This window comes from Chanodichthys erythropterus, chromosome 10 (assembly GCF_024489055.1).
Source record: "Chanodichthys erythropterus isolate Z2021 chromosome 10, ASM2448905v1, whole genome shotgun sequence".
In the NCBI taxonomy this organism is placed as follows: domain Eukaryota; kingdom Metazoa; phylum Chordata; class Actinopteri; order Cypriniformes; family Xenocyprididae; genus Chanodichthys; species Chanodichthys erythropterus.
Window position 1 is genome coordinate 4,213,224 of NC_090230.1, and position 121,896 is coordinate 4,335,119.

The 121,896-nt window shown below is 36.5% G+C and overlaps 5 protein-coding genes across 11 annotated transcripts; 3 read left to right on the forward strand and 2 right to left on the reverse strand.

Moving 5' to 3' along the window:
* The first annotated feature begins 15,966 nt into the window (after positions 1-15,966).
* On the forward strand, positions 15,967-73,940 carry atp11b (ATPase phospholipid transporting 11B). Of its 6 annotated transcripts, none has more exons than XM_067395844.1 (31): positions 15,967-16,240; positions 29,498-29,614; positions 29,771-29,860; positions 34,378-34,458; positions 34,599-34,706; positions 35,590-35,718; positions 38,565-38,668; positions 38,779-38,826; positions 39,078-39,142; positions 41,268-41,349; positions 41,456-41,606; positions 41,768-41,965; positions 42,064-42,222; positions 43,920-44,095; positions 44,227-44,295; positions 44,416-44,489; positions 44,567-44,670; positions 48,064-48,245; positions 50,934-51,137; positions 52,059-52,212; positions 52,351-52,453; positions 52,556-52,701; positions 52,787-52,846; positions 55,076-55,203; positions 57,120-57,258; positions 58,071-58,136; positions 58,213-58,316; positions 59,668-59,833; positions 63,933-64,060; positions 68,984-69,117; positions 72,451-73,938. In XM_067395844.1, the coding sequence occupies exons 1-30, from the start codon at positions 16,214-16,216 to the stop codon at positions 69,084-69,086; spliced, it is 3,465 nt and encodes a 1,154-aa protein (XP_067251945.1). In that variant the 5' UTR covers positions 15,967-16,213; the 3' UTR covers positions 69,087-69,117; positions 72,451-73,938. The 6 variants fall into 6 exon arrangements, with proteins under 6 accessions (XP_067251945.1, XP_067251949.1, XP_067251948.1 ...); XM_067395848.1 differs by lacking the exon at positions 72,451-73,938 and adding an exon at positions 61,861-61,946; XM_067395847.1 differs by lacking the exon at positions 63,933-64,060 and adding an exon at positions 61,861-61,946 and having other exon boundaries at positions 68,984-73,940.
* A 7,214-nt stretch (positions 73,941-81,154) lies between these two features.
* mccc1 (methylcrotonyl-CoA carboxylase subunit) lies at positions 81,155-102,809 on the reverse strand. Its single transcript, XM_067395849.1, has 19 exons — positions 102,533-102,809; positions 101,643-101,686; positions 101,409-101,542; positions 99,932-100,027; positions 99,713-99,834; positions 98,658-98,805; positions 98,454-98,575; positions 98,259-98,370; positions 98,051-98,132; positions 94,703-94,830; positions 93,572-93,755; positions 92,604-92,713; positions 90,934-91,150; positions 90,680-90,766; positions 84,751-84,800; positions 84,448-84,585; positions 84,252-84,359; positions 83,000-83,071; positions 81,155-82,926 (listed from the first exon to the last, which is right to left on the reverse strand). The coding sequence occupies exons 1-19, from the start codon at positions 102,586-102,588 to the stop codon at positions 82,804-82,806; spliced, it is 2,133 nt and encodes a 710-aa protein (XP_067251950.1). The 5' UTR covers positions 102,589-102,809; the 3' UTR covers positions 81,155-82,803.
* On the forward strand, positions 82,957-89,131 carry LOC137027615 (E3 SUMO-protein ligase ZBED1-like). Of its 2 annotated transcripts, XM_067395851.1 has the most exons (4): positions 82,989-83,088; positions 86,083-86,195; positions 87,431-88,002; positions 88,529-89,131. In XM_067395851.1, the coding sequence occupies exons 3-4, from the start codon at positions 87,686-87,688 to the stop codon at positions 88,680-88,682; spliced, it is 471 nt and encodes a 156-aa protein (XP_067251952.1). In that variant the 5' UTR covers positions 82,989-83,088; positions 86,083-86,195; positions 87,431-87,685; the 3' UTR covers positions 88,683-89,131. The 2 variants fall into 2 exon arrangements, with proteins under 2 accessions (XP_067251953.1, XP_067251952.1); XM_067395852.1 differs by lacking the exon at positions 86,083-86,195 and having other exon boundaries at positions 82,957-83,088.
* Positions 102,810-103,982: 1,173 nt separating the features above from the next.
* On the reverse strand, positions 103,983-107,867 carry lamp3 (lysosomal associated membrane protein 3). Its single transcript, XM_067398508.1, has 6 exons — positions 107,750-107,867; positions 107,289-107,515; positions 105,491-105,610; positions 105,319-105,391; positions 104,354-104,524; positions 103,983-104,201 (listed from the first exon to the last, which is right to left on the reverse strand). Exons 1-6 carry the CDS (start codon positions 107,808-107,810, stop codon positions 104,062-104,064), a joined length of 792 nt encoding a protein of 263 aa, XP_067254609.1. The 5' UTR covers positions 107,811-107,867; the 3' UTR covers positions 103,983-104,061.
* A 4,690-nt stretch (positions 107,868-112,557) lies between these two features.
* On the forward strand, positions 112,558-118,465 carry kng1 (kininogen 1). Its single transcript, XM_067398509.1, has 7 exons — positions 112,558-112,824; positions 112,910-113,026; positions 113,277-113,349; positions 115,841-116,013; positions 116,996-117,106; positions 117,803-117,895; positions 118,016-118,465. Exons 1-7 carry the CDS (start codon positions 112,627-112,629, stop codon positions 118,286-118,288), a joined length of 1,038 nt encoding a protein of 345 aa, XP_067254610.1. The 5' UTR covers positions 112,558-112,626; the 3' UTR covers positions 118,289-118,465.
* Positions 118,466-121,896: the final 3,431 nt, after the last annotated feature.

The following is a 121,896-nucleotide window of genomic DNA, read 5'->3' on the forward strand; positions in this document are numbered from 1 at the left end:
ATTAAAATCACCACCACCGCAATCGACAAATTCCCCTCGCTGAGCAGAGGAAGTAGAGACGGTATCCGTTGCCTTCCCGTTGCTTTGTAGAGCCGCAGCATACGTCTTCTTCTGTGGCAATGAGGTGATAAAATCCTCCGCTTTCTGAGGAGAGTCGAACATCATCTGCTCGCCGTTGTGCCGTAATTTAATCGCCGCCGGATACACGAGAAAAGGCTGCAGACCCAGTGCCGTCATCTTCTTCAGGATTGGGCTGAAGCTCTTCCTCTTAGCCGTTGTGATTGGACTAAAATCAGGAAAAAATAGCAGCGTGACCTTGTCTTGCGTATATTTCACTGGGTACGACTGTCGTGCACCCTTCAGGATCGCTGACCTGTCTTGCCATCTTAATGTCCGAAAGATAAGAGTACGCGGCCGATCGGAGTTCTTTCTTCCGTCATAAATACGATGAGCGCGATCAATCTCGATGTCGCGACCTTTCAGTGCTGGAATCCACTTGGAGAGATTGGCTCTGAGAAAGCCGACCGCATCGGAGCCCTCCGCCCCCTCCGGTAACCCCACCAGTCGTACATTGTTTCTCCTGCTTCTGTCTTCAATGTCCGTAAATTTGTCGGTAAGTTGTTCCAGCTGTTTTCTCAAGTTCGTGACTGTCCTCCTGTCCTCACGCGCAGCTGCCTGAACAGAATCAACTCGGTCACGTGTCTGTTTCGTCGTGCTGGCTAACATTTCAAGTTCTGCTCTTAACTCCTTGACGGAATTGTTGGTAGCTTGTATGTCCATATGTATATTACGCAATGCTGGGGTCAGTACAGAGTCAATTGCATCTCTTACTGTTGAAGCCACAGCCGAATCCAAGGTACTCTGTTGCTCTTTGAGTGCTAGCTTAATACCGTTAGCAATGGCGTCGTCAAGGTCCTCTTTGGAGATGGTGGAATCTTTGAATTTTTTCTTTATTGGTGACTGCTCGATCTCTCTTTTCCGATTGTCCTTGGTCGTTGAAGTACTCATGATGGGTAAGATGAAGAGTGGTTCGAAATTTAAATTCAGGATTACAGAGAAATTTGACAAAGTGAGCGGAGCGAAGGACTATGTGTGCATCGCCGTCGAAGGGTCACGTGATCCCCCCTGCAATTGCAACTATTAAAATATAAGTTGGATTGATGCTTCTCCCAACACTAAAATTATCATCAAGAATACCCTAGCAACCACATAGCAATCTAAATCCTTAGTCAGAAAATCCATAGTGAAGCCCTGAGAAGGGCATGTCTGTGTCCTGCAGGACTACAAACTACACCCACTACAAGTTACACCTTCTGCAAAAAAAAAAAAAAGGAAGGAAGGAAGCATAGATGTATCCTAAGCTGCCTTTGATATCCCACAATCCTGTGCTTTCCATTCTGTGACACTTGAGCTAGAAAAAGAAAGATGGTGTCCGAAAGTTGCGTTTGCTGCTCATTTTGTGTATAAATGCATGATTTTGACCAACATAGTTCCATTCTGATATCATTTCTATTGAGAAATTACTACTGTAATAATTAAATATTTGTTTAGTTCTCACCAAAGCTCGTGCTATATTGCTGTAGATCATTAATCTGTTACGTTGACTAAACAAGGGGGTGTGGTAACTGGAAATGAGGAGACGGGACAAGAGGAGCACATAGCCAACACAAACAGAAACAGAGCCATGTGCTCAGACACAAGACAAACAAAGAAACACTGAACAGAAATGAGACAGACAAGACTGTCAGGGCAGCAACACCCTGGCTAGTGGCTACTGCATAGCAATATGCTAAAAACTACCTGGGCTCATTGAAAAAATGTACCTATACCAATTATACCAAAAACATATGCATACAATTCACTGCAGTTTCCATTTGAAATGAACACTGATGCCAGTAAAACAACTTTTATTCCTTTTCACACAAATTATAACTACAGGGGCAGATTATCAATGAATAAAGACTTATTTTTTAATTACAGGGTCAGATTATTGGTAAATATTAAGATTTACATACTTTATTCTTGCACAATACTATGTTACAACCTCAAAACACTTTTACCATAATGCATGATTTGTAAAAATACATTTTGATATTTCCATCACATAACCAGCTTTGTGTCTTTTCTGACCTGGAACAATGATGCATTTGCAAAGCAGCACTTGGATACGATTCCAGTGAAACATGAATCACAATAAAAACCAAGGAAGCTAAAATGGCATTGTTGATCCAGTAAAACGTGTTTTTATCTCGCATTTGCTTTTATTAACACTATTGGATAAATCTAGGGTTTACTGGGGTTAGTTGTTATTTTCAAACCTGACAGAGAATTAACCTTTTAAGCACTACCCACCAGACGTTTCATTTCCAAACTGCCGAGACTTAACGTAATTACACATTTGCCAGATTCACGTTCATCTGCATTGAATAAAACTGAACGCTTTTAGCACCACTTACTGGAAATTTCACTCTGAAAGTGTCACAAAATGTAAAGAAACAGCGTAATATCTTTTTGCCAAAATGTCTCCACAGGCATGTTTTTTTCCCAATAAACGTGAGTTGTCTAAAAAGGAAAATTAAAACCTTACAACATCTAGCGATCCATTGTACAAAACAAAACAAAAAAACACCCTCTTTTTTTTTTCAGAAAATGTACAAATCTACTTAACCACACTGACAAAAACCATTCGCTTTGACCTGTATAATAGTAGAAATTATGAAAAATACTGGAAAGAATCCACATTCAGTAGTCTAATGTAACAAAGAAGTTTAGGGTAAACAACTATACAGATATAGGAGGGAAAGGACTGTTCAATGCCAGCATGATGATCACTCCAAAACCGTCACTGTCTGAGGGGACCACACTCCATTTTTGTCCATTACGTGAGAGCATGTATGACAGACTGCCTGCCAAACCCTGTAATCAGTCCTCTCTCTTTATCACCATTAGTGTGTTGTGATAGCCACACAGCGTTTTGAGGGCTGTCAGCTTGGTATCCCCTCAAGCTACAACAGGTCCTTCTGGAAATGAAGCACGTCCAAAGCTGCAGCCGGTTAAATCACAGAAGACTTCCTTTAACGGTGCATAAGGCTTCTACACATGGCCTCCTTTTAAACAAATACATCACAATACACCTCCAATAATTCCAACCTGTTTTGAAAGAAAATTATCTGCAAACCCTGCCACGCAGTTGATTTCACTGGTCAACTCAATCACACAATCACATGTCAAGAAAGTTTGCACTGTAGGCCTTGTTATTGACATGGCCAGTGACCTCTTTAGAATGGGCTGCAAGGCAGGGTTTGCTCTAAAATGGTTTGCAAGGGGAAAATCACACAATTATTAATGGTGTTTGCTAAGGCAAAGAACAATTTCTGTACACCATTTAAACCTTGAAATGTGGTAGACCTACTTGATGAGAAGATGCTATGTTTTTTCTAACTGATACCATTTTTTATACAAGTTTAAATTTAATGACACTAACCCCTGGTTTCACAGACGAGGTGGTAACACTTTACAGTAAGGTTCATTAGTTAAACATTAGTTAATGTATTAACTAACATGAACTAACCATGAGCAATACATTTGTTACTGTATTTACTAATCTTCGTTAACGTTAATTAATTAAAATACAGTTGTTCGTTGTTTGTTCATGTTAGTTCACAGTGCATTAACTAATGTTCACAAGATTTTAATAATGTATTAGTAAATGTTGTAATTAACATTAACAAAGATTAATAAATGCTGTTTAAGTGCAGTTCATTATTAGTTCATGTTAACTTATACTTAACTAATGTTAACTAATAAACCTTATTAGTGTTACCGACGAAACTTAAAGGGTTAGTTCACCCAAAAATGAAACTTCTGTCATTAATTACTCACCCTTATGTCGTTCCAAACCCATAAGACTTTCGTTCATCTTCGGACCATTAAGATATTTTTGATGAAATCCGAGAGGTATCCAACTCCTCCATAGACAGCAATTTAACAACCACTTTCAAGGTCCAGAAAGGTACTAAAGACATCATTAAAATAGTCCACGTGACTGCAGTGGTTCAAAGCTTAATTTTATGAAGCGACGAGAATACTTTTTGTGTGCAAAAACAAAAATAAAAAAAATTTATATTTATAGGCACTAAATGTGAATTGAATTGCTTCTCCCGCGTGGATTTAATAAAGTCAGTTTGTGTTTGATACCCCTTCGTTTTATATAGCACAGCCACACCTGACATTAATAAGGTGTTCTTTTCTTTTTTGTAATGCAGTTTTATTATTATTCCTTTGCAGCCACTACGCGCCCTCCATGTCAAGTCTGAGAGCTACACAGAGGACTTTACCCAGTAGTCAAAGTGACATTACGTCAGGAAAGTGCGGACTCAGAGGAAGACCGTGAGGGTTTAGGGTGCCATTTGGGATTCAGCCATAGTCACCGCTGCTTCCTGATGGTTTAGAGAACAATTACTCTGAGTCGTCCCCTGTAATTTCAAAGAATAGTGCAACGAAACTGCAATATTATGAACAGCAGCTATTTTCCATTTGCTTTTATGTTTTATGTCGGGATACCCATTCTGGGGTAACTAAAGTATACGTCAACTCCAGTTTGGATCCAGCCTCTTATGAAGTCTTCAGATGCCCCAACACCTGTGTGACACCTGTGAAGAGATTACTCCCAACTCCTGTGAGGACTTCAGATGATGCCAACTCTGCTAAATTGTTCAATTTTTCAAATATTGTAATCATTATGTTCAGAATTCGTAATAATGACTTCAATGAGCTCATTGTTTCTGCCTTAAAGGGATAGTTCACCCAAAAATGAAAATTTGATGTTTATCTGCTTACCCCCAGGGCATCCAAAATGTTGGTGACTTTGTTTATTCAGTAGAACACAAATGATGATTTTTAACTCCAACCGTTGCCGTCTGTCAGCCATATGCATGTCAATGGAAACTCCATCTATAAGAGTCAAAAAAACATGCACAGACAAATCCAAATTAAACCCTGCGGCTCGTGACGACACACTGATGTCCTAAGACACAAAACGATCGGTTTGTGTGAGAAACTGAACAGTATTTATATAATTTTTTACCTCTAAAACACCACTATGTCCAACTGCCCTGCGCATCCAGTTAGTGAGTTCTGAACGCGCTCTGACAACGGAAGTGATCTTTCGCACTCATTTAAGCAAAGTGCGAGAAATCGCTTCCATCATCAGAATATGTTTTCTGACCTCACTAACCGGATGCGCAGGGCAGTTGGAGAAACAAAGTCACCTCTTGGGTGCCCTGGGGGTAAGTTGATAAACATCAAATTTTCATTTTTGGGTGAACTATCCCTTTAAATGAATACATTGTTAGCTAGCATGATTTGTATATGTTCATAGCTGAAATCCATTACAGACAAATTCACCTCTGATAACAGATCATTATAAAGTGTATTGTAGACACATGCATTTTCCGTAAAGCTGCTTTGAAACGATATGCATTGTGAAAAGCACTTTACAGATAAATGTGAATTGAATTGCTTCTCCTGAGTGGATTTAATAAAGTCAGTTTGTGTTTGATACTCCTTCGTTTTATATAGCACAGCCACACCTGACATTAATAAGGCTTTCTTTTCTTTTTTTGTGATGCAGTTTTATTATTATTATTATGGTCTCAGGACAGTTGTAAAAACACAATAATACTCAAAACATTTTTGTAAACTGATTACCTCAAAGCATTTAATTAAACAAACTGATTTTTTAAGTTAACTAACGCAAAGATTATTAGAACATTCAATTTTTTTTTGGTCCTACACAAACATGTAAATTACTATTCGCTCTGACAATGGCAGTGATGCCTCGCACATATACTTCAATGAGTGCCAGACATCACTGCCATTGTCAGAGCGCGATCAGACCTCACGAATCGAGTGATGAATGCAGTTGGACATAGTGGTGTTTTAGAGGTAAAAAATTATATAAATACTGTTCGGTTTCTCGCACAAACCGATCGTTTCGTGTCTTAGGACATCAATGTGCCGCCACGAGCCGCAGGGTTTAATTTGGATTCGTCTGTGCATGTTTATTGACTCTTATAAACTGTGTGACCATTGACTCGCATTATAAGACTGACAGACGACAACGGCTGGAGTCAAAAATCATAATTTATGTTCTACTGAAGAAACAAAGTCACCTACATCTTGGATGCGCTGGGGGTAAGCAGATAAACATCAAATTTTCATTTTTGGGTGAACTATCCCTTTAATTTCAACATTTATTCTCCTTATATACAGTCTGACACAAAGGCTGAGAGCTAGAAATTTGCTGCAACAAGTTCAGCTTAATACAATTAGATTTTGAGTTCACATAACTTTTTTCTATTAAGTACAATGAACTTTCAGTAATATTTGAGTGCACTGAACTAATTTCATTTAATTAATTTAAACTGTTCAGTTTTATGGTGAGGTAGTGCTTAGATAGTAATAGGAATTATTGATTTTTGTGTCACAGCCCTTATTTTTAACTGCACATTTGCAATGAAATTGCAATTTAGTACATTTAAGATTGAAGTGTAATATTGAAAACACACTACAGTTAAAATTAGTAGGCTACTTTATATGTTCTTTAGTATGTCAGCACATCTAAATAATTGTACTTCTTTGAAGCACGACAAAATATTATTAAAACAATAATTTAAAATGTGCTTTAAAGCAAAATCTGAAAAGTGCAATTTTTAGAAGTGCACTTAAGTGTACATAGTCATGAAAGTGTATTTCAAGTACACTTAAGTGTGTTTAATTTCAATAATATTATATTATCTGCAGTTTTAAAAAAATATGGTTTTAAGATTTGAAGTACACTACAAGTGCACATTCAATACAATCAAGTGCACTTCTTTTTCACAAGGCTATGTAATATATAGGCATCATAAGTTCATAACTAACTTAACAGGACTAAATTTATTAAGCACCTTGCATACACACTTTGTAAGTTACTTTGCGAATGCATGCACTTAGAGACCTACAACGAATTCTGTTTGGTCAGCCATGGAAAATATGTGGCTGTATTTAAAGGCACATTGCGTCTCGCTGTGGGTCATTGGCTGTCAGAGATGGAGGCAGGAAGGATTAGTTCCTCACGAAACCCAATCCAACATACTCTTAAAGTGCAGAGAGCTTGCCAGGTGCAACCAAGCAAGACCAACAGGAACCCAGCTTTAAGGATCCTAAGTGGGCAATTACAAGTATCTTCCATTAAATAGGATTATCGACAACAACAAACAGAAACCAGAACTGTCTGTGTATTTAAAGAGAAGCGCTGGCTTCTGTTCATGCATTCAAACTTGGCAACCGACTGGATTTTTACATCATACTGTATAAATTCCTGTGCTCTAATATTTGTTTTTCAAACCCTGATTATATATCACATACATGTTCCCAGTCATTCCAGCAGGTGGAGCTACAGACTACATAATGAGAAATATCTTTGAAAAAAAAATGCTTAAGAACTATTAATAGTTACTATGATTAGTTAATTTAAATAATTTAGACTTTTCGTATATATATATATATATATATATATATATATATATATATATATATATATATATATATATATATATATATATAAACATCCGATTTCCCATCCAATGACATAGTTTTCCTTGTTACTTCTAGGGATGCACAATATATCGGCCAACATATCATATCGGCCGATAAATGGTCATTTTAAATAGTCATGTTATCATTATAGATCCGATAAAAAGCCGACAGATAATGGATTATTTCCTTCAAAGACATTTCAAATGCGTGCTGTTCACCATGATGGTTTTGAATTGATTGGAATCACTTCGAATAGGAAGTTAAGTGCAATATGTGCAGCACAAATCTGTCAAATAAGCTACATAAATTATAATGAGAACATGACTGTAAAAGAATGTTGTGAATTCTTTGTGTATGATTTTGTGCAAATATAAGTTGTAATATTATGTTTATTTTGTATAAATATCTGATTTATCTTATATAAGATGTGTTCAGTTAATTAACCTTCTAGCAAAGTGCTTCGGGTGTACATTCTCTTCAGCTTCAGCGCGTGCAGCTCAAACAGCAATGATGGTATTTGAAATAAAGATGTTTACTATTAGTGTAATATTAAAAATGTTTATTTAAAAAAAACATGTATGCGCTGTTATTATTAATAACTAGCACTTTTATTGTTCTCGTATTATTTTCATTATCATTAACATTTCCTTGTTGTCTGTGTGAAGGCTATTTCATTTTATTTATCCACCATGGCACATGCATTTTGTTTCTTTATAGCCTAAGTAATGTTGTCCAATGACTTGTTTGCATTATTTAGGTATTTTATTTTATTTGTATTTTTTTGATAGGCAATAGATTTTTTGGTAACACTCTACAATAAGGTCTCATTTGTTAATGCATTAACTACCATGAACTAACAGAGCAATTACCTTTGTGAATGTTGGTTAATAAAATATTTGTGTTCATGTTAGTTCACAGTGCATTAACTGATGTTAACAGATACAACTTTGGAACTTAAAATGTCTTAGAAAATGTTGAGATTATAACTAAGATTGATAAATCCTGTAGAAGTATTGTTCATTCATTGTTAGTTCATGTTATGCTATAGTAATGCTATAGATTGTTTTAATTAAGATTCAAATAAATAAATAAGCACAACAAATATTAAAGGGCACCTATTATGCCCATTTTCACAAGATGAAATATAAGTCTCTGGTGTCCCTCTGGTGTCTGTGAAGTTTCAGCTCAAAATACCCCACAGATCATTTATTATAGCTTGTCAAATTTGCCCCTATTTGTGTGTGAGCAAAAACACGCTGTTTTTGTGTGTCTCTTTAAATGCAAATGAGCTGCTGCTCCCGGCCCCCTTTCCAGAAGAGGGTGGAGCTTTAACAGCTCATGTTTCGGTTGCTCAACAACAAAGCTGGAGAATCTCATGCAGCCAAAATGACGATTGCAGTAGCAATGTTCAGCTTTACATTAACCGGAGTCGGATCCTGATGGAGAGACTCAGGAAGACGTTACAACTTTTAGAATGCAAATGGACTTTTCTGAATGGTTAGTGGTTAAATGTGCTGTTCTTTGCAAATAAACATGGCATTTTTAATGTCTTGTCTTTACAGAAACCATGTGATTTGCAACTATATGGTTGCTAGGGTAGTCAGGGTCGTTGCTAGGGTGTTACTATGCGGTTGCAAAGTAATTGGGGTGGTTGCTGGATGTTGCTATGCAGTTGCTAGGGTACTCAGGTGGTTGCTACTGTGTTGCTATTCTGTTGCTAGTACGTGTAATCTGGGTGTTTGCTAGGGTGTTGCTATGCGGTTGCTAGGGCAATCTGGGTGGTTGCTATGTGGTTGCTAAGGTACTAAGGGTGGTTGCTAGGATAGTCAGGGTGTTATAACTTAAATTACAGTTCTGCTGACAATGTATAATTTGACGTTAGACCAGGGGTAGGCAAGTTCAGTCCTAGAGAGCCGCTGTCCTGCAGAGTTTAGCTCCAACCCTGAAAAAAAACCTTCAGGTGCCTATAGCCTTAGTAATCCTGAAGAGCTTGATTAGCTTGTTCAGGTGTGTTTAATTAAGGTTGGAGCTAAACTCAGCAGGACAGCAGCTCTCTAGGACCGAACTTGCCTACCCCTGCGTTAGACTCACATATCTGTGGTGGTGACGTACCCTTCTCTCACGTAAAAGTACACAACTGTCTCCTTCGGTAGGTAATTCATGGCACTATCCACCCGCTATAATTGGCTGCTTAGTTAGCTTAGTTGCACAAAATACACCTCTCAGACAGTGCGCACACATATCGAATGAGCACCGTTTTGCTGCTTACTGCACGTGAGTGGTTTCAAATCACTTCTAAGAAAACAAGGCTTAAAAACACATTGTTTCTCGAGACTGCATAATAACTCCAAACTGGTGATGACATGACTGCAGCGCTAAAGTCTGACGTCATCGATTTATGATCGGTGGTAAGGTGAGCCTGTTTTAGTTACTCTTATCGAGACATAAAATGTGATTATAAGCCGATACCGACCTGCAGCTGATCGATCAGAGCATACCTACTGGAGATCTAGGCTAAATGTGAGCATTTACTCATCTCACTTGCACAGAAACAGATTCAGTATTCCTCAAAATGAATAAAACAGAGAAATGCAAACCATTAAGCAAACCTGCAATAATTAAATATGTTAAATAACACATTATACTTTATGTATTTAATCTCACTTTATTAACCAATGTCTGTGCTGCTGACCTTCGATGATCCAGTTTAACCATACTAATAAGCAAAAATGACTTTAGTTAAACAACACCAGGGCTGGCAAAAGTTCAAAATCACTTTTTTGATTTTGGTAGCCCAAAAAGAATTTAACTAGCCAGAATTTAAAAAAAAATACTTTTTTTATGTAGAAATTTGGAATATGTAGAAATATGGCAGTTCACGCAGGTACTGGGCTACTCCGCAGCGGTTCATACCAAACCAGTCTAAAATAGTCTGAATATAAACACTTATTATAAGTGTACCATAATGATTTAGAGTAAGACAAAAACACGGTTTGGAAAATGGATTCATGTTGTACATTTTCATTATATTATTTTTGTAAATTTTGTAAATAAACACCTTTCTAAAACCTAAAATGACAAATGAGACACCCTATGGCAAACAGAGAAGGCAAGGAAGGCATGTCCAAATACAATGATCGTGTCATATCCTGTCTTATATACATCCTACGCTGCCTATAATATCCCACAATCCTGTGCATTCCATTCCATGACAACTGAACTGAAAAATAAATATGGCATCTGAAAGTTGTGGTTTGTGCTCAGTTTGTGTTTAAATCTACGTTTTTAGCTTTTTCCACTTTTTATGTCATTTCTAGCGATAAATTACTAATGTAGTAATGAAATATTCACTTAGTTATCCCCAGAGCGCTCTCTTTTGCTGTAGATCATTAAACCATTACTCAGTCTGTCCTGAATCAGTTTCGTGAGATACCTTTGTGTGCAAACACTGCCTGCAAAGTCATTGCTTAGTAAAGCAGCAAGGCAACAAGTCAGCTGCCTCAGCTTTCCAACAGAGCCCCACTGTCCTGCAGAGTTTAGCTCCAATCCTAATCTGACACACCTGAACCTTATCAAGCCCTGCATCCATTTATGCCTATTTCCATTCAATATAGTATGTGAAAAAATGTATGTGAAATGAGTAGTATATTCATAGTACTGACCTTCTAGAGAATTGCTTAGTATAGAGTAGTACAAGAATAGAATAGTACAAATTAACTTGTTTAAAATACTGTATGCCAAACCTCCTGACCTGAGTCACCCTATAGCATCAGACTAAGAGACAATGGCAGTGATGGGGTTTGCTTAAGCTTATAGAAAAGAAGCTGTATTTTCAAGTTTTAAAGCTACAGCTAAATTCAGAACTACACCAGCTTATATTTAGTGATCGGTAACTTAAGATCTTAGTTTTAAGTACATGATGGTGAAACTTGCTAGATAGCTATCAAAGTTGCATTGCTTAACCTTTCTCTAGCTGTGCTAGGTGAATATAACACTCTGTTGCAAAACTAAAGCTGTGTCCCAATTCAAAGGCTGCAACCTACAAAGGCCGCATTCGAAGGTCGATTGCATCACAGTGGCGTAACGAAGGCTGTCCTAATCCTTTGTGGTTTATTCCAGAATTTATTGCGCACAGGCAAGGCAACAACAGGATTTTTATAAGAGAAATTGACGGAAAACACTTTTAAATGTAAATTGGTTTCAACTAATGATACAAATGTAAAAATAATAATAATAAAAAAAAAAAAATTTAAATAATAAATTGGTTGAAATGTTGACATCTTGCTAAGATGCGATTTTATGTGGTGAAGGTGAACATATTAGTTTTGATTTCAGACAGTTGAATAAAACTTTCAAAAAAGTCTGTCATAGTTGTTAGGATGTAGCCTCACTATGTGATTGTAAAAGCAAAAGAAATGTTAGCATGTGATGTAGCCTATGTATAATCAGTGTTTAATTGGTGTTGTTAGATCAATTTTACATCGATAGGGGGCGATCACGCTCTCTATAATTCAGTATGTCAGTTAGCTAAGAGATAATAATAGGCTGCCTATAGATGTGCAATTTATAAATATTATGTAGGATATTCAGGACAAGCTGTGTCATTGAACAAGCATACCGGCTGGAGAGCAATTTTCAGACAGGAGGACAGCAATGGCAATATAGGACTGTGTGCAGAAACAGCTGCCCAGATGCCTGCTTTTGTGCATGTCTCAACACTATCATTAGCATTTTTTAATTTACACTTCCTTCATAATCTCAATCATTTACATCTCTATCACCTCACTATCACATGGCAACCATGTGTTTCCATGTTTGTTCTTCTATATTATTATTAAAATATTGTTTGTGATTTGCTCTTTTTTATTCTTTTGTTACCTCGTTGTGAGCTTAAAGTTAGATGCTAACTGCAACAGATAACATTAGCAAGGTAGCAAGATAAGCTAGCTAAATAAGTAAATGGTTGTTTAAATTACAGGAAAAATTAAATACAAAGTGACTAAACTATTATGTATCCAAATTATTGAAGGGATAGTTCACCCAAAAATGAAAATTCTGTCATTAATTACTCACCTTCATGTCATTTCAAACCCGTACGACTTTCTTTCATCTTCAGAACATAAATGATCTTTTTGATGAAATCCGAGAGCTTTCTGTCCCTCCATAGACAGCTACGCAACTGACACTTTGATGCTTTAAAAAGTTCATAAAACAATCATAAAACTATCATATGAACTGAGTGGATTAGTCCAAATTTTCTGAAGAGAAACTATCACTTTATGATGAACAGATTTTAGGTTTTTATATAAACATTCATCAACTCACACATCAGTTGTAGTAAACGCTAGCATGTTTTCTTGACATGTGAGAACGTGTGAGATTGTGCGTTACGCAGCACATTTGAGCTTCTGGAAGAGGTTTGTACTCTTGCATCAACCAGCTTCTGTTTATGTTCACTGATCAATGTTTATATGCATAAAGCCTAAATTGAATATTCCACATATAAAGCAATCAAGTCTCATCAGAAAATTTGGACTAAAGCATTCAATTTATATTTTTATGATTTTTTTATGAACTTTTTGAAGCATCAAAGTGTTAGTTGTCTAGGGGCAGAAAGCTCTCAGATTTCATCAAAAAGATCATCATTGTGTTCTGAAGATTTTGGAACGACATGAGGGTGAGTATTTAAAGAGAGAATTTACTTTTTTTAGGTGAACTATCTCTTTAAATGTAATTAGTTAACTATGGTTGCTTACACCTTGTTTGGTTTCAAAATTACATTTCTTTAACTGGCTGAGAAAGATAGTGACACTTGCAAGGTTAATTTAACATTATTTCATACATTACTTGGCTAACTCTTACTTTTCTCTAATATTCCTCACAAAAGCTACTCACAGGAATTATTAGACGTTCATCCATGCAGAACAGTAATCTGACCAATAAACTGATGATTTGTTGAACAACTTTCCTATATAAAAATGCCGTCATATAGCGTATTTTTCTTTTTATCCTGAGAGGGGCGCTGTTGTGTTAAAAAAGACACTTGAAAGGAAGCAACCTTCAGTGAATTGAGTGATAAACATACCGAGTTACACATTAATCAAAGAAAGGGTACATGTAGAGAGCAAAGGTCAGTTATATGACTTACAACTCTGTTCATAGAAACACAGATTAATGTTTTGTTTTGTGGACATTAATTGTGTGAAAAATGACAATATTATCTATCTATCTATCTATCTATCTATCTATCTATCTATCTATCTATCTATCTATCTATCTATCTATCTATCTATCTATCTATCTATCTAACTGTCTGTCTGTCTGTCTGTCTGTCATAAATCATAAATCAACTGGACAGGCAAAAGTTATCAATGCAAAAAACTGAACATCCATAATCATTGTTTTGATTTAAATATTAGGCAGTGGTATGACAGCAGCTACTCTGACAGCTGTGGCGTTCTTAAACTAATCCAGAGACTCTCACTGGATGAGTGTAATGCATTGCTCTCTGACAGATTAATGCTGTATACAGGCTCCAATGAGACGTGTAGCTACCACTGGCAGGGCATAATCTCTGCATCTGTTCCTCATAATGGCTCTGAGTCACAATGTCATGACCGAAAATGTTTATTATTACTTTGGAAAGATCTAGGACTCTTAAGTGCAAAACCTAAAGTAATAAATATAAGGTTTCACTTTTTCTGCTGTGATTTACACTGTTGGTTAAATTTGTGAGAAATGTTTAGATTATTTTAATAATCAAACGTTATCCATTTTTATTACTTTTATTAATATAACTTCTTTTTTCAGTGATAAAGAAGTGAGAAACTAACCAATAATAGCAGTTTATTGCTTTATAGATGTTGTATATTCTGTTCACCTTATTTTAAACTCGAAACAGAAGTTGCGATAGTCTTTCTGCTATTATGCACGGTTACTTCCTGGTTGTCGTTAAGCCAGCTCGGGCATTTCCGGTGAACTGTCAGCTGTTCATTCTGTAGTCGCTACACATCGACACAAAACCATCAATGGTTGACTTTTTAATGTTGTATTTATATTTTAATGAAGTTATCACATTTACCTAATTTGCCAATAAACCAGTTTTACTGATTGCAATAAAGACGAAGCTATTGGGACGTTTAAGAAATGTCGTGTCTGTAATTAGACACTCACGCACATTTTTTCCCCCAGCACTTCAAATGTTATTTTTTAATGTCATGATCACAAACATTACTTGTTCATCCTTCTGAGATTGTCCCGATTGTAAAACGTTTAAAAATGTAGGAAATTCAACATTTGATAGAGAACACTTATTTAAAAATAAAAAAGACAATAATTACCACTTTAACCAGCAGGTGGCGGCAAAGTAGCATTTATTTGCACATATATCAGCCATTTCCTCTAATCGTTTTTAACTTCGTTTTTGAATAAATATTAAACATTATAAAATAACTAATACATTTCGTCAATGTGAATTATGAAATACTCAAAAAAAATCTTAAGAAAAACAATAACTTTTCTTGTGAATGAAGTATTCTGATTATAAACTAAGTATTACTGATGCTCAACACATCAGCAAATGACATCTCACCAGAAGTTTTCGAGCTGGCTTATGCATACAGCTCCATGCATACAGTCCATTGTGATGTAGTGAAAAGACTTCTTGAAGGAGAACAAATGTAGGGCGGGGCTTGATTTTGTTCATGGGAAATTGATTGGATTGTTGTGGTTTGATATTGGTGGATCTCATGTGAGTGACAGATTGCCCCGCCCTCGCGCCAGTAAACTCGTCATCGGAGAAGAGAAGAGATGTCACTGCAAGAGGGAGGGGAAGTTATTCTGATTATGGATCATGAGGCACATAGTTAATAACAATTTGCACAGATAAATCATTTATAATAAACACTGCAATATTATATTAGCATACATAAACAACAAGAACTGTTCCATTTTGATTTCATGGTGACTTCAAGTTTAAGGCTATCAATAATCCTTCAATTGAATGTGTCGCTAAAACTTGAAAATGATGTCATTATTTACTTTAAACCAAACCAAACCAAACCAAACCTGTATAATTTAATTTCCCTACACCTACTTCCCATGATACTGGAAGAGAAGAAACTCATTTTTGGGTGTGGAACGAACGAAGTGAGGGTGTGAATTATGACATAATGTTTATTTTTGGTTTAACTATTCCTTTAAAGTGAAGATTAAGTGATGATGACTGTGCTAGAAATATCAGTGTGTCTATTTAAGTCGGTAAAAACGACATTCTTTGTATGTTAACACTGGAACACTTCCGTCAATATTTCACTGTATTAGTATGAATTTATGTAGCACGTGAGACGCAACTTTCAGCCGTTGATATGATCGGGTGGTGACGTCACTTCCGGGATGTTGTCAGTCAGAAGTCATCACCGTCAAGCGCAGTCGGTGTGTGTTTGTGTTCGTGTTTCCACTTCACCGCACTGGGTTCGAGTAGCAGAATGGGCCGGGATCTTTGAGTTCGTGATGTACTCTTGTTTTCACTGTAATGCAGGGAGAAAGACTCGTCAGGGGAAGCAGTTTTATTGATGTTGCGGGGATTTGTGTCGGTGAAGCGGGCTAGCTCACTGCGCTAGCTCGAGACAGGATGATTCGTTGGATCCGACAACAGCTGGTACGATCCATTTAAACTAGTTTATTATTACACTATCTGTATGATTCTTCATTGCTTTGGTGTTGAGGTCTTATGCTAAGTTTTTTTGTCGTTGCTTTAGTTCCAGGCTAGCGTGTAATGTCTGGCTAATTAAATCATTTCACAACGAATTAAATTACATTTAATTAGACACAACTCATTGTTTTGCTTAAATGAAACTATTTATATATTGTATTATGTTATCCGTTATTGTTTTGAAGCATGTGGTCAGATATGACGTTACTGAGAGCATGAATAAAGAGAAAAATCAACGGTTTTGTTTTTTAAAATTGTTTTGGAGGGAAGCGCGAGGGGTTTGCAGCAAAGCTCGCGTGCAGCCCCTCGTGATTGCGGCTTGTGTTTGATTGTTTTGACTGCTGGTGATTTGATTCAGTTGATGAGAGTTGTATTTCATAAAACTATGGACTTTTTTCTGCAACAAATGTCACAAGTGATGTTTCTCTTGCGCTTTAATAATAATGCAAAAAGTTTCACTTGTAGACTGCAATATATTGAGGTTGACTTGTTGACTTTACATGCTTTGGTTTGTTTGGACAAACCACAAATGACAAAATGCTTTAGATATCTAAAATATCCAGGAAAAACATCCCTGTAGTGAATTGCGCTGTTGTTCATCTGTCTTTCGATAAATTTGGAATCTGTGTCTGTCAGATATCTGCAGAGCCCCTAAAGGGACATGGAAAAAATGAGATGGGAGGGGAAATTATATTTCCATGCTTTTGACTTCTCTTCAAAAACTAATGCGTTCCACTAAGAAATTTCATTTGCTCACAGAACACTCGTTTTCTCACAAAACTAATGTGTTCCACTACAAAATTTCATTTGCTCACAAAGCAAAATTTCATTTGTTCTCCCAAGAAACTTTTCTTTTGCTTGCAAGGTATTTGAAGGCCATTCTTTGTGTTTTCATGACCATAAAGTGCCCTAATATAAGCAAAAATACTTTACAAAATAGGCCCACACCTTTCATTAAGGTGGTTGTTATTAAGTACAGTAACAGTTTGGGAAGAAAAATCGCCAGAAAAAGCCCAGTGAAGAAGAATAAAATAAAACCTCTTTCATTTGATATATAGAAATACAGGCTAATATGAGAACGATGTCATAGCATCTGCACCCAGTGTGTGAGTGTGTTGTGTTAATGTTAAAAACAAAAGTAAATAGCTTTGATTTGTAAATGGAGCATTTCCTCAGTTGAAGAAAATGGTTTCAATATGGTGTATAGTTACAGTGTAACATTTCCTTATCTTGTTTATTTCTGCACTTCTCAGATGGCTTACAGTAATTTACTTTCAGAAGACTAGAAATCTTGGATATAAAATGTAAACAACTGATTTATCTTATCTGGTTTGTATGTCTGAAAGGTTGTGCCCTGATGCTGTTTGTTTGACTCAGGAAGTGTTTAGATCTGGTGATTTCAGTGGTGTTAGACACTGCTACCCTGTGGCTGCAAACTTGCTTTTGACATTAAATGTTTAGTGGAGATGGAAACAGTTGGTGGTACAGAACCACATCTCTGTTTTTCACATGCTTCAGGTGCCTTTTTCTTATCTGTGTAATTGGGTTTGTACTGAGTAATTGGTATATTTTGGAACAGTGAAATGTTCCTGCATAGCTGAAATGGATGCCTGCAGGGCAGTGTTGAAATTAAAGAGTTTTCAGAACTTCCCTCATTTGACAGCATTGAAAGAACAGACTGCCCAGAGTGCGTATTGTAATTTTCCTGTCACAACCTTGTGTATTTAGTGCCTCTTTTACACACATTATTACACATCCTAAAAACACCTCCAGAGCACCAAGGCAAGTAGTGTTAGTGTAATTGTGATAAGGGCTGTAACTAATAATAATTTTGATGATCGATTAATCTATCGATTATTTTTAAAATTAATCTTATTATTTTCTGATCAGCTGATTAATCCTTTAGTTAACCTACCCAAAAATAATAATGGCAATTTCTGCATTAATCTTTTAATGTTTTATTTAACACCAGGAAGTTTTATCACAATTGACAGGGTGATATTAAATAAACAAGTCCAATCGAGGAGCTCATCCATCAGATATTTTAAACCAACAAGGACTTTAAAGGGATAGTTCACCCAAAAATGAAAATGTGATGTTTATCTGCTTACCCCCAGTGCATCCAAGATGTAGGTGACTTTTTCTCTTCAGTCGAACGCAAATTATGATTTTTAACTGCAACCGCTGCCGTCTGTCAGTCAAATAATAGCAGTGGATGGGAACTTCAACTATAACAGTAAATAAAACTTGCTTAGACAAATCAAAATTAAAACCTGCGGCTCGTGACGACACATTAATGTCCTAAGACACGAAACGATCGGTTTGTGCGAGAAACCGAACATTATTTATATAATTTTTACCTCTAATACACCACTATGTCCAACTTCGTTCAGCTTCCTGTTAGTGAGGTCAAAAAACGCGTTGTGATGACGGAAGTGATGTCTCGCCCATATACTTCAATGAGTGCGAGACATCACTTCCGTTGTCAGAGCGCGATCTGACCTCACTAGCCGGAAGTTGAACAAAGTTGGACATAGTGGTGTATTAGAGGTAAAAAAAATTATATATACTGTTCGGTTTCTCGCACAAACCGATCGTTTCGTGTCTTAGGACATCAATGTGTCGTCACGAGCCGCAGGGTTTAATTTGGATTTGTCTATGGAAGTTTTTTCGACTCTTATTGTTCAAGTTCACTGCTATTATTTGACTGACAGACGGCAGCGGTTGCAGTTAAAAATCATAATTTGCGTTCGACTGAAGAAAAAAAGTCACCTACATCTTGGATGCACTGGGGGTAAGCAGATAAACATCAAATTTTCATTTTTGGGTGAACTATCCCTTTAAATGCTTTGTAATCGAGTGCAGAAAGTACGTTTGAGCCGAGCGCTTCGCAGCTTGCACCCATGTCAACTTTGGTTCAGATGAACGCAAATCATTTCTCCATCTCTGAGTAAACTAAACCCATCATAATACATTTCAGTGTGACTCTCACTTTATACAGTTCTGTTCATTCAGAAAATGTGCAGGTGCCAGTTCGGTTATAGGGTAAGTTTACACGATAATGATGTACAAAAAAACGGAAAGGTTTTTTCTTTGTCCAGATGACAATGCTGTCCAAAGCAATCCCCGTTGACATGAATCTGCAAAAATGACTAAAGACTAGGGCTGCACGATATATCGCATGAGATTGTCGCATGCATTTCGTCAGTAAAGCCGGTTCCCTGATTACCGCTAAATCGCCATCAGCTGCTTTCAAATGGAGCGGCATTTATTAGACAGAGCCGTAGTTCACTGAAAAGCCACGCAATATCGCGTTCATATCGCAGATGAATCGCCTTCGATAATGAACGCAATATTGCGTGGCTTTTCAGTGATCTACGGCTCTGTCTATTAAATGCTGCTCCATTTGAAAGCAGGTGATGGCGATTTAGCGGTAATCAGGGAACCGGCTTTATTGATGAAATGCGCGTGACATGCGATGTATATATATCTCATGCGATATATCGTGCAGCCCTACTAAAGACGCTGTATTGTGCATGCCAGGTCAGTAGTTGATGTCACTTTGTAAAGAAACACTACGTGCCTGCGCACATAAGCATTTATGCTTTTACAGAGCACTCACGCCAAATTCGCATGCCTATAGACTGAACACGTAATGCGTATGTGCATGCCGTCACCACCTTCACAGATTTGCGTTTTTGTAGCTTACACAGAGATGATAGCGGTATTGTTTTCAAAAACTTGCACTTTGTAACCCGTTTTCAAAAGTTTGTGTTTTCAGGCCCCAAAAATGCGGTTGTCACACTTGTAAAAAGTAAACCACTGTATGAACGCAACTGGCGCTGCCATATTAGCTATCCATGAACTGCATTATTAGACCATTTTCTAAGGCTGCACAATTTATTAAAAGTTAAACCATTTAAAAATCAAAATATAGTGTAGAGTTATGAAAACACAAACGCTGTCATTCAATTAAATAATGTTTTAAGTCATTTTACAGGCTATTGTTCACTTGTCACGTCTATTTTATTACCACAAAAAAAAAAAAAAATCTGATAACTCAATTAATCGTCTAAATAATCAACCGATTACTCAATTACTAAAATAATCGCCTGTGACAGCCCTAGTTTAAATTGTAATAATATTTCACAATGTTACTGTATGTATTTTTTTTAATTCGATAAATGCAGTCTTGGCGAGCAGAAGAGACTTCTCTCAAAAACATTAAAAACCCCAAACTTTTGAACATTAGTATGTAAGTCTTTTTTTTTTATGTGTGTGTTCTGGTGCTTATTTTTGTTTATTGTCATGTATGAATGATGAAGGCTATTGTTGCTAAAATTGAGGTATTAAACAGTTTGAGGTATTAAACATTGAGGAAAGGTTGGCTGTTACTTTTCCAAGGATTCAGATTTGTGATTGTGGCAAACAAACAAAAAGTTGAAATCCCATACACAAAGACTGGAAGGAGGGACTTGAGTCATATCTAAAGACCAGGATGTCATAGATGCTTGAGCCGGGTTCATGACTTGGTAGTCAGTAAACACCTACTAACCACCCACAACATTGTTGTTGTGAGTTTTGCATTTGCAACTACTCAGATTTTCTTCAGAATTGGAAAACATCCACCCTCATTTACACAGGGCTGCTGCTTATGTTTCTTCATGTTTGTGTGAGTCATGGGAAGTGTGAGCTTAGAATCACTCAGAGCACTAAAGCCTAATGTGATCTGCACTCTGTTTGCTTTTCTGGTGCCAACGTCATCTTACACAAGCTCATCTGCTGCCATACCAGTCACATATTAACTCATAATAAATGGTAAATAAATTTTATATGTAGTTTTTAAATATTACATTTATTTAATGTTATTCCATTGAATATATTTTGTGTGAATATGGCTAGATATTCAATTAATGTGAGAGAATGGTCAAATGCTCTTCTTGGTCAGTGCTTGTCTAGTGAGGTATTCATATAAACAAAGTAGGTATTTATATATAAACAGGCAGTACATCTGGTCTGCATCATAATAATGGATCTGTACATTAGATCCTGTAGTGTAAAGGCAGGAACACACCAAGCCGACAGTCGGCCGTCGGGCAGTTTTTCTTCGTCGGCCGACTAAGTTTTCTCAGTGTGTTCCACACCGTCGGCTGAAGTTTGTCATCGTCAGCTTTTTTTCGGCTGATTCGAAATGTTGAATCGGCGTTGGAGCTCGTCGGTCCGTCACGCCATCTGATCATTCTGATTGGCTGTTCAGATACTGCCGCCTGCTGGTTCGGAAAGGCATTTCATCTCAAGCAGGTGCAGAACTGACGTGCTACTTGGCCATCGAGTGTCGGTTTGGTGTGTCAGGGCAACTTTGGACACAGTTCGCTACTAGTTCGTCGGCGTCGGCTTGGTGTATTCTGGCCTTAAAGGCTGATTTATACTTCTGTGTCGGACCTACGCCGGAGCCTCTGCACAGTAGGCTATGCGTTTATTTTCATTTATACTTCTGCGTCGTTGTCCGCGTCGACATGCATTGAAGACCACTAGTAGGCAGTGTCTGCGGTCATGTTGAGTATCAAGGCAAAAGCCAAAGAAGCAGCTTGTCATGGAGCAGGCTAAATGAACCGAAACTCAGCATATAGGCTGCTTGCATCACAGACATGAGAAATATATCTATAGAAAGCTTGAAATGTCTTTTAAACGAAATAATTCAAAATGAAAAGAAATGGGCTACTCTCTGATTATGTAATCCAAAAGAAAAGTGCATTCTGCACATCCACTGCAAAGACGATGAGTCAGCAATGTCAACTTCATTTTTGCAGCTGACACTGATTTAGAAAACATTAGATTATTAAAAAACAATTAAAATGTCTCTGCTGTTTTTTTTTTTTTTCTTTTGTCAAATTCATAATCATTTCTTTTGCTGGTTCTTTATGGCAAGCTTTATGTGTGCGCTTGAGTGCTATATAAATGCTAATTATAATAGTACATTCTCTCCAGTATTTAAGAAATTGAATGTGAGAAATCAACTAATCAATGTGATTAGTCAACTAATGGCTTGAACAACTAGTCGATGAGAAAAAAAATATATTTTACATTAACACGCACACACACTGAACTTTGTGCGATTGCTTTGGAAATCGACAGGTCGAAAAATCGTGTCGTATATCACCTCGTCCGTACGATTTTCAGATAAACTCACTCATGACGTCTGCGTGGACATAGGATCTTCCGACCATCAGAATTCGCACCATGTACGCCCGCCTTTAATGACGGACAAATGGAGTTCAACAATTGGGTTTTCAAAAAAGTAACATTTTGCTCAATATCCACAGTTCTGTGCTGAAATTCAAGCTCTGGTGAATAACGCAATATACATTTCCATAGACATCAGAGTTTATATCCAAACTGTAATGACCAAGAATGTGATTGCTTCTGGAAATGGGGACTTTAATGAATAACTAAGGGTGTGATCACACTTGGCATGTTTGGTTTGATTAAAACGAACTCTGGTACAATTTTCAAGTGTGAATGCTGCCATCTGAGCCCTGGAGCAGCTGTGTGATCAGCAGTAAAAGCTGCTCCATCTGAAAGCTGAATAAACAGAAGATTGAAAAGCTTTGATTAAACTATGATAATATATGTTTTTTCTGAGTTCTTCAAGCCTTCTTGGCTATTTTCATGATAATAAAGTATATTTATTATTTCAACGCTAATCAACATAGCCTTTAGTATAGAATACTATGAAATATGTTGTGTGCCTTATTCTGTGTAAGAAACCACATCATCTCAGAAGGATGTTTTCAAACGCTCAACTGATGTTATGAAGTGAGTTTGGAATAAAAACATGCTATTAAATTTAGTCTTTTGTTGGATAAGAGGTTCTTAAATGCTTCTCATGTTTGGAAAGATGACGCGTGTTGCTTTTTTTAAATGCACATTATAAGCGACTCAAACCCGTAGTGCTTTCAGATGGAGCAGTATTTACTACTGATCATTGAGCCGTGTTTCACTGACAAGCTGCGCATAAATAATTGCAACATTTGTGATTTCATTAACCAAATAAGCCAAATCAGTTATGCGTGGTTTTAGGTTAATTGCGATTAATTGTGCAGCCCTAATATGTATGCACATACAACGAGTGCATTTAGTCCAGCACATATCATTGTTTTAGATGTCTGGTAAGTTAAATTGCCCTTTTTTTTGTATTAGGTTCAATGTTAAAGGGGTCCTATTATGCTTTTTCAACTTTAGTGTGTAATGTTGCTGTTTGAACATAAAAATATCTGCAAGGTTTACAAAGCTCAAAGGGAGATACTCTCTTTAACAGAAAACACTTTTCAAGAAAACTACAATGCACTTTTCCCGGATCTTTTGAAGTCACATGTCACTAATTTAAATAATTCCCGCCCATGGAATACGCAAAAAAGGGAGTTAGGCCTGACTTGAGCTGTGTTAGAGAATACCTGCTTTTTAAAGCGTGTTGTTTTTCAACCCCAGTTCCAAAACCATTTTGTTTGACCTTCCTAAGGTGGACGAACTTAGAAAACAGTGATTAAAATTTATTATTTTATCTGTGTGCTGCACATTTCACGGAGGACAGCTTCCAGAACCTAAGAGAATACAGTGCCGCCTATACTCAAAAGCTTCTAGTGAGAGACGGAGCAATTCCCATTTTCCCGGTACATTCAGTTGTTTATGGATCACGACCTGTGAGTATTTATTATTTGTTTTTGTGTTTTCTATTAATTCTATTAATTTATTATGTTGTTGTTATGATTCAAACAAAGGGCAAAGCTGTTTGGCTCCACTAGTCTGCTAGATAAAATTACAGTGATGTAGTGTTTAGCTACAGGGCTCTCGCTTTTGTAAGACTGTTCACTGATCCTTAGGAACTCACCACTCTGAAACATCCTGTAAAATCTGTGCTTGCAAAAGTTTCTGCACCATCCTCTTGTTTGTAGACATTTACAAGCTCTGAATCAGGCTCGAATTTGTATGGCAAAATTGATGAAATCATTAATATTTACACTTGAGCAGATGAAACTTGTGTTTCAAGGATTAGATCACTTTGAAATGATATTTAGCCGAAGCGTTACTCACCCTCAAGCCATCATAGGTGTATGACTTTATTCTTTCTGATGAACATAATCTGAGGAATATTAATAAATATCCTGACACATCCGAGCTTTATAATGGCAGTGAATAGGGTTCACGAGTATAGGCTGAAGAAAGTGCTTCCAGGTGTAGGATGTAGTGTAAGCTTTTTGAACTGCAAGAGTTTTAAACTTTATTCATACTTTGAATACGGAAGGTGGTCTGGCAGAAGCTAGATATTTTACTTCATATCTTGTTTAAATATGGATATATATATATATATTTTTTTACACCCATGCATCGCTTCGCTTCAGAAAGTCTTTATTTAAGTCTTTATATTTGGGGTAATTTTCATTTCAAAGTGATCTAATCCTTTAATGGTAAGAGGCGTGACATTTCCAGAACACGCTCTAAGCAGTTTTCCAATCACAACACACTGGGCAGGCTGACCAACCAGAGCATATTTCATATTTCGAAAGGAGGAATATTGAGTTTTTTGAACAATCACCCGTGAACCTAATACACCCCAAAACAAAATCAAACACTTTAAAAAAGGGAATAATATGACCCTTTTAAAAATGTGTGAATGTTAAGCAAACTAGGACTAAATGTGTCATTTTCTTTTTTGGTCCAGACCAAAAGAATCAAGAGAACCGAACTACAACTGTGAACAGCAACAGCCTAAGAAGACACATACTAACTAAATTTGTAATCGTGTTTGAAATATGCTTGTGCTTAGTGCAAGTAAGAAAAAAATGTTTCTCACAAAACAAGCTGCTGTAAGTGTCTGAAATGCTGATGTGCAGGTACTCATGTGGGCTTTCAGGTTCCAGACAGGTCATTGCAGGATGAGTCTGCGATGGCCTTCCTGACTGCTCATCTCATTTGCTGCCACTTCCCAAATGAATGATTAATTAAAGGTGCTTTACTGGAGCGGCGGACTCGTTCTTCATAATGAAAGTCACAGACTGTTACGCAATGCGCAGGGCAGATGAGCGCTCTCTCAAACTGTCTTTAAGTAACTTGGAATTAATTGTAAATTTAGATGTGGAGCAGCAAACTGAAGCCATCACAGCTGTGCCTCGGATTTATTTATCTGTCTGCTTTGGTCAGCTCAGTGTATGTTTACAAGCTTTTCTGTGTAAAGATTGATTGTGAGAAGAGATATGGAATCACTTGTTCTCCAAGAACGTGTTCTCTGTTCTCTTGATATACTTGATTAGCTGCCTTGTTCTGCTGTTGTGCTGGTTTATTGCAGCCTGTGCTTCATTATCTCTATAATGGGGATTATTAGTGCGTATGAGGGGAGAAAAAAACAAAAACATTTAGCTGTTAGGCTAAATCAATCCCTCCTGGTTTTGTGTGTGTGTGGGTGTGGGTGTTTACGGTCATCACTATCAAGCACCATTTGAAGGTGGGACTTTTCTGACACATGGTCACAGGAGCACATGGTGTGAGAAAGCAAGATTATTTGCTTTAGTAACCTTATTTAAAATATGAAATGTACATACGTGTGTGTGTGTGTGTGTGTGTGTGTGTGTGTGTGTGTGTGTGTGTGTGTGTGTGTGTGTGTGTGTGTGTGTGTGTGTGTGTGTGTGTGTGTGTGTGTGTGTGTGTGTGTGTGTGTGTGTGTGTGTGTGTGTGTGTGTGTGTATGAAGGTGTAAAGAAGCCTTTTTCAGGTTTTATGAAGTTTTTATTTTTCATGTTCAGAAATTCAAGTTTTTCTTTCATTACCTCAGGGCAACGTTGTGTGATAAGGGGTACTTTTTATGGATGTCTTGGCAATACCTCACATTGGCAAATAATGTCTGACAAGAAGGGAAGATGCAAGGTTTCTGGGTGCACAGGAACACCCAAAGTTATGTGCAAAAAGTGTAGCATACACCTGTTTCACAGCAGAGAAGAACTGCTTTTTGAAGTTTCGGACAGAGTAAAAGTTTTTATTGATAAAATGTTCCCAAATGAATCAAGAAATGATGTGGCATAATTTTTATCATGTGCTATCAAAATGTGTGCAGTAGAGGGTTAAGTTGTTTTAGCTTATTTTAATGCTTTTGTTTTATTTTATATATAAGTCATTTTGAGGCCCCAACCACTTTAGAAGTAATGTTCATTTGGTCAGCTATTTTTGATGTAGTCTGTGTCAAATGTGCTTTTTTAGTTTTTATCATATTCAGTCAACCTATCCTGTTTTTGTTTTGAGAAGTTTTAGTTTGGGAATTTTAGTTTAGTTTAAGTCAGTGAAGACTTGAGGCCCATTCACACTCAGGACGATAATGATAACTTTGATGATAAAGATCTAAATTCATTATAAATGTAAAAGAATAGCAGAGTTCACACCACAGCTATAATGATAACGACACAGAGGAACAATATCATTAGAATCACATTCAGAACGATTTTTGCCAGCTGATGAACAATAAAAATTTTGACAGCCAATCAGAATCCATTCTGCTTTAAAGAGCCCGAGCATTTAAAGTGGCAGATGAGAAAACCGCACCGTGCGCTTAGATTAAACAGAACGATATTGCCTGCTGGTGTGGACACCAATATAGATATCTTTATAGTTATTTTTCTTGGTGACTAGGGATGGGCTATATATATATATATAAGTTATTAATTATTATATTATTTATTATTATTTTCTTCTGGGAAACAGCAGTTTATGTTTAAATTGTGTTCCAGTGACTGTGCTGAAAAACATCACACAACAACAATAAATTAAAATCACTTTTGTTTCATTGCGACGAAATATGTGATATGCAAGGCGGTTTACTTGGATTCGGTTTTCCTCAATCTTTTTTTTTTTTTTTTTTTTTATGTAATCTTAAAAATTATTCGTTCACTCCTAAAAAATCTATGAATCAGTTAACATAGATTGTTAATCACAGCACAGTTGTGAAAAAAGGAGCTCAAGATGTTCATGTTGGCACACAGAATGAGTTTCAGCATCTTACTTTTGGAAAGTGTTGAGGGGAAATGGGATGGAAACACGCAAAGGATGAGTCAAAAGATTCAGACTTTAATTGAATGCATGTGTTGCCAATGGGGTTGGATGACGTGGCAGTCTAACATACAAGTGGAGATTTCCCTGCCTTCTCTGGGCATGATTCAATAGAAGACACTCAGTACAGACACCAGCTGTTCAGACTTTAGGAGAACATGTACAGCATGCTACCAGAGAAGGTTTTGCATAAAGCACCAGGTGGACTGAGAGTTTGTGTCTATGCAAAGAGCCGTCAAATATCCCACAAACCAAAGTCATTATATGTTGTTATTTCTGAGGAAATTCGACAGCTCGGAATCTGAGGCCAGATTCGTTAAACATTCCTTCATTCTGAACTGCTTCTTTTTCTTTTTTAACTTAATAAAGTAATAAATTCCTAAGAATGTTCTCATCATTTTTTCTTAAAAGTGAGGTCATATTAGCAAATAGGTCAGTTGTCTCGTCAATAGTGTAGCGATGTATGTATTGTCAAAAATAGCAATATTTTCAGGTCCACCGGTATAATGGGTCCAAATTTCGGTGCATTGTGCATAATTCTACTCTTTCCGCAGATTTCACGCTCTCGTCCGAAGTGCACTGCCGTGATAAAGCCACCTCTGACATATAGCTCAAGAGTGCCAAAATCATTTTCGCAGCTTATTAATGGTCAAATACACACAAATAATGTCACAATGCCCATATCGGTGAGTATTAACGTAAACACAATCGTAAACAGTTCAGGAAAGCGTAACAATATGTGTAACAATATTTTGGATTCAGAAATGTGTAACAATATTTTGGATTCGTGTGTGCGTCAGGGCTTAAAGGAACAGCGACCTACACACGGCCTAAGACGTGCTACAGCAGTAACAGCACAGCCTACTGTGCTAAACAGCCTAACAGCTACAGCATAGTTTCGACCAAGTATAAATCAGCCTTAATACTCTCTATGTTGTTAATGTTAATCAAACAAAAAAGTCAATGAGAAAATCACTTAATGCTCTTGACTGATTAACTGTTTAATCTGTATTAAATTTTTACAATGAAGATTATTACCTAAATACTACTGTTAGACTTCTAGACTTTCTAGACTCATTTGTATCTTTATTCTATTGTATTTATTTGTCCTATTGTTGGTAATGTTTTTGTTCTTATTTTATTACTGTTTTCTTGTATTTTTTTAATTCAATTTACTGTTTGAAAATCAAGCTTCATTGTGCTGTGTGTAAGCTATTACAACAAAATTACCTCTTTGTAAAAACAAATACATTGAGTTAGCAAATATTTTTGTGAGATAAATGTAATGGTAATTGATCAACATTTATATATGAATAAAAGCTTAAAAGTTGTCGTCATATAAAGTGATCTCTTCAGAAGAAATTATTTCCTACACTTTTAATGGATGGACACATAAAGAAATAATATTAAAAATATCTAAATGACAGGATATGCATTTGCGGTTGTCAAGTTGACTGGCACAGCCCTACATTCGTTGGATTATTTTAAATTAAAAAATATTGCTTGTGCTTACTATGATTATTATGGTAATCTACAAGCAGTAAAAAAAAAAAAGATGGGCTTTGAGTTGATCAGTGAATCTTTGACAAGAACCTCCATACAATCAGATTATACCAAAGCCTGTTATTTTCTAAAAAAAAAAAAAAAAAAAAACTTAAGAAAAGATTTTAGAACTTCTTAGGAATTTATCTGAAACTTCAAGTTTTTTCTTAAAATAAGATTTTATGAATCTGGCCCCTGATTTCCACACACAGAACAAGTCTGAGAGTCACATGTGTGTCTGGCCTGCAGACCTAAAATAAAGTCTGAAAGCAATAGGACTTCAGTAGTAAGTGATTTAACTCCCATGTGCTGTGAAAGTGCTTCCCGTAATGAATTGTTTGCTGCACACTAACTGAATTAATAATGACTTTGGCAGAGTGTTATGCACGCCCATCAGGCTCTCAGCTTCAGCTTAGTATTTTTCCATAAGCTGTAAGTGTATATTGCTTGTTTCACCAACAGATATTACATTATCTATAGCCCTAGGTGAAATTTTTAACAGGCAGTTGTTGATTTCTCTGGCCTGTCTGTCTGTGTCTCTGCCTGACCTGTCTCTCCTCATTTCTTTCAGGGCTTTGACCCTCCCCATCAGAGTGACACACGCACAGTTTACATAGCAAACAAGTTCCCACAGCATGGCCATTATATTCCTCAGAGGTTTGCAGACAACAGGATCATTTCCTCCAAGGTAAGAGCAGACAGCATGATTCTTCTGAAAGCGTAAATGTGAAAAGACCTTCAGCATAGAAAAGATCTACAGTCATTTGCCTCATATGTGCATGTGTTTCCCTACTCTTGAGAATTTGACTGTAAAATCCAAACTCTTGTTGTTTTCTCTTTGTAGTACACCATATGGAACTTTGTCCCCAAGAATTTGTTTGAGCAGTTCAGAAGAATTGCCAATTTTTATTTTCTCATCATCTTCTTGGTTCAGGTAAGCTTAGTTTGGAGTTGCTGTGATTAACAAATATTATGCATTTGTGAATCAGTTAATTCACATTCACAAAAAAAGGTGTATATATACAGTCAAACCAAAATTTATTCAAACACCGTCATTCATTATTACAGTTTATTCACTATAGTTTAAAAAAGGTAATAAAATATGACAAGATCTCAGAGTTAAACTGTGTCAGGAAAAAATGAAAAATCTTAATTATGTCAGATAACACTTGAGCAAAACATGGCCAGGTCAACGTGTCTGAATAATTTTTGGTTCCAAATTTTTATCAATTTTACTAGTAGTCCACTGTATGAAGAAATTTTGGGTATGATATGTCAGTTTACTTTATTTTGCTATCCTCACTTACATAAATGAACTATAGTGTCCTGCACCCACTAGTAAAAATCTATAAAAAATGTCTGAATAATGTTTTGTTTGACTGTATTTGCAAACAGTAATTCACTCATAATCTAATTTCATATATATGATTTGATTTGCGAATGCAAATTACACAGGTATGACTTGTGCATCTGAATTGTGCAATTGTTAATCTTATTTTTTGAATATGACTTAGTTTGACTAAATTGCTGGTTGCAAATATGAGCTTTCTTGTGAATGTGAATTAGCTTGTGGATTTGGCACTCATGTTTTGTAAATAATTAAATTATATAATTGCGAGTTCAGCATCATCAGTGTTGGGTGTTGTTCAGTAAGTAAAGATTATGTTCACTACAAACACCCTGGTCGTACTGTATGTTAAAGTACAACATGACAACAAGCACTGATCAGTCTCGCTGTGTCATCCTAACTGAAAGCCACAAGCATGAAATCACTCCCGCCTGAAATAACATAATATTATGCTCTAAAATTGTTTTATTTGACTTAAAATTCTAGTATAATATTAGGGATGTCCCCGACTATGGATTTACATAGTCGAATCAAATTTGAATCAGTCTCTGATCTTGAAAAACAGCAGTCCACTATATAGTGCGCACAAACTCTTTTCGCACTCAAGGCGAAAGGAGTATAGGCTACTTTGAAAGGCTCTCACACTCAACTGTGCACGAGATAGAGCAGGACGCAGAAAATTAAGTAAGGCCTATACCCACGCCTTCAGACAACTTTTATTTTCTTTCACACACAGCACAGAGAAACAACTTTCTAATAAAGCGACCAAACTGCCTGTCAAGTGATAGACGAAACTGACAATGATTTTATCTTTTTTAAACTGAAATGAAAGGCAACGTGGATAAACATTCACAGCCACGATGTACAGAACACCACTCAAAGATATAGAAGAAATTGAATAAAAACATTTTGCATCAATAAACCTTACAAATATCTATAAATAACTGCAGAAAGGCCACACTGCAGATAGATATGCATTTCACATGTCGGCAAATCAAATTAAAGGTGCCGTAGAACGTCTTTTTAAAAGATGTAATATAAGTCTAAGGTGCCTGAATGTGTCTGTGAAGTTTCAGCTCAAAATACCCCATAGATTTTTATATATATATATATATATATATATATATATATATATATATATATATATATATATATATATATATATATATATATATATATATAATATACATTTTTTTAATTGCCTATTTTGGGGCATCATTAAATATGCGCCGATTCAGGCTGCGGCCCCTTTAAATCTCGTGCTCCCCTTGCTCGCACTTGCCTTAACCAGCATAAACAAAGTTCACACAGCTAATATAACCCTCAAAATGGATCTTTACATAGTGTTCGTCATGCAGCATGTAAGTACAGTGTTTATTTGGATGTTTACATTTTATTCTGAATGAGTTTGATAGTGCTCCGTGGCTAAAGCTATAAAGATTTATTTTTGAATTTAAATTAAAATTATATTTAAAGTTTTATTTATGAATTATACAGACTGCAAGTGTTTAATAATGAAAATAACAACGGCTCTTGTCTCTGTGAATGCAGTAAGAAACAATGGTAACTTTAACCACATTTAACAGTACATTAGCAACATAATGAAACATTTAGAAAGGCAATTTACAAATATCACTAAAAATATCATGATATCATGGATCATGTTATTATTATTATTATTATTATTATTATTATTATTATTGCTCCATCTGCCATTTTTCGCTATTGTTCTTGCTTGCTTACCTAGTCTGATTCAGCTGTGCACATATCCAGACGTTAATACTGGCTGCCCTTGTGTAATGCCTTTCATAATGTTGGGAACATGGGCTGACATATGCAAATATTAAGGGCATACATATTAATGATCCCGACTGTTACGTAACAGTCGGTGTTATGTTGAGATTCGCCTGTTCTTCTGAGGTCTTTTAAACAAATGAGATTTATATAAGGAAGAGGAAACAATGCTGTTTGAGACTCACTGTATGTCATTTCCATATACTGCACTCTTGTTATTCAACTATGCCGAGGTAAATTCAATTTTTAATTCAAGGGCACCTTTAAATCAGCAAAATTGCCCGTGCGAGCAAGCTTTAACTCTACAGCGCAACATCAATGCACCAAAAAACAATAAAAATCAATTTACAGAATTGAATTAGAACAGAATATACCGTTCTAATAAATAAATAAAAAAAAAAAAAAATGAAATGGTTATAATCAAGTCACAACTTCAAAATTCCTGAAGTGCAGGGGAAAATTCAAAACACAAGACACAAATAGTTAAATTAGATAACCCATAGTGATCAGTAAATAAATTAAAATTAAAGAAATTATTAAAATAACGAAAGTATAGCCAGAATTGTCAACTTTGTCTTTTTAACTGCAGAGGCAATAATCGCTAAACTGGAGTGGCAGCCTTTTTAGCTAAACATTCATAGCATCCAAAAATCAAATTAGAACCGGCTGAAATGTTTTGAAATCACTTGTACCCTGTCTGATTCAGTCTTTCACGCAATTTGCCTGTGTCCATTTGAGTCTTTTCAAATAGCGTGCTAGTCTGCTCGTTATCGTTGGACGGCAGAAGCGCACCACAGTGTTTGTCGTTGTTGAGTGAAATTGTCAAGTAGCCAGCACTAGTCAGTATGGAAGATTAGTGGGTGCAGATACATATGTATTCATCTGCAAGTAAGAAAATTAACATGTTATTTTTCGGGTGTTTTTTTCCTTTGTTTTTTTTGTTTTTGTTTTTGTTTTGTTTTTTACTTAAAACCTACCCCGTTGAGATGGTGATGTTGACATGTCTGCATTCAAGCATTACATTGGGCTGCCCTTTTACAAACAACTGACAGTCGTGACCTAAATATGATATTCATTTACAATAATCAATCCTAAAATTCGGCATTTGTAACTTATTTTTCACATGGTCTCCCAGACTTCAGTTAACTGGAGACTCGCTTTGAATGGATCATTGAATCAGTGAGTTGTTGACTCGAGAACAGCCGCAATCAGATGAGTCCAAATTGCGAATGAATCGTTTGGTGTGATTTGCGAACCGATTTAACAGGTTCATTGAAAAAAATCAGCTCGTTCACGAATTGGACAGCACGGTCACATTTTGGAGCACGTGATGATTTCTTAATTTCAAAATAACGTGGAACGGCATGTTTTTAGGAAAAGTAGTGGAGTAAAGGGTATGATATTATGCTTTAGAATATAGTGAAGTAAAAGTAAAATTTTCTCAAAATAAAAATATTCCGGTAAAGTACAGATACTTGAAAAATTTACTTAAGTATAGAAACAAAGTAAAAATACTTAGATGCGATGTAATATGGCCAACGTTAGGCTACTACTTGCATGTTTCAAATGATAAGCCATGTTTGAGGTCAATGAATGACCTTTTTGGGGTCCTCCTTTACCCTCTCAATGATCCCACACTTTGGATTTCATGCCAGGCATAATTACCACATGGACCAGCTGTATTAATGATCTGTCCATCAGACTGTGTGACTTCCTGTGTAGTTAATTTTTTTTTTCTGCGACCAGCAAACCAATTAAAATTTTGTCGACCAAGCCTTTTCTCGTCAACTATTAAGTTATTAGGCTCGTCGAGTATTAGGGGCAGGAAGTCTAAATTTCAGTCTAAATTTCGCGAGCAATAAATGTCCATTGTCAATAGAGTAGTGATATTTGAAGCACAGCTCACACAGATGTCCCTTTCAAACCACAAACTGTTGGTCAATGCGATGAATCCATGTGACCAACTTAAACCTGTTGCAAAATCAACATATGAATGTGAAATTTCTGATTGTGTGGATTCCTATTAAAATGACTGGAATTTCTTCTCAACAATACACGTGGCCACACCTTCAGAGTCATTGCAGTATAATCAATGTTTTATTTTGCCGATGTAGTAATAGTACAAATATTGCGTAAATGTTTAATATATCACACAGACCTTCTAAAATTGAAAATGAAAGTATATTTTTTTTCTTTAAACATATTTCCTTGTTCTACCAAAGGAAATGTCTGCAGTGGGTTTGCAGTATATGGCAAATAACACTGAAGTTCAGCCCTGTTTCTAACCAGATGCTCTTTCTCCTTTACAGTTAATGATAGACACACCCACTTCCCCTATAACCAGTGGACTTCCCCTGTTTTTTGTCATCACAGTAACTGCCATCAAACAGGTGAGCGTATGAGCGTACTCCAAATGTCGTGCTTTGACAGCTCATGTTCACAGATCATGACGTTTGAACAGCGTTGTGCCAGTATGAATGGAGGATAATCATTTAGTTGTCTTTTTTCATAATCCTGCTCACACATACAGGGATTTGAAGATTGGCTGCGGCACAAAGCTGACAATGAAGTGAACGGAGCACCTGTATTTGTTGTGCGTAGCGGCAGTCTGGTTCAGACCCGATCCAAGAATATCCGAGTGAGTTTCAGCCAACGACATTGCTAATCTCATTGCTAATTATGCCAAACCATCAACAACAGACAAAAAAAAGAAGAGAAAAAAAATCTCCATATACTTGCAGTTATGTTAATAAACACTATGGGTCTCATTCATGAAACACGAGCAGAACGAATTTTTGTGTAAATCGTGTGTAAAGTGGTTCTGGCGTAAATTTTCGGATTCATTAAAATGTTCGTATTTTCCAAATGTTAGTTGGTACGAAAGAAATCTACACCTGCTCCCAGCCAACCGTAAATAATGCGTTTAACATCCGAACGTTTTGGTCATTAATAAGGCTGCATTTTAATTCACCTTAATAAGGTACATATTTACACAGCATTTTGAAAAAATATTATATATAGTAATTACATACGTTTTTTCTTTTTACTTTTATTGTGAGAGCCAGTAATAGCATCTGCAAATGGAGCACTTTAATCAAATAATGGATAGATTTCAATACGGTTGGGCAAACTAATGGCCCCTTATTTATGGAAATTGTTTCCTTTAAAATGTCCAAAATCCTTCGTTTGGTGTCATAATATGATGCCCATATATAGTTGTCAGTCGGATTTAATAGGCGGGATTTATGGTAATTGAGAATGAGCGTGCACGCGCGTCCCATTTACAACTGATTGGAATTCATTAACACACACACACATTTCACTATCACTTCTGACGTTTACGAAGTATTTGTGAATCAGGAGAAGAGTTTTCGGGAAAGTCTTTTTACGCGCAAATCACTCGCATATTTACTCATATATTTACAAATGTTTCATGAATGAGACCCAATGAGTTCAGGATCCATTTAATGAAGTCATGTTGGTTGATATTCCTCATATTTAAATCCACTGTGTTCTTGTAGGTAGGTGATATTGTGAGAGTAGCCAAAGATGAGACGTTTCCTGCAGATCTGGTTCTCTTATCATCAGACCGGGCCGAGGGGACTTGCCACATTACCACTGCCAGCCTGGACGGAGAGACTAACCTGAAGGTCTGTTTTCTGCTCACTGAATCCTTCAGAGCAGTTAATGAATCAATACGTAACTCACTTACTGAACCCCACGTTGCTGTCACTTTCAGCTATATCCATATCGAAACAAAGCAGTTTTTGTGTTAGCTCAGTGAGTTAGCGATTAACTGAAATTTTGGTGAACTGGACATTTTCTGCCCAAACAGCAATTTTTCGGTTTCTGCGAAAATGGTTTTAGAGGGCCGAAATAGTGACGTTTAATTAGCATTTCTCCTATGGAGATGGTATTGGTGTCTGTTTCATGCAAACATCATGGATAAACAACTACAGGTTAAAAGTGTGAGCTGTGTGAAAAATATCAAGTTCTTGATTTTAATCAATACTGATATGGATTCTTAAATCTCTATATAGATTTTTAAGTCTATACTGTTGTCTGTTTATACATAAATAAAACTAAACAGAACACTAAACATTAATTGTAACGCACCTGACATTAAAATAAATGCAGTAAGCTTTGTGCTTGGTTACTGTTAATATGAAACATCTCAGCTTTCAAATTCTGTCTATTTTATCTTGAAATACAAGCAATAAATACTGTTTTGATTCTCTTTAATGTGGCGTGACAGATCGGTGTAGTTCTTCAAGCGGCACGTGAACTGATAATCTCTTTCTCATTACTACTAGTTATAGCACCAAATAAACATGAATGAACATCAGAATCATGTCTCATGTACTCGCTCATCCAGTGTTTCAAGTGCAGAAAGACATCAATAAAACAGTTTGTAAACAACGCAATGTTACATTTACCTCAGGAAAGTCATTCAGTGCTTATAAACTTGATACTTGGCTAGAAAGAATTACTCTAGAGAGGAGCATTTTGATAAATATATGTGCTATAATTACATATTCATTATATTTTACTTAACATGTTAAGTAAAGTCATTATAAAATTATTCTTAAAATGATTATAACTTATGTGTCTTAAGTGTCTGCAGTGTTATACAGTGAGACTGTTATAAAATAGAATTTATGTCAGGGCTCTGAACCGGTTCAATAAACGAAAACCAGAAACAAACTAAATTTTGACTGGAACGTAACCAGAAACGGAATAACGGAACAGAAACGCTAATTTGAAATGGCCATTAACCGGTTAATAGCGTTATTTTATCGTTCCGTTTAATATTTTGATTTGGCAGTCAACCAATTGCGAATTCAAATAGTACACCGTATGCATCCAAAGTTTGTGAAATGCCCATGCTGATGCGCTCAGCCCAACTGTCAAGTCATCATAGGTTAGGTGAGTCACAATGGCAATGCCCTGGCATTAGTTATACCATTGATATATGTCACCAACCGTCAAGTATTAGGCCTACATTTACGTGAAAATGAATGTCAAGTAATATGCAGCTTGTTGTACGTTTTGAAACCAGTGAAAATTGCAGGATAGTACAATTTTCAATATCGCATCACTCATCTGCAGCGCTTGTGAACGGAGAAAACTAGGCCTACCTACATAGGCCTAACACATAAAATAAAAGGGAATATTTAGGCCTAGGCTATGCAAATATTTCACTTAAATAATTAGGTCTACAGATTAATAAAATGAAAGTGGTTATTTGTGGTGCACTCCAAAGATCTAGGAAAGGAAACAGACATTCTGCTTGTTTTTGTTATTTGTGTCTTTTGTAAATGTATGAATTATGTCTTGCTTTTACCTGTATGACCATAAATTACAGAATACAGTTTACTGTCTTAGAGAAGGAAAACAAATCCAGTGGTCGCGCCGGCGCCTCAAACGCCTGCACACAAATTCTTGCATTGCTTTCTTGATATCGCAGCCTGTTAAATATTAAAATAAAATACAATCAACCAAACGCTCAATTCAATTCTGTAATACAATCTGCCGTTTACCACCCGTGACCACCGCCTCACTGTGCTGTTGTGAAGGATGATGTTTTACGTCGATAATGCGAGTGAAGTACAAAGCTCATATCATAATAAATAATAGTTTAGCATTCGTCTCGAAAATGAAAACAGTTGGATTCGTGCCGAATGAGAAAGGTATGCTACAGATTCACTTTAAATTAATTTGTTTTGCATCTTATTTAGTTTTATTTCCAATAAATAAACCTGTTTCTCACCTTGAATATAGCAAAAGAAGCTGGAATGGCATTAAAAAAATTTATTTATTTATTTATTTATTATTTATTTTTTTCGTCTTGGCTTGACGTTTATATAGCCTGAATAGTCCAACTGCTAATTTAAGAGGTTTTGTTGTATGAATAATATTGGGCAGTTTTGTTCATTATTTATGTTTACAAACATTATAAACAAAGATATGTATGTAATAATGTAATGTAATAACAAAATGCGACGTATAGCATTTTTTTTCCTCTCAGGAATAGCATCGGTATTTTTAACCATGCATCAAACATTAAAATATCTTGAAAAATTACTTTTAATTTATGAACCATTGTTTTTCCTTTCGTTTAATAGGTTTACATTTGGATAGAATCATGTTATAAAAGATAATTGTAGGCCTATTGCCTAAGACGGCACATACACTCTTTGTTTTTTTATAAATAAAATGCTGTACATAATAATAATAATAATAATATTAAGTAGGCTACACGCAAAAAAATAAAATAAAAATCACGTTAACTGGTATTTTTTCTAATCAACCGGTTTCGGAACGTTTATAATACAGAAGGAACGCTGGAACAGAAACGTTAAAATACCATTTCTGCTCGGAGTGGAACGAGTAATTTTTTTTTTCCCGTTTTTAAGCCCTGATTTATGTGCTGTTAAGGAAGGAGTGCTATCTATCAGACTCTAACATTGGATCTGTTCTCTCTGCTGATGTGCAGACCCACTATGCGGTGCCAGAAACGGCTGTGTCTCAGTCTGTGTCGCGGCTGGAGTCTCTGCAGGCAGTGGTGGAGTGTCAGCAGCCGGAAGCAGATTTATACAGGTAAACTGCAGAATTAGAACCACTGAAATCCTCATCACACGCAGCTTTGCAGTGCTACTCATCCACATTCGATTTTATAAGTCGTGACACAGCACATTCTTGCTTATCAGGTTTGTCGGGAGAATAACAGTAACCCAACAAGGAGAGGAGATAGTCAGGTAAGACATCTGAGATAAATAATGATAAAACATTTATCAGATAAACAGGCTAAACACTAATGTATTTAAATATTTATAAAATGTAAATGTACTAAATGAAAAAAAAAAGTACAATTACATTAAAAATACTTATTTAATTTGTTTTTTAAAAGTTTCATTTATATTTATACATGTTCTTTCATTTATTATTTGTATATTTTGTGTTTTAAGTATTAGGTTTATTTATTTATTTATTTTGTTACTCTTTTCAGACCTTTAGGACCAGAGAACCTCCTGCTTCGAGGAGCAAGATTAAAAAACACCAAAGAAATATTTGGTACGGCATTTACACCCTTGTTTTTTCTAACTTAGGTCATTTATAGTCAACATGAATTTAAAATGAACATTATTTACTCTTATAATATATGTTTGCGAATAGGGATGCTCACATTGACCGTTTAAATGTTAACCGAAAGTAAGAATTTTAACCGATTAATACTATCGGTTAAACGTTTTTTTGGTTTTTTTTGCTGCATGGTTAAAGAAAAATATGCTATATATACAAATATGCTTATTTGTTAACTCGTGGGGCGTTTCACACGTGCCAGACATATTTCGCTAAGCAACAAGCAAAATGTAGCGAGCGAAAAGAAGTACTGACCATTTCGATAGAAAGGGTCAGGCGCGCCGTTGGCACGGGGGACAGGGGGATCAGGACCCCCGCAGTTTTGAAAAGACAGAAATCGACCCCCGCACTTTTGATAAGGGCGGCTTCAATCAGTCACAATATATCATGTTTTAGCTTAGGATATTTTCTTTCAAATGAGAACATTTTCACGTTTCTGTGAGCTTTCGTTCATAAATAATCAACTGTTTTGTCGCAGATGTGAAGAATAGGAAATGCGCTCTCGAACAGAGAAACACGCGATCTCCAAGCAATCAATCACAGCGTGCTAACGTTTTAGGACAGGTCGATAGTATATAAATCGTGGCCGAACGTTAGCGTTTGTCAATCAAGCAAAACCGTCCATTCAGAAACCGAGAAATTTGACACTTTAAGGTAAGAGGCTGATCTCTCAGATTGACGTGCGAGCTGGCTTGACTGAAGGATTTGTAGTTTGTTTTGAGTTAAAAGAATTGATGGCATCTATAAAAGAGATATCTAAAAGCGAAACGAAAAATTATTGCCTCGACCGGCGACACAGTAGGGAGGCAGCACGAGAGGAGACCTGCGTGTTTAATTGGTATGTGTATACTGTAATACTGCATTTACAAAGCTTATCAGTGGCATGCACTTTTGCGGTCGCATCGCGGTGCATTTTTTTCTGTTGTCAGAAACCTGCAGGTGCGTGACAATTTGATAATGTGAATCCAGGTTCTGTTGTTTATCTGTTCTATGCTGCTGTTTGCATGTTAAAATAAACCCGTGGAAGACACAGACACTCGTCAATTGTATTTTTTATTTAATGTCATAGCCTATATATGTCATATTATCATCATCATATAGGCTATACAATATTATAAACTTATCAGTTAATGGTTAATAATCGGATAACGAGCGTCGGTTGTCGGTCGAGAAATTTAACCGAAATGAGCATCCCTATTTGCAAATCATTACTGCATGATACACCACAAAAAAAAAAAAAATGTTTGTAATCTTTCATCAAAATTGTGAAAAATGCTCTGTTTCTGAAGCATTTATTTTCTGCTGACATTGTGAATTCGTCTTAAGGCTGGGACATACCGAGCCGACTGTCGGCAATCAGACAGTGTCGGGCCGTTTTTGAGCATAAGTCGGCTTAGTTTTTTTAGTGTGTTCTGCAGCATTGGCCATCTGGGTTTTTTGGGCCGATTCAGCATGTAGAATAGCCGTTGGGTCGTCAGTGAGAGAGAGAACTCTTATTGGCTGTTCAGCTTAGCGAACGAGTCAGTGCACAAGAATAAATGTGAAAGTGATAAAAGCGAGCAAAGCATAATAATTTTACATAATCTTACTAGATTCTAGATTCTACTAGATTCGAATGCACAAATATTTTCATAATAATGTGAGCCAACTGGAATGAAGAAAGTAATCAGTGTGATTCATATTTAAAATGGTAAGCAAGCTCTGCTTTGTTTATGGTTTGTATATCTGCAATCCCAGTTTCAGTTTCCCTTTTTGAATGATAAAAATAGAGTATTGACACCTGCTGATATAGACAGATACTTACTTACACAAGGTGCAGAACACACGTGCTAGTTCGCAGTCGTCTTTAGTCCTTTTGGTGTGTTCAAGCACAGCTTTTTGGCCGAGACGCAGCTGATAAGAGGCAAAAACAGAGTCCGCTTTCGTCACAGCTTTTCAACCACCGGTCCCACTCTAAAATGTTTACCCACTCAATTGACAGTTCATAAAGGCATTAAGATAGGGAGAGTTTGTGTTTGTACGTTTTATTAGCATTTAGCATTATTGTATCATGCAGGTGTGGCGGTATACACGGGCATGGAGTCCAAGATGGCTCTGAACTACAAGTGCAAATCCCAGAAACGGTCTGCAGTAGAGAAGTATGTTTCGTTATTTTGATTTCCACTTTCCATCTGACTGCTTTCCCTCAGCAGTTCATTAATGCTCCATTACGACTACATCATCTCTCTTGTCTCTTTTGTGCAGATCCATGAATACATTTCTCATCATCTACTTGGGCATTCTGCTGTTTGAAGCCATCCTCAGCACGATTTTGAAGTATGCTTGGCAGGCAGAGGACAAGTGGAACGAGCCATTTTACAATCAGAAGACTGATCAAGAGAGAAACAGCAGCCAGGTCACTATAAAGCATTTACAGTTAGCTTATGATGGTTATATTATTACATTTATATTAAAATTAAATATTAACACTTTAATATATGTGACACTTGGGGGCTCTTTGATGGCCCCAAAACTAGAAGGTATTAATCAAGTTTGGTGGTGATTTTCTCCTCACAGATTTTGAAGTTTATTTCTGACTTCCTGGCTTTCCTGGTCTTGTACAACTTCATAATCCCCATCTCGCTATATGTGACTGTTGAGCTGCAGAAGTTTCTGGGCTCTTTTTTCATTTGTTGGGACTTGGATCTGTACCATGAAGAGAGTGACCAGAAGGCTCAAGTCAACACATCAGACCTCAATGAAGAGCTGGGCCAGGTTTGTGTGTGTGTGTCTGTGTGTGAAAACTGTTAACTGTTTGGCCAGCTATAATTCTGCCTAAGATGAGTAAAACTATGCTAATGTTCTGCCCGCAGGTGGAATATGTTTTCACGGACAAAACGGGAACCCTCACTGAGAATGAGATGCAGTTTAGGGAGTGTTCCATCAACGGTATCAAATACCAGGAGATCAATGGGAAGCTTGTGCCTGAAGGAATGACAGAAGATTCACCAGACGGATCCGTGCCTTGTTTGGTAAGGTTAATTTTTACAATTTTGTTTGTGAGGATAGTGCTGCAGAAATTTCACACTTCACTTTTAATTTAAGATAAGCTCATTTTAAAGACATTCCATTTAATTTTCACCATAGTATAGTAAAAATGATCATTATAATAAATATAGCCATAAGCAACAATTATCAGAGTCCAAGCACAATTGGAAGACATGAACAAAATAGCAAATTTCGAAAGAACTGGTCCTGTGGATCAGTGTTAATTTCGTTAACGAAAACTATGACGAAAAATTTCCGTTGACGACATTTTTTTCCATGGCTAAGACTAGACGATGAGAGACGACACCAGTATCATTTAGGGGTGCAACGGTTCTCGGTAAAAAAACGAACCGTACGGTTCTCCACTTATGGTTCGGTACGCACTTGCACTGCGGTCCATCTCGAATGACGACGCATCTATTGGTTAATATGGTTTGTTTAAAATAGCAACGTGGAAAACAGACAGAGTTCAGATAATGTATATTTCAGTCGATGGATGCGCAAAACGTTACAACAACGATAATCAAAAAGCGTGGACAAAACAGTCACTCTTTGCAAACTGTTAACTTTGAGTGCCGTATGCTCTAATGTCCAGTCACTTACGCCATCATCACCCGGGCACGAGCGCAGTTGAGACCTGAACAGCACACGTTGCTGTCTGTGTTTAAACTAAACACATTTAAGCTTTGCTGATTTAAACCTTCAAGAACAAGACGCGAAAGAGAACTCGCACGCACTGTGAGAAGATTCGTGTGTGCTCATCCGAAGCGTGCACACGCTTATTTCAGTCAGCGTGCAAATGCTGAGTTCTCTTTCAAGTCTTGTACTTCAGCAGCCAAATTCCTATATGCAATATCGCGTTCATAATCGAAGGCGATTCATCTGCGATTATGAACGCGATAATGCGTAGCTTGTCCGCGAACTACGGTCTCTGTATATTAAGTGCCGCTCCATTTGAAAGCAGGTGATGGACATTTACCGCTAATCACAGAACCGGCTTTACTGATGAGACACGCATGACAATCTCATGCGATTAATCGTGCAGCCCTAGATGATGTGATCACAAGATAAGGCTAATTAGTCAGTATTTGCCACACCCAAAAACATATTGGCCTACAACTGCTAAATGATTAAATGAATCAAAATTCTTGGGATAACTTTCTTTCTCAAGATTTGGTACATGCACTCAATTGCACACAATGTACAAATATAAATAATTTTCATAACAGCCTTTCAGATTTGGCTGCTGGTGGCCATGTTTTTTTTTTTTTTTTTTTTTTTTATAATGTAGCTGGATCATTTTAGAAGATATGTTGGGACATCCATCAAAGAAGATGCATACCAGTTTTCAACTTCACAGATCATACACTTACAATGTAATTAAAGATTTTCAGTTGTAGCACCTCCTATAGGTGCAACAAAAATGTGCGGCTACATTTTTTGTATTACAATAATAAGAAATATTATAGAAGGAGAAAAGTGTGCATAATTATTTAAAATTGCAGAACATCTAAAAATTGGCTTAGTTTTGTTTGTGCAAATTATATTTTATTTCGATTTTTTTTTTTTCTTCTTTTTTTTTTAAAGCTAAAATGTGTTTTAATGATAAATGTTAAACATTGCAGTGGTTACATTCTTCTACCAGTCATGTATTAAATCAAACTGTGTGTACCTATTTTAGAACAGGGAAGAGGAGTTGTTCCTGAAAGCCGTCTCACTGTGTCACACGGTGCAGATCAGTTATGATCAAACAGATGGGCCGGGAGACCCGTTCTCACATGCCAATGGCTTCTCGCCTCAGATGGAGTATTATGCCTCCTCTCCTGATGAGAAAGCACTAGTGGAAGCCACCAAGAGGTGAGATCACAACTGTTGCTTTTGTTTCCATACTTTTTACCCTAAATGTTGAAATATTTGATCACTTTTTTTTCTTTCTTTTTTTTTTTTTTTTTGGTGAACTATTCCTTTAAATTATGTTTTGACTGCAGGATGGGTGTTACATTCATAGGAAGCCATGGAGAAAACATGGAGATTAAAACATTTGGAAAAGCAGAGAAGTACGTCTATCTATACCATTTATTTTAGGTCACTAAGTGGGAGCCAAATTTCTTAGGTTGTTTAGAATATCTTGACAGATTTTGGAGTTGCCTTTTTAACAGCTGTCATTCTGCACGCAGGTACAAACTCCTCCATGTTCTCGAGTTTGACGCAGACCGCAGGAGAATGAGCGTGATACTGCAGACGCCCTCAGGCATGTGTCTCTGAACACTCATGTGCTGTTTATCATTTAACAGCATAGTTACCTAATGATGTGCCGTCTCTCATTAGGTGAAAAGGTGCTATTTACAAAAGGAGCTGAATCAGCCATCCTCCCCTACACCAAGAGCGGCGAGATCGATAAAACCAGAGTCCATGTGGATGAGTTTGCTCTGGTGAGCGTTCTAGATCATGCTCTCATTCTTGCTTTCTAGTTCATTCTAGTTAGTTGAGCTTGCAAAGTGTCACTAAGTGGTGAAATGGACAAACTTCTAACCCTAAAGTATTGAACTTCAGTGTACAGCTTGTCCTCGTCAACAGATTTTGCGACTTGTGGAGTAGTGATATTTTTAGAAGAAAATGACAGGCCTTGGGATCTGATTGTTTGGCATTTCTTGCCGAAGACTCGCTGGTTAACTCAGTGAAAAACTCCTAAAGACCGTCTTTTTGTGCTGCCTGCAGATTGGTCATAATCATAAGTATGCGCACTATTTTCATCGAGATTGGCTTGACTGGAGTTATTTTAAAGAGCCTTGTCTGTTTCATTCAATTGCACTTTCTTGCACTCTCTCTAGTAGGGCCGGACGATTATGGCCTAAAATCAAAACCTCGATTAATTGAACATTTTACCTCGATTACAGTTAATGAACTTTTTTTTTTTTTTTTTTTGCCCTCATAGTTCACTGAAAAGGTTTGTACTGTAAACATGATTGACTATTAAAGTCAGCAGTTTTTTTTTCCTATTGAAAGTGTGATCTGACATGACATAGCTCACTTTCAGCAGTTATTTTATCTATGGTTCGTAACATTTCCTACAGATTTCTGCTCGCTGTAAATCATATAAAGATAAATGAATACAGTACCAGTACGAGTGATTGCATGTGTGAATTAGTCATACCGTCTCTCTATTAATTGTGAAGCTGTGGGTTGTAAATGGTTCCTTCAAAAGTAGAAAAATATATGCTATAATAAGTTTTGAGTTTCTAAGCTACTTTAGTGATATATCACAGGACAGCGCTGACAGCTAGTTTCTGCGTTCCTCTCTTTGCATGCAATCTTCACGTTTTGCAGCTGCGCGAGCACGGTAGCTCGAAATAAAATCCAATCGTCTAAAATCGCTTAAGTGTCAAAACCGGCAAACCTTAAAACAAATATAAATGATAAAGTTTAGTAAAGACGCAAGGCTCACCGCTTGCGCTCCATCACTATGTGTTGAACCGCTATTCATCTCCGTTGCTTTTATGCCACTGACTGGATGGGGCAGAGTCACGTGGCTACACACACAGTAGTATGTTTTTAAGGGGGAAGTATTAACATGATTAAAAAAAACTAAATAACCGACATGGAAAAATTACGTTGGTTAGAGGTTCTGAATTTCGGTTTCGATTACTTTTCGATTAATAGTCCAGCCCTACTCTCTAGATAGAACAGTGTTATTTTAGTATCATTAATATACTACTATTATTTTGATATTTTTATTAGTTTTAATATTTTGAATTAGATTTTATTTTTATATTTCCTGTTATCATTTATCATCAACTTTATCAAATAAAGTTTTAGTAATTTTTTTTTTTACCTAATTTAAACCTAATTTAAGTTTGTGGAAGTGAATATGTAAAGCAAAATAAAATGGATATAAAATTGCCCGTCAAATATTATAGCTTTCACAGCTTAAATATACAGCAAAATATACATGAGTATTAAATGAGTGCAATTCAACATTTGTTTCATTATTTTACTTCCATAGATTTAGTAGCTAGTGTTATGTTGTAATGCTTAATATTTGTAACATTCATAAAATATCTTACATTAGGGGATTTAAGAAAAGTTGATTATCAATTGATTTGTTAAACTTTTAGAGTTGATTGTTTTTAAGATTAATTTCAGGAATTTAAATTCTTAATTTTTTCTCAAGAAAAAAGAAAAGAACATTCTTAAGAAATCTTTTTGGGAATACAAAATATTCTTAACTTTATTCTTAAGTCCGAAAATAAGTAGTTAAAGGCACAAAAGGTAAGATTTTTGTATTAAAATATCCCAAAACCACTAGAACAATGTTAAAATTTTTAATGGCTTGTACATCTTAATTAATGTACTTACCAAACGTTTCCAACAATGTTTAAATCCAGAGAAATCAGCTATTTTAACCAGTGTAACTGCCCATAACACTGTGTCGCCTGTCAGTGACGTCAGATCTGCGTTACCCTTGATTTTCTGCTTCAGTATATTATGTTTTATTGGACAGGTGAGCAACTGTTTGGATACATTTTTGCTAGAAAACGTATCATTGTTTTATAGCTCAATACACAAGGTCTAATCGTTTGAATCTCTTGTTTTCTTTATTTACTGTGAGTAACATGTTTGTACCATGCCTCAGAGACAATGCTTTTCTGCCAAGTGGCCAACATAGCAAAATCAGAAAGAACTTTATTTTATAGTAACAGTAATACAGCATTTTCTCCACCTACAATATATTCTGGATGACACAAGTCATTCAGCTTTTATTGATATGATATTCTAGCCACCAAGCAAACGCTCAGAATAACGTCATAACAACAGTATGATTGTTTTGGCCAAGTAAAACAGCGCTGCATTACCTCCCAGTTTTAATTTGTCAAATAAAGTAACCTTTAGTAATTCAGCACTTGTGGCTGTTTCAATACCACAGTAACGTTAATAAAACTTGCTCATTAGCTCATCCATGGACATGATTTCTGAATCACGTTGAATTGCTTTCCATGGGCTGTGGAGGTGAAGGCGACAACTCCCATGATTCCATGCTTATCAAACTACGTATTTGTCATTGTTTAGAATAAGCACCCTCTAGCGATGAAACTTACGTACTGTTCCTTTAAGAAAAATGTTAATCATAAGAATGTGTAGTGATTCCATCCCCAAATTATCATAGAGATTTGGGCTGAAAACAACTACCTAAAGTGCAAAAGCAATCATCTCAAAATACCCTAGCAGTTTCTCGCTAGCATGGATGTGCGAGCACCACTCACATTTTCTTCACAACATTTAAAAGTTTATTTGGAGTTTCGAGGTCTGGCCTGAGTTCAGCTTTTCTAATTCAAATTATGTTGATGAGAGCGGTGCAGTTAATTGTCGGTTAGTTTTGTGTCCTCATTATTAGCTGTGCTGAAACCTAAACCCATGAGAGTGTCTTCAGACCCACATCACCAGTGTCTGTCACATGGTAGCACAGACACTGACACACACACTGGGCAGTCTCATAGGATTGTATTGAGACTCATGGGATGTTTTAGACACAACAGCCACATTGAAATGCTCCTCCATGCACTGAATGCTCCCTATGTCTGTGCTTGAAAGCATTAACTTAATTATGGATGTTGATCTCAAGATTGTGACTTTCAAGCAACTTCTTGGCCAGCAGTTCACTGTCTGTTCTCCTTTGCATCAACTTTTATATTACATTATTTTGTGTATAATTTAGGAGATTCTATCCTCCATTTGGACACACATCAGTAAAATGGATTAGTTTTTGTGAAACTTGTGCCAGCGTACCAAATTATGTTCATATTGGGTTTCCTATCTCACTTTTGTAGAAGGGTTTGCGGACATTAGTGGTGGCCTGCAGACACTTCAGTGCGGATGAGTATCAGGAAGTGGACCGGCGGCTCCATGAAGCCAGGACGGCTCTGCAACAGAGAGAGGAACGACTAGTTGAGGTCTTCAACTTCATTGAGAAAGACCTGGAGCTGCTGGGAGCAACTGGGGTGGAGGACAAGTGAGTCACAAACACACAAGAATGCTAATGTGATGTTGAGGTGGACACTGAAGTCGCATACACATAAGTAAATTCATTCTGGTCAGATAAGGTTCCTTTGAAAAGTGCAGTTGAACTGAGTTTGTAACTGTTTGAACTGTTCTTATACATTTTCAGGTGATGTCAGTATAGAACTATATAGAAAACTATGGCTATCAAAGTGTGTGTTTGATTAATGCTAATTCAATTCATTGTCTCTCTTTCGTTTCGCCATGTTTGAAAGCTATATATTCAAGAGCTTCTAAACTCCTTTTGGTCAATGTCACAGACGGAACTCTATGTGAAGGATCAGTGCTTGCATCCTGACGGCCATTGTCGTTTACAATCACAACACTCTACGTCAAATGAATCGTGTCAAAATTGGGCTGATATTGTGTAGTCTGAACCTGGCATGAGCATGATGCCAAGTGATGAAACCCCTACAGTAAACAGATGCTCCATTCTACAGGGTCCCGACAGGTTCTTACATTTTAAAAAAGTCTTAAATTCAGTTTTATCTAATTTATGGCCATAAAAATCTTTGTCATTTCATGAGGTCTTAAATTCGGAAACTGAAAAACAGGAATCGCGATATGACTTAATGTGATTATTAACTAATCCTAACTTCAAAAGATGATGATTTAATTGAGCGCTGCATATTTCAAAGTAAAAACCTGGCGCTGTTGAGCTTTCTACAGGCTCGCTCTTTCAGAGCAGTTCGTATTCAATGAATACCATGCATTTATGCCAAACCATTGCTTATTGATCTACTGTTGATAAATTGACAATGTTTACCTTGTGGTGTTTTAAATCACATTATAAATGAATATCAATATAATCATTTATACTTTTGACTAATACCTTTTCTTTAAAAAAGTGTTTTAAAGGCTAAAATGCCAAATATTGGCTGATGTTCTTTTTTTTTATTGTCAGCATCAGCTGATAAGTTTTCCTGTTTCCCATTTACGTGTCAGAAGCAGGACTTTTATTTTGACAGCACTGAAAGTGAGCATTGTAGCCTGCATAAAAATCCATGTACTCTGTGTGACAATTAATCGTCAACAATCAGTACTGATAGTGACAGCAGTGTGATGAGTTTACACCTTCTGCTACTCGCTCATGATTATTGGATAGCCTGCTGCCTGGAGAACAAGAAGTCAGCAGTGAGTCAGTGTGTGGCTGCTGTTAATGCAATTTGACATGTCGCAATGACTCACACAGCTCCCTGTGGACTTAAGGCCAGCCATCAATCTCTGTCCAAATGCGAACAACATCACAATTCAAACTGTTAAAGGCATACAGGGACACAGGAACATGTTTGAAATCGCGCTGAAGTGACTGTCGTTGTGATTTCCCGAGCCTTTTGACAAGCCATTAAAACTATTACGCCACAGAGGCACATACACATCCTCCCATGTCTACTCAATGTGCATCTTCAGACATCCTCAGATATGTCCGACAGGTCATGTGAACAGCTTCACTGTATAATTTACAGCTATAGCTGTGAGACAATTTCTTTCTTATGTATCCAAAATGGACTTTATAACTGTATATCCTATAAAATGCTCTGATATCCATAAGGTATTTCTGACAGATATCATAAACCAATTTTGCCCCAACACTTTCTGTCTGAATGTACGGTCACAGTTGCATTGTTTGGTGAATTTTTGCAGCCAAAATCCAGTTGTTTCAATAGGAATCAAAAGATTTTCCAAGTTTCGAAAGATTTCCCCACACAGATTTTGCAATGGGTTCAGTTGGTCATGAAAATTCTCTGCTCAAAATAATGACCACAAGAAAACTTGATAAAGACGTCATCAGCCAGGTAATTTCACACATTATGACTGTTGAGTTGTTTTGAGTTTTGCTTTGTGTCAAGTGTTGCTTGTTAATCTGCACATTTAATCGGGCCTCGGGGAAAAAAAAACAAGCCATGACTACATATGCACTTATGTGGTTGGCATCCTCTACAGCATACTGCTGATGTCTCTAGAGTAAAGTCATTTGTACTTAATTTATTAGTGTGTAAAGTGAAGGGTAAAAAATGAATTTAGGAAATGTTTTCTAATTGAGTTCTAGGGAACATATTACTAAACTTGACAAGGAAGTGGGCTTCTTTGAGACTCGAACTTATTTAGATTAAACCTAAATTTGGTGTTTTGTGTACATTGCAATGGCAGTCCAAAAGATGTAAGTATATATTTTTGGCATGAAACATGACCCAGACATGCCCTTGTCGTGTTTTGTACAATGCAATCATCTTATAGAATTATTCTATAAATATGGTGTCAAACATGTTCATTGACTTTTTAAGAAACCCCATGTTAAAGGAATCATTCTTTAATAGTCTATTAAATAACACAAAAAATGCCAACCACTATCTCATGCCAAATATATTTTTGTTAAATATATAGATGTATGTGTGTGTATTTATATATAGATAAATATACACAGTACACACATTATGTAAACACAAACTTTTATTTTGGATGCAAGTAACGTTTGACAGCAACATATAGACACAGACAGACAGATTGATCGATTGCAATTGAGCAGATGCCTGAAAGAGGAATATTTGGTATACCCCTCATATGACTTTTTTTATTAGTCTTTTTTTTTTTCCCTGGTTAAGCTCTGACCTGCTCTCTCCTTGTGTGTGTGTGTGTCTAGGCTGCAGGACAAGGTTCAGGAGACGATTGAAGCTCTGCGATTGGCTGGGATCAAGGTATGGGTGTTGACAGGCGACAAGCATGAGACAGCGGTTAGCGTGAGCCTCTCCTGTGGTCATTTCCACCGCACAATGAACATCCTGGAGCTCGTGCAGCAAAAAACAGACAACGAGTGTGCCGAGCAGCTCCGCAGACTAGCCAGGAGGTAGAACACATTACCCTTTCTTTGAGATTTCCAAGCGTTTCTTTTGTACCCTTTTCATGCAGAGTGTCATTTCTATGGCCTTCACGATTTCTCGATTAAATTTGAGTACTCAATTTTTAAAAAATCCTTGATTGCAGTTTACCCCTGTCGAGTAACCAGCCATAAACCGGAAGTGGCGCATTCCAGGGATGAGAATTCATGAACAGTATAATTAGACATAATTAGTTTTCTAAGGCTGCACAATATATTAAAACCATTTAAAAATCATGTTGTAGCATAGTGCTATTTTGAATTCACAAAGGCTGCGATTCAATTAAATAACTATATGCACTGCAGGTTTAATATGTATGCTCTTTAATTATTTACATACTTGGTTACATGCGTCTTAGAGTGGCTCCGTTCACAGTAAATGCTGCTCCACATGAACTGTTATCATTTACATGCGTGGACCACGTCTCAAACTACATAATTAATTTTAAAGGCTATTGTTTGCGTAGGTCTATTTTTATTACCACAAAAAAATTATCTGATTACTCGATTAATCTTCAAAATAATCAACTGGTTACTTGATTACTAAAATAATCATTAATGACAGCCCTAGTCATTTCACTCATGCTTGACATGATAGTGATGCCATTTCAGAGTAAAACACCTTCCATTTTGAGCTGGTGGGAATAAAGGACTAAATATGTAGGACTACAAGGCTCGACAGTAAGGACAGTACTCTCAAAAACAATGGAAATTATACTTTTTGATTTATTTATAAATTACTTTTTAGGATTGGGCAAGTGAAAAATTTGGCAGGGCAAGTAAAAATGTAAACATTTTAAGAATTAGACAAAACAGGACTAATGTGTTATTGATGGAGAATTGTTTAGCTGGGTTGTAGATGGATGTGATGGTGTGCCTGTGTTTGTATAGGATCAAAGAGGATCATGTGATCCAGCACGGGTTAGTGGTAGATGGGGCAAGTCTTTCTCTGGCTCTGCGGGAACATGAGAAACTCTTCATGGAGGTGTGTAAGAACTGCTCAGCGGTGCTCTGCTGCAGAATGGCACCTCTCCAAAAAGCCAAGGTGAGTTACCTTACCCCTTCTTGTGTATGTCTGTTCAGGTTTCAGGCCAGAGGTCTCACACACTAATACGCTAAATTGCCCCACACTGCCCTGTTGTTTTCATAGCGCTGGTGTTAATGGCTCCTTTGTGTTTGGCAGGTGGTAAGACTGTTGAAGACTTCCCCAGAGAAGCCCATTACATTAGCCATCGGAGATGGAGCCAATGATGTCAGCATGATCCAAGAGGCTCACGTTGGTATTGGTAGGTGCCCGAAGAGGAAGTCAAAGATGCGGCTTGACCACTTGCAATTCAGATGTTATTGTAAGAATTTCAATCAAGCTAACTGAATTAAACTCTATACAGGAATCATGGGCAAAGAAGGAAGACAAGCCGTAAGAAACAGCGACTATGCAATCGCGAGGTTCAAATTCCTTGCCAAATTGCTGCTTGTACATGGCCATTTCTACTACGTTAGAATAGCAACCCTTGTGCAATACTTTTTCTACAAGGTACGTTTCCTCATAGTGGTATAGCCTTTTGTGTTTCTTTGGAGATTTGTGTTCTTATAACGCTCTTTTTTTTTTTTTCTTGTAGAATGTGTGCTTTATCACTCCCCAGTTTTTATACCAGTTCTTCTGTTTGTTCTCACAGCAAGTAAGTGTCTCTTGATGTTATGTCATATATCATTGTAGTACATTCCTTAAGTTGTTGTCACATTTGTGGAATTTTGTGGCCAAATTATGTATTTTCCGTAGTCTAGAAATGTATGAAGCACAGCTCACACAGAAGTCACTTTCAGTCTTTCAGATGGTGAAAACTGCGAATCCGTGTGATCAATTTACACTCGTTGTGAAATCTGTGTTGGGGAATCTTTCACCCTCTTGCGAAATTCCAGATCATATGGTTTTCTGTTAAAATGACTGGATTTCACTTAGGAAAATGTGCAGAGCAATAGTAAATGTGATCACATCTTTACTAAGGCAAGCATCATAGCTAGTTACTACTGCTAATACGTAGGGTTTTATTCAAAGCATGCATTCCTTTGGTAATCAACACGTTGTTCTTGTTGTTGTTGTTGTTGCAAGCACTGTGACCTTTACTTAAGGAAGGTCTAAAGCAGTCTCAATTTAAACGGAGAAAAAAAAATCCCACGGATTTGCATTGCAGAAAGGACATATGCCATATGTAGAGACTTTAGGGTTGTCACAATACCATAAAAATGTCTTACGATACTATACCAGCTGAAGTATCATCATACCAAGTAGTATCGCGATACCATGCAGTATACAAAATGAACCAAACTTTCATAAAAACATGAAAACAGACCAGATTTTTCTCTGAATACTTCATTAATGAGAATGAATAACAGGCTTTTATTACCAATCAAATGAATCATTGTAAACAAAATTCATCTTAGCACTGCACAGAAGCTATATGAACTGACATTACGATGTAGCATTTATGCATTTACACTTCAATTACAATCGCATAAATAATGTTATGATATTAATATAAATATAGTTTCAAATATAAAAATCTGAATATAGAAATAAAAATGTTGGCGGAAAAAATTATAGAATAGACCTACTTTTAGATGGTAAAAAAATGATAGAATAGGCCTACTTTTAGATGGGAGATTAAAGTCGCCAGTAGGTGGCAGCAAGTGTTAATGATTAAGTCAATGAATCGTTCAACCGATTCGTTCAAAACGGCTGATTCATTCAGGAACGAAGCAAATGACTGTCTTAATGAATGGATTAGTGAGTCAGTGACTCGCACAGTTTGTTCAAAAACAGATTAATTTAGAAACGAAACAAAAACAACGCTCTTGCTCGTGTCACAAACTATCAGGAGCATTTTTGCCAGCCTATCTTGAAATATCTAACCCTGACTGGAGAGCAGTATGTATATTAAAACATGTAATACATTTAAAATTATAAAATCACGATTGATATAATTGATAAGAACCGAGTGCAAACCCGCTGTAGCTTATTGATGAATGGAATTGCATTTGTCTGAATCGTGTTCGCAAAGATGTTTGCAAAGAACTATTTAATATTTTCCAGAAGTGGACAAATGAGCAACGGAAAAACGGAATTCATTCTTATATAAAGATTTTATGATGTTAATTAAGTGAATTTCAGACCCTTTCTCCAGATAAAATGCACTGCGAACAACGTGCAAGTGCAACTTTATCTCATTGCAAAATTAATTTGAAGTGTACTGCCGCACATACAACATTCCTTACGGTACTGACGATACTACCGTTTAAAAAATACAATGGCATCGCCAGTATTTTGCAGCTTTAGTATCGCGATACTACCATAGTACCGATACACCATGCAACCCTAAGAGACTTAAATATAAAAGAATTGGGATCCGCCCAGAACATCGTAGAGACCACATAGCAGCTCCCTAGGAACTACCTAGGTTACCATATCAAATGAAAAACTGCACACAATATCACTTAGGGTGCAGTCACATTTGCTGTTGTTCAGCAAATTTTCGTGAGCAAAATCCAGTAATTTCAATAGGAATACATGGTAATGTGAATTTTGTTTGAGGATGAAAAGTTTTCCCATGCAAATTTCACAACAGGTTCAAGTTGCTCATGTGGATTCTCTGTGTGACTCTTTTTGTGTGTGATTTTTTTTTTTCTAAATGAATAAATGTTGCTCTGTCAAATACATAACACTCAAAGACAACTCGGAACATGCAGACATGTAGATACACCCTAGCATCCACCCACAACAGCTTAGCACAGGGTTTGCATTGGCAAACACCAATCACATTTTTTTTTTTTTTTTTAAATGTGAAATTATACTTTGAATGGTTCCTCTTTATAATACACATCATGTCTGACATGCTCTCTTGTTCTCGCAGACTCTTTATGACAGCGTTTATCTGACGCTGTATAATATTTGCTTCACCTCTCTGCCCATACTGGTATACAGTCTGTTTGAACAGCTGGTGCATCCACATGTTCTGCAGAGCAAACCAGCACTTTACAGGTACAACATCAGAACTCGACAGCACACATTACAGATGTCTCTGACACTAGACTAGAGCTGTCAGTAGGACTGAGAAAATTAATCAGGTTTCTTTAGCTTAAATATTACCAAAAATAATACCAAAACACTTTTTTTTTTTTTTTTCTTTTTTTTTTTTTTATTCATTATTCACTTTTATTAGTCCATAAAATGGTGCAATAAGTACATTTAAACCAAACAGCACTGTCTTGTATTGTTTATTACAAAAACAAAACTGGCTCTTAACAAAAATGGTTTTAAAGTAAAGTGCATAAAAATGTAAAATCAATTAGATTAAACCTAAGCTTTCAGGGCACTTCCAGTGTTAATTGTTACAGTTTTGCTCAAGCAATAAATTTGAAATTTTTGTCAATATTTCATCGTCATATTCAGTAATTTTAGTCAATTGTAATCTGACTTTGATCAGTTTACAGTAGTGGGCCAAAATGATGTCCGGAGGAGATATTTGTTTTCATTGACCCTAGTTCGAATAAACCATCAAAATATGATGAAAATATATTATATATATTTTAAATATGAGGGAAAAATAAAACATCCAAACTTGGTTAAGGTATTTATTTGACAAAATGATTTGATTAAAAAAGGCAAAAACTAAAGCTACAGGTTTTATTTTATTATATGCAAAAAGAAAAATGCATAGAGAAACTACAACATAATCAGTTATTATATTTCATTGGTTCTCTATTGTTTTTGCATTTTCATGATTTCTTTGCATGACAGCCTGGACAAAAATTATGTTGCACAATTTGGCATTTCATTGCGTTATAATCACAAATAAAACAACTGACTCTAAACTATGCAATATGATTACAAAATCTTTAACATGCACACACACATATAGGCAACGTTTTCGTTCAGTTTAAGGGGTCATGACATGAGGAATAAAATTTTCCTTCATCTTTTGGCACATAAGGGGTCTTTGTATCACTAATAAAAAAGAATTCTAACACTTTTTTTTTAGGGTCTTTTAACTAGTTTCTTATTAGCGTGCATAACAATAGAATATTGGCTGTTTATTAGTACTTATAAAGAACATATTAATGCCTTATTCTGCATGACCTTATTCTACATTCTTAATTCTACCCAATACCTTAACTTAACAACTACCGTACTAACTATTAATAAGCTTTAAATTAAGAGTTTATTGAGGGAAAAGTTGTAGTTAATAGTTTATATGTGTTCCCTAGACTAAAGTGTTACCAAAAGGATTTATATAATCAAGCTGTAAAAATACTTTGTTTAAATCCGAGGTGGCATGTGACTTCACAGGGGCACAAACATTTGCATATGACATATGCCCCTTCAAACAGAGCATTCAAGCCAGAGGGCTAAAATCAGGACAGAAAAATGCCTTTTATTTTTAAATTATGACATTTTATGATGTAAAAATCATACTAACATTATAAGTGCACCTCAGAAAAATCCACTTCATGACCCCTTTAAGTTGAAGCGCTGAAATAACAGTAAAATCTAAAACTTAATAAAAACTATATACATATTTTAAAAAATATGAAAAAACAAATACACAGCAAATCTTAAATTAAAATGAAAAATAAAACTGAATTCAAAATATTAACAAAAAAACTTAATCAATGATACTAAAATAATATTTAGTAGTTCAATTTAAACTTACATTTTATTTCTGTTTGTTCTCAAGGCAACATTTCAATTAACGAAAACTAAGTTTTTACTTTAAATTTGGCAATAACAGCACTTAGAAAATGTATCTGCTCTTTTTGTGTAAATAGGGTTGGTTTTAATTGAATGTTGATTATAATTTGAGACTGTTTTTTTTGTTTATTTCCCTACCACTACCACAAATCAAGATGTAATATTCTATGCATGTAATATTCATATATGAACTTTCCCTTCATCAGAGACATCAGTAAAAATTCCCAGCTGTCCTTCAAAACCTTTTTGTATTGGACCTTCTTGGGCTTCTGCCATGCCTTCGTCTTCTTCTTTGGGTCCTACATCCTGATGGGAGAAGACACTACGCTAATGGGAAACGGACAGGTCGGCATCTCTCCGCCTATATCTCCGCCTCGTCTCCTGTTCTGTCATTCAAGCTCATGTGTGTTTGTGGCAGTACTATCATTTTGCTAGCATGAAAGTCTTTGAAATCCTCCACAAAGCATTATATATATATATATATATATCTCCGAGATGCTGTCTGAAATATTTAGCTAGAAGCGCTTAAGATAATGAATGCACTTAGACGATAATAACCGTTACTTAGCCTTAGTGGCTATTGATTAACTCCAGCTTACAGACACTAAGCATCAATCCTCAAACTAATTACACCGTTATCTGGCACATTTGTACCATACTGTTAGGTGTCAGTGGATGTTGGCTTTTACTACTTATCCATATTCTCTCTCTTTTTCTGCTTATCTTTTTCTCTTTCCTGCTGTGCATGCTCTCAGATTTTGCGAGCTAACAGGCAACTGGTAAGAGTTGACTGAATTCCAGTTGATGCATGTGTCCTTTCTAATGACCAGCTGTCTCTGTGGTTTGGTTTAGCACTCGCTGCACGAGTGGCTCTGATCTGTATTCTTTTGATATACTGCCATCCTCAATTACGGGGGTGAGTTGCGAAAAGATTTGGAAGCGCTCCCTCACTCGCCTTTTGCATGATAGCAAATGGCTTTCGACAAGCTGGAATCTCCCTCTGATATAAAGCAATCGAGCAGTGTTTATAACATGCTTCATTTTGGATGAATTGAAACCTTCCAGATATTTAGTTCATAGAGTCGCACCATACAACGTTAACAACCCGGTGGCATAATCTTTTGATACTATCTTTAAAATATGTTTCTTTCTTGCAGATGTTCGGAAACTGGACTTTTGGCACTTTAGTATTCACTGTGATGGTTATTACGGTAACGCTGAAGGTAAGTCATGATTAAATGCCTCATAGATGGGTTTGTAAATGACACGTGAGCTTCATTTGCACCGTTCTCTTCACAGCTGGCCTTAGAGACACATTTCTGGACGTGGATGAATCACTTTGTCACATGGGGCTCCATCGCCTTCTACTTCATCTTCTCCTTGTTTTATGGCGGCATCATTTGGTACTGTATTGCCGGTGTTTTCCCATAATGCCTACAGAAAAACATGCAGACCACTGCATATAGGTTTCTTCTCATGAAATGGTGGCATTTATTTGTAATTTCATTTGAAAAGGTTAATCAATGAACTTTCAAGAAATCATGTTTTCCCTATCTCATATCCAAAATGTCATATCTGGCCCTGTTTACACCTGGTATTAAGATGCGTTTTGGATCACAAATGGATGAGGGAGACATACCTGTTTTAATCTGTCTCTTTTGTCCACTTTCAACCCCTTCTGTCCTGATTTCTTCAAGGGGAAGGTCTATGGGTGGGTTTATGTATGGGGTTTTCCAGATCTTTCAATCTAATGGACAAAATAAGCTTTCGCAATTTACATATGAATGCTTCAGAGGTGATGGAAAACATACAGAGAGCATCAGCTTTCTAAGAGCCGCAAGACCATGACAAATACGGTGAGTACATCTTAGAAATCAGGAACGGTGAGAGAACATTGTATTTAAAAAACAAACTTGGATCTTCATCTGACAAAATTTGAATCCTGTCTGGCTAGCACTCTTCTCATAATGTGTACGCATTAGGTCAGTAGGCTTTTGTGGCTGTTAAAACGCGTTCGACCACATGAGCATTTCAACTATGAAAGCAATCCAGTCGAATGCGTTTGACTACCTCTGGAAGTGGTCGAAAGTGGACAAGCTCAAAACATTTTACACCCCGTGTACACCTGTATCTAGCATAATCCACTTGTGATCCGATTGACCAAAATGCATCTTAATACCATGTGTAGACAGGGCCATAGGCATTATGGGTCTGTTATAGAGGGAGAATTGAAGCGCTGTGCACTTACACCACATTGGCCAAAGAGAAAAGTACTGGTGCTGATCATTTAAAATATGTCAAATATTGGCCGATATATTTTATATTATATCTTACATTTGCTACATTTTTTTTTAAATCCTTGCACAGGAATCTAGAACGACTTAAGTTGCTGCTTAAAAGAAGTGTCATGAAATTAGTTTTTTTTTTTTTTTTTTTTTTTTTTTTTGTCCTGTGTGAGAAAATGGAATTCAAGAACAATGTCTAAATTGGTTGTTTTCCCTTCTAAACTGAATTTATTTAATTGCATTGATTTGCTGCAGATAACTGTTTGCTCTTTGACATTGTATCCGGTCCCACATGACCAGCAGCAATGTACTCTGGATTTTAGGCAAGATGTTGTGCTCAATATTTGGCTCTGCCTCTGAAACAATTGCCCATTTGCTTATTAGTTGGATATTTGACAGCACTAGTATCATCAAACTCTCTTTGATTTCAACTAACTGGAGTTTAATTGATTTTATTCCACTCCGTTAGGCCATTCCTTCACACACAGGACATGTACTTCGTCTTTGTTCAGCTGCTGTCCAGCGGCTCGGCCTGGTTTGCCATCATTATCATCGTCATCACCTGCCTGTTTCCTGATGTCATCAAGAAAGTCTTTTACAGGCACCTGCACCCAACCAGCACGCAGAAATCTCAGGTGAGTGTCAGATTTCAAACAGTGAGAGATCAGAGTATTGTCACGTATGTAATTGTGCTATATTTATGCTTTCTAAGTTGACACTGATGAAGTAGTAAAGCATGTGGCTCACGTCACCGCATGAATTCTCACCAGCAGCCCACCTTCACTTGAGCTCACTCACAAACTCACTCACACATACTGTAACATACTGCATCAGTACAGCACCAGCATTTTAATATTAAACAACGTCTGCAGCGGACATTTATGTCTGGACTCTGGAAGTACAATGCATCTTGTCTGTTTGAATTATGAGAATAAATAATGGCAGGTTATAACGTCAAGCTTACTTTTTGTAAATAAGTATTTGTGTGAACATTTTGTGGGAAAAAAAACTTCATCACTGACAGAATGTTAAAGTTCCTCATTTAAGTTACATACTAATTCCTCATTTGATTGAGACTATGATTGTCACAATACTAAAAAATTTTAGTAGTCCATACAAGAATGTGCAAGACTATTTGACTAGTTGATTAAACGATACTGTTGCCGCTAGTCGACTTGAAATAACTTTTTTTTTTTTTGCACATTTAATGTTTTGTCATGATAATGTTACATTTTAAAATTATATTATTTTGAAAAGTGTATATCTGGAGTGGAAAACAAAATCATTTAATTTTACCTCAGATTTTGCATGCATTGGTTTTCTCTGTGGTACTCGCGGCGGCTTCAGAGAAATGTTCACTCAGAAGATAAGCAGGGTGAGGGAGTATTTTGAAAGCCTAGACAAAACTTTTCCGTTTTCTTCGATGTCATGTCAAACTAGCATATAACAATTAAGCTTGCTTATAGGCTTGTTATACTACTGGTTATGAGGGCTTACTTCAAGCTTTTCTTTCTCTTCTCAAACCTGAACATGCAAGTTGTTGCTGCCATGGTAACGAAGAACAATACCAATACTACTTTTTAGCGGTATTCGGTATGGGATTTGGCTGTTCATAGATTAAGTAGTCTATTTCAAATAGATTGTATATACAGACTGTCTTGGGGGCCCAGAAGTTTAGACTTGTCGGTTGCAAAATTTCCCTTTAAACCTTTATGAAATTAGCCGTTGCGCACATCCCTAGTCCATACCAATTTGGTTTTGATTTTGTTTGAGATGAGAGCACACCCGTTCATTCTGCCATTTTGCTTATTATTGGGGAAGTATATTGGGGACTTAAAGGCACTAAACTCTCTAACTGTTGTGTATGAGAAATTTCAAATGGCAAACACTCCAAAAGCTGAACAAAACACTGCTACTCATATAAACCAAACAAGCACTGCGGATTAGCTAATATATTAGGTGAAAAGTTAAAAATACACATTTTTGTAATGAAACTATGGCTGTAAGTGAAACTGTAAGCTCATAAATTTTAGGTTCTGGTCTGTGCTGGTCAGCATAATGACCATCTCACTGCAACGTCGGAGTACCACTGGGGGTTGTATTTCAAACCGGTTTTACGAAAATGAAAGTTCAGTGAAGTTTAAAGCTTTGTTAACAAAATAAACAATGCAGATAGCAACCAAATTTTACATCATTAATATGGAAATAGTTATATTTGTGCCAAATGAGAGAGACAAGCCCAAAAATTTGACACAATTTTTGTATTATCCTATAATTTTTACAATTAATTTTTTGCCTTTATTTAGATAGGATAGTCTGATAGGTGACAAAAAAAAAAAAAAAAAAAGAAGTGGGAGAAAGATTTTTCCTTGTTTCGTCCTCGGCCTTTTTTCACAGGGGGGTAAAATGTTTATTTAAGTGAGACGGTAACTGAAGTTGAGCATCTATTGCTGCAGTACGGTTCTGTGCCGTCAGCACATGCTGCCCTGCGGATGACACCTGATAGTTTTCAAGTGCGTTGTCTCTGCGTCTGCTGCTTGTTTCCTGTTTCCTGTCTTTGTCATTTCTGAATGTGTGTTGTGAGTGGCCTGTAGTGTCTGAGTGTGTATAACTGCACATGTGACTTTTCTTTCTCTTTACTGACCCTCTGTGTGTTCTGTAGATGTACACCAACCGTGTGGCTATAGGTGATGACTTCATCGCACTTCAGCCTCTGTCCAGAGCCAAGAATCAGCTGGGCAAGATTAGGTAGAGTAGGAGAGACACTCTCACACTGCATGCGGTGGAAAAACTAACAAGCACTCAAAGATAACCGAGAGAGGAGAGTGAAATAAACCACAGATGTGCTTTCACTCTGCATGTGTAACCCGTACCTGAAAGTGCATGTAGGTCAGATTTAAACCAGACGTGGCCGTGTTTGGAGATGTTTCCTCGTGCAGCATGGGCTTGAGCTCACTGCTCTTTGTACACCAGCTTATGAAATCTTTTTCTCTAAAAAAAAAAAAATGTTTACCTGGACTGCATGCTCCCAAAACTATTTATTTTTTTATTTATTTTTTGTCTCTACCAACGAGCAGAGAAATGATCTCCAGTCCAGCTATAGCAAGACATCAGTAAAAATGCTTACTTTAAATCTGAATTTGGCAGTGTGGAAATTCAGCAAACTTAAAATTGACCATCTTCTGTTGTTGGGTTTCTAAACCCACACTTTGTTTCAAAACCTAGTGACCTGTCTTCCTGTCTACTTCATTCTAAGGCAGCATCCTACACTCTTAGAAACAAATGTTCCAAAAGTGGCTTTTCGACGCAATATAGAAGCAGCGATATGGCTATATAGAACTATTTTGGGTTCCAAAGAGCCTTTCAGTGAACAGTTCTAAAAAACTGTGAAGAACATTTTAATAATCTAAAGAACTTTTTCCCACTAAAGAACATTTTGTGGAATGGAAAAATTCCATGGATGTTAATCCCAGGACACATAAAGCTGATGATCGGCCGTAGGACAACGCCAAACCGTTTTTAAGCCGTCTGGGGTTGTTTGGGCTGATTCAGCATGTAGTCGGGAGAGAGAGAGAACTCTTGATTGGCTGTTCAGTTTAGTGAACAAGTCAAAGCACGAGAATAATGGCAAAAGAGTGAGCAAACAAGTCATGGCGGTACAGACAGAAGGCTGTTCTAATTTTACGTCATGTACCTGAATGTTCATGGGTGAATGTTTAATATTAACACGAGTCGGCCATATTTCTCTTGGTGTGTTCACGTGCAGTTTGTTTGCCCCGACACGAGGCGACAAAACAGTCTGCTTTTATCAGTGCTAGTTCTTTGGTGTCTATTTAGTGTATCCCACCCCTTAAACGTTCTTCATGGAACCAGATGCCAGTAAGGAAACTTTATTCAACTATGTCAACAAGAGTGTAACTGAAATGGAAGCTTAAAAGTAACTGATCTGGAATATAATATTCCAGAACATAGTCTCATGTACAGTACAAAAGCGAGTAGGCTCACAATTGTTTTCAGTACAGTGTAATGTTAGCATGTTGCTAATACATAAAGTTGTGGCCACATTTACCATTGCAAGAATATCACCTGATGGACTTCCGCTGGTGATTAGATTTCCCTTTGTGAATTTCATGTCAGGTGCAAGTTTGGTAAACTTTGACTCATAAATTTGCAACAACCAACCAATAGCAAGACTCTTGGTTTGGCAGTAATATTTTTGTGGGTGGAAATTTAATTAATTTAGGAACAAAGCAAAAATGATGGTCCACAATGGATGAAGTACTGATTCTGGTGATGTCTACTCAACCATTTTTGCATAAATCTGCACTTCAAAATTATAAAATGATCCATAAAAAGGAGTCTGGGAAGCAGTTATTTAGGGTTGGTTTGTTTGCTAGACAGCAGAATAGCTTTGGATGTATATTTTGTCATGTATTCCCATAACATTCACCGTATTCAACACAATGCATTCTTGGATTGCTTTCTTTGCAAGGAATATGGGATGCTGCCTTAAAATTTGGTCAAAAGTTTCTTTTGGAACAGCCGTCCAATCGTTAGAGTGCCCGGATGCCTTAAAATGTTATCTGCATAAGCAGATCACTAGGTTTTGCAACAGAGCCTTCAACTTCAGAAGAAGTGTTTTCTTACAATAGACCTGAAGCTGTTTCATGCTCGTTCACCTTTCTTCTGTTTTCATCCATTTGGGAGACTTACCGCGTTGTTTTGTTCTTCCAGATGGAAGAGGATAAGGTTTCAGTCAGCTCAGAATATGACACTGCTGAAATCGGGAGCAGAGGGGAGGACAATCGGCCACTGATCGCTGCTTTTCCTCCACCTCTGGTGCAGCCCCACCCTTCCCCTAGGTAGTACTCTACCCCCTCTCAGGCCTCCGTCTGTGTGTGTACAGAATGGGACCGCCATGATCCAATCATCCTGTCACGTGACACTAGTTCTCCCTGTGATGTAACCAGGAGCGAGGGTTGCTCTGGGTGGCACTTAACGCTGGCATGAGTCTTAGATCTTTGACCGTTACATTACCATCCATTCGCTGGAGTCTCAGCTGGACTAATCTAATCTTCGTCTCAAGTGCCTTATGTATGCATGTCTTTATAATCATCTTTATTTTTCCCCTCGCTCATTGTGATATTGCTTTTGTATTAGTATGGCATCAGTATTTTTTAAAAGCCATCACTCTTTTGTATTTTCATCAACTTTGATTGAATGAGCTGATGTTTTTTCCATCATAAATGAACAGTTACTGACCGCCATGTGTGATTCACTAATGGTTGTTAGTAATGCTTATGCATTTCTTTATAATTATAATAGCATGTTTTTGTCATATTATGGCCATGTATACACTGCAGGCAAATATGGTTGTCACTCTAGAGTTTTTAGTAATTTACTAGTAATTTAGTAATTTAAAAATTGTGGTAGTGACAATTAAACTTATTTTTTTAAAACTTAACTACTTAATCAAATGCATATACTGATGTTTACTGATGTTTTTAATACAGTGTTAGGGCTGTGATTAACAATTATTTTGATAATCATTTAATATGTTGATTTATTTCTTTGATTCATCAGAAGAACCCCCCCCCCCCCCCCCCCAAAAAAAAGTATATTTAATTAAAAAAAAAATTGAAACAGTTTTCTGTCAAAGCAACGTAGAGGGCAAAATAATAACTAATATTCATAGTTATAATAATGTTCACTGAAAGCTCTTAATAAAAAGCATTCTCATGTTCAACTTTTGGTTGTGCACTTTTCCCACAACAGCTCATTCTGTATCCTCCACTATTTTCCAGATGTGCTTTGTCCATATAAATGCATCACTCGCTCCTTTAAAGTCCAGTGACTAGAAATGTTTTCCATGCACAGATGTGATAAATCAATATTTGTTGATTTATTTTCATTATTGATTTTATTGATTAGTTGTTGCAGCTTTAATTAAGTGTCCCCTTTCATTTTGGTCACCAAAACAAATTATTTTGCTTTTTTGGTTTACAGTTGAGAAGTGACTCCTCTATTCAGTACACACAGTAAAAGATGTGGCGATTCACTCGCATTTTCAAACTTGAGATTCTACTTCAAACCTAAGTTTCACATCAGTTTGATTTGACTATTTGAAAGCAGTTTTCTCGATTTAGGTATGTAGTGTTCAATTAAGCTATGGTTGAGACCAAGAACTCAACCATTTGATACAGTAAGTGAGCCCTTGTACAGTTTCAGCCACAGCTGTTCATATGACTCTCTTGCCTCAGATACTCAACAGGTAAATGTGATTTATTAATATAATTTATTTGTAGCTGAAATGAAATGACAGCAGCGTCATTTTTAATTTGGTGGTTAGTCATACCCTCCAGCGATTATTTGACAGGTTCTGCTTTTGATTAGAACTGCTTGTTATTTACAATCACAGGACACGGTTAAAGTCACACTGCATTTAATCTTTCAGCAACTTCCTGCTAATATTGACTTTTAGCAGAACTGCCAAGGTCGATGTCGTAATAGCTAAATCTTTAACCCAGAATATGGTTAAACACAGGCTAACAAGAAACATCAAGGAAACATGGACTATATTTCTGCCATGGCTGAATGTGTTGATTACTTGTCGTCTATTATAGTTCACAATGTTTGTTAGCTAGGTCAATCATCAAACAACATTTTGTCTAGAAATAAGTGCGCATATACCTAACCTTTTCGTTTATGCATTAGTCAACAAACACATTTGTCTCAAGACTGCTAATTCTGCAAGGCATGCTAAAGAGGGTCAAGAGGGATTTAATGTTAATATTTGTAATTTGCATAATGCCTAGTCAGGTTGCCTGAGAGAGATCAAAGAATTGACTTCCTCAATTCTGGCTGCATACAGTGCATCTGATTTGAATTGAGACTTGTTGGAGTGCTCAGGCTGTAATTTAACATGCAGGTCTTTAGCGTTGTCTTCCGTAATTGAGTATTGAGTAAAGGAGTTAAATGGAACTGTAATTTCTGTCCAGGGCAGAGGCCAAGGATGTCTGTGTTTCTTTTTTTTGGTCATTCATTGTTTCATTTCAGACATCTCATGTATATGTATAACCATACACTGCATTTATGTTTTGAGTTCAGTGTTTCAAGCTATGCCTCCTATTATTGGGATGACCAGATGTCCTGTATTTGAGGTTCTGTTCAGGTGTTATTTAAACATAACACCTGATAATCTTATTTTAACATGCAACATTTTAACTTTCCTCAAATAATGTACAAATTGGTGCACCATTATTTTTTTCATTTAAAGTAATAAAACCACAAATGCCAACTATTATATTACACACCACGGAAAGATCTTAATGGTCTTGACCTTCTCAAGTTCTCTGACATAATGTATTGAACTGACATTTGATTCATTGTTCAAAAAACAAAAATTCAAATAAAGTTAGTGTAAGAAATATGATCAAACTAATATTTACAGAAAAATTTAAAAAGGTTGATATAAGGTTATGACTACAAACTACTAGGGGTGTAACGATATAATGCAGTACGATATTTCGCGATGCAAAAATGTTACGATATGTATCGCAGAGTGATGTCGATACTTTTACGATATGACGGCAGTCTAATCTAATTGGTTGAGCTGCCGACGTGACCTACTCTGCAACATGGAAGTAACAGTGAGAGAAGCCGGGTTGTCACCGCATATTAAGGGTGTGTCTCAATCAGCTCTCTAGCTCAGTAAGTGTTTCACGCACACATAGAATCTTGCAAGCAGGTTTAAATGTTTCTCGCGTCAGTTTCTTGCTTGGTCACATGAGAAAAGTCGTGGTGTTCTTTCTTTAATTCTCAAGTGCACCGCAGGTCATGTGACAAGAACCAACTGATCAGCTATGCCCTTTCCGTAACAAAACATCAAAATCTCAGCCGAACAGCTGATCGTAGCTGTACAGGGTGGTTTTCTCCATAAATATATTTAATAGTAAAGCTAATGCAAGGGCTAGAAATCATCTTATCCTTTGCTGAAAATTCCTGATCCTCTTGGAGAGCGCAGTTCATGGTTGCATAGCAACGACAGATGCCACGGGAGCGTAAGCGCTTTGGAAAGGAGAAGTGGTGCGGCAGCGCCTTCCATGCGTTTTAGACGCAATATGTGAACTGTCCCGTAGGATTCTTAATTCTAAGTTCATGTTAATTTTAACTTTTTTTTTTTCAGTGACAGACAGACCTATTCAGCTGTTAATTTGAATACAGAGGGTTTTTATTAAACCTTGAAATGGGATCTTGTATGTACAACAAGGAAAATTATTAAAATTTGTTAATGTTCTTTAAATAAATCTTATTTAAATTTCAGTTTCATTTTCTTCAAAATATCATGATACATATCGTATCGTGAACTCCGTATCGAGATACATACCGTATCGTGACCTGAGCTTATCGTTACACCCCTACAAACTACAAACCAAAGTTTGGCTTCATGTAGCTGAAAATAATAAATAAAGAAATGAAAATAATCCACAACAAATTTCATTATCTGTAATTGAGGTCTATGTATTGCTTCTCAGTCACATCATTTTACACAAGGTGTGCTTCAGTTTTTACCATAGAATGTAAAACAAAAAAGATGGAAGTTGTGAATGAAGCCAAAATATCCTACGAATGGCCGTTGGCATCTTGACGTAGCATCAAGCCTGCGCAGTAGTGATCCAGATGTGGAGCCGCGGTATCAAGGTCCCACCCACACTCCCACAGACTCCAATCACAAGCACATCTATCAATCATGATGTTACTCTGTTTTTATAGCATCAAATAAATATCTTATACCAATAACTTATTAGAAAAACAACCACTTGAACATACATCAGCATAAGAACTACCTAAATTGTCAGAAACCATCTTTGACAAAAAAAACATTGTAAGCTTACATCCCATTCAATTACATGGAGAGTGCGGGGTTTATGACCTATACTGCAGCCAGCCACCAAGGGGTGATGTTTTGTCTTCACTTTTCAGGATGTGTGCAGCACATAAGCTAGGTTATGTGTAAAATATGAGTGACATATTTCGTCATCATTTTAGTATGCGCATATTGTACATGCTCAACTTGATTTTCTTAACCGCGCATACTAGCTTGTGCTTTTTTATTTTATTTTCTTTTTTTTTGTGCTTAATTAGTTGGATCACAAGGTGGCAACACTAAGCTGTTTTGTTGTATCACAGTCGAAAAATAAATGAAAGACAGAACAACAAACTACTGGAAAAGCACCAACAATAGACATCCAAGTTGATGAGTGTTTTTGTGAGGTGGTTGAGAGATACTCGCTACTGTAGTTTAAAAGAGTAGAACATACATTTTTATCGCTCCTGTCTTCTGGACAAAAATAGTACAGATCTGGCGCCTATCTATGCAAGCTATCAAGTGAAGTATACTTTGAAAGGCTACGCGTTCTTCAGTATGCATCTGCTGCGTACTGAAGTATACTTTGGACTATGGACAAAGCTGTTTAATGCATACAAAAAGACATACAATGAAGAAAATCACCACAAGCAATTACAAAATAAAGAGTGAGGCCCATTTTAAACACCTTAAGTTTCAAGCCCAATTTTGTGCCCTGTTTGTGAAAGTGCTGTTGTAAAATGTAAGACAGATTATACATTTTGATGTGTAAAGAGTCTCCAATATGACAGAATTAAGACATCTAGTCATTGCCCATTATGGATGTCAATGAGCAAATGATATGTTTGTTAGAAACTGTTTGGTTTCATGCTTTTCATCTCTTTCGTGTTCTGGCTCACCTCTCTCTTTCTTTTTCCAGTTTATTGAGGCCTACCAGGGCATCGGATGTGTGGACTCCATGTGCTGTTTCTCAGAGGGGCAAAACGCCTGCTCACGGCTGGGCCGGCTGGTGGAGCGAATAATGGGCCGATGCGACCCCGCTCGGGCCACAAGGTGCGACCTCTCTCTCTCTAGCCTCTGCTGTAAGCACATCTCCTACAAACTGGAGCACGATGAGCCATCAGCACTGGACGAGTGAGGGCTGCCACCGCACTCAAAGCATTCCCTAATGATTACAGTGTAGAATTTAAGACAGAAACGGGTGCATTCATTTGCCTTTTAATGTAACAAAGTTTAGCTAGAAGTTCAAGAGAGCTTTGTCACCTGGGAGGCTCCAGGTACGTACGTATACATGAAGACATAAAAAATTGTCATGGAGTAACTTTGAGTCTGCTCTGCCATTGTCTTCGTCTTTCATCGTCTTTACCTTCTTTCGAGGTGCGTCCTTCTTTGCTGGTGTCGCTTTTCGTGTCTTCTCTATGTAGCAGATAAATGTTCTCTGCTGAAGATTCACCATAAATTTTGTGCCTCATATCAGTCCATAATCGCTGAAGTCATCCTTGTTCTCAGACATCACACCCAGTTATTAGCAAGGCAAACGTTTATAGCGCCAATTTATGCAAGTATGTGCTTGTGGAATGTTGGACTATATGACTTGATCCATGTCATTACGTGTTCTGAGACGTTGCATCCCTGTTCAAGTGTTTTATTCTGCGTCTTAGTCTTTGCCTTGCGTGTGTTCCTCTCCGTGGAGGGGTTTGTGATGGCATGCGACTGTAATGCACTCCTAAGCCTCAGCTTTCAGTGTAATCGTTTTGACTGTCTGTATCTGCACTTTGAGAAGCAGGGCGCTTCTGAAGCTACTCCACAGTGGTGAAATGAGTACACGGAGACCTGGTCTCACTAAATTTAAGATTCCTGTTCCAGTTTTACTGCTAGAACACTGCCACTGAAGAGCAGGGTACTAGTGAAGACCTCTGCTCTGACTGGCCGATGGTAGCCACGGTCAACAGCTACCGCTGCTGTGATCGGCTCATATATTGCAAAGACAAAATCAACAAGGGACCATATCATGATTGAGTGAGACACTGGTAACTCTAGTCTCCAAGAGGATTCTTGAATTGCTCTTGTTATTTTAAACTTGAAGCCTTACGGAAGTCAAATCAGTCTGTCTAACTGCATGGAGGCAGCATTTCATTTTCAGTATGTTAAGTGGTCGGTGAATGCCAGAGTGTGTGTTCTACCTAGACAGTTTACTCTGCTTTATCGTTTACCCTATTTTTCCATCTTTGTCTTGTCTATCTCAAATGAAGCATCTTAACAATTATACATTGTTGCATTTATCAATGATCTGTACTGCTTTTCTTACATTTGTCTTCTGACCAGCGGTTCTCAACTGGTTGGTCAGGGTGTGTCCAAAACTGGGTCATATGTTGTGTAAATTTGGAATAGGAACGATAAACATTTCCCATATCGTTGGAGCTTATGGCTTTGTGAGCCGCACTCCATGTAGCACTAATTGCGCTTCAGACAATCTTAGTTTGAGTCCCGGTTCATAGACATTTACTGATCTCGTCTCCCACTTTGCTTCCTGCTAATACATATATAGAGCCATGTCACAATACAGGCAAAAATGGCAAAAATAAAAGTAAAAAAAACACACTTGACATTTCTTTTATTTCAACCAATCCGATGAGGACTTCGAAACTCCTGAAGTGTTTTCAAATTTGTGTGCCATAATGCATCAGATGTTCAGACCAACGGTCTGTGGGTATGACGTCTGATGCATTATGGCACACAAATTTGAAAATACCTCAGGAGTTTCGAAGTCGTCATCTGGTTGGTTGAAAGATGCTGTGATGCCAAGCCCCCTTATGGAAAAAACAAGCTGTTGTGTTTACAACTGTGACAATGAGCACTTATCAGGATCTAAATGCTGGATTTTTAAAATTATGTGAAGTATGTAAAGTTTTTGGCGTAGACTCTTTAAAATACGTCCAAGTGTTTTACACACCGTTCTGTTATTGAAGGGACATTGCGTCATTTCAAGCATTTTCAAGCCCCTAAACATGAAGCAGAACAAAACAAACTTTGATTGGCTGCTTTATATGTCAGTCAGACAGCCTCTTGGGCATTCCTTGGCCAGTGAAAGCCCAGACCTTCTGCCGTCAGTCTGAAGGTCTGGCTACGCAAGAGTAGGCAGACGCCAGCATGCCCTCATCCACCAAAACAAGCAATGTTTCTTTACCCTTGCGCAGCTTTGTTCAATGTGCTTTTGTATGATTTTGTATGACACTTGGGTCATCACTTGATGTCCACAGCAAAACCAGTTGAGAACCACTGCTTTAGACAATGAAAGAGATTGTTTACTATTGTATGAAGTCAGTAAGCCACATTTACCGTGAATTATACATTTAATCAAATAAATGCAAACACACACTCTAATTTAAACTTTTTACCTCTTCAAGATCTTAAAACGGTTGTCTTCATCTGCAACATATGAAGATGGTACATTTAATTTGCCCTCTACTACTTTCTTACACGTAATCCAAAGATAATTGCATTACTGTAGCTATCAGTGTATTCTTGATCTTATATAGCATGGACCTATATAATATGGCTGTTCTTTAAGGGGATTAGTCCTTTTGATAAAGACAATGCCCTCTGGTGTTCAAGAGTAGCAGGTATGGTGTTTGAGGAATACAGCTTTGGAGCAGCTTCGATCCTCAAGGGCTGCTTAATTCCACTCTATTTACAAATATAATATAAATTTTATAATAAACCTATATACACATATTTTTCTACAAGCAATAGATTTATGTTATGAATTAGTTTCTATATTTACTTATATGCTGTAAATAATCTTTGTTTCATATATAGGTATCATACCCTACATATTATGCCTAGGAAAAGGTTAATACTTTTATAAGAATGTAAATGTCAAGGCTGTGGAAGGATGTTGTGTTTATATTTGTTTGTTGTCTTATTAACCATGCACATTAACCCATCCTGCACTAACATGTCCTCATCCATTTCTCCATTGGCTGTGACTCTTGTCTGCTGCATACTGATCTTCATGCACTAAGAGTTCATTTAAAGAGAGATTTAGAAATATACTCTTGCAACCTAATAATTAATAACTCATTTACACAATAGCAAGACAGTAAACGTAATCATGGATCCTAACAGGATACAAATAAAGAGCTAAAGTTAGATATTCCTCAGTGATTGTTTGAGTTACACAAGGTGTCAATTTGAAGTACATTTTAATAATTTTTAAACCATCATTTCGAAACTAATCTTACAAGCATTTTGGACATTTTAATCTAACAGGATGGATTTTCTTTTATTTTTTTTAAGTGAGACAAATCAAGTAATGTTCTGAACACGTTTCCAAACTATCCACACTGTCCCCCTCATTGTTCGCAATTTCCTTGATACTTCCAGATCTTGGAGCGACTCTGACACCTTCTTCTCCAATGACCGGAGCATCCTGACACTCTCACCCATGGAGGTCTCTCATTGCTAATGCACCAGCCCAAAAAGGAAAAATGCCAGCCTACCCTTTACCCCTTCCCCCTGCCCTTGTCCAATCACCAGCCAGGCTTTCACAGATGTCACACTTTAAAAGCTCTGTTAATCAGAGTGTCACGTCATATGTGATCAGCAAGAAAGGATGGAAGGAAGGCAGCAGTTCCTCCAAAAACCAAAGGATGTGTCTGACTTGAAAGTTTCCGCTGCTCGTAAACCATGGAACTGTACAAAAAGGGCCACCATCTTTCCTGAGGAAAATGAGGGGGTCTGTTTGAAGCCATAATTTCCTCCTTTAATTGCCTGATTTTCAAGGTATTAAATGTGAGCGCAGTGTAGCTCTAGCTCACAAACCTGTAGCCTCCTACCCTAAGATGCCTACCTGTACACCCAGACTGTCTTGGTTTGTACAGTTTATCTTGATGCATGAATGTTGCGGAGTTTTTGATGGAAACCTCGCATATCGTTCTTGAACTCAATCACTTTAACCTCCATCAGTCATGTGCCTGCATATTATTTCTCGTTTCCTCTGTCTTGCACATGCTAAATTGTCATTTCTAACTATTGTCATCAGTTCATTTATCATTGTTGCTGTGTTCCTTGTTTTTCTGCTTGTGTTGCTAACCACTTGTCAAAGCTGTTTAATTATTTTGTTTTGTGTGTATGCGTGTGTGTATTTAATCGTGTAAGAGGGCATAGTCTGATAGTCATCCTACATGCACCGTGGGTTATTGTAAAGCCGGAGCATTGAGACAACCGTTTTAAACTTGCTTACATCAACTATATTGAAGTTTATGATATCAGACTGCATGCTACACTTTGGTCATTCTGTCTCAATAACCCTGTAACAGAGGCCTAAGTGAACTGGATGATAAAAATGCTCCATTTTTGAGGAGTCTAGTCTTGGGATTTCTCTTTATTTTTGCTGCAAAGGGCGAGACTGTTTGAAATCTGATGCCGTGACCCGGGTGGCAGTTGGAGAATCAGATTTTATGATGGAGTACAGTTACGTTTTGAATTGTGAATTACTCTATTTTGGTACTTCTCTTTAGTTTTTATTTGTATATCACTTCACACATCAATGTTCAAACCCGCATCCTGACCGCTGATCATAACTGTTTCAAATCTTGCGTTGAAATCCAGCGGCTGAATTGTGTTGCTATATAATGTGTTTTCATGAATTATATAGCAATGCAGTGTGCCACTTGTTACTCAGAGACATTAGCAATAAGACTCAATCTAGACTGGACATACCTGATCTAGCTGTGATGTCAATCATCCATGTTGCGGTTTTATCTTTTTTTGTGTAAACATACGTTTATCTAATTGTACTCTCCTTACAGTGAATATGATTATTTGCCGATGTTTATGAAAGTTCTATTTACAGAATAAATACATTTGTAAAATCTAGTGTTTTGTTATTATTCCACATTACAGTTTTTGTGCAATTTCGCAATGCAGTAGACTTCTTACAATGGTTTAGATTTGTGAAAATTTATTTTATTTTATAAGACAATGAAGAAATTTTGCCAACCTATTTGGCCAGATTACACTCAAATATTTTTCGAAGTTTTAAAGATTACTGGAGTATGTTTTACAAGCAAATGCAATTTCAGTCTTTCTACTTCAAAATTGAATTTACTTCAATGTTACTTGCCGTTTCTTTGTAATTATGAAATGTCTGCCTGCAAATTGTTTCAAATTAAATCCTACACCATTTTTTGTTCAGTGTAAGTGTGAACCCTATTAACAGTGGCAAGAGGGTACAACACTCAAGAGACATCTCTGTGTTAAACAGTTTTTACAATTATTTTCAAGTAGGGCTCTGGCAACACAAATGTTTGAAACTACTCTAAACTTGTACACCAAGCATAAAGTGAGCATAGTTTTCTCCATATACTTCAGTGGTTTGGTTTGGTTTGGTTTGGTTTTATTGAAATGCAAATACTTGCAAATATGTTTAATAGGATATGGCACACAAGTCCACAGTCATCAGTCAACCAAGCATTTCAGATGGTGGATATCCAGGAAAATGGGGTCAACAAACCCATCTTTATCTGCCAAACAATAACATCATGGTTCCAAAAAAACATTACAGGTGACAGCACATACTCAGAGAGATCAGTCTGAAAAATAAATGTTTTCTTAGATAATAGTTTATAACCTTAATTTTAAAGGAAACTTCCCAAACCAAACTGCAAAACTAGAGGAAATTTGAATCTGAAATATCAAAAGTCTTAAATAATTGGTATGCTTCCAGAAAATATTGTAATGAGCAGTATTTTCTGATAAAATTGCAGATTTTAACCATCTTATCATTCTTAATCTGATATGTAATAGTAAATACCTTCCAAAGAGTTTTAAGACAGAGTATAACAATATGAGGACACAGTACTATGTCATTAAATGTGTCATTAATTTGAATAAAATGTATATGAGGGCTGCATATTGCCAACTGCCTTACAATATAATACCCAATGTGAAGTCACAGTTGTGATGCATCATTTGAAAACCAACAAGAAATGGTACTCCATCCAGGCACTTCTGACACATTTTCAATGACCTATTATTTGGGACTCAATAGCCATGTTTCCACTCTCAGCCCAAAAGTGAGCATGCTAGTCCGTGCCAGGGGCAGTCACGTTTAATCCTCATCTTGCATACAATTGGCTCTGCGTACGAAATCAAATACATCCCTATATAGTAGGAGAAAGAGTAAAACCAGAAGAGTAGTACTGTATGAATACATACATAGTAAAAAAAACAGGTGGTGAAAAGTACCTTGATGACTTTGGCTATGTTCAGACTGCACGCAAATTTCAGGCAGACTGTCCACACTTAATTGCAAGTGATCAAATAAGATTTGTGCCCATTTATAATGATCCTTAAACTGACTGAGACGCTAAAATCTCTCAAACATCCCTGCTTTATATTTTGATTTGAATCTAAAAACACCTCCATACTGTACGTCCCATTTGCCACTTCTGCAAAAGTTAAAATGTTAAATGAAATATTGCATCTAATCTGGTTGACATTTCTCTGTGAGATTCACCCATCCACTCTCCAGGCCTTGCCATTGAAAATCTATTTAAGGATTGTTATGCTGAAATCCTTCACTGTGATCAATGGAATCTCATTAGTGCTCATATATAATGCAGGCGAACCGTTTCTATTTCAAGAAATGATCTTTCAGTTTTGATATGTAGAAGAATGATTGTGTGAACCATCTATTAAGAACCACATTGATCATGCATGCATTCTTATTCATGTAAATTGTAAATCTGATCAAAGCAATTTTTTACAGGATACTAACGACTTCAATCACTTAATCATGATTAATTTGCACAATCTTGACCCCCTGACCTAAACAAAACCACCAATTTATTTGAATATTACTAAAGCACTGAATAATTCTTGAAAATGTAAAAGCAATTTTAACTCTAATGAGATTTAAGGTGTTATGGAGGAGGGGAAATTAGTCATTTATGTAAATATTATGGTGATTCACAGAATGCATTTTTGTGTTTAAAAATGCCAACAGGGTCAAAATTAATGGCATATTTTTAGTATGCCCTGTCATGTACAAAATGCTGCAAAATACACAAGCACAACAATCAAAGATGTCGTCTAGCACTCTTTTTTTCATACATATACATATATAATATATATATATATATATATATATACATAAAGGTGGATGCTGCACACTGGTGATTCCCTATTCCATATGTCATTTATATATAAAGGAGAAGAAGCAAGAGCTCTTGAAGTATGTCGAAATTAGAACAGAGCATCAGTTTATTGTTGAGTATTTGTCACGTCGTGTCGCGCTGCATCCATACTTTGCGTACTGTTTTTCGTGTACTGTATAGTAGAGAAGTATTCGATTTCAGACACAGCGACGGTGTTTGGGTTATTCAGAATTTCAGACAAAACATGTTTTTCCATGCAGGCATTGGAATGAAGAAAAAAAGAAGAAGAAAAAAACAAGATCTTGAGAAAAAAGTTGAGCTTATTTTCGCTTAGCCTTTTTAAACCCACTGCGTCTGAAATTGTGTACTGTCTGAATAGGTACTACATTAGAAATTTAATTTACTTTGTGATCGTTAAAAAATTACACTCTATATAGTATGCATATGGGTAGTGTGAATGAAATTCGGATGTATTACATCTGCTGCTGTTACTTTCAAGTGACCTACCAGCAGCATCAGTTGCTTCGCTTCACTGCCATTCATAAATCCCCTCCTGTGGCCTCATGGGATAGTAAAGTGTCGATGTGCACTTCAGAATCTCTGCCAGAAGTAGTAGGTCATCCAGGGACTTTTTTTTTGCCTACTGTTTTTCAGACATTCTACTCTTGGTGTTAGTATTAACAAGTATACTGTAAGTATTTGATTTCGAAAGCAGCACTAGTGTCGTGCAGGATACCGCTTAGGATGCAGTACACGAGTGCAGTGGTCAAACATGTCTGTGCAGTACATGTTAACATGAGAAAACCAAGAAAGCATTTTTCCATTTTACTGCGCAACTTTTCCATTGTGTTTCCATCTCAACAGTGTCCATCCCCATTGGCTGACTCTCACGGTCTGATAAACATCTCTTTTTTTGTAAGTAAATGATCACAACTTTCAAACTATTCCTGTATGTGAGTATATAACTAAAGCATAAGTATTGCAAGTATTGACATCTGGTTAATTACTGGAAGCTTGTCTGCGTGGTTCATTTTACTGCCATCTGTTGGTCATGAAGATGAAGAGCGTCCTGTGTTCCATTACAGCAGCAGGTTTTACATTCGTTCTTCAGTGAAACTAAACTATCTCTATATAATCTATATTTACAAGATGCATGGTTTTCATATATGAATTACAAAGGTAATGTATTATTAAAAAAAAAAACATGTATGAGAGTAGGAAAGCTCTCGTCTGCAGTGTTGTGGTCGAGACCAGCTCATTCGAGTCCAGAGAGGGTCGAGTACGAGCCGAGACCAAGACCAAAGCGGTCCGAGACAAGTTCAAGTTCACATAAGGTTGGGTCTGAGACAAGACCTAGAGAAATCTAAAGACCTAAAAGAATATGTATATGTTTGGTGGAAACAATAAAATTGGTACCATACTCTTCAAATATACCATGGCATGTACACTGTATTTTATTTATTTAAGTGATATTGGTTTAAAAAATATTATCAGTTTAGGGTAAAAAGGCCACATAGTAGGTGGTGTAAAGGCAATTTGTTAGAAAAGATTTCCATTTTGAATAAATGCTGTTATTTTTAACATTTTTAAATAAAAGATTTTAAATCAATCGACTAAAGGAACATGTAATTTCCATGTATTTTCCACTTCACATTGTCTAATGAAATTTGAACTTGTTGTGTCAGCCAGATCACGATTGGTTGGGGTGTTAAACATGACTAACCGGCATTGGTGATTTATGTAATATTTTAAAATCTATAATAAATAGATTTTTAATTAAAGCGACACAAGCTTACGTCGAGCCATAGGCACTCAGTGAAAAAAACATATATGGCTCGAGAGAAGTTTCGAACAGACTTGCACGCAACCAATAGCAACGCAACGCCTCACACTGACGAATTTTCCGACTTTTGAGCGATTCGTTACTATTGTACACATTGTCATGTTAATTATAATTCAAATGCATTTTGTTTTATTGACCACAATATTATCATTGCTCTTTGCCCCCGAACATTAAGCATGAAATATTTTGAATGGGACTCGAGTGGTCTCGGGAATGAGTCCGAGTCCTAATATGCACGAGTACGAGTCAATTCCGAGTCAATATGCACACGAGTCCATGACAAGACCGAGACCGTTACAATATGGTCTCGATTACTACAACACTGCTCGTCTGTGAGAAGACTGCATGAGCCAAATGAGAATGTTCCGCCACTGATAACAGGGGCAATGAACACTAAGCATGATTTCAAAAACAGCACATTTCAAGTTGACTCAAAAAACATTGACTCAAAGTGTTAGTTGCTGTTGTGGCAAAAAATCAACTCTGACTCTACTGCATAAGAGACAAACACGTCCAATTGTCTTTAAAGCTTTTATTTCTCGCAAGAAAGGTCACACAGTCATACAGAAACACAAGTAGCTGCAAAGACCAAGAACGAAAGCTTCCCCTCACTTTTATATCTCTAACCTCCAAGGCCGAAGCCTCTGTCCTTTTACCATATTTGGAACATCTCTTAGCGGCTGTAACTTTCCAAACATTATTAGCAGGGCCGGCTCTAGCCCTTTGGTTGCCCTAGGCGAGATTGCCCTAGCCCCCCTCCCCCCAAAGGACAAATACTATACAGCAACTACAAGCATAGATAAATGCAACATAAAGTTACAAATAAAATATGAGTTCTAACTGTAGTATTAATTTGTGTACAGAAATGTAATAATTAAATATAAAATGAAACTTTTCACTGTGTAAATGTAATGTAATATAGATTAATCTTTGTTAAAGCTGTGTTTTGTTGTTTGACATGACAGACAACCGCAGGTATTTTTAGGTTGCTGTCACTTTAAGAGTAAGACTCCATGCACGCGCACATCCAATATACACATCCGATTCCGAATTCTCACCTCGTTCAATTAAGACATAACCGAATGTGTTTTCGAGAATACTTTATTATTTTATTATTTTGACTGACATAATGCGTGTATGTGACCATCCAAGTGCATTGAGGACGCGAAAGAGAAGTTAATTTAGGGTTTAAGAGCTATCTGGAACGCGCCTCTCTCTCTCTTTCTAGCTCTCTGTGCGCGCGAGCCTTGTATGCGCGTCTGCGCGTACCGATAACACCTGCGTGCGATACCGAATTAAATCCTTTTTCCTCTTCTAGCGCTGGAATAGTTTTATATCTATTTAATGTGTGAAATAGCAAAACAAAACACGTTCAAATTATAACCTGTTCACTCTATTGCGGTGAAACTTGCAAATGATCCGTGAATCACATGCGTCCCGAACCGTGGGGCTTGATCCGAACGGATCACGGATCAACAACAATCCGTTTAACCGCTAGTTCAAGGTGATGATGCACAATACTAAGCACATGTATTTCATTTAACACCTTAATGGCTGAGATGAGAAGATTTACCTCTATACTGGGTTTTCCTTTTATCTTTCTCCGTTTTCGTCCCTGTGCACCGGAGGGTTTATTAGACCGCTTCATTTTCTTCATCAACTGCGCACCTAACGTAACGTAACGGCGACCCTAGAGGGCGCCCGCGCCCCCAACATATTTGTCGCCCTAGGCAACCGCCTAGTTCGCCTATAGCAATCGCCGGCCCTGATTGTTAGCACAGACATGTTTTTAACATACATCTTGCATTTCCCCATACCATATCTTGCTCTTTCTATTTCTGACATCTATGTTAAACATTACCAATGAAGCCAACATCATACCATGTTCCATAAGCATCATATTTCACAAGAATACAGGTAAAAAGCATATGAAAAATTAAAATTTCCACAACAGTTGCATAGTTGTCTAAAGGGGCAGAAAGCTCAGATTAAATCATACAAATCTTCATTTGTGAACGAAAGTCTTGCGAGTTTGGAATGACTCGTGACTGTAAGTAATGAGAGAATTTTCATTTTTGGGTGAACTAACCCTTTAAGCTTTAAACACGTTAATGTTTTCATCTGGAAAACACTATTGTCAGAATAATTTCTGTTAAGCTTGTTTATTTTTAGTTAAAGCTGATAAGTTATTAAAGGGTTAGTTCACCCAAAAATGAAAATTCTGTCATTTATTACTCACCCTCATGCCGTTCCACAACCGTAAGACCTTCGTTAATCTTCAGAACACAAATTAAGATATTTTTGTTGAAATCTGATGGCTCCGTGAGGCCTCCATAGGGAGCAATGGACACTTCCTCTCTCAAGATCCATTAATGTACTAAAAACATTTAAATCGGTTCGTGTGAGTACAGTGGTTCAATATTAATATTATAAAGTGACGAGAATATTTTTGGAGCGGCAAAAAAAAAAAATGAAAATAACGACTTATTCTGATGGCCGATTTCAAAACACACCTTCAGGAAGCTTCAGAGCGTTATGAATCAGTGTGTCGATTCTGCTTTTTCACTAAAGTCACGTGATTTCAGCCGTTGACACACGATCTGAATCATGATTCGATACACTGATTCATTTGTGCTCCGATGCTTCCGTTCTGTATTGCGTAGGATATCAGAGTCTTTGAATTAAAATGTCCACCTAACCACTAAGACTATTCAATAAATTGGAAGTAGACCAGTTCTGACTTATTTAATGGGCTTGAGATAAGTTTTGTGGGCATCTTTAATAAGACACAGATACAACTGAAAAAAGTGCAAGAGTCCTCTGAGTTTGTCCTCTATGGAAGCTTGTTTCCTACCACTAAATAAAAATAAATTAAAAAGGTAATTGCTACTTTTTATCTCACAATTCTTTTTTTTCTTTTTTTTAAAGACGTAACTGTGAGTTTATATCATGCAATTCTGACTTTATAACTTACAATTGTGAGTTTTACTCCCATTAATAGAATCATGAAAATAATATATATGAATAAATCCTGAATACATATGATCTTAAGATCATTTTTCAAATATTCGTACATGTGATTCAGAGAACAAATGTGCACACTAAAAACATGCATACGCCTCTCTCACAGATGTCAAATTTATACATCGCAAATTATCTTGAAATTGTGTGCAGCACAATAGTCTCCCACAAAGAGATTTATTCTAACAGAGGAAACTGATCCAGACCTTCCTAAAACATCTTGATCGAAGTCCAGATATTACTTCCTTAGACGTCTACGTCATGTGGGGGAAACTTTGAGTTTCTGTATAAGTTCCATAAGATTTTACTTATATGCTTATGGTTAAAGGATTTTGGTTTTCTCAGAAATGCTTAAGTATGCCTACAAGTGGAAAAACACTGAAGTGATAAACATGTTCCTAATATGGTAAAAGGACAGAGGCCTTGGAGGTTATAGATATAAAAGTGAGGGGAAGCACTCTGCAGCTACTTGAGTTTCTGTTGAGTGTCTGCAAGAAATAAAACTTTCGAAAGACAATTGCACATGTTTGTCTCTTATGCAGTAAGAGTCAGTGGGGATTTTTGCCACAACAGTCACAATGTGAAATATTATTATAATTCCTGCCCAAAGGATCAGCAAAGAAGGAAGGCACGGTTTCAGTGAACTGTAGTGTTGTCGATCTGAATCAGAACCCGTAAGCATGTTTGATTATTTGTTGAAGTATCTGCTATTAGCTGTTCAAATGTTGAGATTTGCATTGTGGTCCAAGGCTAAACTTGTTTAGAATTGTTTTTTTTTTTCCCTATAAACTTACAGAGTAACACATATTGGTCGTTCTTACAATCTTCACACAAAGTGATCAAGTACAGAGATGGCTATATGTTGATTTATATCACGATCTGCTTGATTATCCGCATTTTCAGAATCTGACTCTGCCTCGAACTGATATGGTAAAACGGTCAACATTATTAACCGTTTGCGCTTACAAAAACTTTAGTCTCCTTGGAATCTGATGCTTGCAATTATGGTAAGGGGGTGTTACATTTCCGACACGCTTGAGACTTCAGAAGTCAGTGAGTTTCAGACAAACTAGGAATTCAGGAGCTACAATAACGTACAGTATGTGAAAATGTTTTTTGAACATTAAAAGCACGTTAACCCATTTTAATACACCAAATAAACTTTTAAAATAGCACCATATGCCCCCTTTAAGTTAATTAGGAGTGAACCTTTAATGATGAAGGTTAGATTCAGATTCTAGACATTTCCTTCAGTAATCAAACCACATCAAGGCACCTTATTCACCACAAATGACAAACATCAGTGTTAAATAATGCTTCACAAGTGTGCTATAATATTCGACAAGTAAGGGACTGGCAACAACGTGAGTGGATTGGTTTTGTTGAAATGCAAATACTTGTATGTTTATAGGGAGATGGTAAGCCAGTCCGCAGTCATCCAAAAGTTGTTCTACATCCATTAAAAAATGATAACATGGTACAAAAGAACCAAGGAACCACAGAAACACTAAGTTATTAGGGACTGAATTCCACACTAAGAAAGCTACAGGTAACAAGATCTCTGTGTTTTTAGATAAGCAAGAAAGTTTCTATTTTGCTTTTCAAATCTCATAAAGATCCAAACTAATTTGTAGTGCTTCAAGATCTTTTAGTGAGCAGCAACTTGTCCAAGTTCAGAATTTCCAGCCATCTGTCTGTGACGTTGCTCTAGGTTTACTCTGTCTCAGCTCCTTCCTCTTCCTCCATCTCTACCAAAGCTGCGTGACGGTTCGCCTGTGAGCCTTCTTTGAAGAACACCCTCTTGATGACACCTGCTTTGGGTGCACGGATGGTATGCTGCCAAGAAAGAGAAGGACCGTTGTAATATGGACTACAAAGCGCACTGAATGAGAAAGTGACAGGGCCTCACCTCCATTTTCATGGCAATCATCACCATTAAGGGATCTCCTTTCTGGACCGAGTCTCCAGCCTTGACTAGCACCTACAAACAAAGCAAAGGTAAGTTTCACATGCAGTAACAGGCACACAAACACTATATTCAGTAAATCTGACTGAAACCAGACAGAGTTACGGTTTGGCTTCCAAACAGACTAAAGTGCCCCTATTATGCTTCACTCTAAAAAATAAAACATTGGTTCAACAAAAAAAATGTTAACGTTTTCCAAGTTAAGCCAATTGGGAGAATTAATTCAAAGCAATATTTTGAGTTGATCCAACATAATGTTTTAGGTAAGGTGAAGACGCTTTTTGGACACAATAAAACACATTTCTAAGTAACATGAACTTACCAAGCACCGCTTGTCACCATGATGGTAACTCTCCAAAAACCCACATTAACAGAAACTCTTCTAAATTAGCATAACAAAACACTAATTACTGCTAAATCTCCCTTACCATTAATCTTGTACAAAAAAACATTATATAACACTTAATTTTAGCATTTACTCTCCCTTTCAAGTGCCATGGGCAAAGCATGATGGGAAATATAAATCCCAGCCCAGTTTTTTTTTAACTTAAGTTAGTCTAAATTAAAAGAAGTGTTCATACAACTCAAAACAATGGAACGCGTTTACACGTCATCAGATTGTATTTTACTTTAACAGAACTTAAAATTAAATACATTTTTGATTAACTGAAAATGTTAAACTATGACAAGTCATGATAGTATATTGAATCAATAGGCATAATTTGTGTGTCATCCAAGCTCAATAAAATAACAATTACAAGTCTAACAGCATTTCAGAACTTGATTTTTTTATTTCACAACAATATATATATTTAAGTAATGACCAAAGGTACCCTGAGTTTTTAATTTTAAAGGTTTCTAATTTTGTTTTGGAGGTCTTAATATTTTATCTGTAAATGTGAGCATTTTAACAAATTTTCAGTATTCTATGATTCCTGACACTAATCTAGTCTGGCATACTATAGAGCAGTGGTTCTCAACTCCAGTCCTCGGGACCCACTGCTCTGCACATTTTGTATGTCTCTCTTATCTGACACACTCAGTTCAGTTCATGCAGTCTCTCCTAACGAGTGTCAAATAAGGGATACATACAAAATGTGCAGAGCAGTTGGTCCTGAGGACTGGAGTTGAGAAACACTGCTATATAGGATGTACAGTACACAAACTGGAAGTCAACCAAAGCTGCATTAAATACCTTTTCAATAGTACCCGTCATGGGTGCAACAGTGCCACCCTGTGCACTGGAGCCACTAACACCAACCAGGAACTTGGGCACAGGCACATCCACCTGAGCACTTCCCTCCTAAAAAAAACAAAAACAAAATATAAAAGATGCTTAATAGTCTTGACATGAATGCTGAAGCATAATTTAAAGGGTGAAATAAACCCACCATAGAAAAGATGTGTACAGTGTTGTCCAGAATGACTAGTTTGGGTCGGGACAGAACTCCATTCACAGAGCACCACAAGTAGGTCACGTCACCCTCCAGCTGCAGCTCCCCTGATACATGGAACACCTGACCTCCAGTCTAACAACCAAAAAATGACCCAGAGACCTTTGTGAAAAGTTATATTTAGTGTATGACAGTCATTGTTCTGACTGAGACTAAAATCTCTCAAACAACCCCACTAAACTTTTGATTTTGCAATGCAGATGTGCATCCAACATTTCACAGTCTAAAAACATAATTTACCTCCATACTGTATGTCCCATCTGGATTGTATGTCACAGATAATGGCACTTCTGCAAAAGAAATAATAAAATTAGTAAAATCTCATCCAGGTGAATCTGACAGAAACAAAAGGAAATGTCCAGGTCATATTTCACCGCTAAAGAAATTATATTTTTCTTAAAGAAAAGCAAGACTTTAGTATCAGTAATTTAGTATTTTTTGCATTGTGGCATTATTTTATATGATAATTATGCATATTTTCTCTCCAGGTTTTAATTATTGTCATTCATAACACTGCAACACGCACACAAAAGTTTTAAACTGTGAAGTATGTGTTACTATATATTACAGTAATATTTATTGTAGTGCCTTTATACTGAATCTAATATTTTATAAACATTAACTATACATATAAATATACAGTCAAAATATGGTGCTTTTTCACGATATTAAGAATCATCAGTAATGCATTACAGAAATCAAAATTGGAATTTTTTTCTTTGCATTACAACAAAAAATAATGTTTAGGGGAAAAGTGTGTAATTGTCAGAAAAATGTGACTGCAAAAAAAAAAAAGCATGCTCCATTGTTTTGGGATTTTTTCTTTACACCAAAAGTAATGAAAGAAAAAGCAGCAGTTCTGAAAATTATTTGAAAAAAAGAAAAAAAAAGAAAAACCAACCTCCTGTCAGTATCCTGGCTTAAAGGTGCTAAATAGGATGTTTTGTTTTATACATTTTTGCAATATTACTTGAAACTGTCTTTACTAACTGATAAAAGACTATTTATTAGGTGCACTGAAAGGAATAATATTAATATACATCATCTGTGCACGAGGTAGGGCCTTAAAAACATCAGCCAATCATTTATGCGATCATCACGTAAACGATTGGCCCTCTGGCTTGTCAATCACTGCCATGACGTTCCTTGTGAGAGACGAGTGCGGCTGCGCGCTCCAGTAACTTTCCACACTCCACAGGCGCTGCATGCGATGTTTTTGTCAGGAGACAGGAGTAACAACTGCAGATTATGAGTTACCTGCGGTGAGTCCGACATAATGAATCCACTAACACGACACAGCGAATGCCGGTGGTAAACACTCGTGTTCCAATACTCATGCACGAGTTTTGGGAGGCGTTCCCTCGAAAGGAAGGGGGGTTGTTCTTACGCATGCACTCATTTCAAAAACTCACTAACAGTCTTTGGTTTCTCAGGTCGACGAAAAAATCCTCTCTATCACCTTTAATACTTTGTAGTGGCTTTTTGCTTATTACAGCCATTAATCTTTTGGGATGTGTCTGTACTAGCTGTGCACACCTAGATTGTTAAATATTTGCCCATTCTTCCTTGCAGAATTTTCTGTTGGATTTAGGTCAGGGCTCTGACTTGGCCACTCAAAGACATTCACCCCCACAACATAATGCTGCCACCTAGGGATGCACCGAATGTTCGGCAACCGAAATTAAGTAAGTAAAAAGGCCGAATAAATTTTGCCGAACAATGACGTTAATGACGCAATCAAATAACGAGTGAGAGGCGCGCGCTTTATGCAGCAAACATGTCAGCAGTGTGGAAGCACTTTAAAGTGTCAGAGAAAGAGGCAAAAACGGCCGTTTGCAGACATTGTTCTGCTGAATTATCCAGAGGGGGTGCATCTGCAAAAACGTACAGCACTTCAAGTTTAATTTATCATTTAAAATCAAGACACCCTGAACATCATGCAGAGTACGAGAAAGACACGGCGGCGGCAACGGCAACAGCAGCAGCGAAAAGAAAAGTAGCTCCCAGTCCTAGGACACCCACTCCATCTGTGGCTGACTTCTTAGAAAAGTCAAAAAAGTTTGCCAATGACAGTGCCAAAGCTAAAGGTATTACTAAAAGGATAATGGAATTCACCGCATTGGATGATCAACCATTCTCTGTTGTAGAGGATGTTGGATTTCGCAGGCTTATAGACCATATTGAGCCCCGTTACACCATCCCTAGTAGACGGCATTTCTCAGACGTGTGCTTACCTGAGATGTATAACGTCGTTTCAACTAACGTCCATGAGCTTTTGGCTACAGATATTGCAGCCCTCAGCTTCACGACTGATATTTGGAGCTCGGATGTGAGCCCCACTAGTATGCTGAGTTTAACTGCGCAGTGGATCGACAAAGATTTCAAGCTACAAAAGATTGTGCTTCACTCACAAGAGTTTAGAGGGTCCCATACAGCTGTAGCCATATCTGAGGCGTTCGCCAACATGTTTGACACTTGGCGTATCGACCGATCTAAAGTGCATGCGGTAGTCAGTGACAACGCAAGAAATATGGCTAAAGCCATGGAAGATAGCAATCTGAAAGGAATACGGTGTATGGCACACACAATTCAACTGGCGGTCAACGAGGGATTGTTGAGTCAGCGCAGTATAGCAGATGTGATAGCAATAGGCAGGAAAATTGTTGGCCATTTTAAACATTCACCGCTTGCCTATGCGCGCCTACAATCTATCCAAGAACAGTTCGGAATGCCACAAAAACGTTTCCAACAAGATGTGAGCACAAGGTGGAACAGTACATATTATATGCTGGAAAGCCTTTTTGCGCAAAAGCGAGTCTTGGCTACATACATAGCAGATCATGACCTGCCCGCGACATTCACCGCATACCAGTGGGTGTTAATCGAGAACGTTCTCTCTCTTCTCGCCCCCTTTGAGCAGATAACAAAAGAGATAAGCTCATCTGATGCATCTGTGGCAGACGTCATACCCTTACTTGCAGCACTAAAGCGTCTTTTAAACAAAGAGGCTGAAACAGACCACGGAGTGAAAACGACTAAAAGTGCGCTCTTAGAAGCTGTCAGCACACGATTTAGTCAGGCGGACTCAGAACCCCTGTACTGCATCGCGACTGTGCTTGATCCAAGATATAAAGATCATTACTTGGATGTGGGGAAAAAGATTCGCACACGAGAAATGATCCAGGCTGAGTTGGATTTGGGAAAGCCGCTAGGTGATGGAGACGGTCAGGTGATGCACAGCGCAGGAGATGAAAACAGCGCAGAGAGTAAACGGGCTCGTACTACAGATGAGCCGCGCACAGTCTCGCTGTCTGACATGTTCGATGAGATCCTCCAAGAGAATAACCCATTTGCAAGACAGAGGACAAGCTCGACCGCTCAACAGTTAGATGGGTATCTCTCAGAAGTCCCCATCCCCAGGAGCAATAACCCTCTCGAATTTTGGAGGACCAATCAAGGCCGCTTTCCCGACCTGGCGCAGATGGCACGCAGGTAGGCTACTTGTATGGGAAATTAATTTAAGATTTTATTTATATTTTGGATTATGGTAACACTTTATAAGTAGTTTCTATTTTTAACATTAACTAACAATGAAAAACCCTTATTAAAAGCATTTATTAATCTTAATGTTAACATTTACTAATACAGTATTAAAATTAAGTATCACATTTGTAATTTTTGAATTAAAAGTATCAAAAGTGGTAGGCCTATTTGTTAAAATTGTTAATGCACTTATACTAACATGAACTAAATATTTTTTTATTATCTTACATTAACGAAGATTAATAAATACCATAACAAATGTATTGCTCATTGTTAGTTAATGCAATAATGTTAACAAACATTGTAAAGTGTTACTACCTATATTTTATATTGTATTTTGTGAAAATTTATTTTCAGTGTAGTAAAATAGTAGGCCTACACTAGGTTTCAACCATTTCATTATCTTGAAGACATTGTTCGTTTTGAAATGAGCAACTGTCAGAAAACTGCAATAAAATTTTCAACTATTCTGCAGGTACTTGTCTGCTCCATGCACAAGCACCGACAGTGAGAGACTGTTTAGTGCTGCATCTCATGTCATCGATGAGAAGAGGAACCGACTTTCATGTGAGAAAGCAGAGAAGCTACTTTTCATAAAGAAGAACCTGCCACTTTTCCTGAAGAAGTAGGCTAAGTAGGCTTATGTCTAGGACAGTTATTCATTTGTTGTGGGTTCATCCACATTTTTTGCACTATTCAATGCACATTTGTTGTTGTAGACATACAGAATTGCATTCTTTCAGCAGTCAGTTATAGGCCTAACATAGGCTATTCAAGAAGGGGGGCTTCAAAGATGGCTGAATTTTTTTTTTTTTTTTTTTTACTAATTTATTTATTTTAAGTTATATTGTGCTTTGTTTGTATACTATTTGCTGGAATGTTCAAAAATGTTCAGTGTTAAATAAATATTTTGAAATTGTATTTTTGTTATTTGATTTATTTATCTGAAAAGCAACACAAAATAGTAAAAAGCAAATTTTTACTATTTAATTATTGTAATGGTGAAAAAATTGGCAAAATAAATGGAAAAAATGCGATACACCGCGTTCGGTATTCGGCCTTCGGCCTTCGGCCAAGCATTTCATTATTATTCGGCTTCGGCTTCGGCCAAGAATTTCATTTCGGTGCATCCCTACTGCCACCGCCATGCTTCACAGTAGGTATGGTGTGTTTTGGGTGGTGTGCTGTGTTTGCTTTTCACCAAACATTGTGCTGAAAGAAAGAAGCATTTCCTGGAAAAGTGCCACACTCAGTCTCGCTTGCACTATAAAAAAAAAAAAATAAATAAATAAAAAAAACACACCTAGAAAACTCTAATGGCATCTGGCAAAAGGTGCTATGGTCTGGTGTGACCAAAAATGACCTTTCTGGACTGAACTCCAAGCGCTATATTTGGTGAAAAGCAAACACAGCACACCACCCAAAACACACCATACCTACTGTGAAGCATGTTGTGGGGGTGTTTCTCTTCAGCGAAGCAATTGGGCAGGATTGGAGGGAAAAGTGCATCCAAATTCGTGAGGAAAACCTGCTAAACAGCTGAAGATGGGCAGGTCATTCACCTTCCAACAAGACAATGATCCTAAACATACCACCAAACGAACAACGCAATTGCTGAAGGATAGGAATGAGAATGTCCTTGAGTGACCAAGTCAGAGCCCTGACTTAAATTCGATAGAAAATCTGTGGATGAACTTGAAGAGAGCAGTCCATTGCCGCTCACCACAGAATTTGACTGAACTTGAGCAAATCTGCAAGAATAGGCAAATATTCCCCAATCTAGGTGTGCGAAGCTAGTACAGACACATCCAAAAAGATTAATGGTTGTAATTCAAGGAAAAGGTGTCTCTACGAAGTATTAAATCAGGAGACTGATTACATTTACATCCCTTTCATTTGGTAAAGTTTGGCAGTTTTGATTTATATGCTGTATTGTATTGTTTGATGATCGCATTATTTAACATATGCATAAGCAATGCTTCTATCACTTGTTTCTACTTCTTTGCTTGTTTGTGGATCCAGAAATTCTGTACTTTCAGAAGATGCATAATAGCGCCCCCTACAGTGAAAGAGTGAAAATATGAATTGCCAGAAGACTTTGTCAATCATGATTAACTTGCAAGAGCTTTAGCTTGCACACCTTTCCAAAATTTGTGACATTAATCAGAATATATCTAACCAAACCATTGAATAAATCTTGGATATGTAAAAGCAATTTTAAAAAAGTTATAAAGAAAAAATCTCAAAATAATATTGCAATATAAACCCTGCATTATATAAAGATATGCATTAACTTGCGGTAATGACTGACAAGATTATTCAATTATTCAAATATGCAGAATTGAAAATGTACATAATAATTCCATAATTAATATAGCAATAATTATTTGGAGTGTGAAAATGTCCAGCACAGATTAGATCTTAATTAGTGAATGTGTTCATCCTATAAAAATCTACAAGAGCAGCTCTATAATGCAGAATATTTAAGGATGCTGTTCCTGTAGGTTTGTAAGGTGTGACTCTTCTCCTGAAGTGATCATTCAGAGTCAAACGTTCACTGGTTCAGACAAGCATCGCGGCTCTGCAGTTGTTATGTGTGTGTGTTTATTAGAGCATGAACACTCACTGTTGTCCCCTAGCTGCAGTGTCAAATTCCTGCAGTGCAGGACATTGAGTCGTCTCCCGTTACTGGAGGCAAACGGTGAATACATGTCTGCAAGAGGACACTTAGGTTAACATCTCAAACAAGCTTCACACATACTGTAGCAACAACATTAATGAACACCTTATCATCTCATACCAGCAGTCAAAATTTGGACACATTTGACTGAAACTGTTTGTCATGATCTTAAATACCACAAACTAAATTTGCATTCTCACCACTGGACTGGTTCCTGTATTTCTCTGTTTGCTGTTTTTCTCGGAGCAGCAGACCCAGAGCCGCCTGACAAAGCACCTCACCAGACGGCCTCTGAACTGCTGGGAACAGCTGATCGTAGTGCTGTGGGATGAAACTGGTGTGAACGTTTCCTGCCTCGAACTCTGGATGCCCCGAAAGACTCAGTAAGAAGTCGATGTTGGTGTTGAGACCCACAATCTGTAAAATGTACACTTGTTAAACTTTTACAGAACAAAAAACACAATTTTCACATGCCAAAAAATTTGGAACACATGAAAAACATACTTTGCACATGGGGAACGTGATATATATGATATAGATATATATAGATATAGTGAAAGAAATCTAATTAAGTTGCGCAGTACTGTTGTTTTTAAATGCCTTGGTAGTTAATGGTTAGAATTTTATGTATGGTATAATGTACAGTTGTGAGGTGGAGCCACTATGGATCAAACTTGTTGGTTTAGGACATCCCACAGATGCTCAATTGGATTGAGATCTGAGCAACTTGGAGGCCAACATGTTCCTCAAACCATTCCTGAACAATTTGTGCAGTGTGGCAGGGCACATTATCCTGCTGACTTGTGCCAGTAGACCTTCTGTTGGCACGGACCAGACTGGATAGCCTCTGTTGCTCTCATGCAAAGATTAGCTTTGGATGCCCACACCCTGTTGCCGGTTTGTGGTTTTTCCCTCCTCAGACCACTGTTGGGAAATTCTCACCACTGCTGACAACTACTAGCCTTTCCGTTTTAAAGATACTTTGACCCAATTTGGTCCTTGTCAAAGTTGTTCAGATTGTTATTTCTGTCCATTTCTCCTGCATCCAACACGTTAATTATGAGAACTGATTGTTTGCTTACCTTCTAATCTATCCATCCTTTATATCATCAGTGTACATCAAGTCAGTTATCATCACAGAATAAACTGACAGGGTGATCAGGATAGGTCTTGTATCACCATGAATGGGTTTGCTTTGCGATAACAACCGACTGGATGTACATGATTTTGCTTATTACATGGCTACTTCCTATGCAAGTAAATAATTTGACACATTTTCAATACAGTTGATAAATATAACAGAGATGCAACACGGCAGCAGATGCATTTGTATGAATCGAGCCAGAGTGAGTCCAGTGCGATGTGAGGGACACTGAAGACACACAGACTTCAGATACCCAGATGGCCGGTATGTTATTCAGCGTTGCTATTGACAACGGTTGTAATAGGGGAATAACATACCTCAGAATGTAGCGACTAACCAATCAGAATCAAGTATTTCAGAAAGCTGTGTAATAATTGGGAAATAAAATACACATAACATAATGATCCACTGCATTACACCAAAATATATAGAAGTACATGTGCGGCTACATTTACTGTTGTCATTTCATAAGGATCCATGCTATTGGAAGATTTGGGCAAAAGCGAGAAAGTTCCTAGCGCAACGCAAATTAGCCACTCTGACCAACAGGAAGCTTCTGTATCTGTATTGCTGCAGTGCTGACGATGAACAATGGACCTTTTTTGCCGGTGAAAATTTTGAACAGGATTAACCAAAACCATTAAATAACATATTCAATACTCGAAATAAAATAGGTACTTAAAGGTGCTAAAATATCAGTGCTTGTGGATGAGAATGTGTGCTTACATTGTATTGTCGTAGACAGTATCTGAGTCTTTTCAGAGCGGCTGAGCGATCTTCTCCCCAAACCACCAGTTTAGCGATCATGGGGTCATAATGGGCAGACACTTCATCACCTTAGACATTATGAACAGACATACAGAAGTTACCAACCAATACCAATTCATGAATAATCTTTATCTAAAAATAACTTTATTAAAGAATAAATATGAGCACTTATCATTTACTTAAGCATTTATTAAGAACTTAAGTATTAATCAAGTGCAGCACATCATTGTCCAGGAGTGTAATTCTGGATTATGTACTACTACTGTAGCAGGCTGAGAGTTGGGGGCGTGGCTACTGTAGCAGGCGGAGCCACAGGGTGTTTAGCTGCTGTGGGACCATGACTGATGCCTCACGATGGAAAGACATTCAGCTTCGGTTACTGAAGTGCAAGCCAAAGTTCACGGCATTTAGACCTTCAAAGATTAAACAGGTCATGAACAGGTCAATGCGAACTGGGCATTGGGATGCTACATGCTACAATGGACGCTTCAATACAACATCATATGCACCCGTTCAGAAAGACAAATGTACCAGTTTGTATCATTTACTTTGATGTGCCTTAAACAGTTGTGGCACATCATGTCAAAAATGCATCCGATGCAAATATATTGAATGGTTTATTATAGGCGAGACGCTTGCGTTCGCTCTTTAGACAGACTGCCGACGCGTGGATAAGTTTTACAATCTCTTTATCAACTTTTTGAAGCATCAAAGTGTCAGTTACATAATTGTCTATGGAGGGACAAAAAAGCTCTCTGTTTTCATTTTTATTTGTGTTCAGAAGATTGATAGAAAGTCTAAAATAATTAATGACAGAATTTTCATTTTTGGGTGAACTAACCCTTTAAACTACAAAAGCAAAAAACATTTGAATACACTTAGACTGTGACTCTATGTAATATGAGATTAAATTAAATGTAAAGCACCTTCTCGAACCCCTGTCTCTATCCGTGTACACTGATCACCCTGCGGAGTAGACAGGTGTAGCAGTGGCCCCGCTCCAGGTAGGAAGTTATTATTGGGGTCTTCAGCATATATTCTGGCTTCAAAAGAATGACCCCGCAACACAATCTGCTCCTGCGTGAGGGGCAACTTCTCCCCTGCTGCTACCTAATGGACAAAAACACAGCATGACAAAAAATCCTCCATCTGAATTAAAAGGTTAGTTCACCCAAAAATGAAAATTCTGTCATTTATTATTACTCACCCTCATGGTGTTCCACACCCGTAAGACCATCACTAATCTTCAGAACACAAATTAAGATATTTTCTTGAAATCTGATGGCTCTGTGAGGCCTCCATAGCCAGCAATGACATTTCCTCTCTCAAGATCCATTAAGGTACTAAAAACATATTTAAATCAGTTCATGTGAGTACAGTGGTTCAATATTAATATTATAAAGCGAGGAGTATATTTTTGGTGCACCAAAAAAACAAAATAACGACTTGTATAGTGATGGCCGGTTTCAAAACACTGCTTCAGGAAGATTCAGTGCATTATGAATCAACGTGTCCAATCAGCGGTTCGGAGAGCCAAAGTCATGTGATTTCAGCAGTTTGCCGGTTTGACACGCAATCTGAATCACGATTCGATACACTGATTCATAACACTATAAAGCTTCCTCAAGCAGTGTTTTGAAATCGACCATCACAATATAAGTCGTTATTTTGTTTGTTTTTTTGGCACACCAAAAATATTCTCGTCGCTTTATAATATTAATATTGAGCCACTGTACTCACATGAACTGAAGGTGAAGGTCTCACTGAGCTATCGGATTTCAACAAAAATATCTTAATTTGTGTTCTGAAGATTAACGAAGATCTTACGGGTGTGGAACGGCATGAGGGCGAGTAATAAATGACAGAATTTTTATTTTTGGGTGAACTAACCCTTTAAGTGAAAAGTTTTTTGCAGCCACAAACATGTAAAGAAATTATGTGTCATTGTGACCCTTTGTGGACAAATCTGCAAATGACTGTACTGTATTATGTCAATTTCTTAAGTAGCTTCTGAGGGGCAGTACTAAATTAGTAAAGTCCACATGCACATGACTTACACGCAGTTGCCACTCCACCAGGTCTGTTCCTGTGATCATCTCTGAGACAGGATGTTCCACCTGCAGACGCGTGTTCATCTCCATGAAGTAGAAATTGTGCTGCGCGTCCATGATGAATTCCACGGTTCCTGTTCAGTAAGAAATGAAAATTCTGCCATCATTGACTCATCCGCTGTTTGTTGTTGACCGGATTTATTTCCTTTAAAGAGGCCGTATTATACCTTTTTACAAAGTCTTGGTTTAACTAGAATATGTTTTCATGCTTGAATGTTATTTTTCACATATTTGACATTGTTGCAGCTCCTCTCCTCCCGGTCTGTCAGTAACACGGTTTAGTTTCTGTCTCTATGAAGCCCCTCCTTTTGAAAAGCACAATGTGCTCTGATTGGTCGGCTAGACCAATGTGTTGTGATTGATCAAGAGCTTAAAGCGTGTTTGGGAAATGTGCCGCCCATTATCATAACCGCGAGTTTGAACTCATAACTAACTCAACCAGACACACCCCTTTATATTGTGTATGCCTTGGGTGGGAATTATTTAAATGAGGGATATTGTGACGTGTTTTGTTCCTGGAAGAAAACTCAAGACTACAATGGATGCATTTTGGGGAGTTCAGAAACTGTGCACACTGATATAGTGAATAACTCCCTTTGGAGTAACTTTGTATCTTTGCACAGCTTTATCATGCTCAAACAGCAACATTACACACTAAAGAAAGTTCAACATGGAGAAAAAAAAAAACATAATAGGTCCTCTTTAAGTAATAATATGTTACTAAAGTAATATTAGACAGTATAAACATTTTATTATCAAACTAATTGATTTAATCAAACTTATCAAGTATATACAGTACAGTCCAAAAGTTTGGAACCACTAAGATTTTTAATGTTTTTAAAAGAAGTTTCGTCTGCTCACCAAGGCTACATTTATTTAATTAAAAATACAGTAAAAAACAGTAATATTGTGAAATATTATTACAATTTAAAATAACTGTGTACTATTTAAATATATTTGACAAAGTAATTTATTCCTGTGATCAGAGCTGAATTTTCAGCATCATTACTCCAGTCTTCAGTGTCACATGATCCTTCAGAAATCATTCGAATATTCTGATTTGCTGCTCAATAAACATTTATGATTATTTTCAGTGTTGAAAACAGTTGTGTACTTTTTTTTTTCAGGATTCCTTGATGAATAGAAAGTTCAAAAGAACAGCATTTATCTGAAATACAAAGCTTCTGTAGCATTATACACTACCGTTCAAAAGTTTGGGGTCAGTAAGAATTTTTATTTTTTTGAAAAGAAATTAAAGAAATTAATACTTTTATTCAGCAGGGATGCATTAAATCAATCAAAAGTGGCAGTAAAGACATTTATAATGTTACAAAAGATTAGATTTCTGATAAACACTGTTCTTTTGAACTTTCTATTCATCAAATAATCCTGAAAAAAAAATATTGTACACAAATATTTTGTACAATTGTACACATTAAATGTTTCTTGAGCAGCAGATCAGCATATTAGAATGATTTCTGAAGGATCATGTGATACTGAAGACTGGAGTAACGATGCTGAAAATTCAGATTTGCATCACAGAAATAAATTACTTTGTAAAATATATTCAAATAGTACACCGTTATTTTAAATTGTAATAATATTTCACAATATTACTGTTTTTACTGTATTTTTAATTAAATAAATGTAGCCTTGGTGAGCAGACTAAACTTCTTTTAAAAACATTAAAAATCTTAGTGGTTACAAACTTTTGGACTGGACTGTACTCATATATATATATATATATATATAAAAATAGGCAATATAAAAACTGTATGTATTTGACAATATAAACTACCATTTGGGGTCGATAAGACTTTTTAAAATATTTTTTTGATATATTTTCACCAAGGCTGCATTTATTTGATCAAAAATACAGTAAAAACCATAATGTTGTTGTGAAATATTATAGCTGTTTTCTATGTAAATATATTGTAAACTGTAATTTATTCCTATGATCAAAGCTGAATTTTCAGCATCATTTTTCCAGTCTTCAGTGTCACATGATCCTTCAGAAATCATTCTAATATGCTGATTTGATGCTCAAGAAACATTTCTGATTATTATCAATGTTGAAAACAGTTGAGATGCTCAATATTTTTGTGGAAACCATGATTTTTTTTTTTTTTTTCAGGATATTTTGATGAATATAATTAATATAATCAATAAAACAGCATTTAAAATAGAATCTTTTGTAAGATTATAAATGTCTTTATTGTCACTTTTGAACAATTTAATGCGTCCTTGCTGAATAAAAGAATTAATTTCTTAAAAAAAAATAATAATAATATATATATATATATATATATATATATATATATATATATATATATATATATATATATATATATATATATATATATATATATATATATATAATATTATTATTTTTTTTTTTTTAAGAAATTAATTCTTTTATTAAGCAAGGATATATATATATATATATATATATATATATATATATATATATATATATGGCTTGAAATTAACTTTTTTGCTCACCAGCCACTGTGGCTAGTGGTTTTCCAAAGTTACTAGCCACTCAGCATTTTCACTGGCCACAATTTTGATGTTGGTAAATTACATTTTATATGATTAAAGTTGACTTTGTTATGCTTAAATTACTTTATTTCGAGTCATTTTACTTGATTTAGAAGATTTAAAACCCTTTCAAACTTTTAAATGCAGATTGACCACCTAAATCAAGACTGCATTGTATATCAGCTGGTATGTACAGGTGGGCAAGAGGTGGACAGTATGAACATGGGCTAATATGAGAAATTTTATTTATTTTTATTTATTTTATAAAATTTAATTTTATTTATTATAAATATAATTATTTGTGTTAGGCTATATAAAAGAACAAAGAAGCTAATTACAAAAACAATAGTAAATTAAAAAATAATCTTTTTTCAGATACACTAGGTTTATAGATACACATATAGCCTACATTTATTTAACATCTTTTGTTGTTTGATTAACATTAATGACCTATTTAATTGGGCAGCTGAATGCATGGACGTAACTGACGCATATTCAGTTATTACTCACCTGTTTACGTCCACTTAAGCCATAACCGACTGTATTCACGCGAGATACTCCACACGATGGACATTTAGACATCTGTGTGTACGTGTATTTGGCTTTTGGCATTTGGCGGGTGTTAATTTCAGGCCCTGTATATATATATATATATTGACCCCAAACTTTTGAATGGTTGTGTATATATTGTCATCATACTAATTCTGTCATCAGCTGAAACACATCACAGAGGTCACATGGCATTATCATCACCTGCTCCAACATAGTTGACTGCTTTAGCTGCCCGCACTGCGGCCTCTCCGAGTTTCCGCCTGACCTCAGGACTGATGCCTGGCTGTAGTCACACACACAAATCAAGCCAGGTCAGTTTCATTAACACAAGCACAAATCATAACCATATAGGAGCAAACTTCATCACAAAGCAAAAGATGCTGAATGAGTGAATCGTTGTCACTTTTACCCCTGGAGCTTCCTCTATGATCTTCTGGTGTCGTCTCTGTACACTACAGTCTCTCTCAAACAGATAAACCGCATCACCGTACTGGTCTCCAAACACCTGCACCTCCACGTGTCTAATGCAACAACACAAACACTCATGTATCACATCATCTACAAAAACAATGTGTGCGCACTGAACCTGATAAACCAACCAGACCTGGGGTTTTCCACAAACTTCTCTATCAGCATCACGTCGTCATTGAAGGACTTGCGCGCTTCTCTCCGAGCGGATTCCAGCTGTTCGTGGAATTCTGCTTCTGAGAGCGCGATTCGCATTCCCTGTGCGAGTCGATGCAAATAAAGCAGAGTGATTTCTAATAAGCATAATATTACAGAATCATTCCATGACAACACAACTGACCTTTCCGCCACCACCACGAACTGCTTTGATCATCACAGGGTAGCCAATTCTTGCTGCCTCGCTCTGAAGTCTCTCATCTGATTGGTCCTCTCCATGGTAACCCTCAATGATAGGCACGCCGGCAGCTGACATAATGTATTTAGATGTGCTAAAACAAAAACAAACAAATATGTATTTTCGCAACATAAGGAAGAAAGGAAGACACTTTAATGTTGTTTAGAAAAGATTTGCTGAAAGTAAAAAAAAAAAAAAAAAAAAAAAAAAATTAAAGCAAACAGATACTAGGGAATTGCCCTTGTGAAATATAAGTACACTTTAGCATACTTTTAAAAACGGTAAAAATAATATACCTTAAAAGAACATACTAAAGTGTGAACAGAACGTTATGTTTTCAGACACTTAATTGCAATTAAATTAATATGTATTATAGTTTAAATTAATATTAAATGCAATTAGCTGAACTTTAATCTTTTTGACCCACTTAAGTAGGACTTCAGTACGTCATCTTTATATGTAATTTCATCACTACTTCTATATTGTCTTTGAAATATGGTTAAAGTGTACTGCTGAATGTACTGAGAAGCACTTGTGGTAAACTAAAATATATTTTAATGTCATTTCTATTGAAACTTGTATGTCATGTATTCAAATATAGTTGTATTACACAACAGTTAAAATCATAATCAACCAATTTAAAATGTGCTTTAGTATTTAAATACTAGCACATTAAGTAAGTCTTTAAAGCATGAAAAAAGATTATTAAAGCAATGATTTGAAATGTACTTACACTAAAACATTTCCTTGGACTGCACTTTTTAAAAGTGTACTTAATATGTTTGTAAACAGTCGTGAAAGTGTACTCTCTTTAAGTATACTTAATTAGCCTTTTATTAATTAATATTATATTATCTGCAAATACAGTTTAATACTTTTAAGATTTGTTCGTTTTTCATGAGTGTGGTTTCTTAAGCTTTTCTAGGGTTCTACAGTTTTTATACAGACAAATAACATGTTTTTGCAAATGTTCTTATGATTTATGATCAAGATAATTGTACCTTTTGATTCCCATGTCCCGAATGGCTGATGAAGGTGGGCCGATGAAGATGATGCCTTCTCGTTTGCACAGTTCAGCAAACTCTGTATTTTCCGACAGGAAACCATATCCAGGATGGACCGCCTTACCAATCAATCAATCAATCAATCAATCAATCAATCAATATGGTAAAAAATCAGACCCCTTGTTCAAAAAAAAAAACATATTTACGTTAGCACACCTGTGCAGAGGATTTCTTGGCCACATCCAAAATCTTGTCCATGCACAGGTAACTCTGCTGAGATGCTGCCGGTCCAATATGATACGCCTCATCCGCCTAGTGTTACAGACAGAATGTGACAACTGACAATGTAATATACAGTACTGGTCAGAAGTTTGGGAAATTTAAATTTTTTAATGTTTTGAATGATTTCTGAAGGATCATGTGGAGTAATGATGCTGAAAATTAATCTTTGATCACAGGAAAAATTGCATTTTACAATATATTCAAAAATAAAAAAAGAAAAATCTTTTTAAAATACCGTTTAAATAACATATATAGCAGCGGCAAAAAATGATCTCCAGAGGGAATATTCATTTTTAATGACCCTATAATTTGGATTAAACCATCAAATCATGAGGAAAATATTTGATATATTTTAAATATGAGGGAAGAACAAAACACTAAACTTGGTTAAGGTCTTTGTCTGACAAAATTATTTGGCAAAAAAGGCAAAAACTACAGCTACAGGTTTTATTTAACTATGCAATAAAACTGCCTAGAAAAACAAAACACTCCTATTGACTACAACATAATCAGTTAATTAAAATGTGCTCATCATTTCTTTGTATGACAGCCTGGCCAAAAATGATGTTGGCAAATTTTGCAACGTTTCATTGCATTATTACAAATTAAACAATCGACTCCAAGCACAAATACACAATATGACTAAAAATCTTTGACAAATTTTTTATAATATTTGAATAAAGGGTGAAGATGTCAATTTTCCTAGGCCGGACATCACTTTTGGCCACTACTGTCTGTCAAATTCTTAGAAATGTAATGTTTGTAGTCAAACTAGTTCAATATGGTTTTGAAAAAAAAATTCAGTAAATGTTTCAACTTTAATGATTATTTAAAAAAAATATCATGTGGTGTAACCATAATGTAAAAAGTAATACCATATTTTCTTAAGCAGTTTTTTTCTAAGAAATAATAATAATTATAAAATTTAAATCACAAGCCATACTGATTAATAAAATTCTTGAAAAGATAACCCATATTCTTTTAACATTTTTTTTTTTATTAATTTTGATATCACAACAGCTGTAGACCCTTGTGAAAAAGAAGTGCACTTAATTGTCTTGAATATGCATACAAGATTAAATGGAAATATAGTTTATCATAAATGCTTGTCAGTACATTCAGCAGTACACTTTAACCATATTTCAAAGACAATATGGCCTGGTTTCACAGACACGGCTTAGATTAAGCCAGGATTAGGCCTTAGCTTTTATAAATGTGCCTTAGAAAAACACATTACTGGTGTGCATCTAGAGACAAAACAATGTCACGGACATATTCGACAAGTATGCTGAAGTGTGCTTCTTTTTCACATTTTTGCATTTATGACCCCCAGGAAAATACATTTTAATTCAGAAGCTAAAAACACATTCATCGCAGAACAGGTGTATTCAAGTCAATGTGTTTCCCTCACCATGGCCACATGCATGGAATGTCTGTCTGGATCGCTGTACACGGCGACAGAGCGAACTCCCATCTTCTTCGCTGTCCGCATCACCCGGCATGCTATCTCTCCTCTGTTAGCAATGAGAACTTTCTCAATCCTGCCTGTACAGTGAGAAACAACACAATATAAGCACTGCTGTAAATAATAATAATAATAACATCCCCCTAAAAAAAGAGCATGAAAAGTCATGAGAGGTCTTACCCACAGAGGCATGTCTGATGGATCCTTTGGTCCAGATCAGTGCCCTACAGTCAAGAGAGCATGAGATCTGAGCACAGGGCAGCACTGGATTTGTTTAGTAAATAGTCTGAATGGAGTCAGTGCGCTGCTGTCAAGGGCAAACACATCTGCAGAGGTGACCTCTCCGTGTAATGTAAAACCATGCATACAGTCAAACCAAAAATTATTTTTAAGTTTTAAACTAGCGGGTACTAGCGGGTGCAGGACACTATAGTTCACTGATTTAAGTGTGGATAGCAAAATAAACTATGACATATTATACCCAAAAATTCTTCATACAGTGGACTACCAGTAAAATTTATAAAATTTTAAAACCAAAAATTATTCAGACCCTTTGACCTGACCATGTTTTGCTTAAGTGTTATCTGACATAATTAAGATTTTTTTTTTTTTCTGACAGTTTAACTCTGAGATCTTGTCATATTTTCTTACAATTTATTACAACTATAGTGAATAAACTGTATTAATGAATGAAATGTTCAAGGTGTCTAAATACATTTTGGTTTGACTGCATCACTGAAAGATCACAGCAAAACTTCGCACACATGTAAATAACTGTTCACTGTGCTGAGCTCATCAGTCACCTTGCACAAAATACACATTTATGCACAATGACACGTTTTCTGCCCCAAGTTACGACTTCACATAAGAATTTAAAAAGATGTATTTTACAATGTAACTCAAATGTCCAAATGCATTAGTTTAAATAAAAGAGAAATGTGCTACTTAAAAGTTTGAATGTCATATCTGACAGATCGACAGATGCAGCTCTGAAACGATTTACACAGCCAACTTTGATGAACACCTATATTTGTTCTTTAAAGTATATAATAAAGTAGCTTGTAACTTACAGCAGACGTTTGTTTAAAGCTCTGTTGACATGAGTTTTCAGAAACATTGCAGCCATGATCACTGCGTTAGCATACAAATGTAACTACTCGACTCCTGCCCTAAAATAGCGCATTAATTTAATATATTTCATGGATTTTACAGCTCCATTCTCATAACATTTATAGATTATTGCCAAACTATTATACTCTGTTAAACTAATACGTGGGAAATGACATTAAATCGATCATATAAGTGCTACTACGTGTAGCCGCTGCAATAGCGAACCCATTAAGTTTGTCCTCGTTATCTTACCGTACTTCCAGCAACCAATCAGAAAAGAGAGATTGGAGGCGGGGACTGACGTGTGTGCGTAGGTATTATGGGATATGAAGTGAATCAAGACAGGGTAATGCAGGTTATGCGACGTACCGTGGTAAGTTTACTCAAAGGCAGTGAGCGGATAGCCTTAACTTTCAGTTCCAAAAGTTTAAGTAGCCATAGCAACTTTCTCTCTGAACTTTTGCTTTCCCTAATGAATCTCCAGAGAGCGTGACAGATTTTGCACAATATTATATATAATAAAATTAAAGTAAAATAAAATAAACATTGATTACTTTCTATACAATAAAGCACTAATATAATATATAATTTTATAATTTTTCACTTTATTATATATATATATATATATATATATATATATATATATATATATATATATATATATATATATAGTCGCACGTCGTCATTTTTCTGTATATATTTTTATAATAAAAAATACATTAGGCTAAAATACATACCTTGCATGTGAAATGTCAAAATGGCTAAACTAAAAATAAACTTATAGGCTATACAGTCAGTTCAGGGTGTAGCCTAGGCCTATGTGACGGTAAGTTAACCTTGTTTTAAGGATCCAGAGCCGGAGCTACTTTTCTTTGTGTACGGAAATGATGTGACACGCATGGACCAGTCTGCAGTTTCCCGCGAAATCCGTCCCGACATCTATGATATATATGGCTACGTTTGGCTAAAGTATATTAAATATTCTATAGACACTCTTTGAAGTCTTACCTATGAAAAAGCCAAAAACAAAGTTGGCTGAACATGTTGTGTTGTCAGAATCTTATCACTTTCAACAAGGGTTGTTGAAAATAGCTACTGCTATACATTCTGTAATTCAGTCAATTATTTTGCCGTGTGGGTTTCATAATTAAGCAACATTACGGTTTCAAACATGGTTTAACGTCTGCACTATATTCTGTCTCGGAGATCAGTAACAAATTAATCAGCAGTTTACAAAGACTGTTTTATATTCACATTCACTTCCCCACTAATATACTCAATTTGTCATGGCCCAAAATCTTCAGACATCAGAATGATGTTAGTCCATAAAAAGTTACTTTTGCATTACAATGAACACATTAACAACAGTATTTCATATTACTTGTATTTTATTTAGTTTACTGAAATCATTTAAAATTGTAAAGTAATATCCACACAACGTAAAGCAATGAAATCTCTTGATTCATCTCCACAGTACATATCTGGAGTCTCAGAGTTGTTCATAGCCTCGGCCACGGCGCTCTCGGACAAGCACATACGTCAAAACTGCTATGAGGCAAATGGCTACAGCCACAGCGCCCAGAATAATCGGGATCATCCGTTTGTTGTAATCCTCCCAGCACTCAACCTCTGAAATTAAGTCAGGATAAATCATTTTGTTCTTGGGTAAACAAGTTAATACAATAAAACAGATCACATTTTAATCATTTGTTTGTTTGTTTTAGTTAAAAGTAGCATCTCAATAGTCTACAGTCTGTCTACACCATGTGATATATATTTACCTTTTCCAAACTCTCCACTAACCAGGTCAAAGGCTTGAATCTGCAGTGGGACCAGTTTAACTCTGAAGTAGTCTGCCAATATCAGTTTTGTCTCAGAGTTGCATTGGAAGCTTAGGCCATTTTTTGCTTTGAAGAGCTTTTCATGATCCATAACTCCAACATAGGTTTTGTCTGTGGAATAAATTTGGAAAATGCTGCTAATCAGAATAGTGTTTATCATAAAGTGGTAATCAGAAAATGGCTAAAAGAAAAACACAAGTTCTCCTAAAACAACATTGATTAATCTTTACCTGAAAATGTACCTGAGTCACATTTCACCCCAAAATCAAAGGAAAGAACTGAGGCCAATTATGGCCTAAATTATTTATTTACAATGTAACATTTTCATGAAAATTAAGCACAATTTTTACCAAATTCTTATTACCGTAATGCGACAAATCTTGTTTCTGTAATTATTCACTCATGGTGTTGTTTACACAAACTAAAAAAGTAAAACTTTTTATTAGTTTTGGCCATTCATTTACACGACAAAGGTGTTTTGGGCGTCTAAAAACATCAATTGGCACATAGTGGGTTTTTTTTGTTTGTTTTTTTACAAACTGACATCGCCAACTACTGGCCTGGCATGAATAATAAAGCATTTTTAGTTGTTTTCACTGATCCTTGTGAACAGGGATCGTTTTGACTACGTTGTCGTCTATACGCAGAAAATTCAAAGGAAAAACGTTCCCGTTTTTAGTACATCATTGTCATGTAAACGTACTCTTATGTGTTATAAAGATAAATGGTGTATGTTTAATTTCACATTAAGTGCATGATTTATCGCTTAAAATTTCATATATTAACAGCCCTAATAAAAAGTTTTCTGTTTTTATTGGAAAACAGTGTCATGTAAATGGGTCCTTACAGTAAATCACAGGGTCATATTCTTCCTGATGTTTTCTATCAGTGTAATTTATACTTACTCTGGCAATTTTTACAAGTGGGAGCAGGTTGCAGAAGACCTCTGATAGTACTCACATAGGAGAGATCACCTTCCTGGAAGTGTGGTGAAATATTGAACAACGTTAATTTTAAATGCATATTTTACCTCAAGAGAAACATGTCATAAATGCATACAGATAATACTGTAGATACCTTGATGAAAGTGAACTGCAGATTTCCACCATCAAATTCCAATGAGAATAAGGTCTTCTGTTTTCCACAGAATCCCGTGGTCTTTGTTGAGCTGGGATTCATGTTGAAATAATATTTCTTCTGGAATACAAGTTAAGCAATATGATTACTGGAAGCTGTAAATCAAAATCCTACAAAATGAACAATATCAAAACCATTGGGATCTAAAGATCAAGAAACCAAAATTTGGCTTGACTGACTGGAATTCACATGCAGTCATGTTTTTGACATTGTACGTCTTGAGTTTTCTGAATGCATGGACATAATGAAAAATATATTGGTTGAAAATAGTGAAATTTGACCTACTGGCTATGCTAGAGAAGAGATTATGAGGAGTGACCCCAAAACTGGCAGTTTAGATTTTCATGTTGAACTTTCACATGAACAAACACTATATACCGCTGAATTAAATAAATGTAAGCAATGACCATTTTCAAGCTCTTAGTAAAAATTTTAAAATTAATATTAATTTTAAGTTGATTAATAATATCCCAAAATTCTGTTAATTCAAAAGGAATATCTCATGAAAAAGAAGTACACTTTAGCACACTTTTAAAATCAGTAATTATTACACAAATAACATACTTTAAAAGAATATACGGTAACACTTTACAGTAAGGTTCATTAGTTAACATTAGATAACTACATTAGTTAACATGAACTAATAATGAACTGCACATAAACAGCATTTATTAATCTTTGTTAATGTTAATTTCAACATTTACTAATACATTATTAAAATCTTGTTAACATTAGTTAATGCACTGTGAACTAACATGAGCAAACAATGAACAACTGCATTTTCATTAACTAACGTTAACGAAGATTAGTAAAACAGCAACAAATGTATTGCTCATGGTTAGTTCATGTTAGTTAATACATTATCTAATGTTTAACTAATGAACCTTATTGTAAAATGTTACCGAATATACTTGTGTGAACTGAAAGTAAAGTTAAAATGTATTATAGCTTAAATTTATATTAAATGCAATTGAAAGTTAAAAATCTTGTAATTTGTAATAATGTTGCAATTTAGTACATTTAATATATATTAACTTGTAAATAACATCTATTATATAATTTATAATATTGATTGAACACACTACAGTTAAAATTATAATCAGCTGTATAATATAATCAGTTATAATCCAGTACTTTATATTTGCTTAGTCAACAAATCAAATCAAGCGTAAAATAAAAAAATTAATTTAACATTGTTACAAAGTGAACTTTTTAGTGTACTTAAGTGTGTTCAGAAACATAGTCATGAAAGTGTGTCTTCTTAAGTACACTTAAGTGGCCTTTTATTTTATCAATATTATTTTTTAAAATGTATTTTTAAGTTTTTAAGTACAACAACAACAGTATTTCACAAAAGGAATACGTTTTTCATTTTATAGGCTTATTGGGCTAGAAGTTTCTCCCGACGTAAAACTGACAAGGTAAAAAATATATCAGACGGACTTGATTTGTTTTGTAATATTAGCGCTCAACCTCACAGTGTTACAATAATGGTACCATTAGCTTGTTGCTTTATCTACTTCCAAATGGTGCATATTCATAACTGAAGGTACAAAGGTGTACTCTAAAGGAAACTGTCCAGTGCAAAGCTTTTGCACCCAAAACATTTTTTGCACCTTTTTTTTCTGACAGTGCAGTAAGCCGTTGCCAATGTTGGTGGTAAACCAAGTGAGTTCTCACCCCTTGTTACATTATGCTGAGAAGTCAAATAAAAGTGCTGAGAAAATAACAAGCTTACTTTGTTCTCTGTCACCTCAAACTCCACTCCCAAAGTGCTCCGCGCACACACTTTTCCTTGGTTCTTGATGGTGTACGTGGACTGAAGTGGTAAAGTTTCTTTGGGCTGAAGGACAGGTCTCTTGGACAGATTAGTAATGGGAGCATCTTTACTGTTGATAGCACGAACTTCATCTTTGGAAGCTACTGAAGTTGAAAGGCCAAGAGGGTTTGAGGCTAGAGAACTTCCTGTGTGCACAAAGCAACGGGGGGATTGAAAAAGCACCACTTTGTGAAAAAGTGTTAACCAACATAGAGGCATCAGAAGCAGCTATGCTTTTAAATGAACTCTGTGTTGCTTTGTGCTGCTTTCTGAACAATTAGGCTACAACTTGCTTTCTAAAAGTTGAAGTTTCTCATTGTAAATCAGAAGTTTGTAGAATAATTTATTTCTGATTCAAATGAAAAGGCAAATCTACTCACCTAGCCAATGCAGAGAAGACAGCATAAGAAACAGAGTGATGGGGCAGCGTGTGCGAGTCATTCTGTGAAAGTGGTTCTTGGGTAGCAGAGCAGTTGCTGTTATGGAATCAGCCTTAAACTAATGCATGCGTGATTGTGAAGGAGGACCCTTATGCTTCGATGCTGTCAGCAATTGTCTGACATCAGGAAGCATTTTAGCCAAGCCCACAATTAGTAAACCAAGTAATGAAATGAGTAATAACTCTATATTGGTAGTAGTTTCATTTTAAAATGTAATTCTTAGGCAACCTATAGACAACTGTGATTGAAAAGTAGCACAGTTGCAGAGTTGGTCTGGACACTCCTGATGCCAGTTTTGGAGTCTGACCCATGTTACTCATGCTTTTTTTGTTGGAGCAAAATGCATTTAATGCATCAAAAGGTTCAATGTAACAGCAAGCACCACTCACATTTCATTAAGGCAGTTTTTCTTTCAATTACCAAAAACTTTTCATTCAAACAAGTTGAATATATGAGAGCACTTCAAATCTTCAACAGCATTGTCATCACAACTAACAACAACTTTATTAACTGTGTTCAAACATGTTTATCTGCAACTAATTGAAAAACCCAGACAAAATAAGAACATTTCTTAAACACAGCAAATTATGGAAAAAGGAGATACAACTGTTTTGTGTTTTTTGAATTTTCTAACGTGTGAACAATGAGCAGATCGTTGAGACACGTCTGTTCACACTTTGCTCTGTTCACTTTTTTTTTTACTTCCCTTCCCACTTTGGTTGGTTGCTCATTTTTGGCCTTTTTTGTGTTCAAGTTTCTTGTGTTTTTTATTTTAAACATTTTGTAAATGTTGAAAATGTGCAGGTGCAATCCATGTTGTAGTATGATTAGAAAAATGTACATTATCTTACCAATAATCACTAAAATAATGGATGGATGATGTAAAACTACTTTGTCAAGATTATTACTAAAAATATATATTACAAATGCAAATAATTTAAAAAATGACTTGAATACACCTTTATGATGGACAGGTTTTCAATTTCTGAATTAAAAGTTGTTGTTTTTTTGTGGTGCTTAAAGTAAAAAAAATATACTACAAACCCGATTCCAAAAAAGTTGGGACACTGTACAAATTGTGAATAAAAACAGAATGCAATGATGTGGAAGTTTCAAATTTCAATATTTTATTCAGAATACAACATAGATGACATATCAGATGTTTAAATTGAGAAAATGTATAATTTTAAGGGAAAAATAAGTTGATTTTAAATTTCATGGCATCCACACATCTCAAAAAAGTTGGGACAATGCCATGTTTACCACTGTGTGGCACCCCCTCTTCTTTTTATAACAGTCTGCAAATGTCTGTGGACTGAGGAGACAACTTGCTCAAGTTTAGGAATAGGAATGTTGCCCATTCTTGTCGAATACTAGTTGCTGTCTTAGGTCTTTGTTGTCGCATCTTCCTCTTTATGATGCGCCAAATGTTTTCTATGGGTGAAAGATCTGGACTGCAGGCTGGCCATGATGTTGTAATTGATGCATTATGTGGTTTGGCATTGTCATGTTGGAAAATGCAAGGTCTTCCCTGGAAGAGACGACGTCTGGATGGGAGCATAAGTTGTTCTAGAACTTGGATATACCTTTCAGCATTGATGGTGCCTTTCCAGATGTGTAAGCTGCCCATGTCACATGTACTCATGCAATACCATACCATCAGAGATGCAGGCTTCTGAACTGAGCGCTGATAACAACTTGGGTTGTCCTTGTCCTCTTTAGTCCGGATGACATGGTGTCCCAGTTTTCCAAAAAGAACTTCAAATTTTGATTCATCTGACCACAGAACAGTTTTCCACTTTGCCACAGTCCATTTTAAATGAGCCTTGGCCCAGAGAAAACGTCTGCGCTTCTGTATCATGTTTAGATATGGCTTCTTTTTTGACCTATAGAGTTTTAGCAGGCAACGGCGAATGGCACGGTGGATTGTGTTCACCGACAATGTTTTCTTGAGGTATTCCTGAGCCCATGTTGTGATTTCCATTATACACTGTAAAACCGAACAGTGAAATTAATTAAATTAAATGAGTTTGTTTCACTCAAATAATAATGAAAGTTCATTGTACTTAATAGGAAAAAGTTGCATGAACTCAAAATTTCATTGTTCTTAATATGATTGAGTTGAGCTGCAGCAGATTTCTAATTCCCAGCATGCTTTGCGTCAGACCATATAAATAACTGTTGAAATTAAGTGTTATTTTGTGTGTTTTTGCACAAGATTAACATATGGAGATATAAGTTAATGTTTAATGTTGTGTTATGATGGGATTCAGGGGGGTTCTGTTATGTTAGTTTTGTAGGGTTACCACTGTGGTGAAGAGTAGAGCCTGTGGTTAGGTTGAGGATGAGCTGCAAAACATTTAAGACCATATGTTGTTTGATTACATATATGCAAGTATGTAATGATGGTGTCTCTGATAGTTATAATAGCATGTGTTATTTGCTATGTAACATTTAACCAAGATCTGAATGTGATGTTTATGTAAATTAACTGTATGTGATTAACATTATGATGAGTTGGAAAAGGAATGCTTGTGACGGGATTGTTAGTTAGAGACACCTGTGCACCACACTGGCCTTGATCCGCTTCCATGGCTCTCAGCCCCAACCCACTTATCACAAAAATTTTAAGTTCTACCAACTTTAAAAAAAAAAAAATGAGTTAAAGGCCCGAAGATCAAGCGCATCCAGTATGGTTTTCCGGCCTTGACCCTTACGCACAGAGATTGTTCCAGATTCTCTGAATCTTAGGATAAGATTATGCACTGTAGATGATGATAACTTCAAACTCTTTGCAATTTTTCTCTGAGAAACTCCTTTCTGATATTGCTCCACTATTTTTCGCCGCAGCATTGGGGGAATTGGTGATCCTCTGCCCATCTTGACTTCTGAGAGACACTGCCACTCTGAGAGGCTCTTTTTATACCCAATCATGTTGCCAATTGACCTAATAAGTTGCAAATTGGTCCTCCAGCTGTTCCTTATACAAACAATGAACAACTGCATTTTCATTAATTAATGTTAACGAAGATTCGTAAATACAGTGACAAATGCATTGCTCATGGTTAGTTCATGTTAGTTAATACATTAACTAATGTTTAACTAATGAACCTTATTGTAAAGTGTTACCCATTAATCTTTGTTAAAGCTAAAAAAGTGACTTTCTCTTTGTTGTTGTTGTGGTTTACTCTTTGTTTGATTTGTCTCTTGTTGATTAACATTAATAATTGCTGTGTTATATGTTAGGCTGCTGTCATTTTAATAGTGAACACACGGATCCAATATACCGATACACATCTGATTTCTTTCTCAATTGTTAACGTTCACATAAGCCATAAGCGACTGTGTTTACGGGGATACTCGCCGAGATAGGTATTTTGACATTACGTGTATGTATCCATTCAAACACAAATAGACACAAAAGAGAACGAAATTCATTATTCGCGTGCTGTTTGCGAGAGTGCATGAGGTCTGCCGCTTTTAAAATTGCTTAAATGTTTAATCTGACAGCTCGTAAAACGTGAAAATGATAAACGTTCACTCGGGTAAACATTGCAATTAATCTAAGAATCGCATGTGTTTCGAACCGTGTGCCAGCTGGCCCGTACGGATCAACTACGGTCCCTGTACTTGACACTGCATGCTAAAACGATACATTGTGCAGCTCTACTGTACATTTCACACAATGACAATTATGGGAATTTTGCTTGGTATTCCTCACTGAGTGCTGATTTCTGCTTGGCTGCCATTTTAAGTGAAATGAGCAAAAGATGAACACTTTAAAATTAAATGTTAAATGTACAGAAACAACTTTATAGCAGACACTATGAGATATGTTTCTGTATTAATAAGCACATAACTAAAAAATATAACTATTCAAATATGACTGTGTAATGCATCACATACAAATCTGAGAACATCCTATTACTGTTTTTCACTGTAAATGATGGTCATACTTTTTTTTACATCGAAAAACATATTTTTTTATTAACATTATCTATTTAACATTATCTTATTAAATATAAGTATTTAATATTTATGGTAAGGTTAACAGTTTTTTTTTTTTTTTTAATGTAGCATTTTTACCTGGTTTTTAAAAATAAGCTCTTTAGAGAGTGAATTTGATGCAAGATCATTTCTTTAATTACATGAGAGGAAAACACACAGCACAGGTCAAAGGTAGAGGGGACAAAGTATTCCCTTAAATACACACAGCTGCTTTTGTCAATTTGCTTAACACAAATTTTTAACACTGGTATGCTGTGTGTTTGCCTCTGTTATGGACTTTTCTGTCATTCTTTTTAAAAAATATTTTGTATAACTCTCAATAATATGAACACTTGAGATAAATATGTAAAATTAATTAAAAAAGCTACATATAATCAGTAATCTCTTTGTAAGTAAACTGGACGACTTGCAAACAAACAACTTTCTTTTGGCTTGACAGCCAATGTTTGCATCCAGAGCACATGGATTGATTTTTTTTGGAACAGATTGTCCACCATAATGAAATGTTAAAAAGTCAAATTGTGCTCCATCATGTAAAGGTCTCTGTGAAGGTCTCTTATCATTGGTTTGGACTAGTGATTCAGAGAATTCTGCATGTTGTCGAGAGTGTCTCAAATGAGTAAACATTTGCATTACAGCTGGTGAATACCGTAGCACCATATTTGGACAGTTGGAGATAGAGACAGAATTGAGAGATATAACAGCGAGTAAATCATTACAGGGGTGGATAGAGTCCAGTGGGAAAGTTTCTGAACCCTTTCACTCCACCACTGTTGGGTTTCCAGAAGACCAGAGACGTTCATGACACAATGATGCAGGACAAGATCTTGACGGTTTTTGCTTTAGCTTGGCTTTACTGTGCCACGGGACATGGACAAACCAACACCAGAATTCCGTGTGACGATAAACGCGTGGAAGATGTTGTAAATGTAACTCTTTCCAAACATAACGAGAAATTAACTGAAGGTGCTCAACTGGCTCTCTATGAAGTCCTGGAGGCTACAAAGGTAGGATGTAGTTTTGCTCTTTGCACTGAACAATATTTTGCAGATCTAAGCAACTTCCTTTAGTACAATGCTGTCATTTTCACAGTCTCGGAATGAATCGGGGGACATTCTGTTTGTGCGCTTCACAAGCAGAGAGACAGATTGTCCTGCAGGAGGAGACAAGCTTTGGCATCAGTGCGACTACCTGCAGCAAGTGGATAAGGTAAGATCTAGGTTATTAACGTAATCATGTACATTCAATATAGAAAAATAAACCCTCACATTTAGAAACATAAAATATATCAGTTATACAGTTTGGGATGAATTGATTGCACAATGCCACTATTGACCAATCACAATCGTCTTGCCTGACAACAGCCTTTATCCATAGTCACATTATAGCATGGCTTCTTATTACTGAAATAACTGTCATTCTTGTCTTGGGGTAACATGTACATTTTGTGGCTCCTCAGGTACTCAGAATCTGTCAAGCAAAAGTCCTATTTACAGAAGCCGGTCAAGAGTTACTGTTGCATTACTGTTTAGGTATGTTGTATTATGGCTGCCAGCTGAATGTTATAATAATAACTCATGTTTCATCCCTTTTTTACTTTAGTGTTATACATCATATAGTCATTTTTCCATATTAAAAGGAATTAATAGCATTTTTCTGCCTTAAAAAACGCAAAACTCTGTAAACTCGAGGCTCCTATAAAATTTCCTGTGACAGAGAAGATTGGCTCGATTATATCCACAGATTAAGAAAAATACAGATAAATACTTCAAGGCTTTGAAGCCCTTTTTGTCAATTGACCCTTTGCCAGGAGTTTGATTGACAAGAGATCTAACCAATCATAATGCCGAATCCGCCATTTTGTCTGACAAAGCATTCAGATTAACCTCAGTGGACTTCAACTTGAAAAATGGTGTGTACTGATGTCTTTCCACTTTTGAAACATTTCTTCTCATGTTCATTCATGTTTATTTGATGCTATAAATTAACTAGTAGGAAGAGATGATCAGTTCACGAGCCACTTGAGCTGAGGCGCAACAGCGATCTGTCGCGACACATTAAAGAGCCACAAAACGCTTTTTAGTGTTCGAATTTCTTTAAAAAATTACACAATTTGAAAGCTGGGACTTTGTTTAATATCAGAAGTAACCTGCTCTGTCTTGTCTGTCGACATGTTGTCAGTGTCCTCTTTGCTCCGCGATGTATTTTTCACTACGTGTGGCGTGACAGCACCACGGCTTGTCGGACCAAGCAACAGTAAATAAGGGGGGCGGGTCTTTGCGAAGGGTCAATTCCGATGTCAGTGTTGTTATTGTGCTTTGCCTTTCTAGGGCTTGAGATGAAGACTAGTCATGTCAGAGAATTCAAAATCCTCAATATCACCACTTAATAACTTGAATTAATAAGAATTATAAAACTACCTTATCCGGATACATACAGCACAAACGCATTAAGCAGTATGTATTATATAGCAAATATACCAAAAGATGTATTATGTAGCAAAAAATTGTCACAAAACTGCATTTTCGCCTGGTGATATATTAAAAGTTATGTAGTACAACCTACTTAAGCTGCATACATACAGAATACTTTCCTTAAGCAATACATAGTAAAAATCTCAGCTGTGTAATTTTTTATATACTTGGAAAATGTGAACCGTTTTATTTGCCAGCTCTTTATATCGAGTGTGTAAGTGTGATAGTATATAAGTGTGTCCCTCTTTGTCCGCGTAGATACAGTCAGTGTAGTGTTGGGCGATAAATACTATTTAGTACTGTAGCAAATATCAACTTCTTTGTATATATCATTGCAAAATGTGAACTATATTATCGCCCAGCTTTAATCTGCTATACATGACTATGCCACGTACACACTGCAGCTAAATTCAGTTGTCAGTTCAGTTCAGTTCATTTATAGACATATGAGTGACTATGGCAACACAGAAAGAGCTAAGAATAAACGCTCTGTGTGAAACAGGCTGTACAAACATTAACAAAACAGGACGCCTCCGTCAACTGTGTTAGTGTGTTTAGTTAAACTGCTGAAAATAAGGAGTGTTTTGTCACTGTATACTTTGGTCACAATAATGGATAACAGACATGAGAGACGCCAGAACATCGCTATGGTTTCCAAGCCTTCAATAATCACATTTTCGAGAGCGAGACGTGTTCCGTTCACACATGTAACAATAATTTACGGGATTCACTCCCACCCTTAAATGCGGTTGTCACTCCTGAAACTTACAGTGTGTACGTGGTATATAAGGCATGAAGTTATTAAGATGCTATAAATATTAACATCATGATTTGCTGTGAAAGTGCTATATAGATAAATTTGACTTGACTGTTCAGTTTATCACATAAGGTTGTACATGTTGGGATCACATGATCTGCTGTCCTCTTGCAACATAGCAGCAGTGACCGTCACTTTTTCAACAGCTTTGGTCCTGGAATTATTTTCCCCATTCCTGTTCTCTATCCACCTTAATTTTCAAGCATAAATAATCCTGTGAATGTGTGAGACATCCGATTCATTAGCCGCTATGGGTAAATAACTAGAAGAATGATAAAATGGCATACACTTATATATAAAAAAGGCGATACAAAAACCAGTGTAGCCTATTTATGATTACGATAATAAAATAATATAGTAACAATTACCAGTTTGCGACATCAAACAGCATAAATGACGTTTTTTTACAGATGAATTAATAAAAAGCACACCATCCAGCTCTGACTACGTCACAACATCTGATTCAAAGCAAGAAAGTAAATTGGATAAAAAAAAAAAGCCATAGCCTACTATGAAACTATGTGTTGACTTTACATAAAACATTTCAACATTTACAAACTTTATATCAGTAGCTTGAAAATGAAATTTCTATTTCAATGGTAACACACAGGCTTCTCTGATTTGTGGATCTGTATTTTTCACCATGAATTAAACAATATTTTTAAAATTAAGTTGCAATCTCTCTGGATGGTGTAGTACATTAATGCTCTCTTTCCTATATTTCTCTGACAGCTGAGCCGTCTATTTCCTCTAAAGTTGCCCCTTGTCTGGGTTGCCCTGAAAAGATTGATATATACCAAGAAGAACTGAGAGAACCGCTCATTCATTCTCTGAAAAAAGCCAACAGCCTGGTCAATCACGAGCATTTCTTCATCTTTAGGGACTTGAAATCAGCAACAAAACAGGTAAATTTTTTATTTCCTTGATTCTGTAGCTCAGCTGGTAGAAAAGAAAAAAAAAAATTGGGTTCTGTATAGAACCCTGGGGTTCTTGACTATTTTTTTTTTTTTTTTTTTTCAACCCTTTTCATTAGCCTAAATGATTGCATAATACTTTTATGTATAACAGTTTGTTTGTTTTTTCCTGAGTGATAATGTTTAAGAGCTTTATATAATATAATGTTTATTCATACATTTGTCAAAAAACAAAACAAAAGTTAAAACAAAATTATTAATTAAAACTAAATCCATAAAATGATCCTGTAATGATGGGTCAACAGCGTGAGGATCTATTTGCAGCGTCTTTATTATGAAAACACAGTACAGTACAAACAGGGGCAAGACAGTAGCGCAAACAGGGACAGGGCAAGGATTCAGGGTCTTACTACAGGCAGAGGTCGTGGCAGGCGGCAGGCAAACACAGTCCAGGAATCAGGCAAGGGTCAAGGCTGACGGCAAAGGTTCACGAAGGCAAGGCAGTCCAAACGGTAACAGAATAACAACGCTCAGAAATGATCACCAAGGCAAATCAAGACTTCGCGGTGTATGTTTGCGTGTGTGCGTCTTAAATAGTGTGATGCAGTGCAGGTGTGTGTGCAATCAGTCCCAGGAATGAGGGCTTATGGGTAATGTAGTCCAGATGGGAGCAGCTCAAAACTCAGGTGACGGGAGGAAGAGCCGTATTCGTGACAGATCCCATGATGGGAACCCCTAAAAGGTTCTATATATGAAGTGCCAGACAGAACCCTTTGAGGTTCTATATGGAACTTTCTAACTTAAAAGCTTTTCTTCTAAGAGTATAGCAACACAAAGTACCAATGTGGGGCTTTAGATAGAGCTATCTGCCAAATGTATAAAAGATGAACAAAAAATCACCTCATTTAATCCTTTGAACTATTTTATTGTCAAATTGGGCTGCGGTATTAATGCTGTTACTCTCTATGTATAGGTGGTCGCTGGATTCAGGTATAAATTGCAATTTGAGATTGAGAAGAGCAACTGCACCAGGCCAGAGTTCAAAGCCGTTACTGAGGAGTGTCACCCAGTGCAGGAGAACACCGTAAGATTAAAACCACTTTTTGTATTTTTGTGGAAACCGTGATATGATAAGATTCTTCGATTTTTATTTATTTGAAATAGGGTAGTGTACATTTATATTTATTAATTTAGTCACAATGATGGCACAATACACTTTAGTAACACTTATAGATGTTCTTTGTCTGACGGAATGTTGAAAATTTTTATATTCATAAATGTATGTTATTACGAACTGCTCAAAAAAAAATTATGTAAAAAATATGTGAAAATGTAGTCAATTCAAATATAGCTATTGAAGCTTGTTTTCACCACTGAATATAAAATAAATAAAAAAGATAATTACGACTTTTCATCAATTACAATTCTAACTTTTTTCTTGCAATTGTGAGTTTGTATCACACAATTTTGACTTTTTTTTTCAGAATTGAGTAATTAAAAACTCCCAATTGCAAGAAATTGTCGGAATTGTGTTCTGCCATTTTTCTTCTCAATATTGGGATTTATAATTTGCAATTGTGAGTTTATATCTCACAGTTCTAAGATCTGTGAGATGTAAACTCACAATCACAAGAAAAAGTCATAATTGTGAGATAAAAAGTCGCCATTACCTGTTGTATTTTTCTTATTCTGTGGTTTTATAGTTATGTATAGAAACATATTTAAAGAAAGTACACTTGTAATGTGTACTTGTAGCCTCACACATAAAGTTGTTGTTTAGGAGGTTTTGCAGTGTAACTCCACTGTGGATGTGGCTCCTTGGAGACATGAGGTGCCAGAAGCATATGTTGAATGTCAGACACATGTCATTACGGTGAGCCACCCATCAATTATTTTACATATAAATTATTTCTATTCAATTATACAGTTCATTTTCACAGCATAAATTGTTGCGATCGATGTTCAATGAACCCGTTTATGCCCAACTTTTCAGACATCCCCAAGATTTAAGCGGCCACCAGGCTGGTCTCCTCTTAGGAAGGTACCGATTAATACACTGAAAACTACTCCCAAAGCCAAAGAATCCTCAGAGGAATCCAAGGAGAGCATTAGTGCGACCCAACCCACACCACTGAACTGTCCTACCAAACCCTGGAAAGAGTTCAAGCCCATCCTTGACAGCATTGCTGCTCCAAATGCTACAGTGTCTACGCCGCCAAACCAAACCACAAAAGACACTGCTCTCAGCGATCTGGATTTAATCTGAGCAGCCCCTGTTTGTTTGTCTCTATGCACTCTGTGGTTAAATGATTATCTAAAATAAAAAGAATTAAACAAAATACAACTAATGTGTTTATGGAGTTTTGAATAAAGTGTAGTTCATTTATTTGTGGATTACAATAATTCACAGTTGTCTCATTTCACAATAAAGAGGAATATTCAGATATGCTATTTAATGAATTATTGGAATTTTATTGCATGTCTACACAACATAGGCCTAACTATCATGAACTGCTCCGAGACACGAATGTTGACGATTCAAATGCAGTATTTATTAGAAGGATAATCCAAAACCAGGCACAGGTCTTACACAAGCAAACAGTCCAAACAATGATCAAGCCCAAGGAGCAGGAAAAAACAAATCCAGGGGAACAAGCAGAGAATCCAAAAAACCAAGAGACATAAAACCAGGGAGAATGTTCAGGAATGCAGTACAGAAGCATACATGACTTGTCGAAGAGTGACTGAAAAACCAGGCTTTAAATAGAGGTAATGTGGTTAATGAGACACAGTTGTAAACAACCATGGATGATGATTAGACTGGGCAGTGAGTTATGAGTAATGAAGTCTGTCATAGCGTGGTGATAGCAAAGCCACAGGAAGGCAAGCCTGCAACCTTTAGCCAAAAAAGGGTAACGGTTAATGCTAATGCTCCGCCCACGGCGGTAGGCACGGAAGGAGACCAGAGGCTTTTTTTTTTGGAATGGATGTCAATGGATGAGAGGCTTCACGAGTGGCGGCTGGTGCAAAAATTTTTTGGTGGGGCACAATTAAGAAATAGAATTAATAGAAATGCAGGAATTAATAGGCTAATTGTTAAATAATCATTTAACAAGTGATATAATAATGTATCATTACTAATCTAAAACATGAAAAATTCTGTATTTAAGGCATGCATAGGACTGGGATCTAAAAAAAAAAAATCTGTATTTAATTAAAAAAAAAAATGTATTTCATATCCTGCCCAATATTGTCCTAGAAAAAATGTTCATATTGAATGCTATAAAAACAAACATGAACTGTGTAGTATGGATCAAATAACATTAGGCCTAGGCTATATTCTAAAATTGTAACTTTACAATGTAAAATCAAAATGTTTTTTAAAGCAGAAGTTAAATACACTCAACTAAAAAATGAAAATAAATAAAAACAAAAGAACAGACCAATTATTATTATTTTGAATACCCTACAACAGTCACTTTACACAGTTACTGCTATAGTACAAATACACTTAGTTGTATTTTCGAAATTGTACATATGGCATAATTATGTTCGCCAACAAAAACAAATTTTCAACTACAAATATTTTTAGCAAAATGTATTTTACTCAGATTGAACTCCGTCTGTTTGGCGCGCATGCGCGCGGCGGCGCTCGTTCACGGAAGTTTGTGCTTGCTGAAGACTCGTCCACGCCTGACTGCAAAATGGAAATATTTTCTCGACTTTCTAACATTTGCAGATGGAGAATATATCTGTGAAATGTAAATAATGGACTGAGAAAATTATTGGATGTCACTTCATCTTAAAGAAAAATATTAATGGAGGTATGTTTGTTTTCACCAATCGCTACACAAGTTGAGGTTACGTATGATGACGAAAGCACGTTAGTGCGAGCCCTCCCGGAACCCATAGAGATTGCATTGCAGTGCCTGCAGTTCGAAAAAAAAGTTCTTTGAATGGAAGTCTATGGGAGCACTCGGGGCAAATCTCGGCCAGACTGAAATAGCCCAGAAAGAGGCGGTACTCCACAGAGCGTGACTCGATGCTGATTGGACTATATCCAGAAGCAGAACAAACAGCCTAGCAGTGACAGCTAGCATAACTTTGGTTGATGTGATTGAAAAATTCGTCCCTTTCTCACTTTGGTGGTGCGTTGCCCTATTGCCCTAATGAAGAAACCGCCCCTGGGCTTCACTATGCTGATAAAACAGCTTTTGTGGGGAAATAGTTAATAATTTAATTAATCAACTGCCTGTTTGCTTATCTTCAGCATGTTTTACACTAAACAATACTTTAGTTGGGAACTATACGTAGATTTTAGCTTGATGAAAGTGTATTTTTTTAAGAGAAGGCAGACTAGGGAATGTTGCGACTGATGTCACTGCCATTACAAGACAGGCTGAGAGGTAGCGCACGTGATTAAGTTAGCCGTTATGCTTTCTCCAATGGTAAGAGATACAGACCCTCTCATCTCCCTATAATAGTAAATCTCTGGTAATAGTCTGGGGTGAAGTGCCCTCTGGTGGCAATCAAGGGCACTCCAGCTGATATAGTAATAAAACAGAACATCATTTTCAAGGTGAAGTATGAAAGATTTGTATGTTTTTTTTGTTTGTTTTTTTAACTAGTAACTGTGACTTTTTATCTCACAATTCTGACATTTTCTTGCAATTGCAAGTTTATCTCACAAATAATAAAAAAATAAGAATTGGGAATAACTGTATAATCTAGCAGTTCTTTCTTTTTTATTGCAATTGTGATTTTTTTTATCTTGTAATTCCATCTTTGCTTTCTTTGAATTGTGAGATAAAAACTTCCACAGATTTGACCTTCTAGGGCAGTGGTTTCAACCTCAATTCCTGGAGGGCTACAGCTCTGCACAGTTTTGCTACAACCCTTATCAAATACACCTGATCCAGCTAATAAGGTCTTCAGGATTACTAGAAACTTCCAAGCAGGTGTGAGTTGGAGTTGGTTAGAGCTAAACTGTGCAGAGCTGTAGCCCTTCAGGAATTGAGTTTGAGACCACTGCTCTAGGTGGTCAAACAGCTCATAAGCTCAGATACTTTATTGTTATTAAAAATTTATTAATTATAACTTTTATTAACACAATGACAATAAAAGCCACATGATTGGAATAAAGAGCTAAAGCTTATTATTTATGTTTCCATAGCTAACAAACAGCTGCTCTGATTGCCGAAACTGGCCAGAGCGCTCAATATACACTAAGGCCCTTATGGGACAGAGTGGATGGGGTGCCTGCTTGTTTTCTGTGAGCGGCAGAGCTAACAGCGCTTTCACCTGCACTCTAAACAGGGTGGAGAGCACTTTTGGCACACAGCCTTTTTCAACCCAAGGTCCACTTTACTATCGTTAAGGCCGAATTCAAGGCAGGAAGTTTTCACAGATAGATTTGTAGATCACCAACTCGCTTGAATGATGCTAGAGGCAGCAAGAGGACAGTCTTAAGTGAGAGAGACCGAAGGTCGGTCTTCTCGGGTGGCTCAAAGGGAGGGCCTCGGAGTGCCCCAAGATCTGGAGGACCCAAGACGGGAGTGAACGAGGGCGGGAGGATCGATCCTGGCTCTTCTGAGAAATCTAATCATCGATTGGCCAGACACTGGGGCATGTTTACAAAGATGGCTGCCACATACACTATGAGAGGGGCGCGCCTGTAAGGGTGTTTTATTATGTTTGTGTGGCCGGCAGACGTCCGCGAGGGTCTGCCGGCATTACTTTTGTTTTGTTCTTTGTTTATTTTACATTAAAGTTACGTTGAATGTTCACCGGTTCCCGCCTCCTTCTTCCCATATTTACGAACTTCGTTACATTGGTGCCGAAACCCGGGAGGAAGGAGGGACATGCTGTCGGAGA

Excerpts from the sequence above, each read along its gene's own strand:
- atp11b (XM_067395843.1), top strand. The coding sequence starts at position 16,214 with ATGATTCGTTGGATCCGACAACAGCTG. Across the intron at positions 39,143-41,267 it reads AAACACCAAAGAAATATTTG|GTGTGGCGGTATACACGGGC; the intron begins GTACGGCATTTA and ends TGTATCATGCAG. Across the intron at positions 52,847-55,075 it reads TCTGTTTGTTCTCACAGCAA|ACTCTTTATGACAGCGTTTA; the intron begins GTAAGTGTCTCT and ends TTGTTCTCGCAG.
- LOC137027615 (XM_067395852.1), top strand. The coding sequence starts at position 87,686 with ATGATCCAGGCTGAGTTGGATTTGGGAAAGCCGCTAGGTGATGGAGAC. Across the intron at positions 88,003-88,528 it reads CTGGCGCAGATGGCACGCAG|GTACTTGTCTGCTCCATGCA; the intron begins GTAGGCTACTTG and ends ACTATTCTGCAG.
- mccc1 (XM_067395849.1), bottom strand. The coding sequence starts at position 102,588 with ATGGCTGCAATGTTTCTGAAAACTCATGTCAACAGAGCTTTAAACAAA. Across the intron at positions 90,767-90,933 it reads ATACAGGAACCAGTCCAGTG|ACATGTATTCACCGTTTGCC; the intron begins GTGAGAATGCAA and ends GTCCTCTTGCAG. Across the intron at positions 83,072-84,251 it reads TGACGGGTACTATTGAAAAG|GTGCTAGTCAAGGCTGGAGA; the intron begins GTATTTAATGCA and ends CTTTGTTTGTAG.
- lamp3 (XM_067398508.1), bottom strand. The coding sequence starts at position 107,810 with ATGACTCGCACACGCTGCCCCATCACTCTGTTTCTTATGCTGTCTTCT. Across the intron at positions 107,516-107,749 it reads GTCTTCTCTGCATTGGCTAG|GAAGTTCTCTAGCCTCAAAC; the intron begins GTGAGTAGATTT and ends TTGTGCACACAG. Across the intron at positions 105,392-105,490 it reads TGCAGTTCACTTTCATCAAG|GAAGGTGATCTCTCCTATGT; the intron begins GTATCTACAGTA and ends CCACACTTCCAG.
- kng1 (XM_067398509.1), top strand. The coding sequence starts at position 112,627 with ATGATGCAGGACAAGATCTTGACGGTTTTTGCTTTAGCTTGGCTTTAC. Across the intron at positions 112,825-112,909 it reads AAGTCCTGGAGGCTACAAAG|TCTCGGAATGAATCGGGGGA; the intron begins GTAGGATGTAGT and ends TCATTTTCACAG. Across the intron at positions 117,107-117,802 it reads ACCCAGTGCAGGAGAACACC|GAGGTTTTGCAGTGTAACTC; the intron begins GTAAGATTAAAA and ends GTTGTTGTTTAG.